Source organism: Ovis canadensis, chromosome 6 (assembly GCF_042477335.2).
Source record: "Ovis canadensis isolate MfBH-ARS-UI-01 breed Bighorn chromosome 6, ARS-UI_OviCan_v2, whole genome shotgun sequence".
Taxonomy (NCBI): Eukaryota; Metazoa; Chordata; class Mammalia; order Artiodactyla; family Bovidae; genus Ovis; species Ovis canadensis.
In genome coordinates this window covers 19442280-19568327 of record NC_091250.1, presented here as the reverse complement: position 1 = coordinate 19568327, position 126048 = coordinate 19442280, and the positions used below count along the sequence as shown (strand labels likewise).

The following is a 126048-nucleotide window of genomic DNA, read 5'->3' as shown; positions in this document are numbered from 1 at the left end:
TGGACACCTCATGAGAAGAGTTGACTCATTGGAAAAGACTTTGATGCTGGGAGGGATTGGGGGCAGGAGGAGAAGGGGACGACTGAAGATGAGATGGCTGGATGGCATCACTGAGTCAATGGATGTGAGTCTGAGTGAACTTTAGGCCTGGGCGTGCTGCGATTCATGGGGTTGCAAAGAGTCAGACAGGACTGAGGGACTGAATTGAACTGATGGATTTGGGTGACTTTGGGAAGCCTGTATATTAATGCTTATGGCTATGTTCCCGAATTGCTGGAGAATTAGTGTGGTATGTCTTTCTCTGGAACTTGTTGGCTCTTGGGTGGAGCTTGGTTTCAGTGTAGGTATGGAGGCTTTTGGATGAGCTCTTGTTGACTAATGTTCCCTGGAGTCAGGAGTTTTCTGGTGTTCTCAAGTTTTAGATTTAAGTCTCCCGCCTCTGGCTTTCAGTTTTATTCTTACAGTAGCCTCAAGACTTTTCCATCCATACAGCACAGATGATGAAACATCTATGTTAATGGTGAAAAGATTCTCCACAGTGAGGGACACCTGGAGAGGTTCACAGAGTTACATGGAGAAGAGATGATGGAGGAGAGAGATAGAAATGACCAGGTGGAGAAGAGGAGGAGTCAAAAGAGGAGAGATCAATCTAGCCAGTAATCAGTTCGCCAAGTATTCTCCACAGCCCAGAACAACCAGAGTGATTCACAGAATTACATAGAGAAGAGTAGAGGGAGAGAGAAGATTGAGGTGACCTGGGGGAGAAAAGGGAGAGTCAAAAGGGGAGAGAGCAATCAAGCCAGTATTCACACCCCTAAGCAAAAATGGGTACTGAAGGTTAGATTCTTAAAGGTACAAGATTTATAACGAATACCAAAAAGCAAAAATTAAAAATTTAGAGTAGAGGTTAGACTCTCAAAAATACAATATTAAGACTAGAAAATGAAATCAATCACAAAAATCATAAAAAATATGAAATTTGCATTAAAAATAGGATCTCTTTTTTGCAAGATAATAGGTTATGAAAATGAAAATTAAAGGACTAATAAAGAACTTAAAAAATGATAATAGTAAAAATATATCTAGGAAATTCTCTGGAGCTGTTGAGGGCAGTGTGGGGTCAGTTCAGTTTCAGATAGTTCCTTGCTCCAGCTTATACTTGTTTTGTGACTGCAGCCATGAAATTAAAAGATGCTTACTCCTTGGAAGAAAAGTTATGACCAACCTAGATAGCATATTCAAAAGCAGAGATATTACTTTGCTGACTAAGGTCCGTCTAGTCAAGGCTATGGTTTTTCCAGTGGTCATGTCTGGATGTGAGAGTTGGACTGTGAAGAAGGCTGAGCGCCGAGGAATTGATGCTTTTGAACTGTGGTGTTGGAGAAGACTCCTGAGAGTCCCTTGGACTGCAAGGAGATCCAACAAATCCATTCTGAAGGAGATCAGCCCTGGGATTTCTTTGGAAGGAATGATACTAAAGCTGAAACTCCAGTACTTTGGCCGCCTCATGTGAAGAGTTGACTCACTGGAAAAGACTCTGATGCTGGGAGGGATTGGGGGCAGGAGGAGAAGGGGATGACAGAGGATGAGATGGCTGGATGGCATCACTGACTCGATGGATGTGAGTGTTATGCCCAGAGTCCGAGTCCCCAAAACTGAGAGAATAAGACGTCCATAGCAATGCAAAAGGGTAAAGGGGTTTTGTTTCTAGCTCGAGCTAGGGCTCTTGCCAGATCAAACGCAGTGGAGTGGAGCAAGGAGCCCCCGAGCCCAGATTTACAGCAGTATTTATAGGTTTTAGAACAGAGAGTTGGCAAGGGCTGATTGGCTGCAGGAGTTTCCTAGTATTTACTAATTGGCTAATCTTTATTGGCTGCAGGGGGATGTCTTTCATGTTGATAAACTCAAACCAGGTTACGGGGAGTATGCAGATTAGACAAGTCCTGGCATCCGCGGGGATGACCTCACTGGGCAATGACTCAGCTTTTCCCGTGAGTCCTACCTTAGTCCCTGAAGCCTATCATGGCATTTGTTAGGTCCCAACATTGAGTCTGAGTGAGCTTTGGGAGTTGATGATGGACAGGGAGGCCTGGCATGCTGCGATTCATGGGGTCGCAAAGAGTCAGACACGACTGAGCGACTGAACTGAACTGATACTTTTTCTCAAGCTCTATAGGCCCTTTCCAATGCTTAGTGAATGTTAACCACAGGGTTTTAATCTGTTGCACCTGTCACTTCCAGAGCAGTTCCCTCTTTTTTGTTTATTTTGGCTTCTACTGTTCGCAAGTCTCTTCAGTGTCTAATTTCCACGCTGACACAAGGGGGCAAAGGTGGTCACTTATTTAGGCTCACTCGTTCAGTTCTGTTGTGAGGAGGGAGGAACACTGCAAACACATATCACTGGTGTGTGCAGAGAGTGCTTGCAGTGTATATGGACCACACTGCGCTGCCCCAGTTCATGGCAGCGTGTACTTTCCCCGTCTACACTGCTCAAGCTCCAGGTTGTGAAGCCTGCTCTGCAGGGGTGCTGTCCAGATCGGGCCCTGCATTTCATGCACTTCCCAGGTCTAAGCTGCTCAGCTTCAGCTTCTGAGGTACTCCACAAGGGCACAGACACAGTTGGGCCTGTGTTTTGTGCCCTACCCAGTTCGGAGCAGCTCAGGCAACCAGGTGTTTGGCAAGTGCACCTTCCCAGGTGGGCTGTGAGTCTTAATCACCACCCCATCCTGGCCACTTGGTCTCCTGGGTGCACCGTGAGAGTGCTGTCTCAGGTGCCATGTGTCTCCTCTGGGGAGCTGATCTAAGGCTGCAACCCTCCTGGCAGATGTCAACCGTCTAGGATTCCAGGAAGACATGGTTAGCAGCTGGGAGCCTGCTCACAGTTTGGTGGAGGATGCCAGTCTCTGGGGTCTAAATTGCCCCTTGCTTTCCAGCTCTGGCTGTTGCTCGCCTGCATCTATGCCCGCGGTGGGGGGATGGGCTGGTCTGCAGCCGGCTAGCGCTCCTTTGGTGTTTGTGCAATCCTTTGTTTTTGTGAGTGGACCAGTCTGCGCCTTAGGTTAGAGCTTTTTGTGGGAAAGTCCTCTCTCTCTCTCTCTCTCTTTTTTTTTCTCTCTCTGGCTATCCCACAGTTTGGGTTTCTGTCTCATGTTAGCTCCCTCAGATTGTCCTCAGGGCATTCTGGCCCGGTCCTTACCCTAAGCAATGCAGCCTGTGCCTCCCTGTCCAGCCCCCGCTCGCTGGTGGTGGATGAGAGTGTCTGGGCTACTTCTCCACTGGAAGTTGTGGTTAGGGGCATATTCTGTGGGTTTCTTTTTTTTTTTTTTTCCCCTCCCAGTTGTGTTGCCTTCTGAGATTCCAAAACTCCGCACAGGCCTGCCAGTGAGAGGGTTTCCTGCTGTTCGGAAACTTCTCCTCCGTCACGACTCCCTCCCCAGGATGGGTCTCCTTCCCTAACTCTTTTGTCTCTCTTGTCGTTTATATTTTGTCCTACCTCTTTTTGAAGAGAATGGGCTGCCTTTCTGTGTGCCTGGTGTCCTCCGCCAGAGTTCGGAAGTTGTTTTGTAGAAGTTTCTCAGCATTCACATGATCTTTTGATGAATTTGTAGGGGAGAAAGTGGTCTCCCCATCCTATTCCTCTGCCATCTTAGGACCAGCTCCCAGAATTTTGTTTTAGATGGAGTTCATTTTATCAGTTCTTTCTTTTAGCCTTTCTCCTTTTAGTGCTCTATTTATGAAATTCTGACTTTCCCTAATCTAGGTTGTAAAGATTATCTTTTATATTTTATTCTAGCATTATAGACTTAGCGTCTATATTTAAGTATATTGTGCATTATGATTTAATTTTTATGTGTGATATAAAGATCAAGGTCCTATTTTTGGTACTTGGGTATTCAGTTGGTTTGGAAGCATTTGTTTGAAAGATTGTCCTCTCCCTTTTTACAGAGCTCTTTTTGGCACAGTGTTCCAGAGTGAAACAAAAGACTTAAGCATCTGAACAGGGGTACAGATCTTTTCACTGATTTCATAGACATTTTACCCAAAGGCTAGTAAATGGAAGAATAGTTTTCTTTACCCCTCCTTAACCACGGGCTTCCCAAGTGGCTCAGTGGTAAAGAATCACTGAGCAACCAGACTTTGTGTGGCTGCCATTTCTCTCTTACTTACCAGCTCTTTCTCTTCATCATGGTGATTAATAATCAACCTTTGGGAATTGGGCTTCCCTGCTGGCCCAGATGGTAAAGAATCTACCTGCCAATACAGGAGACACAGGTTCAATCCCTGGGTCAAGAAGATTCCCCTGGAGATGGGAATGGCAACCCAGTCCAGTATTCTTGCCTAGGAAATCCCACAGACAGAGGAGTCTGGCAGGCCTCAGTCATTGGGGTCCAAAGGAGTTGATATGACTTAGCAATTAAATAACAACAGTCTTGATAATTAAACGGTCAGGAATAGTATTATTTGTTCTTCATTGACATATTCGGAGCATGTGTAACATCACATTTAGGAAAAGCCATATGGATATTGGCCAAACAGCTATAACCAAAAGTCAGTGAATATGATTTATTTCTGATAGCATAATGATAATCACTGTTTTGCTACAGGGTAACTCGGGAAAACAGGAGAACAGCGTACATAAATAACCCATGGTGAGGCCATTTTAACACAACCAAACCATCAGTTTTCCCTCTTGACTATCAATTTTCTTCTGTCATATTAACATTTCCCTCGGTATCACACACTGTTTCATCTTTTTTTTTTTTTAAACCATACTCACATTAACATACATATAAAATTAAATGTCTGTATCTTGAAAGATATCAGTGGCCTGCATTCATTGGTTCCCAAACCTGAAAGCTCTACAAGTGAAATACCTTAAGAATTTTTGAGCTTCCCTTCCTTTCTAATACCTGGCTGGAAGAAGAAGTGTTGGAGGCAGAAGAAACACTTTGGCCACGAGGTTGTGACTAATGGGCTTTGGGAAGCTCAGATAATGAAGGGGAAGCAACAGAGTATGGGGAGGGTGACCACTGGAACCATGGCATTTGGGAGCAAGAGGAAAAGACAAAAAGGAGAGGGGTTGCGTTCAAGGGAGAATTAGGTCAGGAATATAGGTGAGGAACTCTGTTGTTCTTCCTGACCCAGCTCTCTTGGGGGTCACTTTGGGGCATGATAAAATGTCATGGACTTGCAGCTGATTCTCACCAACTACACCTAAAAGCCCTTAAACATGACAAAAAGTCTTTCATCCCACTAGTGAAAATAAAAGTTTTAAAAATATAAATATCTGATATAGCTAGATTGGCCTAAATATATTATGTGCTTAGTCACTCAGTTGTGTCCAGTTCTTTGTGACCCCATGAGCTGGAGTCCACTAGGCTTCTCTGCCCATGGGATTTTCCTGGCAAGAATACTGGAGTGGCTTGCCTTTTCCTTCTCAAAATATATTATAGTCAACTTATGAATGAGGATCCCAGGAATTTTTTTCTTTTGATGAAAGAAACTAGCTACAAAACAGGGACATGTGAAAAGTTGAATAGGGTTGAGGTCAAGTCTCAGAAAGGGAAAGAGAACAGATATGGGGCGGGGCGGTACCGAGACATGAAGAACTACAATAACGCTTCAGAATTTGGGTGCTTCAGAAGGCAAAGTGCATTCCCACTGCGATCTCATTTTGTTCTGGTAGCAACTTCCTGGAGTTGGAAGAAGGAAAGGAGACTTCAAGAGGTTGAGTGGCTGGTCAGTCATTACAACCACGGTGACGGGTGAGAAGCTGAAACCCAGGCATCTGCCTCGAAACCCTTCACTGTCTTTGGCTTGACGATTATTGGACAGACTTCATTTGCAAGAGACTATCACCAACCTTCAATCATGCACTAAAAATTACATTATAGTGTTCAATTATTAAACGTAAGAAAAAAAATACAAGGGTTAAGCTATCTCATCCAGCTTAGCAATAGATGGAAAGCCACATTACACTGAATGTGCAAAAAGCAAGTCTTTAACTTTTGCTCAAAATAATTTTCAGATTCAGCTATGAATAGCATGAATTATGAAGACAGTCATAATTAATGCCCACTGCCTAAACCAGAATTCTCAGAAAGTTCAGAATTGAAGAGGGTAAGGTGTCGTTTGAGATGTTTCTTCTCTTCAGGTTGTTCACACAACTTGACTTCAATGTTGCCATCACTGAAGGCTTCTCCTTTGGTCTCCTCAACTGGGTTCTCTTTCCGGGAAAACATTGCTTTCTTCTGCATCATTGTAATTCCTGAATTTCCATGCCTTCGTGCTGGGGATAAGGTTTCTTTTACAATGCAATAACAAACTGCAGATAAAAAATTCTTTTTGAAGTTTTCATTCATAAATGCATAAACAATTGGATTACAGATGGAATTGGAGAATCCAATTATTTGCACTATAGCAAAAATCATCTTGATTGTAACATCATCATATTCCTTCTCAAAGTTGCCTGAAATAAAAAAGTAATGCTTTAGAATGGATATTTGTTTGAATGAACATAAGACAACATTTTTGTTTATCTTCCATCTTTATGAAACAGTTACACTTGTACAACTATGTAAAATTCTCTGTGAAAAATTCTCTAAGACTTTGGGGAGAGCCATCTGATGTCTGAAGGAGACCCACTTTTGTGATGTGTCCTCCTTGCTAGAGAATCTAGGCTTACCAGCCCAGCACATGTTAAAGGGCTTATTGCATTTCAACATGATTTCAAGCTCCACATAAACTGGAAGATTCAGTCACCCTTCAAATGTCCACTTGTCTTACCGAAACACGAACATCTGAGAACCATGTTAAGGTTCAGATTATCAGAGATGATATATTAAGGGTCTAGCTGAAATCCTAGGTGTTATTAAATTCATGTGGCTCAAGTGAGGGTTCCAAGTAGGGAACGCTCACAGGATGTCACACCTCTCCCAGGGTTTAAATGGCTTAGGGAGACCAGACGGCATAGCATGGGAGATGCATCTCAAACATTTTTATCTTCTATAATTACTAAAGCTTTGATAATACTCATATATAATTACCCATCACATAATGATCTGGTTATCTTGAAAACTTGAAAGAAACCTAGTAAATGTTTGAGATTTGATTACCCAAGTGAATGGCTAAACATTTCAATGATTCACTGTCCATTGTAGCAGGGAATGAACCAGAACTTCCATCAAATGAGAAGGACAGTCACTCACTGTATTCGATCATCATGTGAACAATGTGGAAAGGTGCCCAGCACACAGCAAAGAGAGACACCACTGTCACCATCATAACAACAGCTCGCTTCTTCTTCCTGGGTCCGCAAGGATACACTGTATCAGTTAACTTTCCCTTGGCAGATGCGTCAAGTCTAGACCTCTCAGTGATAATTTTCACATATAAATGAAGCTCGTGCATGCTCAGTCTCTTCAGTTGTGTCTGACTCTTTGTGACCCTAAAGACTGTAGCCCGCCAGGCTCCTCTGTCCATGGGATTCTGCAGGCAAGAATGCTAGAGTGGGTTATCATGCCCTTCTTCAGGGCATCTTCCCGACCTAGGGATCAAACCTCTCTCTCTTGTATCTCCTGCACTGCAGGTGAATTCTCTACCACTGAGCCATGAGGGAAGCCTCTAATGAAGCTCATGACAGGCTAACTGTGAACTGTTTATCATCTTTCCCCATTGTTATTACCCTCATCCCTATATTTCTCATATTACAAATATCCTTAAGATACGTGCTCGTTATGAGCCTAGCAGCATGCTACATGCTTGACACAGATTAATCTTCCTGACAAGCCATCGGACAGATGCAGGAACTGAGGCACAGAGAAGGTTAAGTAACTTGCAAAGTCAGATGGCTTTGCAGATCAGAAAGTTGAGAATTTAAACTATAAAGTTTAGTTTGGATTTAAACATAGACAGTCTAACTTCAGTGCCAACACTCTTACTCATTTTATATCGAAGAACACTTATGCCTGTGATAGAAAAATATGGGAAGTCCTCAGGACAGAATTAAAATGTAATCTTCCATTATATAATTAAGCAATACGATTAACCAGGGATTCAGTTTTCTCTATTAGTCACGTAAAGGAGATTAACGTCTGCAAAAGATCTGCACATTTTCAAATTTTAACGAGTCGCATTCATCATTATCTCAACGTGTTAGCCTTTTCTTCGGAGGAAAAGAGAGCTAAATCAGCAATAAGTCCCAAGATGCTGAACGGTCTAGCACCCTGTTCATGGAGCCGGAGTACGTCTTTATACAAATCAGACACGAGAGGTCGCTGCACACTTGAAGAAATGATAAACTTCGTCCACCGCTAGACTTTTAAGCTGGTGTCACGCAGTGTAAGTTATAAAATAAACCAAATGGCCCACAAGTACCATAGCAGTAACTGTGTTTTAAAATTTCTGTTAGTCCATATGATCAGAAAGTAAAGCCCTTAGGTAAAAATAAAATATAAAATAATAGTTAAAAATAAATACCATACTCTCATGTCCAAAGGACTTTTATACGTATCATTTCAGTCTTTTTAGCATCATTCTTTGGGTGTGTATGTGTGTGTTAGTTGCTCAATCACGTCGACTCTTCGCGACCCCATGGACTGTCGCCCGCCAGGCTCTTCTGTCCATGAGTTTCTCCAGGCAAGAATACTGGAGTGGGTTGCCATTCCCTTCCCTAGGGATCTTCCGAACCCAGGGATTGAACCCAAGTCTCTCGCATTGCAGGCAGATTCTTTACCAACTGAGCCAGCCATCAGGGAAGCCCCAAAATAAAATATAACAATTTAAAATAAATAACGTACTCTGGTTTCCAGAGTATTTTTATACATATCATCTCACATCTTTTAGCATCATTCCTTGTGTAGGAGGAAGTATGGATGGATATTTTGATGCTTTCTGGTTGGAGAAGGAAATGGCAACCCACTCCAGTACTCTTGCCTGGAAACTCTCATAGGTGGAGGAGCCTGGTGGGCTACCATCTATGGGGTCGCACAGAGTCAGACACCACTGAAGCGACTTAGCAGCAGCAGCAGCAGCAGCAGTACATATGAGGAAAGTCGGAGGCTTGGGAGTAAGGAGATTTATCCACATCAGGTGGCTGGGAAGTAGCAGAAAGAGGAGAGAGTCACAGCAATTTGTATCAACATGCAGATGAAACTATAACAATTAAAAAACTTTCAGGCAACTATCTGTAACAGTGACCTTCCCCTCTGACTTGGGAGCTGGCGATCTTGCTGTTTCTTTCTGTCATATGTAAAATCAAAAGTTCAAAGTCAGCGCATGTGCTCAACATAAATTACCAATGACACTTTGATTACATTGCCCAGGCATCTGAAATCTCTGGCTACTGTCTCTAAAACAGGTGAATGTTTTAAACAGGTGAATGTTCCATGCAACACACCTGGCTATTTTTGACATTTCTTTTCCATGAATAGTTCGAAGCACAGAGCCATCTCCAACTCTTTTCTTTATCCAAAGTTCATAGCCAATCTTACTGTACAGGATAAGCATCACCATGAGAGGCAGGAGGAAGAGGATGACAAGGATGAAGGTGGTGTAGATTTTCTGGTGCACAGGGCTGCTCCACTCTTCCAAGCAGCACACATGTTCTTTCTCATATAAGAAGTCATACTTAATCTTTAAAACAAATGTAATTCAGTTAGAAGAGCCAGAGGCAACATCAAAGCACACAAAGCAACCAAGACTATTGCTAGGCAGGCTTCTGACAATGTTTACTGTGGGTAGATATTTCAAATGAGATACAATTTTGCTTCTTCTTTTGTTGTGAAGTGTGTTTTCTCGCCTTCACTGCTTAGATTCTTGACAGTTTGATATTTTCTTTTCTATTTTAAATGGAATCGAGGTCCATAGTCTGTTCACTTAAAAAAAAAATCTTTTCCACCTTTTTACATGATAGTCAAGGAAATGACAACCCACTCCAGTGTTCTTGCCTGGAGAATCCCAGGGACGGAGGAGCCTGGTAGGCTGCTGTCTATGGGGTCACACAGAGTCGGACATGACTGACACGACTTAGCAGCAGCAGCAGCATTAAATTTTCAGTTGAGTGAAAGAAAGCACACTAGAATGACCAAAGTATGTATGAAAAAAATAGTTTATTTTAGCATGCCAGCTAGTTATGCTGCATGCGTGCTCCATCATTTAGTCCCAGCCGACTCTTTGCGACCCCCCTGGTGGACTGTAGCCCACCAGGATCCTGTGTTTATGGGATTTCTCAGGCAAGAATCTTGGAGTGGGTTGCCATTTCCTTCTCTAGGGGATCTTTCCAACCCAGGGGTCAAACCCTGTCTCTTGCATCTCCTGCACTGGCAGGCAGGTACTTTACCACTGAGCCACATGGGAAAGCAACCAGCTAGTTTGCTGTTACATGATTTTACTTCCTCAATTGTTGATGAGATCAGTTTTGACAAGGCATCAGACTTCTTCCAGTTGAATAAGTACCGACAGTCTGCATTTTGTTTCTGAACTGAAAATCTGTATTTTGCTACTGCTGTTTCAGATTGTAGTGATCGTGCTGTTCGCAAAGATTTTAGAGGGGAAACTTGTAGCTTTTAGATTTTGAGATGAATGAGAAATTAGGATTCGAACTATTGCCAGTGTACTAATATTCAGACCCAATTATAAGCCTTTGAGGTATATATTATACAGAAAGGCAATTTCTATTTATAAATACTATTTCTAAGAGACTGACTTATGAGTTCAAAAATTAATAAAAACAATTAGAATTCGTTGCTGTTGTTTAGTCGCTCAGTCACATCCAACTCTTTTGCAACCCCATGTACTATGGCCTGCCAGGCTCCTCTGTCCATGGGATTTCCCAGGCAAGAATACTGTACTGGAGTGGGTTGCCGTTTCCTTCTCCAGGGGATTTTCCTGATCCAGGGATCAAACTCGTGTCTCCTGCATTGGCAAGTGGATTGCTTACAACCAAGCCACCAGGGAAACCGTAGAAAATGCTAATATGAGAAAAACTAAACATTTAAAGTACATTCAAAAGTCATATATCTGGATAATAGGAATTAAAGTTAGAAAATTGATCAAAATTCTTATCATCTGAGTCACTCTGGAGCTTTACAGATGAGGAATACTTAAGTCTTAACACATATTTCTGCCTCCATTCCCAGAGTATTATCACCAGTCTTCAGAGTCAACTGAATGGTGGTGGGGGCAGGGTGGGGGGAGGTGGGAAGCTTTCTGGTATTGTTATCAAAAGTATGACAATTCAAGTTTTGATCTAGATATTATTTTTCAAATGCAATGAGGAATGAAAGAATTAAACAATAACTGCAAGGTCTGTACTCCCTGGGAAGAGGATATGAAGGTGAAACTTATTCTGACTCATGAAAGCATAGACCACAGTGGGGGTCACACGCTGATGCATTCTGAAGCACAAGGAGAGGCTGCCAGCCTCTGAACTCTGCACGTTCCCCTGGGGACAAGCAGAGACCTTCTGAGGGTGTGCTCAGATGGTTTCATGGGAACCAATTTCAGACCTTCTATGTCCAAACTCACAATTCTCCAAAAATCTCACTGCCTAAGAGAATGTGTGGGGTGGGGCTGAAGTGTCATGCATTCCAGTTCCTTTTTCATAATCCTCCTTCTTTCAATCTTCACAAGTCCTATCTCTCACCCAACTGCAATCTCACTATGGACCACCAAAATAAGAGGTGGTCCAAACTATGGATGTCAGTGAAGCCCCCTTGAGCAAGGCACCATAAATCCAGGACAGGGTTTTGTGCCTTTCCCTGTATTAAATGGATTTCTATTCAGGGGAAACGACATTAGAAAAAAAAAAAAAGGTGTTTTGACAGGTGATGAGATGTTGTGAATTCCCATTATCCGCATAGTAAAGGGGAGAAGTGATGATAACTTTAACTTGACCACCCTGTTGCTTCCAGCCCCTGAAAGCTGTCAGATACATCACTCCTGGGAGAGAGCACAGTAGGAGCAAAGCAAAGAGAACATCAATGCAAATGCCGACATCACTGGTGCTTCATTTCAGCTGGTGGAGCAGTTAAACCGTCTTGCATGCTTGCAGGCTTGCTAATAAATTTAGGAGTGAGAAGGTGGCCGTGGGAGAGCATATTAATACATTTACTTGACTTGAAAAATGAAATCATACTTGACAGAAAGCAAATCTGATTTGGCTGATCCATCTGACAGAGAGAACTGGTTTTGCCAATTAGATTTAATTAATCTTCTACAAATTAAGTGAGTTATATTTTAAAATATATTTAGAGCATATGATAAAATAATTTTATTTTTAAAAATGGACACATCTCCTTGTGTTCTATGAGCCAGAATTAGACTCCCTATGGGAACTGGGTTGGGTTATTTTTAAAGGTATGGGCTTCCTGCTGGAGATAAGGGCAGCCTCAGAGAAAGGAGTTGGCCATGTCCAACTGTGTGTGGAAGCTTAAAGAAGGGAGTAGCCACTGGAAGCCCCAGGGATATTATTTGTGAGGAACCCATGAAATCAAGAATCAGTCATGAGAAACAGTAATATGCAGAATAAAGGGATCAAAGCTCCTCTCCATACCCTAGGATTCTAGGTCTAAAATGGCTCAAACTGGGGAAAGGGAGACATCTCAAGTTTATTTGAAAGTATGGACTTGAAGGATTGTGGCACTGGACTGGATATTTTGATAAGGGAACTAACAATATTCAGTGACCCGTTACTGTTCTTGTGACTGAAAGTGACCAGAGGTATTTTATTCTCTGAATGACCACAAGAGTTCCAGGACCCATTCAAGGCTTCATCCATCACATTTTTAGAGGTGGTAAGAGACAGAATAAAACTGCCTTCTGTTGTTACCTGTGCAGTCAAGCTCATTTATATACAGGTTGCATCGAACATCAGAGTGAAAAGTGAAAGTGTCAGTCGCTCAGTCGTATCCGACTCTATGCGATCCCATGGACTGCAGCCTGCCAGTCTCCTCTGTTCATGGAATTCTCCAGGCAAGAATACTGGAGTGGGTAGCCATTCCCTTCTCCATGGGATCTTCCCAATACAGGGATCAAACTTGAGTCTCCTGCACTGCAGGCAGATTCTTTACCATCTGAGCCACGAGGGAAGCCCTAAGTTACTTGTTACAATGCACTCTTGCCTGAGGGCTCATTTGATATCCTTGCCAGGGGAACACTGAGTATCCAGCAGTTTCTGTTTACCTACACTAATTTAAACAGGTACAAAATATAAGTAATTTAAAAAATTATCTTAGAGGCCATGTGAGCAACCCCCCTAGTGTCTTTGAAGACCACTGTCTACACTAGCCCTCCCAGGGAGGACACATCCAACTAGGCCCCAGTAAAGAGACCAGGTCACCAAAAATGGTGCAGTGTTTTCTTCACTGTGAATCACCACTGCAGGCTGGGCCCAGCTGACAGAGGTGTGAGGGGAACAGAAAGGTTTATCTTTATTATAAAGACACACACAGACTGACACCACCTATAGAAAGTTATTAAGAATCAAGGATTTAAGATCATTCTCAGGTCACAAATTAATGGCTTATGTGTTCCAGTTCAAATATTTGTCAGTGACTAAGAGGCAGTGGAAGTGCTTATGAAGGAGAATCAACCAATAAGCAGATAAATGGTTAACATTAGAAATGCAATTCAAGACTACAATGAGTTACCATTTCACACCAGTCAGAATGGCTGCGATCCAAAAGTCTACAAGCAATAAATGCTAGAGAGGGTGTGGAGAAAAGGGAACCCTCCTACACTGTTGGTGGGAATGCAAACTAGTACAGCCACTATGGAGAACAGTGTGGAGATTCCTTAAAAAACTGCAAATAGAACTGCCTTATGACCCAGCAATCCCACTGCTGGGCATACACACCAAAGAAACCAGAATTGAAAGAGACACGTGTACCCCAATGTTCATTGCAGCACTGTTTATAATAGGCAGGACATGGAAGCAACCCAGATGTCCATCAGCAGATGAATGGATAAGAAAGCTGTGGTACATATACACAATGGAGTATTACTCAGCCATTAAAAAGAATACATTTGAATCAGTTCTAATGAGGTGGATGAAACTGGAGCCTATTATACAGAGTGAAGTAAGCCAGAAAGAAAAACACCAATACAGTATACTAAGGCATATATATGGAATTTAGAAAGATGGTAATGATAACCCTGTATGCGAGACAGCAAAAGAGACACAGATGTATAGTCTTTTGGACTCTGTGGGAGAGGGCGAGGGTGGGATGATTTGGGAGAATGGCATTGAAACATATATAATATCATATATGAAATGAATCGCCAGTCCAGGTTCGATGAATGATACTGGATGCTTGGGGCTGGTGCAGTGGGACGATCCAGAGGGATGGTACGGGGAAGGAAGAGGGAGGGGGGTTCACGATGGGGAACACGTGTATACCTGTGGCGGATTCACGCTGATGTATGGCAAAACCAATACAATATTGTAAAGTAATTAACCTCCAATTAAAATAAATAAATTTATATTTTTTATAAAAAAGAACTTAAAAAAAAAAAGAAAAATCTAGAGCGAGCATCAAGCTCTTACGATGAAACAAGGCACTGAACACCACCAGGAAAGGCATGTTTCTGCTGACAGGCAAATGTAGAAAGTGACCCTGGAACATTTTATTTTAAGCATTAAAGTCTTAACAATATAAGTTCAAGGAAGAGCTGAAAAAAGCAGAGAAAACTATCTTGAAGCAAATTATTTTATTCCACTTGAAAAACCTCCAGTGAAAAAATTGAGATCACACAAATTCACTGTAATGTGCTTGCAGGGAGGAGAATGATTGCAAGTAAGAGGGGTGGAAAAACATTTCAACAGTGTGAGTACCAATCCCAGCCCCCAGTCTACCTCAAGTCGTTGCACATGCCACATGGGCGCTCCCACGATGACGGCCACCAGCCAGACCAGCCCTGCAAAACGTTAAGATCATTAGAATGCAACTCAGCAAAGCAAAATCCACCTGTACTTAATTCTCTAACCATAAAGACTCCTTATGTTCAAGGGACAGCATAATTTTTTCCCTGGCGCAGGGCAGTGTTCTCCTCACATTTTCCACTCTACCCTCCAAATCCTCACTGGAGCATAAAGAACAGACTTTTGGACACATTGGGAGAAGGAGATGGAGGGATGATTTGCGAGAATAGCCAGTGGGAGTTTGATATATGCATGACACAGGGAACCCAACCTGGAGGGAAGGAGCGGGGCGGGAGGTAAAAGGGGGGTTCAGGAGGGAGGGGACTCGTGTATGCCTATGGCCAATCCATGCTGATGTACAGCAAAAACCATCACAATATAAATTATCCTCCAATTAAAAGTAATTAAGTAACTAATTTAAAGAATAAAAAGCTGTTGCTGGATAAAGCTCAAATTCCTTAAAAGGGTCCCGGAGGTTCTCTACAATGTTGCCTGCCTCTCTGTGTCCTGGGACATTTCTGTTCATGTTCTTCACGCCCGAGTCCTCTCGCGAGGAATTAACAGAATTGGTCTCAGCTCCCATTTCCCTTGGCAGGAACGGATTGGGCACCTACTGTTTGTATGTTTGTTGAATGGATGAATAACATAAACATGATAGAGTGAATCCTCTAGAGCTTCTTAAAGTTGAAATTATATTTATTTTAGGCATAATTATATGAGCATTATTTTCTTGTTTACAAAACAAACATGTATCACAAAAAACCAGAGTACTTCTTCCAAATTTCCCATTTTCCATGAGTTTGTTGAGGGGATTACTTCAATGATGCCTTCCTTAGCAAAGAACAAAAGAGAATCTTAACGTACCAGGGCAAGGCCAGAACCAAGAGCACTGTTTTTGAAGAAAGTTTCCCAGCTCAAACTCTGCTTGCTCTTTCTGTATTGAGTGGGAGCATTTAAAAAAAACACTGCATTGCTGTAGATCTCAAGGAACTGAGACCCACTTAAACTGTGATTGGAATTTATTATAAAGATACACACGGACTGACACCACCTATAGAAAGTTATCAAGAATCAGTGATTCCAGGTTGCCCTCAGGCTCACAAATCATTGTCTCTATTTCTGTCCCCCACTCTCTCTTCATTGCAACACACAGCCATTCTGTCTTAGTCCAATCATTATTTTATTATGTTAGCTCGTATCCAATCATTTTTCCAGTCTTTAGTAGAAATTCTGGAGGCCTTGAGCCTACCTGGCTTAGCTCATTACCAGTTCTCTTGACTCCACTGTCTATTCAGGGATAGAAGGGCAATAACTGGTATAATCTAGGCAAGTAAGCCTAGCAGGTTCTGCCGGCTGAGGAATGGGGGTGGGGGATTCATCTAGAGGGCGGACCCAGTGAGGGAGCGGACCCAGTGAGAGGACAAGGCTGGTTTCCCGAGTGACAGAGACAGAGGAAGACGTCAGTCAGCGCTGCAGGAAAGCCTCCTGGGGAGATGAATCTTCTTGATTTAAACGTTTTCTGTCTCCTATGACTTTTTTGAGTAGGAACTGACTTGGCTGCCTATTATCAACTTTGCCTACAAATGTCAAAACTCTCTTTCCTTCTCTGTCTTTTTAAAAATAACTTCCGCCCTCTATGTATTTCTTTCCTAACCCTCTTTCCACACCCACATGCTGTTTTCAGATGTTCTGATGGTGGAAACATGTCAATTATTAAAAGCCAAGAGGTCTTTGAATTCTTTTTCAGGGAGAATGTGACATAAATTTGAAAATAACTAACAATTTTTCCCTCTATGGGCTTATCTATTCAGTTCAAACTATTTCAAAGAGTTTAGTGTAGCAAAACCTTCAGGAGTTCTTTCTGTAACTCTACTATCCCATGCTGGCTAAATTCTTACAGCAGAAATAAATGTTTACTCATTCCTCTCAAGTGAGATATTAGTAAAAATTGCTGCCTTTGATTATCATATTAGTTGTTCTGAAACCTCTGGTTATTCAGCTATAGTGCATTCAAATCACTGAGAACCACACTGAAGTTTTAAATGGCTCAATTATAATTACCAAAGAAAGAAATTTTCCATTTCACTGTGCTACGCTTTAGGACATTGCTTTCAGTTTACATACATCACAGGATACACGGTGATTCAGACACGGTTACAGCAAGCTGGGGATTCAGGAGTGCCTGAAGCACAATTAGGATGTGAATGAAATCCATCTTTGTCAGGCTTCTCCAGCACTCGGGACCCAGTGTCCTCACAGGTCCTGCCGCCTTCTGCTGCTGTGTACTCCACTCTGAGACCCATCTAGGCAGCACCTGTGTTCCCTACTCTTCTAAACACACCTTCCTGGCCTCTGTCAAAAACTACCTGTTAACACATTAAAAAGATCATACACCATGACCAAGTGGGCTTTATCCCAGGGATGCAATGATTCTCCAATATCCGCAAATCAATTAATGTAATTCACCACATTAACAAATTGAAAAATAAAAAGCATATGATTATCTCAATAGATGCAGAGAAGGCGTTTGACAAAATTCAACATCCATTTATGATAAAAACTCTCCAGAAAGCAGGAATAGAAGGAACATACCTCAACATAATAAAAGCTATATATGACAAACCCACAGCAAACATTATCCTCAGTGGTGAAAAATTGAAAGCATTTCCCCTAAAGTCAGGCACAAGACAAGGGTGCCCACTTTCACTGCTACTATTCAACATAGTTCTGGAAGTTTTGGCCACAGCAATCAGAGCAGAAAAAGAAATAAAAGGAATCCAAATTGGAAAAGAAGACATAAAACTTTCACTGTTTGCAGATGACATGATCCTCTACATAGAAAACCCTAAAGACTCCACCAGAAAATTACTAGAGCTCATCAATGAATATAGTAAAGTTGCAGGATATAAAATCAACACACAGAAATCCCTTGCATTCCTATACACTAATAATGAGAAAGTAGAAAAAGAAATTAAGGAAACAATTCCATTCACCATTGCAACGAAAAGAATAAAATACTTAGGAATATATCTATCTAAAGAAACTAAAGACCTATATATAGAAAACTATAAAACACTGATGAAAGAAATCAAAGAGGACACTAATAGATGGGGAAATATACCATGTTCATGGATCGGAAGAATCAATATAGTGAAAATGAGTATACTACCCAAAGCAAATTACAAACTCAGTGCAATCCCTATCAAGCTACCAGCCATATTCTTCACAGAACTAGAACAAATAATTTCAAGATTTGTATGTAAATACAAAAAACCTCAAACTGCCAAAGCAACCTTGAGAAATAAGAATGGAACTGGAGGAATCAACTTGCCTGACTTCAGGCTCTACTACAAAGCCACAGTCATCAAAACAGTATGGTACTGGCACAAAGACAGACATATAGATCAATGGAATAAAATAGAAAGCCCAGAGATAAATCCACACACATATGGACACCTTATCTTTGACAAAGGAGGCAAGAATATACAATGGAATAAAGACAATCTCTTTAACAAGTGGTGCTGGGAAAACTGGTTAACCACTTGTAAAAGAATGAAACTAGATCACTTTCTAACACCCCACACAAAAATAAACTCAAAATGGATTAAAGATCTAAACGTAAGACCAGAAACTATAAAACTCCTAGAGGAGAACGTAGGCAAAACACTCTCCGACATAAATCACAGCAGGATCCTCTATGATCCACCTCCCAGAATACTGGAAATAAAAGCAACAATAAACAAATGGGATCTAATTAAAATTAAAAGCTTCTGCACAACAAAGGAAAATATAAGCAAGGTGAAAAGACAGCCTTCTGAATGGGAGAAAATAATAGCAAATGAAGCAACTGACAAACAACTAATCTCAAAAATATACAAGCAACTTATGCAGCTCAATTCCAGAAAAATAAACGACCCAATCAAAAAATGGGCCAAAGAACTAAATAGACATTTCTCCAGAGAAGACATACGGATGGCTAACAAACACATGAGAAGATGCTCAACATCACTTATTATTAGAGAAATGCAAATCAAGACCACAATGAGGTACCACTTCACACCAGTCAGAATGTCTGTGATCCAAAAATCTGCAAGCAATAAATGCTGGAGAGGATGTGGAGAAAAGGGAACCCTCCTACACTGTTGGTGGGAATGCAAACTAGTACAGCCACTATGGAGAACAGTGTGGAGATTCCTTAAAAAATTGCAAATAGAACTGCCTTATGACCCAGCAATCCCACTGCTGGGCATACACACCAAAGAAACCAGAATTGAAAGAGACACATGTACCCCAATGTTCATCACAGCACTGTTTATAATAGCCAGGACATGGAAACAACCTAGATGTCCATCAGCAGATGAACGGATAAGAAAGCAGTGGTACATATACACAATGGAGTATTGCTCAGCCATTAAAAAGAATTCATTTGAATCAGTTCTGATGAGATGGATGAAACTGGAGCTGATTATACAGAGTGAAGTAAGCCAGAAAGAAAAACACCAATACAGTATACTAACATATATATATGGAATTTAGAAAGATGGCAATGACGACCCTGTATGCAAGACAGCAAAAAAGACACAGATGTGTATAATGGACCTTTGGACTCAGAGGGAGAGGGAGAGGGTGGGATGATTTTGGAGAATGGCATTGAAACATGTATACTATCATGTAAGAATAGAATCGCCAGTCTATGTCTGACGCAGGATACAGCATGCTTGGGGCTGGTGCATGGGGATGACCCAGAGAGATGTTATGGGGAGGGAGGTGGGAGGGGGGTTCATGTTTGGGAACGCATGTAAGAATTAAAGATTTTAAAATTAAAAAAAAAAATAAAGTGGAAGCGAATGAGAAAAAACAAAAAACAAAAACCAAAAACTACCTGTTGAAATCTACTTGCTTCTTACCTCAGGATGACAGCTGACTAATCTAATGAATATTAATATGGAGATGACACTGACCGATTTTAGATCAGCTGTGTGCCTGTGTGCGTTAAGTCGTTTCAGTCATATCCCACTCTTTGCAACGCTATGGATGGTCGCCCACCAGGCTCCTCTGTCCATGGGATTCTCCAGGCAAGAACACTGGAGTGGGTTGATGTGCCCTCCTCCAGGGTATTTTCCTGACCCAGGGATTGAACCCGTATCTCTTATGCCTACCTGCACTAGTAGCTGGGTTCTTTACCACTGCTGCTGCTGCTGCTAAGTTGCTTCAGTTGTGTCTGACTCTGCGCGACCCCACAGATGGCAGCCCACCAGGCTCCCCCCGTCCCTGGGATTCTCCGGGCAAGAACACTGGAGTGGGTTGCCATTTCCTTCTCCAATGCATGAAAGTAAAAAATGAAAGTGAAGTCACTCATTCGTGTCCAGCTCTTAGCGACCCCATGGACTGCAGCCTACCAGGCTCCTCTGTCCATGGATTCTCCAGGCAAGAGTACTAGCACCACCTTAAAAAGTTAGGAACAGCAACTCAGGGAAATCTGAGAGGAGAGATTTTCAGTGCTGAGCTAGGCCTAAAGAAGAGAGGGGAGGGGAGCAGTAAGTTCGGAGATGACTGAAACCGTGAAATGACACCCCAATGCCTACAAGACAGACAGGAGTTTCCTCCTCTAGTTCATAAACATGGTTCACGTTACAGAAATTCTGTTTGTTCTGTAATGAAGCACAGCTTTAATGCTGCCAGGGGCATGTCCTCACCCAGCATCGTGAAAGCCCTTCGGTTGGTGTACTGCCACTTCATTTTAAAAGGATGCACCAGCCCCTGGTGTCTCTCCACAGCAATGCAGGTCATCGTGAGGATTTCTGTCACGACAGCGGTGGACTGGACAAATGGCACCATCTTGCAAATGAAGGCACCTGCAGCAAGGAACCAGGACAAGTTAAGTGGCAACAGGAATAGAAGTGTTATCTCTCTTTGTCATTATCACAGTGAATTCTTTCTGAGCCTCTGTTTAAAAGTTTTATGACTATAAATACACAGTAGATACAAAATAATTGAGAAAGTTTGTACTGGATGATATTTTCTTTCCTTAAGTGGATTTCAAGTTACTAAATGATGTGTAATTATGTATAGTGGGATGATGAAAGGACAAGTAAGTATCTGGCCATTGACAATAAGCAGAAGAAAATCAGTGTGACCCTTCTTTGAGAAAAAGCAAAGTTGGTATTAACTGGTTTCTTGGGGTCTAAACCACAAAGTGGTTCTTGATTCTTTCTTCCTTTTTGGTTTCCTGTCAAATCGTAACAAAGGGATAATTTTCACCAAAGTCTCTCTGATTTCTTCTTTTATCTTTTACTGTCCTTTGACTTCCTGTCCAAGACTTAATATGCAGATTATACCATTATGCTCTTAACTGATTTCACATTCTCTAATGCAGAGGTCTCCAAGTCTGCGAGCATACTTCATTTGATATACATAATATTTTAAATAAAAATATCTGGATGCATTGCCCGCATTTATAAATTTCTTACACTGTGTGTCCAGCCCCCTCACCACTGGTATTTGTAAGATACGGTCTGACATTTCTGCTCTTGAATCCACCCTGCTCATCAATACCAAATTAATTACTTTGAACTATCTGAAAGGCATAAGCTCAGGGAGTATAAAAAGTTGGAAGAGACTTCAGTCCACTTGCTCAAACCAGAGTTCTTCTTTTCACCTCCTCTCCCAAATGCTCTGCCTGGCTCTGCTTAGAGACCTAAGGAAGCCCTCCTTGCTGGCACATCCTCACTTCAGGTCTTCACATGTCTTTTCCTTCTGCTTGGAATGTTCTTCCCCAGGAGACTATTCCTCACACCTTTCACCGAAGTCCTTGCTCAGATGTCACCCTCTCAATGAGGCTGACCTACTTGAATAAACCTGTTGTCACTACAGCATGTCCCTTGCCACCTCCTCTCATTCTACACTTTCCCCATAACTCTTCCAATTCCAACGTGCTATGTAATTTACTGACTTGCTTTATTGTTTATTGAAAGTTTCCCCAGCCCTGTGCATGCATGCTTAGTTGCTTCAGTTCATGTCCGACTCTTTGTGACCCTATGGACCTTAACCCACCAGGCTCCTCTGTCCATGGGATTCTCCAGGCAAGAGTACTGAAGTGGGTTGCCGTGCCCTCCTCCAGGGGACCTTCCTGACCCTGTGTCTCCTCCTCCTGTGGCTCCTGCATTGGCAAGTGGGTTCTTTACTACTAGCGGCACCTGGGAGAACCTTCCCCACCTGTACTAGGATGTAAACACTCTGAGAGTAAGGGTTTTTGTCTCTTTTTGCACTGACATGTTCTAAGCACTGAGAATGGTACACAGAAGGCTCTCAACTGGCATTCACTCAGCTGAAGAGGATGAGAGACTAGCAAGCTCTTACCTTGTTAAACTGACATCATTCAACTTTGGAGAGGCTCTCGCTGGGAAAAGGATCTTTCAATAATTTCATCCACTTCTTTAATTTTTCTTTCTGAGAGTTTTAGAATTAATCTTTCCCAAAGAGCAACTCTTCATATATTTAAAAGATACTTTTATGTCATGCTTACATCTTTTCCAGTTGCCCCAGCTACTCCTCATGACATGCTCTTCAGATCTTTCAACTCCCTGGACACCTTCCATTGAACTTTCTCAGTTTGTGACTATGTGGCCCAAAAGGGAACCCGCCATGCTCAGGATGTGGTCTGGACAAGGCAGAAACTGTAGGGCTGTCCTGCTTCCCTGGGTCTGAACATCTTCTGTGCATGTAACTGAAATACACATCAGCTAGAATTTTCAAATGGTTGGTGTCTGTTGAACTTGAAGTCAATTTGAAATTAATTGGGTCCATTTAACAGAAAATTTCTGTTAACTCAAGATTTCCTTAATTTCCATCCTGTGATTTAGTTAAAAAAAAAAAAAAAGACCTAATATCGCTAGAGATACTTCCATTCTAATCCTTTTTGGAAGCTCCACATGGCAACCTAAGAGCCTGTCCCACATACTCCCAATCTCTGTTCCAGATTCTCAAATTCCAACCCTGTTCAAAGTTAAGGCCCTTCCTTTCCAGCAAGATAGTTTTGAGCTAAATGCAGTAATTTATCAATACTTTCAGTACCCATATATTTCACTACTTGAACACTGACCATATTGTGAATGAAATAGCTTACCTCAAATCCTGTTTTGGATGTGACATTTGAAAAAATGAATACATGACCAAATTATTCATCTGGGTATTTCTCCTTTTTTTTTTTTTTTGAAAATTTGATCAGAATTTCCTTGATTCTTTCAGCCAAATTGATTCTTTCAGAACAAAAGTTGGACAGACTAAAGCTAAAGAAATACCAGAAGAGACTTCCCATGAAATGGACATGGATCCATTATCAATACATTTTAGGTACAACTACCCAAACAAAAATGATTGTTGTAGTGTTATCTCATTGTAATGCTTCCATCCTAAATCTACTCAACACGTCCATCACAATGGTATGGAAAATTGGTCAGCTGATTGCCTGATACTAGGATACACTATGATCTTGATTCATCTAACCTATTAGTTCAGTTCAGTTCTGTCGCTCAGTCGGCTACTCTAAACTTCTATTTCATCCCTTTTGTAAAAAAGAATTAATAATACCTATCTGTTACAGGACCAATGTTTCTACTTCATAAAATGACATAAATATCCAATAAAAGAATAAATGGCAGCCCGATTAAAAGAATACTGGTAAATTCAGTACACATGGAACTGATAGATTCTTTGTGGCTAAATGTCCCATTAAAGAACATATACTTCAATAGTCTATTTTGCAGATAAATATATTGCAGCTTAAAGGAGTTGTGATTTGCTCATGTCCAGAGAGCTGTTTATTGACCAAATGAAGGCATGAATCCAGGTCGTCTGTCTCCAGCTCTTTCCACTATGTCACCTTCACTTATCTGAACACATCCATGTTATATGGCTGTTTTCTTGTCTACATGCTCAAAATTCATCTGTTTAATGATCCACTTGAAAATTTTGTACCAAGAGGAGTTCTGTAATCTGTCATTGTAACGGTTTATGAATCTAGACAGCATTTGCCCAACTCATTACTTCTGATATTTCTCCAATCAACTTTCTAAGAAATTACTGAGAAGTTTTTTTGATCACACCTCCAACTGTCTTCAGTGTTGTGGCATATAATTTATCTGCATGGAAGATATGAGTTGCTTTAAAAATAGGTAGATGCTTTTGAACTGTGGTGTTGGAGAAGACTCTTGAGAATCCCTTGGACTGCAAGGAGATCCAACCAGTCCATCCTAAAGGAGATCAGTCCTGGGTGTTCATTGGAAGGACTGATGCTGAGGCTGAAATTCCAATATTTTGGCCACCTCGTGTGAAGAGCTGACTCATTTGAAAAGACCCTGATGCTGGGAAAGATTGAGGACAGGAGGAGAAGGGGATGACAGAGGATGAGATGGTTGGATGGCATCACCGACTCAACGGACACACATTTGAGTGGACTCCAGGAGCTGGTGATGGACAGAGGCCTGGTGTGCTGCAGTTCATGGGGTTGCAAAGAGTTGGACACGACTGAGTGACTGAACTGAACTGTGGCTTGTGGGTCAGTTTCCAGACCAGGGATCAAAACCTGGGTCCTGACAGTGAAAGTTCTAAGTGCAAACCTCTAGACTGCCAAGAAATTCTCTATTTTTCACATTTTGATTGTTTACCATCTACCTTCACTTTCTGATAGAAGCACAATTTCCTCTGGTGCATGAACTCTCCTCTATGCAGGAAGGTTAGGGAAGAGGCCCTACTAGAGAAGACAAGGCAAACACAGGATGGAGTCTCTCAAAGAATCTATCGGCTCCAAATGTGCCAAATTTATCTCAGTTTTTTTAACTTGCTGAGAGAGTGCAGTGAAGATGAAAGGAAGATTTGAAGTGGTGGGCCCTGTGCTCACCAGATCATGAGCATGAACAGAACACTGTTTAGTTGTGGCTGCTCACCTCTGTGCACCCTTGGTCCCTGCCTGTTGCAGGTCCTTCCTACAGATTCATGATCTTGTGAGCCTCCAACATCTTTCTGGAATATCCCCTTCTCTTAAGCTACTTAGCTATCAACTGCAGACCAAGTAAACTTTTTTTGGCTACTTCTCTTTCATCACTTTTTCTCTGGAAGGTAGATTTCCTAAAATGTAGAATATTCCAGTTAGCACTCCTCCTCTGTGCATTGCTAAGGCTTATATAACAGTTCAAATCCTACTATTATAGTTTGCTTCCATTGTTGTTCTATTTCTACTACATCAAATTCTTTCCCAAGAATTTACAATAATTCTCCTTTGCCTACTAGATTAGGAACAAAAGCTTTGATTAAATATTTATTTCCTTCTTTATTTATTGCCTTTTTCCTGGTGGATCCCACCTGCAATGCTGGAGTCCTGGGTTCAGTCCCTGGGTTGAAAAGATCCCCTGGAGGAGGGCATGGCAACTCACTCCCGTGTTCTTGCCTGGAGAATCCCCATGGACAGAGGAGCCTGGTGGGCTAGAGTCCATGGGGCCGCAAAGAGCTGGACATGACTGAGTGACTAAGCACAGAAAACCTTCTTTTTACCACCTTTTTATACAACTTAATTTTCCAGAAAGTGAACTCTTTGCTCTGCATATGAATGATATCCACTCTTCTACCTACCCATACTGGTCCTCACCTCCTATCGTATGCAGTGTAGGTCTCAGTGATTCAAATTGAAACAAGATCTCATTATTTCTAAAAATGATACTTGGAAATTGAAAACAACTTGGCCAGTATTAGTGACTTTAAAAAGGATCCAAGTGGAAAGGACAGAGTGAAAAACAACCAGAGTTTTCATACTTAGAAAAGATTAAAAACATTCCTTTATTAATTCAGAAAATGGTAGAATGAGCTATGATTGCAAGAAATGATGATAACTATGATGATGTCTATGAATAATTTGTTCCAAGGTTGGTAATAAACAAAATGAATAGATATTTGCAGTTTTAAAGGAAAGATTGCTTTATAGAACCACTATTTGAAACAATAGTCTAACAAACTACAAAACAATCTGGATTTAATTTCCTGTACAAAAAAATTAAGCCATATTCAAACAATTGATGCATCCTGTCCCATTATGGCTGTTAGTTTCTAGTTTTTTTTCTACAGCGTTTCTTAAGCAGCTGCCGCTGCTGCTGCTAAGTTGCTTCAGTCGTGTCCGACTCTGTGCGACCCCAGAGACGGCAGCCCAACAGGTTCTGCTGTCCCTGGGATTCTCCAGGCAAGAGCACTGGAGTGGGTTGCCATTTCCTTCTCCAGTGCATGAAAGTGAAAAGTAAAAGTGAAGTCGCTCAGTCGTGTCTAACTCTTCGCGACCCCATGGACTGAAGCCTACCAGGCTCCTCCATCCATGGGATTTTCTAGGCAAGAGTACTGGAGTGGGTTGCCATTGCTTTCTCCTCTTAAGCAGCTAGCTGCTAATAAATTTACCAAATCCTGAATCCTAACAGCATTTCCCTCAACCACATCCAGTGGTTGGGAACAAACTAAATACAGGCAGAGTCAGAATTGCTATACAACCTGTGGCTGAGAACCACAGTGGAACAGAACTGTGGAATTCCTTGGCAGGAAGGCCCTCCCAGCAAGGATCCAGGCTGAGGGTTTCCATCAGTGTTCCATGGAGCCCTGCGCTCCTGCAGGCAGGCTCTAGGAACTGCCAAGAAAGGAGAGGAGGCTCTGAGCGCCATTCCTGCTGCAGCTGGATCAGTCCACCTGAATCCAGTTTAACTTAACATGGTTCCAGCACATAAGTCACCGGCAATTTCAAAGAAGTTATAGAACCTTAATTCTGGCAGAAAAAATACACTCACACCCAGTGGAAGGTAAAGCGATTCATTCACCATAAGTCTCCACAGCTGTGAAGGTGTAAGAGTACTTAAAAACAGGGAAAAACATTCCACCCCAAGAAAATGTTTAGAGCAATAGTCACCAACCTTTGTGGTGCCAGGCATGGTTTCATGGGGAAGATGATTTAAATGCATTACATTTACTGTGCAGTATTATTTCTATTATTATGACATCAGCTCCATCTCAGATCATCAGGCATTAGATCTCTTGAAGAATTTTCCACAGTTTGCACTGACCCTGGTGTGTTGCAGTCCAGGGGATGAAAAAGAGTTGGACATGACTGAGCGATTGAACTGAATACAGTCAAAGACATTGGCCTAATCAATAAAGCAGAAGTAAATGTTTTTCTGGAAGAAAAAAAAAAAAAAGAACTCCAAAGTGGACTGGGAGATTCTGCCAATTTAAACCATAACAGACTAAAATTTAAAACAGATATGTGGCAAATCTCTCCTAGAACTTCAGCCCTCCTGATAATTACAGTTGATGCTTGAACAACATGGGGGTTAGGATATTGACTAGGGCACAGCTGATTATCAGACAGTAACTTCACAGTCAGCCTTCCATATCCAAGGATTCAATCAACCTTGGATTGTGCAATACTGCTGTGTTTACTATTGAAATTTTTGCATATAAGTGGACCCTTGAAGTTCAAATCTGTGTTGTTCAAGGGTCAACTGTATCCCTAATTAGTGTAAGACCTTTACAAGGCAATCTAGTAATTATCCTCTGATTTACAAACTTTCCGATAATGCTGCATCTGTGCAGCAGGAAAGAGGGAGGAACTGAGCTGAGGGAAAGGGAAGCCTGGCTCCCAGCGAAGGGGAAGGCTCAGAGGAGGCAGAAGGCACCTTGATTCCTGCAGAGTAGAGGGGCAAGGAGAAAAGTCTTACAGTTCCCAGGTGCCAAGAAGAGAGAGTCTCTATTGAGAGACAGTAGGAGGAAACTGACAGCAAGGGAGATAAGCCACTTTTTTTTTTTCCCCCAGAATTCTTGTTATACTTAGGGAAGGAGACAGAAGGCCCCCAGCTGGCTCTGAGAGGAAGCATGTCCATTTGGGATGCTATAAGAACATCCCATGGATGGGATGACTTATAAAGACAGAGATTTACTTCTCACAGCTGTGGAGGTTGGAAGCCCCTGAGGTCAAAGTGAACAAGCATGGTTCAGGGAGGACCCTTCAGGGTTGCAGACCTCACACAGTGTCCTCACCGGGCAGAAAGGGCCAGAGAGCTCCATGGGATCTCTCTTACAAGAGCACAAATCCTATTCATGAGGGCTCTGCTCTTCTGACCTCTTATTTCTTCTTTCTTTTCATTAATTGAAAATGTCATGAGATAATTATAGAGTCACATGCAGTTGTAAGAAGTAAGAGAGACCCCTTGTACACTTTGCCCAGTTTTCCCCAATGGTAACATGTTGTAAAACTACACAAATATCACAACCAAGACATTGACATTAATATAATCCACTGATCTTATTCAGATTTTGTCTGTACTCATTTGTGGTCTATGGATTTTTATTAATAGGTTCATGTATCTGCCACCACGGTTAAGATACTGAATAGTTCCTCGCGTTGCCCTTTTATAATCACACCCATGTTCCTCCTGTCTCTGCCCCTCCCTGTCCCTAACCACTGGCAACTATTAGTCTGTTTTCCATTCCTAAAACTTTTCATTTCAAAAATATAAATATAGCAACATAGTAAATAACATTTTGGGATTGGGTTTTTTCTTTTAGCACAAACCCCTGAACACACATCCAAGTTGTTGCATTTATCAACAGTTGGTTCCTCTGTATGCTAATCCTCCACAGAATGTTTGTGCTACAGTTTGCTTAATTCATCCACTGAGGATCATCTGGGGTATTCCCCTTTTTGACTATTACAAAAAAGCAGTTATGAATATTCATGCAAAAGTTTTGGTATGAACAAAACTTTTCATTTTTCTGGGATAAATACCCAAGAGTTTAATTCTCTGATGGCATGGTAATTGCATATTTAATTTTGTAATAAATTGCAAAATTATTTTCCAGAATGGCTGTCATTTGACATTCCTGCTGGCAATGTACAAGTGATTCAGTTTCTCCATATCCTTGCCAACAGTCAACGTTGTTACTATTTTTTATTTTAGCCATTCTGATTTATGTGTATTGATATTATTTCAATTTTCAATTCCCTGATTTTTATAAGGCTGAACATCTTTTCATGTATTCATTTGCCATCTGTATATCCTCTCTGATGAAATTTCTCTTCATTTGTTTTGCCGATTTTCTGCTTACACTGTCTTCTCACTGCTGAATTTTGAGAATTCTTTATATATTCTAGATAAGAGTATTTTGTAAGATATACATTTTGTACATATTCTTTCTCCATCTGTAGCTTGTCCTTTCATTTTCCCACATGGACTTTAACAGAAGAAGTATTTAATTTTGATGAGGTCCAAATTATCAGTTTTTCCTTTTACGCACTGAGCTTTTGGTGTTGGGTTAAGAATCCCAAGAATTCCGTGCTCACCCGTGATCATTTTCTGTGGTTTTCCCCAAAGTTCCATAACCTTACATTTACGTTTAGGTCTACCACACATTTTGAGTAGGCTTTTGTATAAAGGGTCAGATTTAAGATGAGTAGTTTTTGTTTGTTTCGTTGGTTTATTTTTGCCTACAAATGTCAACTGCTCCAGCACTGTTTGTGAAACAGGCATTCCTTCCTCCATTGAGTCACACCTTTGTTAAAAATCAATTGAGCATATTTGTGTAGGTCTATTTCTAAGTTCTCCATCTGCTCCATTCAAGTGTGTTTACCCCTCTGCCAATACCACACTGTTTTGATTACTTTATCTACATAAAAAGTTTGACAACAGGCAGAGGAATTTCTCTCACATCATTCTTCTTTGTCAAGATTATTTTAACTCTTCTAGTCTCTGTGCCTATTATAAATTTCTGAACAAACTCATCTATGTTTTAAAAAAAAAATCCTTGCTAAGATTTTGATAGGAATTACTTTAAACCTATGATCACTTTTGGGAAAACTGACATCATTAATATGTTGAGTATTCTAAACCATTAACACAGTATGTCTCCCGTTTATTTATGCATTCTTTGATCTTCTTCACCTGCATTTTGTCATTTTCCGGTACATAGAATGGAAAACTGTGCTGTGTTTACTGTATACCTAAGTATTTCATTTTCTTGAAGTAGTTGGAAGCAGTGTGGTATTTTTCATTTCATTTCCTGCATTTTACTTATTAATATAGAAATACCATTGAGTTTTGTGTGTTGATCTTGTATACTTTGACATTGCTGAATTCCCTTAATTCTCAGAGATTTTGGTACATTCCCTGGGATTTTCTATGCCAAAAATAATCTCATCTGCAAATACAGGCAGTTTTATATTTCATTTCCAAACTTAAAAATGTCTTTCATTTCTTTTTTTTTGTTGTTTTTGCCTCCCTGCAGTGGCTTGAACTTCAAGCACTATATTACATAAGAGTGGTGAGTAAAAGTCTACAAGCAATAAATGCTGGAGAGGGTGTGGAGAAAAGGGAACCCTCTTACACTGTTGGTGGGAATGCAAACTAGTACAGCCACTATGGAGAACAGTGTGGAGATTCCTTAAAAAACTGCAAATAGAACTGCCTTATGACCCAGCAACTCCACTGCTGGGCATACACACCGAAGAAACCAGAATTGAAAGAGACATGTGTACCTCAATGTTCATCGCAGCACTGTTTATAATAGCCAGGACATGGAAACAACCTAGATGTCCATCAGCAGATGAATGGATAAGAAAGCTGTGGTACATATACACAATGGAGTATTACTCAGCCATTCAAAAGAATACATTTGAATCAGTTCTAATGAGGTGGATGAAACTGGAGCCTATTATACAGAGTGAAGTAAGCCAGAAAGAAAAACACCAATACAGTATACTAACGCATATATATGGAATTTAGAAAGATGGTAATGATAACCTTGTATGAGAAACAGAAGAGACACAGATGTATAAAACAGTCTTTTGGACTCTGTGGCAGACGGCGAGGATGGGATGATTTGGGAGAATGGCATTGAAACATGTATATTATCATATGTGAAAAGAATCGCGAGTCCAGGTTCAATGCATGAGACAGGGTGCTCAGGGCTGGTGCACTGGGATGACCCTGAGGGATGGTACAGGGAGGGAGGTGGGAAGGGGGTTCGGGATGGGGAACACATGTACACCCATGGCTGGTTCATGTCAATGTATGGCAAAAACCACTACAATACTATAAAGTAATTAGCCTCCAATTAAAATAAATAAATTAAAAAAAAAGAGTGGTGAGTATAGACATCCTTTCTCTGTTCTAAGTCTAAGAAAAAAAAACCTGTCTTTCATTATTACATGTGGTGTTAGCTGTAGGTTTTCATAGATGTTCTTTATAAAGCTGAGAGTCTTTCTGTTATTTTCTGCTGAAAACTTTTATCTAAATGTATGTTGGATTTTGTCAAATGTTTTTGGTGTGTCATTTGCTATGCTTCTACGACTTTTCTTCTTTAGTTTGTTGATATGGCGGATTGCATTGATTTTTGAATGCTGAGTCACACTTCAGACCTGGGATAAACCCCACTTGATCATGTGTATAATCTTTATTATACACTGTTGGATTCTGTCTGCTGATATACTGAGCATTTTTATGTTTAAGTTTGTGAGAGACACTGGTTTACAGTTTTCTTTTTATTGTACTGTCTTTGTCTAGTTTATTTACCAGAGGAAAAAATGCCTCAGAAAATGGTTTAGGAAATGTTCTTTCTTATTCTATTTTCAGGAAGAGTTTGTGTAAAAGTAGTAATTCTTTGTATATTTGGCAGAATTCTCCAGTGAAACCATCTGGGCCGGGAGATTTTTGGGGGGGTGGGTAAGGGCAGCTGTGTGGGTGCAAACTAACTGTGTCTCTTCCTTTTAAGAATATCTTTTTAGTCAAAGAATTATGAGCAAATGTTTCTAAATCAAAAGGGCTACAATAAAAAAGAATGGATCTCTCCCACCTTCACTCACCTGATGTCTTACTTCCAACATCTGCTTGCGCTGCACTCTTCTGTCAGGCGCCTTGACATCTCTAATCTAACTGCTTCTGGTTTTTGATTTACTGATTTTAGATGGTCTGTATTGACTTTCTTCTAGGAAAGATGGGCTTTTAGTTCACTTTAATCACCTCCTAGGTCTGCTTCTCCTTTTAGTTTTCTTATAGTTAAAACACTTTCTTCAATAATTTCTTTGAAAAGATTTTGAGAAGTGTGCTTCCTAAATTCAAGTATGTGTTTTCCCCTATCTTTGACTCATGAAGTAATATACGTAGCATGCTATTCCTTGGTTTCTCAGCTTCCAACAGTTTATCTTGCCCCTCACTTTGTAAGATGATAATACCTCACCTCCTCGCATCACCTCCTTCCTCCTTTTCTTCCTCTCTTCCTCCCTATAACTTCTATCAGCCATACCTTTACATGTACTTTATCGAGACTAATAGCTTTTCATTCTGTTTGATAGCCATGTTAAGTCTTCTGCACTTGGCCCACTTTTTAATTATGAAAGATTAAAACTATAAACAGCATTTTCATCAGTATGACTATTTAAATATTTTAAGTACAAAGCCAGTAGGTATGCTCTAAATACATTTCTCTTTCTCTGATTTTATAGTCATGATCCTTGTGAATTTACTTACTGCCCTAAAGTATGCCATAATTTAATGTGTTTTTGATCAAGGCTGTGCTCTTTTGTAGAGCATTTTCATTTATTTCATTTTTCCTAGTTTTCTTTTTTTCCCTGCATTTCTTTTTTTCTTTTTTTTCCTAGTTTGAAGAAGAAACATGCACCTTCTTCAGCACGGTACAGTAGTTTAGAGTATGAGCTCTGGAATTAGGGGCTTCTCTTGTGGCTGAGCTGGTGAAGAATCTGCCTGCAATGTGGGAGAAGAAGAAGTCAAGTCACTCAGTCGTGTTTGACTCTGGAACCCCATGGACTGTAGCCCACCAGGCTCCTCTATCCATGGAATTTTCCAGGCAAGAGTACTGGAGTGGGTTGCCATTTCCTTCTGGGTTTAATCCCTGGGTTGGGAAGATCCACTGGAGAAGAGAAAGGCTACCCCCTCCAGTATTCTGGCCTGGAGAATTTCATGGACTGTACATTCCATGGGGTTGCAAAGAGTCGGACACGACTCTCACTTTTCACTCTTTCATTTTCACTTCACCTTCTGGAATTAGACTGCCTGGCATTGAATCTTAAGTTAATCAGTAGTTAACTGTGTGTCCGTCACTTCCCTGGTGGTTCAGACAGTAAAGAATCTGCCTATAATGTGGAAGACCCAGGTTCAAGCCCTGAGTTGGGAAGATTCCCCTGGAGAAGGAAATGGCAACCCACTCCAGTATTCTTGCCTGGAGAATCCCATGGACAGAGGAGCCTGGTGGGCTATAGTCCACAGGGTCGCAAAGAGTCGGACACGACTGAGCGACTTCACTTACTTTCACTTTCACTTTCTTTCACTTTCACTTTAATTGTGTGTCCAAATCTTTGAGACTCCATGGACTGTAGCCTACCAGGCTCCTATGTTCATGGTATTCTCCAGGCAAGAATACTTTAGAGGGTTGTCATTCCCTTCTCTAGGGGATCTTTCCAACCCAGGGATCGAACCCAAGCTCCTGCATGGCAGGCAGATTCTTTACCATTTGAGCCACCAGGGAAACCCCAAAGACATGACCTTTCTTCATTGTGTCTTGGATTTTCTTATCTATAAAATGCAAATGATGAAACACTACTTGTTTCAGAGGACTCTTAGAGGATTAAGTGAAATCATATATACAGTGTGTTTAAAATAATCTCTAGCACCAGTGGAATAGCATTCATGAGTGTTAGCTACATTGATTGTTGTCATCATCATCATCATCATCATTTTTACTATTACACCTCAACTTTTCACATAGTATATTCACTACTTGGAATCAATTCTAGCATTTTTCTTTTTCTTTTTTTTTTTCTTTTTATAAAGATGTTATTGGCACACAGTTGATTTACAATGTTATGTTAGTTTCAGGTAAGATTCTCTTCCATATAGGATATTAGAGTAGTGAGTAGAATTCTCTCTGCTATATAGTAGGTCCTTATTTGTTATCTATTTTTCTAACATTTTTTCTTTTAAAACTTTCCCCTAGAACACTATTTCCAATTTTGATGACTGCAGCTCTTTATTTATTTAAGATTGTTCTACAGCCATAATTTTGAAATTCATTTAGAATGGATACCTTCTCCACTGTTCCTTTTATTTCATTGCTACTTAATTCTTGCATATCATCTTCATTTTGCATGAATTTTTTTCACATAACTTCTTCAAAATAATGAGTTTAAAGTAAGTTCTTGCTTATCAGAAAGTGGCTATAATCTGACTTAAGTTCAATATCATCTTCCTTTGGAATCTTGAAAATCTTGCTTTAGTGATCTCTAACATCCACTTTTGGTGTTAACATATTTATACCATCAGACTGGCTTTTTCTCCCTTATGAGTACCCTGGTTACTATTTGGAAGCTTTTATTGATCTCTTTGTAACTGGATTCTGAAATGTTATGGGGATATGTGTTGAAGCATGGCCCATTTATTCTTCTGCTCTTTGTGTGCTTTTTGAATTTGGAGACTTTTGACTCCATTATCTCTGTGTTTTATCTCTGTTTTGTTCATTTGGGGGGGGGCGTTGAAACTCTTATTAATCAGATTTTAGAATTCCTAGGTATATCCCCCATGTTGAATATCTTTTGTTTATACATATTTTTTACCTTATAAATTCTCTTTGTCCTTTTGGTCTGCATTATAAAAATTTTCTTGTCTTTATCTTCCAATTCTTATATATAAATTCAATAATCATATTTTCACTTTTAAGAGCTTTTCTTATTCTCAAATTGTTTCTTTTCAGAAATGCTTGTTCTTGAATTATGAAGTCAATATCTTCTTAAATCAAGACACCTCCCACTTATCATCAGTAACTCATTCATGAAAATGGTACATTCTGTGTGAAAATGTGCACTCGGAGCCTACTCCCTATTATTTAGAATTCCAAATTAAACTTCCAACAGAATTCCTTAAGTGTAACTAAAGCATGCAAAAGTGCTGAAAATATTGCTTCCAACTGCAAAAGCAATTAGAATGTTCTTATCTAATTCTTTGTGTGCATGTTGTTCTGTGTGCAGCATTTTCATGGTACATCATGAATATTTGTTTCCAACAAGTTATAGCAACCAGCACACAGAAATTAATGAATATGTGAGAAAAATTCAGGTATAATTTGCAACAAAACAGGACAATGGGATGACCTGTTACCCATGAAGAAAGGAACAGACTGGAAATTTGAAGAAAGTTGACAGGCGAGGAGGGTTGCTGTGTAATCATTGTCATTGGTTGTGGAGAATGATATTATGGGTAAGTTGGGGTGCCAAGGTGCAATTTCAAGCAAACTATAAAATTATAGAAGCTGTCAGTTTTTTTTTTTTTTAAATATCACCTCTGTGCTCAGGTGAAGACTCCTGAATGAATCTTCAAGGGGAGATAGGTGATATTTTAGGATGAAAAATTTCAGAATAAAGCTTTACTTACTCTCCTCTAGTCTTATTGCATGATGCTATAAGAAATATCTGGCAGCCAAGTTCAAAGATAATGATTATCAGTGTATTTGCAGAATCCACAAATAATTTTTAGCAAGCAGTATCTAGTGGTTTAATTGAATACCTTCTGGTTACAACTGTGATTAAATTTTTCAGACTAATATTCTGAACAACTCAGTACTTGTTAATTTCTTGTCATGCAATTAAAGAATTCAATCTCTTTTCCAGTGACCTCTTTGCAAAGTGAGTCTCCTTTTCAAAACTAATGATTGCAAAGAACGGCTCAGTCGCAAAGAATGTGTGATGTGCTTCGTTGCTAGATCATGTCTGACTCTTTGTGATCCCATGGACTAGCCTGCCAGGCTTCTCTGTCCATGGGGATTCTCTAGACAAGAATATTGGAGTGGGTTGCCATGCCCTCCTTCAGGGAATCTTCCCAACCCAGAGATTGAACCCAGTCTCCTGTACTGCAGGCAGATCCTTTACCAGCTGAGCCACCAGGGAAGCCCAAGAGTACTGAAATGGGTAGCCTATCCCTTCTCCAGGGGAACTTACCACTCCAGGAATTGAACTGGGGTCTTTTGCATTGCAGGTGGATTCTTTACCAGCTGAGCTACCTAGGAAGTCATGAGAATGTGTGAAATGGTGTGGTTTCTTTTATTAATGTGAGCAACATTCTGTACACACATCCCTTTGTGGACACTAGGCATGCTGTTCAAAATATCTGCGATTTTGATGTTCTGCTGCTGCTGCTGCTGCTGCTGCTGCTGCTGCTGCTAAGTTGCATCAGTCATGTCCAACTCTGTGCGACCCCATAGATGGCAGTCCACCAGGCTCCCCCATCCCTGGGTTTCTCCAGACAAGAACACTGGAGTGGGCTGCCATTTCCTTCTCCAATGCATGAAAGTGAAAAGTGAAAGTGAAGTCACTCAGTTGTGTCCGACTCTTAGTGATTCCATGGACTGCAGCCCACCAAGTTCCTCAGTCCATGGGATTTTCCAGGCAAGAGTACTGGAGTGGGTGCAATTGCCTTGTCTTATTCCCTTTTATTCTGCAAACTTTCTTCAACTGCCTAACAATCCTTGGTTGCCTTTACACATTTAAGAATGGAGCAACATGAAAGACTTCTGGCTTCTCTGTGTGCATGAGCTGGAGTTGTCCTCAGAAAGACTTTGATTTAGGATGAATGGGCTTCCTCTAGAGGTCACACAAATTGCAGGACTCTGAGGTTTTTCCCTGTGGAGCCAAGTTGGTACTAGTTCTGCAGTCCTGCTCAGAGTGCTTCCTTCAATTATTCTAGAAGAAGAAACTTCTGCGTGTATATTTGTGCTAGAAAAAACAAGTAGACCGAAGTAAAATTATATCTCTTCTGGTAGTTTCATTTTTATTTGCATTACTCTAATAGGTACAAATACTATTTTTAAAAAGTAACTGAATTGGCTTTTTACTTTCCATTAACGGCAATAGTCAGATTTTCAAATAATAGAATAAAATAAGCCCAGGTTAAACATCAGGGTAATAAAACAGAAAGCAGAAACAATGTGGCTTCATTACGCTAAAATGTTAAAATAACTTACTATCAAACAATGAAGGAGGGATTTTTCTTTCCTTTTTTTTTTTTTTTTTTTTTTTGTATATGAGGAAAGAAATACAGAAACCCAGGTTAGGTATTAGGGAAAAAATTCTTGAATGTAAAGGTTATCATGCAAAAAAAGTGCATTATAAAGTGTTCATCCAAGAAAAGCTTAATAAAAATATTAAACATTCATGTAATTTATGTACTCAGTTGATCACCAAACATAAAACAATGTCAAATTAATTTAACGTAACGCAAAAAACAGCTGTATGAGTAAATAATTTTTGTGTCAATATAATGTAAATTATTAAGCCATCTTTCAATGGATGATTTAAAATGAAAACTAACTGAAATCAAGCAGTAAGCAAGTGATATATACATTTAGACATACACATACACACACATACACTCAAACACTGGAGTTTCTGTTTTGCTAAAAGTATATTCAGGGGAAAACTAAAGTGTAACACACTAAAATTCTCGTTATAATTACCTCTGGATTTGAAATACATAAATTTTATTTTCTTTATATTTCTGCATGCATTGTTTGTTTGTTCTGTATGTTAATTAGGATGTTTTGGACTGCAAATAAAAGAAAATTCATCTCAACTGGCTGAAACAATAAGGGAGATGTACTACTTCACATGAAAGCAATTCCAAAGGTAGAGCAATAATGGGGCAGTAAATTCTACAGCTGAATGATCTCACCATGGACTGGCATTCTCTCCTTTGGATTACTTCATCCTCCTTAGCATGGCTCTGCTTTTGTTCTTAGCATGCTACCTTTGTGCAAATAAGATGACTACACTGTCTCCAAGCACTGCAACTCAAACAATATTCAAAAGCTAAGAGAGGAAAGGAAAATATATACTTTTCTCAAACTCTTTATGAAAGTGAGGAAAATCTTAGACTACCCCCCAGCCCCCCGTGGCCAAAATGGGTTGTATGCCCATTTTATAACTCATCATGGACAAGGAGAATGAAATTTAAAATAGTGACCTAAATTAATGAAATCCAATCCTAGAGCTGAGAAGGATCCTAAACATCCCTCTCCCATGTCCATCCAATACCTAACATACCAGGTTTCTGCTTGGAAGGAATAACAATCAATAATACCTAAATAAATAGAATTATCCTATATGCAAAGGGTGATATTATTAGTTCTCTACTGCTGGTACAACAAATTACCACAATCTTAGTGGTTTAAAAGAACACACATTTATACCTTACAGTTCTGGAAGTCAGGTGTTTAAATGGGTCTGCAGGGTTGCATTCCTTCTGAAGGCTCTAGAAAAGAATTTGTTTCCTCACCTTTTCCAGTGTCTAGAGATTGCCTACATTCCTTGACTCAAAGTTCTGCATTATTCTGGCCTGTGACACAGTTGCCCCATCTCCTCTGCTTCTGACACTCCTGACTATACATACCCTTGTGATTAAGAAAGTCCAGCCAGATAATACAGGATGATCTCCCCAGCTCTGGATCCTCAACTTGGGCACATCAGCAAAATCCCTTTTGCCAAGTAAAGTAACATAATCACAGTCTGTAAGGATTAGGACATAGACATCTTTGAAGGACCACTATTCTGTTTTATCACATAGAATTAACACGACTTAATATTGCACAGTGACTTATCATAAAAATGCCAATTATCTCCAAAATGACACATAAATTGAATACAATACCAATCAAAATTCCAGGGGAACAAACATTTTTTGCGGGGCTTCCCAGGTAGCACTAGTGGTAAAGAATCTGCCTACTAAGGCAGAAGACATAAGAGATACAGGTTTGATCTCTGGGTCAGGAAGATCCCTTGGAGGAGGGCACAGCAACCCACTCCAGTATTCTTGCCTGGAGAATCCTATGGACAGAGGAGCCTGGTGAGCTATGATCCACAGGGTCGCAAAGAGTTGGACACAACTGAAGCAACTTAGTACGCACAAACTTATTTTTAAATGCTTATGGAAAAATAAAGGTTCTTACACAGCTAAATCAGCTCTGAAAGAGAAGGTCAAAGAAATGAGGGGCTTTCCAAATACAATATTTAGATATCCTAAAAAGTCTTTTCAATAAACACTGTAGCACTGGTGTGGGCTTAGACACTAAGCAATGTTCAAAATAGAAAGAAAAGAAAATGGGAAGTGGACTTATAATTTTTCTTTTTTCCCCCAGTTTCACTGAGATAAAATTGACATATAACCTTGCATTAGTTTAAGGTGTAAAACATGACTTGAAACAAGTATATATTACAAAATGATTACCGCAATCAATACAGTTAACATCTATCACCTCACAAGGACCTGCTGTATAGCACATGGAAGTCTAGCCAATACTCTGTGATACTTTATGTGTCAACTTGAATGACCATGGGGTGCCCAGATGTCTGGTTAAACATTACTTTTGGGTGTGTCTGGGTGTGTTAAACATTACTTGAGGGTGTTTCCAGAGGTGATTATTATTTGAATTGATGAACTGAGTAAAGCAAATGGCCCTTTCCAGTGTGGTTGGGCATATCTGTCTTTTGAGGGCCTAAATAGACAAAAGGCTGGAGGAAGGATGAATTTTTTTTCTGCCTGACTGCTTGAGCTGAGAAACTGCTCTTCTGTCCTCAAGACCCCTGGTTCTCAGGCCTTCAGATTCAGACTGAAATCTGCAATGTTGCTTCTGTGGCCCTCTGGCTTTTAAACTACCAGCACCACAGGCTTTCTTGGTCTCTGACTTACAGACAACAGACTGTTGGACTTCTCAGCCTGCATAACTGTGTGTCAATTCTTCACAATAGATCATACATACACACATGTACTATTGGTTCCGTTTCCCAGCAGAACCCTGGCTAACATGCTTGTCTTTCAACTCTTTCCCTACCCTGCTCTTATTGACTTCTGCAGGTCTGCGACATCATGAAAGTCTATCTCTGCTCGCCTCTGCTCTCTCTTTTCTTTGCCCCTGTTTAATGCCTTCTGGGCTTCCTAGGTGATGCTAGTGGTAAGAACACGCCTGCCAGTGCAGGAGACACAGGTTTGATCCCTGGGTCAAGATGATCCCCTGGAGGAGGGCATGGCAACCCACTACAGTAATCTTGCCTGGTAAATTCCATGGACAGAGGAGCCTGGCAGGCTGCAGTCCATGGGGTCACAAACAGATGGACAAAACTGAGCGACTGAGCACACACAAACACACATGTACACACACACCGTATTTTTGTTTTTCTAGGAACAGCTCTGATTTTACTGCAGTAATAAAAATAGTCAGAGAGCTAGGTGGCCTGAGGCCAAAAACCATGTAAGATAGCCATTTTTCCATGCAGCCACCACTTGTATCTTTTGGCATAATCTCATCTCAATCTCATCTCATCTCTTTGCCTTTGTCACGGTCTATTCCACACTTGTTTGCTCTTTAGAAGAAAAGCTAGGACAAACCTAGACAGTGTACTAAAAAGCAGAGACATCACTTTGCCAACAAAGGTCTGTATAGTCTAAGCTCTGTTTTTTCCAGTAGTCATGTATGGATGTGAGAGTTGGACCATAAAGGAGGCTGAGCACCGAAGAATTGACACTTTTGAACTATGCTGTTGGAGGAGATTCTTGAGAGTCTTTATCTCCTTGGACCGCAAGGAGATAAAACCAGCCAATCCTAAAGGAAATCAGTCCTGAATATTCATTGGAAGAACTGATGGTGAAGCTGAAGCTCCAATATTTTGGCCACCTGATGCGAAGAACTGAGTCATTGGAAAAAGACCCTGATGCTGGGAAAGATTGAAGGCCAGAGGAGAAGGGGACAACAGAGGATGAGATGGTTGCATGGCATCAGTGACTCGATGGACATGAGTTTGAGCAAGCTCCAGGAGATGGTGAAGGACAGGGAAGCCTGGTGTGCTGCAGTCCATGGGGTTGCCAAGAGTTGGGCACGACTGAGCAACTGAACAACAATTCCACACTCACACATTCCAAGATGAATGCAAACTTCTACTTTATTAGCAACCCAAATCAATCAATTTTTAAAAATTAACTGTGTTTCATAGAAATTGCATCATCAATTCCTCCAGTTTAATACTTCAATTCTGAGAGTTGGCTGACAGAGTATTGCCACGTGTAGCGATGGAACATAACCATGACGCTGCTGAGTGCTGATGGGTTTGGTTTGCTTGTGGGAAACTGTACTTGCTCTAACTTGATCTCCTTTACAGTAGCAGTTTTGACCATGACCTACAATAGGAAATATCTTTACGTTAGTCACACAGACGTGAAATTTCTTACTACATGTGTGTATACATATATGATTATACTTATACATACACAAACAACCGAAATTTTACTATGTAAATGCTCTTTGAAATTCTCTATTCTATTTCAGCTTTTTTCAAAAATTGCTAATCCTGATGCACAAATGACTAATTAACAGGTTTCAACTTCGAGTTTGAAATTCACTGCTCCAGAAGAGATGTCACTGCTCCAGAAGAGATGTCTCTGCTTCAGAATAAAGTTCAAACTCCTTCGTATAGCACTAGAAGGCTCTTCATGATTTTCTTTTCCTCTCCAGCTTCATCTCTCACCACTTCCTCTTTGCATGCTAAACTTCAAGAATACAGACTACTCACATTTTTCAGGAAAATTGCTCTTTCCTCAAAATCTTACACAACATAAATTGTATACGGTTCACCCTTGTATTTGAGTTCAGTATAATGACTAGCATAAACTAGGGATTCAAAAAATATTAGGTGAATCAGTAAGTGAATGAATAAATGAACCAAGGAAAAATTATATAAAAATCTATTCAAATAATGTACTTTGACAATGACATTCCACAGATTTTACTCTGCAAATGCAGGTTTAGGCTACAGAAAGGCGAAAAAGCACTCAATAACCTAGAGATTTACTAAGGAAAATTATAATTGCTGGAAACTAGAGTGAACAGTTTCATAAAAGCTTATTTACTTTGAGGAAATTTTCCCCCATTTAATTTGCTTCAGGTGGATTTTGGCCATCAACAAATCAGAGAGACAAATAAAATTGACTGTGTATTAAATTCCACACAACCTTGGTATAATGATGACTTGGAAAAATGAGCTGTAATAGCATAAGTCCTGGTTACTATAGTAACTGCTTCTGTGGTATAATAGACAATCAAAGAGAAATATTTAGCCTGTCTGTTTGCTAATGAAAAATGCTTAGTGGTGGCCTATTACCATCAGGGAAAATAATCTGTCCCAAAGTAAAACGGAGGAATGGTGCATTAGAGATCAATAGTGTATTTGAAACCTATGGGTCTCAAACTTCCTTGTGAATTTGGATCTTGTCAAAATGCACATTCTGATTCATTAGGTCTGGAACAGAATCTAGACTGCATTTCTCAGAAGATTTCAGGTGATACAATGCTACAGGTCTATTGCCTAGACTCTAAATAGAAAGTTCAGTTCAGTTCAGTCACTCAGTCATGTCCTACTCTTTGTGACCCCATGGATTGCAGCACACCAGGCCTCCCTGTCCATCACCAACTCCTGGAGTTTACCCAAACTCATGTTCACTGAGTTGGTGATGCCATCCAACCATCTCATCCTCTGTCATCCCCTTCTCCTGCCCTCAATCTTTCCCAGCATCAGGGTCTTTTCAAATGAGTCAGGTCTTCACATCAGGTGGCCAAAGTATTGGAGCTTCAGCTTCACCATGAGTCCTTCCAATGAATATTCAGGACTGATTTCCTTTAGGATGGACTGGCTGGATCTCCTTGCAGTCCAAGGGACTCTCAAGAGTCCTCCAACACCACAGTTCAAAAGCATCAGTCCTTCAGCGCTCAGCTTTCCTTATGGTCCAACTCTCATATCCATATATGACCACTGGACAAAGCATAGCCTTGACTAGACGGACCTTTGTTGGCAAAGTAATGTCTCTGCTTTTTAGTATGCTGTCAAGGTTGGTCATAACTTTTCTTCCAAGGGGTAACAGTCTTAATTTCATGGCTGCAGTCAACATCTGCAGTGGTTTTGGAGCCCCCCAAAACAAAGTCTATCACTGTTTCCACTGTTTCCCCATTTATTTGCCATGAAGTGATGGGACCAGATGCCATGATCTTAGTTTTCTGAATGTTGAGCTTTAAGCCCAACAAGCAAGGAAAGCATTATTTAAGCCCAAATAACAAGAAAAGCACATAATTTTTATTTTATTATTTTTTGCAGACATCTATGTTTAATGTCTACATTTTAAAAGTGGCCAGTTTGAGAAACAAAATTACAACTACAAAAGCCTCGCATTGGCATACTGACCTGAAATACTAGCGTTTCTAATGCAACAGTTTTTGTAAGACTATGGGATCATTGTGTATGAAGCATTCATGAAAAGTACACAGTTTATTGAAGAAGTTCCCTTTTGATCCTAGGCAGCATTACTTTCCATTTCAAATATTTGTGTTACCAAGGTAACTGGGCCACAAGCAGGTCCTATGACCACTTGACCTAATGACTTGTGCTGGAGGAACTGTTTCAGCCAAAGAGCAGCCCTTCCTCCCTCCACAGAATTTCAAATTAAAAGGAACCAGTACTATTCTTCCCAGAATAAGATATCTTCCAGTTATCAATGAAGCGGCCATGTTTCATTGACATCAGAAACTTCAGTTGTTGTCAGTTCTCTACATTGCTACTACATAGAACTGAAACATCTTGAAAAGATACGTAAAAGTCACATGGAACCCAAACAGCTCACTATACTATTTTGGCTCATATTCCTCTAACTTAAATTTTTTTTTTCCTGTTAGATTTTCTTCAAGTTTTTAATGGAAGATAATCAAATCCCAGTTTCATAGAGTCAGCCTCCCATGTGTCAGTAACATCTATAAGTCGAGAGTTTTTGACAATAATAGAAAAATGCAGGTGTAGTTTTCCCCCAGTTCCTTTCCTTGATTAAAGATTTTTTGTTTTGTTTTGTTTTTACTATATACCTTTTTCCAAGGAGAGAAAAAATGGGGAACATATATAGAGATGCTTTAACTAAAGAGAAAATCTTTCTCTGGAATGTCTACTACAATAAAGACTATTTAAAGAGAAGTCTGTCAAGGATAAAAAGCAAATCCAATTTAGATAACTCACCAAGGTTTATACTTATCCCATGAAATTCCCATCATAATTATTGAAATAACTCTGCAAATCATCACAGAGAACAGTTCTTCCAAAGACTTGAGAATTTCATAGACAAATTTAAAGGAAAGAAATTAGTCAATTAACCTCTTTGAAGTCCACACAAGCCTAGTGTACTCTGCAGCCTCCAGGAATTTCCCAAGGAAGGAGCCCAAACTACATCCTGCTTCAGGTGTTAATCTTGCCACAGCACGGCACTACCCTTTCTCTCCAAGTCTGCCGAAGGAGATGCCCTGTGTGGGTCTCATGACCTTGCCCCTTCTCCCACAGCCCTTTGCTGACTGGATATTGGGCCCAATGTCAAAGCATATTGTGCTCCAAATCAAAGCTTCTCTTTGGGCTAAGACGTAGTAAATTAAATAAAGATACAGTGTCAAATGAAGACAGAAGATACACAGAAAAGACATAAGCAAGAGTGGAGACCACAGGAGTCTGAAGAAATAGAAAACCTAAAGATGAATAAATAGAATAGGATGAGTTTTCCTAGCTTTGTTCTCTCTTCAACACTTCACTCCTTAACTAAGGAAAATATTTGCTAGATATTTCCCTCTAGAGGCCATTTTATTAACCAGATTGTGTTAATAAATGGGTGGGGGGAGGGTAGATATTAGGATGGGGTACTTGCGTGAATAAGACTGAGATTTAAAGGGTAGAGAGAGGAAATGGGAGAAGGAAAGGGACAGAGGAAAAGGAAGAGGTGGAGAGAGAGAAGAAAAAAAAAGAACAGGAATAAGAGCACAGCGAAGAAAGAAGAGAAGAGAAAAGACTGGCCAGGCTGGAGAAAGGAAAGGACCTAAAGAGCAAGAATGTCCACAGTATAGGTGGAACATACTCAAGATAACTGGAATACACTCAACTGGAACGTAATCAAGGGAGCTTCTCTTGAGGAAGGATGGGGAGTGTAGCACAAAGGAGTTGAGGAGTCTAGAGGTCCAGGATTACCAAGGAGGAGGGCAAGAGTCAGGGGGAGGGTTTTGCATTAATACAACATGGCAACATTGTGTCTGAAGTACAGACGGCCTGAAAAGACACCTGAGACTTGCAGGTTGAGAAGAGGCTTGTGGGACATGACAAATTGTGACAGAAAACACCTGAGTGGAAGAGAAGAAAGGGGTTTTAAGAAATAACCTTGTGAAAAGTGAGCTAAAACCTTAAAATATTTTGAAGTATACAAGTAAAATTTTAAATTATTTTGCGTGAGTGTTGGTTACTGGACTATGTTTCTTAGAATGTGATGCGGTACCTAGCCTGGGCTACCTAGAACACTAGGATTTATTCAGGCTACCAAGAGTAAAGCAGAAGGCAGAAGATATGAGACAGTAGAAAGACTTAATAAACCAAAGATTAAACACTGTGGTAGTAAAAAGTAATCAGATTTAAACAGCAGGCCTTTCAATTGCTGAAGGGAAGCAAAGTCACATTTGCGGCTAAGCTCTGGAGATTCATGACTTCTCATGGGGTGTTCCATACAGCTGCCTCTTTGGGTCCAACTTCAGTTTCCATGAGATCTACCTGTCACCATCCTTAAATTCAACACAGAAGCCCTTTTCCTTTATTGCTGAAAAACAGCCTCACCAAAACTCCAATTAATTTGAGGTAAACTGAATCTTTGCTCATTGTGACCGAAAAACCAAAAGTCAATGCAATCTCATTCTTCTGCACATCACAAACATAAATACAACTTATTCCTTAAAAGCCTCAAACATCAGTGCAATGATAGATAAGATTATATAAATTCATTAAAAATATTTATTGATAACCTCTTACATGATATCAAGAACCTTTTATTGCTGGGCAACAAACTAAGTGCTGGATAAACAAGACAGATGAAAATTTTGACCTTATGTAACTTACATTCTAGTGAAAGCATTAGTCGCTCAGTAGTGTCTGATTCTTTGTGACCCCATGGACTGTAGCCTGCCAGGTTCCACTGTGCACAGAATTCTCTAGGAAAGAATACTGGAGTGGGTTGTCATGCCTTTCTCCAGGGGATCTTCTGGATCCAGGGATTGAATCCAGGTCTCCTGTATTGTAGGTGGATTCCTCACTGTCTGAACCACCAGGGGAGCCCATTCTAGTGAAAGACACCAAATACACACACACACACACACACACACACACACACACACACACGTATGTATGCTTGCTTGCTAAGTCGCTTCAGTCATGTCTGACTCTTGTGACCCTATGGACTGTAGCCCATACCTGGCTCCTCTGTCCATGGGATTCTTTAGGCAGAGTGGGTTTGCCATGCCCTCCTCCAGGGGATCTTCCTGATGCAGGTATCAAACCTGTGTCTCTTATGTCTCTTGCATTGGCAGCTGGGTTCTTGACCACTAGCGCCACTTGGAAGCATATATATATATATATATATATATATATATACACATCTCATACAGAAGAAGTGAAGTTGCTCAGTCATGTCCGACTCTTTGCGACCCCATGGACTGTAGCCTACAAGGCTCCTCTGTCCATGGAATTTTCCAGGCCAGAGTACTGGAGTGGGTTGCCATTTCCTTCTCCAGGAGATCTTCCTGACCCAGGGATCGAACCCGGGTCTCCCTCATTGCAGGCAGACGCTTTACCGTCTAAGCCACCAGGGCTTATATCTATATACATATATATATACTCAAATAAATTGTGTCTTCAAAGTCATAAAGTTTAGATATGTTATTTCTCCAACACTGAAAATCTAATTTGAATAATGTGCTGGCTGAATTTACCAGCTCTTTTAGCATCCTGCAGACACAGTGTGAAGATCTACATTTTAAACTTAATGATTCTATTTATAGGTAATTTGAAATTTTCAACAGGATCTACATCTTACTCAAAGTGTTATTTTATTTCATTAAGTCTCACTTACTTTGCTTAGCACTAGATCAGTGCTAATTTCTAAGCCTCCATCACTGTTCTTGCAAAGAAAGTAAAACTGTTCCCTTAAAATGAATTTACTACTATTTCTTTCTCAGAGTCCACTTAAGACAATCCCTGCTTGGATCAGTTTCATATTGATACTAACACTACAGTTTGATTCAATAAAATTCCTCTTCATAAAAAGAAGTCCTTTATTATCTGTGGATATTACAGGAAAGTTTTAAAAAGTCAAGCATGGGGTTTCATCTGTAGATTAACCTGACAATTCCTTCTGTATCTCAATTAGTATGGACTCTGTGTGTGTATTAGTAGTCCAATTATTAGTGGACTGGTGGGAAGAGCTACTGAGCGTCATTTTGCAGGAGTTTAAGCATGAGTTTTCATGAACATGAGTTTGAGCAAGCTCCAGGAGATGGTAAGGGACAGGGAAGCCTGGTATACTGCAATCCATGGGGTCGCAAAGAGTGGGACATGACTGAGCAACTGAACAACAACTTCTCATCAAGGTTTCTGAGGAAAGCTCAGTTCAGTTCAGTCACTCACTCAGTTGTGTCCGACTCTTTGCGACCCCATGAATTGCAGCACACCAGGCCTCCCTGTCTATCACCAACTCCCAGAGTTCACTCAGACTCATGTCCATCAAGTCAGTGATGCCATCCAGCCATCTCATCCTCTGTCGTCCCCTTCTCCTCCTGCCCCCAATCCCTCCCAGCATCAGAGTCTTTTCCAATGGGTCAGCTCTTCACATGAGGTGGCCAAAGTACTGGAGTTTCAGCGTTAGCATCATTCCTTCCAAAGAAATCCCAGGGCTGATCTCCTTCAGAATGGACTGGTTGGATCTCCTTGCAGTCCAAGTGACTCTCAAGTCTTCTCCAACACCGCAGTTCAAAAGCATCAACTCTTCGGCACTCAGCCTTCTTCACAGTCCAACTCTCACATCCATACATGACTACTGGAAAAATCATAGCCTTGACTAGACGGACCTTAGTTGGCAAAGTAATGTCTCTGCTTTTGAATATGCTATCTAGGTTGGTCACACTTTTCTTCCAAGGAGTAAGCGTCTTTTAATTTCATGGCTGCAGTCACCATCTGCAGTGATTTTGGAGCCCCCAAAAATAAAGTCTGACACTGCTTCCCCATCTATTTCCCATGAAGTGATGGGACCGGATGCCATGACCTTTGTTTTCTGAATGTTGAGCTTTAAGCCAACTTTTTTTCACTCTCCTCTTTCACTTTCATCAAGAGGCTTTTGAGTTCCTCTTCACTTTCTGCCATAAGGGTGGTGTCATCTGCATATCTGAAGTTATTGATATTTCTCCCTGCAATTTTGATTCCAGCTTGTGTTTCTTCCAGTCCAGCGTTTCTCATGATTTACTCTGCATATAAGTTAAATAAAAGATGATGGCAATTGTTTCATTTCAGGAAATGTGTCCTCCAGGTCCCAAAACAGTATCTGATGTCTAGGGGGTCAAACTGTGTAGGCCAATACCATAGGCAAATGTGCACAAGCAGATGATGAAGAATAACGCATTGTAGAAACTGCCTCTTCCAGTACAGCCACTATGTTAAAACCTCAACACTGAAGCAGATACCTTCAGATCCTGGAACCATCAATTCCTACCTATATGAGTTTGGGCAATTTATTTAATGTGATGATGACTAATTGTAAAAAAACAAAAATAAAAAGCTACAGATTTCTTCCATGACTCTCTGCAACTCCCTGCACCCACCCTTAGCAATGTGACTATGCCACTTTCCTCATCAAGTCGAGAGATCTCTATTTCTCCATTCTTTGAATCTAGGCGGTGCTGTGACTTGCTTTGTCATAGAAGTGACATCTGCACAACTTCCAGTCCTGGTCTCAAGGAGTCTTCAAGCTTTTGCTCTCACTCTCCTAAAACATGATGCTTCTGCACAAGGAGTTCTGAGTTATCCTACTGGATAAGGCAACTGCATGGCCAGAGATGACCTGTCTCTACTGAGGCCATCTAAACAGTGAGCCTCCATTAGGCTACTAGAGGACTGGAGTCTTATGAGTGACCCCAGGTGTGTGCTCAGTCTCTCAGTCATATCTGACACTATGACCCCATGGACTGTAGCCCACCAGGCTCCTCTGTCCATGGGATTTCCCAGGCCAGAATAATGGAGTGGGTTGCCATTTCCTACTCCAGGGGATCTTCCTCACCCAGGGATCAAACCCATCTCTTGCATTTCCTGCATTGGCAGGAGGATTATTTACCACTAGTGCTACCTGAAAAGCCCAGGTGAGACTAGCAAAAAATTGCCCAGCGAGCCAGGCTAAAAATACCAACCCACTGAATCATGAGCAAATAAACAGAGAGTTTGTTAATCCACCAGTGTGAGTAGTTATGCAGAACAGATAAATGATACATAGCACCATCTCTTTGACCCTTCATTTTCTCCCATGTAAAATGGGGACAATAATAGACTTGCACATCAAGTGAAGTGAAGTCACTCAGTCGTGTCCGACTCTTTGCGACCCCATGAACTGTAGCCTATCAGGCTCCTTCATCCATGAGATTTTCCAGGCAAGAGTGCTGGAGTGGATTGCCATTTCCTTCTCCAAGGGATCTTCCCAACCCAGGAATCGAACCCGGGTCTCCTGCATTGCAGGCAGACGCTTTACCGCTGAGCCACCAGGGAAGCCAAAGCTCTATATTAAGAGTTTGGTATTCATTTCAGTAATATTCTCTCTTCTCTACAGAGCCGATGAGATTCTAGCATCCAGAAATGCCCGTGTTAAGTTGCTTCACTCGTGTCCGACTCTGCGACCCTAGGGACTGTAGCCTGCCACGCTTCTCTGTCCATGGGATGCTCTAGGCGAGAATACTGGAGTGGGTTGCCATGCCCTCCTTCAGGGGATTTTCCCGACCCAGGGATTAAACCTGCATCTCTAATATCTCCTGCATTGGCAGGTGGGTTCTTTACCACTAGTGTTACCTGGGAAGCCCCAGAATTGCCCAGATCCCAGCAAATCTCACATGCCAGCAAGAGAGAGTAAAGGACAGCAGTCATGAAACTGATGTCAATGCTTCACCACAACCAAGACTCTGGTCATGTTCCTGTCAAGTTGAGGTGCCTGATGGGCCTTTTCATGCCATCAGCTGGGCAGCAGGGATGTTCACAAGGTACCGGCAGCACAGATTCATAATCAAGGGAGGTACAGTTGGGGTGGGATGGGGAGGGTGGCACAGAGGAGTTGAGGGATCTTAAGACTCTGCATTATAAGAGAGGGCATGATTCAGTGGGACAGCTTGGCACTGACATGGGCATGGCAACATTGGGCCTGTAGCCTGGAGTGGCCTGGAAAGAGACAGGAGCCTCTCAAGGAATTACAAAAATCTGTACCAGCCCCAACACATTTTTTACCACTTAATTCTCCTCTAGGGATATATTAAATATAATTGCTTCTGAGACAAAAGAAATCAAGCACTCTTTTATTTTCTGAATACAAATGATTAGTTTGAATTTTTATAATAGTCTGCACGTGGAAGTGAATATCTTCAAGATTTTAATAACAAAAATATCAATGGGCCAGATTATTTGTAGTTGTTTTGTATATATACATTATCATATGTATCTGAGATATTAGTAACATGGTACCTACAGTGTTTTAATTCTATCATCCTTATTGATTATAAAACCATTCCACACACAAATGCACCGAACATTTTAAAGAATGTATTGAAGACACTGGCTTATATCATTATATAAAATTCAAGTGTACGCTCTATTTTGACTTCTGTATACACCATAATGTCTGTGTGGTGTGGCGCTCAGTCACTCAGTCATGTCTGACTCTTTGCGACCCTATGGACTGTAGCCCGCCAGGTTCCTCTGTCTGTGGAATTTTCCAGGCAAGAGTACTGGAGAGGGTTGCCACTTCCTTCTCCAGGTGATCTTCCTGTCCCAGGGATTGAAACCGTGTCTCTTGCGCCTCCTGCACTGGCAGGTAGACTCCTTACCACTGTGCCACCTGGGACGCCCACACTACAGTGTGCTGTTGCTGCTGCTAAGTCGCTTCAGTCGTGTCCGACTCTTTGCGACCCCATGAATCGCAGCACGCCAGGCCTCCCTGTCCATCACCAACTCCCGGAGTTCACTCAGACTCACACCCATCGAGTCAGTGATGCCATCCAGCCATCTCATCCTCTGTCGTCCCCTTCTCCTCCTGCCCCCAATCCCTCCCAGCATCAGAGTCTTTTCCAGTGAGTGAACTCTTCACATGAGGTGGCCAAAGTATTGGAGCTTCAGCTTTAGAATCATTCCTTCCAAAGAACACCCAGGGCTGATCTCCTTCAGAATGGACTGGTTGGATCTCCTTGCAATCCAAGGGACTCTCAAGAGTGTTCTCCTACACCACAGTTCAAAAGCATCAATATTTCCGTGCTCAGAAGTTTCTTCACAGTCCAACTCTCACATCCATACATGACCACTGGAAAAACCATAGCTACTTGCAAACAAGAATCCTAATAAACCAACCACTTGTCAAAGAACATGCTGAGCTATGTTTCAGAAAAGCAAACTACAAGAAGATTCTTTTTATTTTAAATTTTTAGTTTTACTTTATTTTACTTTACAATACTGTATTGGTTTTGCCATACATTGACATGAATCCCCCACGGGTGTACATGCGTTCCCAAACATGAACCCCCCTCCCACCTCCCTCCCCATAACATCTCTCTGGGTCATCCCCGTGCACCAGCCCCAAGCATGCTGTATCCTGCATCGGACATAGACTGGCGATTCGATTCTAAGATTCTTTTTATTCTATGTGAACAATAAGGTTTTTCAAACTTTCCGATTGTTAAATCCTTTCCTTATTTTAACTGTAAAATGTTTTTGTCTTAAATAGAGATAATATTTTATACAAATCCCATTGCTGTTACTGCCAATCTAACCATCTGAGAAAATTTAGTGATTTTCTGACCCCTGGCATCTTTCCTTCTCAAAGTGTGTGCATAACTGATTCCAGGAAAGATCACCCAGAAGCCAGCCCCATGGCACAATTTTTATTTCCAAACTGCTGTTGCTGTTGGGCCTCCCTTTGATTTATTTCTTTTATACTTTAATGAGACTATTCTTCATCAATAACTTTCATCATCCCTCTGAAAAGATTTTTTAAAGGCCCATAATACTGCTAATTTTACATCAATTTCACCATATTTAAATTTCCCTTGGGACTCTGAAGTTTCTGAGCTGTTCTAGAACAAATTATTATAATAAGCACAAGTGATATTTCCTAACCACTAATCAATCAATTAAAAAAAACAATAATATAGACCTGAAGAAGTTCAATCTAATCTCTCTGTTCTGAATTGGCCCAAAGAATTAAGATCTTATCATCAAATAAAATTTTCACAACTTTTTTTAATAACCCACTTCACAATTCATCAGCTCAAAATCTCTAAAAATTCACCTAAATTTGTCATGCTGTGTTCAGTGAGGGCTCTTTCTTTTTCTCCCTTCCTCCCTCCGGTCCTCCTTTCAGTAAAACTGTTCTTTTTCATATGAAATCTTATGCAAAACCCTATCTATTAAAAAGAAAGAAGAGAGTTGTTCTGATGAAGCTTGAGAACTTTACCTCATCTGTCACAAGTCACCCACCCCCACCAGCTACTATGGCTTGGATGTGCTAGTTTAGTATTAGAGTTCTATTCTCCAGATGAGAGAAAACTTCTAACCTTTGCATAGCTTAGATCCCAACATTTTTTTTAAATCATTTTTTACTTCTTTTCAAATCCACTGGGAAAGACTCCAAATAAAGTTAAGGGCATCAGTATAGATGAAATTGGCTGTGTACAATAAAAGAACTGCCTCAGAGTTCCATGTTGGACTCAATTTTATGCAACCTGCTTCTGTATTTTCTGAGCATTCTGACTCCAACTACTATTTAAAAAAATATAATAGCTACAATATATTACACTGGTACATGTGACTGGTATCATGCTATTTAAGCACTTTACATACATTCTTTCTTTTAACCTTTATAACAGTCCAAGTGTTGGTGCATTTATCCTACATCAGTGGTTCTCAACCTTGGTTATAAATTACAATATTTTTCATCAGGAAACTTGAGAATCGGATACCCTGGGATCACACTGATACTCAGGGATCAATTAAATAAGAATCTCTAGGGGAAAAGCATCAGGCATTGTTTTCAAAACTTCCCAAGTGATTTGTGTGTTTTTCCAAGACTGAGAGCCACTGCTCTAAGAGGAATTCTGATGTTTTACGTTTTATCACCCAAGCTGGAAGTCCTCAAGTGTAGACAAGGATATACGCTTCCCTCACTGATGCAGCCATCACCTAGGATATTTTTGGAATTCCTTTTTTTAGAAGAGCTTTTACTCAATTTTCTAACAACCATTAGAAAATTCTTTTCATTGCCCTAAGCAGGATTGCAGGGAGAGCCACGGAGCTCTCTGTACACCCAGGGAGACCATCCTTGCCCCTGGCTGTGACTAGACCATCCTTGCCCCTGGCTGTGACTACAAGCACAGCAGGATTAAAGTGGGCACAGAGCCCTGCCAACAAGGGACCACTCCACCCTCTCCCCAAACACTCCCCATCTCACCTGATTAATGTTGAGAGCCATAAAGAAGCCTAGAATTAGAACTGACTTTCTACCTCCAATAAAGACCAAAGATCTTGCCTGCCTCAACTAAGGCATGGTGAAGCCAAAGAAATAGATAAAATAACCGCTTGGGCCTCAAGTTCACATGTACCTCAGTCACTGTGAAGCCCATTCTCTTTGACCATCCCTCGCTCTTGGTCCCAATCCAGGTTCATCCCAACTTGACTCAAGCCCCTGCTGCCCAACAGTTGCACTGTGCTTTCTCCACTATGCACTCTGGAACCCTGACATCAACAAAATTCTCTGCATTTTCCATCTTTTCTTTGAATGCTTCCTTCCCGTTCTCACTCTAACTGAAACCTGGCTATTCCACCAGGGCACAACTTTCTCAACACCTACTACATCCTAATAAACAGAGCAGATACCTAGGAAATGCTGAATACAAGAATGACTCATAGTACTATTAATAATAACTTAGACCCTGGGCAGAGGGACAAAGTAGGGTGAGAGAATGTCGGAGGCTGATAAGATAGTCATGTGTTAGTCCAATTCAGTTCAGTTGCTCAGTCGTGTCTGACTCTTTGCGACCCCATGAATAGCAGGCTTTCCTGTCCATCACCAACTCCCAGAGTTCACTCAAACTCACGTCCATTGAGTCGGTAATGCCATCCAGCCATCTCATCCTCTACCGTCCCCTTCTCCTCCTGCCCCTAATCCCTCCCAGCATCAGAGTCTTTTCCAATGAATCAACTCTTCACATGAGGTGGCCAAAGTACTGGAGGTTCAGCTTCAGCATCAGTCCTTCCAAAGAACACCCAGGACTGATCTCCTTTAGAATGGACTGGTTGGATCTGCTTGCAGTCCAAGGGACGCTCAAGAGTTTTGTCCAGCACCACAGTTCAAAAGCATCAATTCTTTGGTGCTCAGCTTTCTTCACAGTCCAACTCTCACATCCATACATGACCACAGGAAAAACCATAGCCTTGACTAGTCAGACCTCTGTTGGCAAAAGAATGTCTCTGCTTTTTAATATGCTATCTAGATTGGTCATAACTTTCATTCCAAGGAGTAAGCGTCTTTTAATTTCATACCTGCAATCACCATCTGTAGTGATTTGGAGCCCTAAAAAATAAAGTGTGACACTGTTTCCACTGTTTCCCCATCTATTTGCCATGAAGTGATGGGACCAGATGCCATGATCTTAGTTTTCTGAATGTTGAGCTTTAAGCCAACTTTTTCACTCTCCTCTTTCACTTTCATCAAGAGGCTTTTTAGTTCCTCTTCACTTTCTGCCATAGGGGTGGTGTCATCTGCATATCTGAAGTTATTGATATTTCTCCCAGCAATCTTGATTCCAGCTTGTGCTTCTTCCAGCCCAGCATTTCTCATAATGTACTCTGCATATAAGTTAAATAAGCAGGATGACAATATACAGCCTTGACGTCCTCCTTTTCCTATTTGGAACCAGTCTGTTGTTCCATGTCCAGTTCTAACTGTTGCTTCCTGACCTGCATATAGGTTTCTCAAGAGGTAGGTCAGATGGTCTGGTATTCCCATCTCTTTCAGAATTTTCCACAGTTTATTGTGATCTACACAGTCAAAGGCTTTGGCATAGTCAATAAAGCAGAAATAGATGACTTGACTTCCCTGGTGGCTCAGATGGTAAAGCATCTGCCTACAATGTGGGAGACCCAGGTTCAATCCCTGAGTCGTGAAGATCTCCTGGTGAAGAGAATATCAACCCACTCCAGTATTTTTGCCCCTCTCCCCAAAAAAGGGGCTCAAAGAATATTCATGTGTAACTGCCTTCAAATTGAGTGAGGAACTATGGCCTAAGATAATGATTAGATATTAATTTCAGAATCATCAGGAAAGTAAGGAAGAGTCCTGGCTGTAGCCTCAATGCAGAAATGAATGAGGAGAGGAAAAAAAAGACTGCATACTAGGCTTCAGTGGATATGTACGCAAAAAAATAAGGGTAAGTGAGAATCATTCAAAGGGAAAGCATAAAGAAAGAGACAGAGACATAAAGGCAACAAAGACAGAAGGAAAAGGGAAGTTTATGGGAAAGCTAGAGAAGAGAGCAAAGTGTCCCAGAGCATTACTCAGAAGCCCGATTTATTACACTGATTTTAGCTGGAAAAAAAGTTGAACAGGCTCAGTCAGTGAATGTGGAGGCACATGTAGATATTGTAAAGAAAGATAAAAGGAGGAGGTGGAAAGAGACAAAATGAAGAATAGTAGGCTACAGATAAGGATAGGTAAATTCCCTGGCCCCAAGAACACAGTGGGCAAGCTCACTGCTGGAGTCTGACCAAATAAATCAGAGTAGATCAGAGACAGAACTTTCAAGGCCCTACTGTTAATTGCTATGGTAATAACACAACCCCATCCTTGTATTAGTGATCAGAGAAAAGTTAGGAGCAAATGTTATTTATTATTTTGGGGGGAAGAGAATCCTCATTGCATGTGGGAAGCAGTTCTGGGGAGTAGCCTGGGAACAAGTCAATCGACAGGTCAAAGACAGTTGATATCAGGATGGTAAGACACAGGATATAAACAGGATTGTACATCAGCTTGCCACAATGCTGGGCAACACCTAGATACTGAGGATCAGTTGTATCTCATAAATAAACTAACTGTTTATGGCTACACTTTGTCTTACTGTCATGGATGTGCCATCACTGGGCAAAAGGAAACTCAATCCCTCTGCTCAGGGGTATGCCGGAAAACAAGTGTCTGGGTTTTTTTAAAGGACAAATATATAGCTAACAATTTCCATGATTCAAATACTCCTGCCATGACCAGTGTCAAGGCAACAACATCATGTCCTGCAGCAGGGAGGGGGGGTAGAGACGCACACAGTGGCTCTAAGACAGTACTCCAGAGCATCAGATGCAACCAGTCTGGACGGGGGCTGGCCCGGCTCAGCTTTCACACTCTCTCAGGAGATTCTCTGTGCAGCCAGGTCTGAGAACCATTACCTAAAGCAGTATCTCTCAAACTTTCATGTGTGTGTGAATCACTTGAGGATCTTATCAAAGCATAGGCTTTAACTCAGAAGTTGCTCCTGGTCCCTAGCAAGGGAGAGAGTAGACTAAAAGAAGAAACACAAGTCATTCCCAACCGTTCTGTTCTCAGAAATGTCTGAGAGGCTTTGTAGAGAAGTCACAAACTGGAGGCCCATGTTGTTGTTGCTCAGTACCTCGGTCATGTCCAACTTTTTGCAATCCCGTGGACTTCATCATACCAGGCTTCACTGTCCTTCACTATCATCCGGAGTTTGTTCAAACTCATGTCCATTGAGTCAATGACGCCATCCAACCATCTCATCCTCTATCACCCCCTTCTCCTCCTGCTCTCAACCTTGCCCAGCATCAGGATCTTTTCCAATGAGTCGGCTCTTCACATCAGGTGATATGTGGCCAAACCCACAGAGAGGTTTGCTTTCACCCAACTACATTTTATTTTTCAAATCTGAATTAATGCCAACAGCATAAAAATCTGTATTTCCGGATTCTCTGAAATGCCTTCCTTAAATAATATTCTTGGACTACATCACTTCCTTTCTTTTCTCCGCACTTTGAAGCCCTGTTCCTAAAATGCATTCCATCCTTCTTTTTTTTCTGGAAATAGTCTGAATTACCCTTCAAGATTTTTGCCTTGATGAAGCCTTCCTGACTTTTCCATGCTGCAGGGCTAAATAAATTCTCTCTTACCATACCTACCTTTTGTCCAGCTTAGGTTATTTCCTATTCTCTGAGGCCCATAGAGCCATATGTGGGCTTTATTTATTTTTGTATTCTCATAGCAAAATGCTTTGCCAGCAAAGGAGATCCTCAATAGCTTTATAAAGTAAAAAGCTGTGAACTGATTTCAACTGTTAGATTACTTCCCTTTAACTCTCTTTTTGTAATTCATCAGGGGAGTTTTGCCATTATTATCCTATCCTGTGAAGTACAAGTTAATCGTCCTTGTACTACTATGTCCAGTTGGCCTATAAGCTTTTTTTTTTTTTTTTAAATTTTGGTGTTGCTTATTCAATTTATAAGAACATTTATTCTATAAATCTGGTTCCAGATGAACATAGATCATTTTTAAACACTTCTTCATAGAATTAATTCCTTACATATTCATGGGATGGTAAATTTTTTCAAAGCACTTTTTATAATACACTTTACCCTCACACTAACTCTGAAATATATGTAAGCAATGTGGTATACTCTTTCAGCATTTGAAGTTAAAGTGAAATGTTCACCATGAACTAGGAAAACAGAAAGTTCAAAAAAATCTGCAATGCCCACCTAAATCCTCAGGAGGGAAGGTCCATTAGGTACTCTTCCCTAGGCATCATTCTCCAATGATAGGGGCTAAAGATTTGCCCCATTCCACTTTCAAGCTTCTAGAATCCCTAATACTTAATTGAACTGAGGTCCAGACATGTTGCATTAACCTGCATTAATGCCAAAGTAGTAATCCAAGTCTTCTGATTCCCAGTGTAAGAACCCACTTTGCTTAATTACATTCAACTTTATAAATGCTGCTATCATCATCCAGCAATACAAACATGCTTCACAAATCTGTCTTCACAAACATTTAGAAATGAAAACTCCTGCGCCTTTTTCAAAAAAAAAAAAAAAGCTATATTTATATGTGACAGTTAAAAGTTTTTCCATTAATGCTTTGGAGTTAGTTACAATGGGCAACTTTAAAATACCCAAGTATAATGATTTAAATCAGAGTGCATAAGAAAGTCAGTAATCCAGAAATCAATTTATGACACTGCGTTATGTGTCACTTTTAAGCCAATGCTGTGTACTCTAATGTTGGATGCGTTTGGAGAAATACATCATAGATGAGATGGGAAACAAAGATTTTAGTATCCTGATCCACTAACAATAAATCCAGTACAAATTAATGAAAAACAATACCAGAGACTTAAATTGAGGATCTCAAGTTGGTAATAGTAGGATGAAATAAACACCCGCCATAAGAATAAAAGGGATTAGCTCAGGAATGGGTGAGAAACAGCAGAGCTTCTCCCTGTTCTCCCTATATTTCCAACCATTTTTTAGAATTTTGATGTGGTCACAAGAGTACAGCCACCCATGAAAATACAGGTACAACTAATGCTTCCTCCTCAGGGCACTCCATAAGCATTGGTGAAAATACAACCCACTACTATTTAGGATTACAAAACACATGCTCTAGCTATGTGTCTTTGGAAAGACTGGATCATTTGAGGGGAGTTCGGTGTCTATTTTTCCCCACATACTACTCTCAACAATGGTTCCAAATGGTTCTCTTCCATTTCTGCTCTCCTAAGGAAGAGAAATTAATCTCTTCTCTTTCAGGGGGACTGTGTTTTCTGTATTCCTTCTCCAAGTATGACTCTGTCTATTTTTTTTTTTTAAGAGGACTAGATTTTTTTTTTTTCTTGCTAATGCATTAGGTTTGTTTTAAAGTTTTAAGTCCATAAATATACTGGCACTACAAATACCTGTATAGGCAAACTGGGGAGTGAGGCTGGAGATTAGAGGAATGAGATGTTGGGGCTTTTATTATTTGAAAGTATCTCACTTTTATTAAAAAAAAATAGGGAAAAGTTCTGATAATTATGGAAAGTGTGTGTTTGTTGCTCAGTCCTGTCCGACTCTTTGAGACCCCATGGCTCCTCTGTCCATGGAATTCTCCAGGCAAGAATATTGAAGTGGGTTGCCATTCCCTTCTCCAGGGGCTCGTTCTCACCCAGAGAACTATGGAAAAGGAAGCTGAAATAACTGATGTGACTTCCCACCCCACTGCCCTGAGCCTCTCCTAAGTGCTTCCTAACTTGAGTTTCTAAGCAACAGGAAGAAAAACGGTGGAACGGAAACAAAAGCAGCCAAAACTTATCTCCAAGTGAGAGAAGGTAAGAAAGTTCCGAGAAAGGGCGCTGGATTCATTTGGTAGAGGGGGGAAAAAAAGTAAGAAAGTCAAAAGCACAGAGTGTGCGTTGCGGTGGGGAATTCCCTGGAAGGCTGGGGATTAGGGGAAAAGGAAAGGGAGAGAACTCACCCCCCAGCCAGTTGTCGGAGATGTTCTGGAGCATAGTGACCGGGATGCAGAAGAAGGCGATGAGCAGGTCGCTGAGCGCCAGGGAGCAGATGAAGATGTTGGTGGCAGTGCGCATGGCCTTGCTGCGGGTCACCACGTAGACCACCAACGCGTTGCCAAAGAGTGCCAGGGCGAAGATGAGCACGCCGGTGAGCACGAAGGCCAGCTTGGCGCGCCCGGGCAGCTCTGGGGTGTAGACGAGCGGCCTCAGCCCATAGAGCGAGATGAACTGCTCCCGCGTCAGGTTGTGGTCCCGCAGCAGCCGGGAGAACTGCTCCGGAGTGATGTTGAGCGACTGCATGCTGCGTGCGCCCCTAGCGCCATCCACCTCCGGGGCACGGACTCCCGCGCAGCGGGGCGCGGGCTCCTGGAGGACCGGCCCGGCGGCCGCCTGCCGCCCCTGGAGGCCTCGGCAGCCTCTGCTCTGCGCTCCGGCGCGCGGGAGGGCTCCCGCCAGCAGCTAGAGAGGTTCGGGGGAGGGAAAACAGTGCAGGGCTTTAACTCATAATCGAGAGCCAAAGCGAGGGAGATTATCCCATTGACCAAAAATGTTCCTAGTTCAAAGTTCTGCTCTTCTCTGAGGCCAGGCGCTGTGGCCGTCCGGAATGCCGGAGCGGCAGTCCCCGCGCCTTTCACTCCCCGGCCACGCGGTAAGGACGCTGCACCGGCTCCGGAGCGGCGGAGGGCAGGGCGGGAGCTCGGCTGCGCGCCGCTTACTCCCAGCTTCAGCTCGGGGACCCCGCCTCCGCACCCTCCAGGCGGGAGTGGGAAACTCCTCCCTGCTCTCCAGTCTCTGGCACGCAGATCCTGTCTGGTGCCCCAGGTCCTGCGTCTGGGAAAAAGTGAGTACTGTGGTTTTCCACAGTCTCACGGTTTCTCCTCTTATAATAGGGCTATAGCCAGCCAAGGCAAAATGAGATTTATTTTTAATTATTCTCCTGTGTTAAAAAATAATTACAAGCTCCTAGGAAATCACACAGATAGTACAGAGAGGTCTCCTGTATCCTGCACCTGGTTTCTCCAATTGATTACATCTTGTTTAACTATCAGTTCAGTTCAGTTCAGTCGCTCAGTCGTGTCCGACTCTGCGACCCCATGAATTGCAGCAGGCCAGGCCTCCCTGTCCGTCACCAGCTCCCGGAGTTCACTCAGACTCGCGTCCATCAAGTCAGTGATGCCATCCAGCCATCTCATCCTCTGTCGTCCCCTTCTCCTCCTGCCCCCAATCCCTCCCAGCATCAAAGTCTTTTCCAATGAGTCAACTCTTCGCATGAGGTGGCCAAAGTACTGGAGTTTCAGCTTTAGCATCATTCTTTCCAAAGAAATCCCAGGGCTGATCTCCTTCAGAATGGACTGGTTGGATCTCCTTGCAGTCCAAGGGACTCTCAAGAGTCTTCTCCAACACCACAGTTCAAAAGCATCAATTCTTCGGTGCTCAGCCGTCCAACTCTCACATCCATACATGACTACTGGAAAAACCATAGCCTTGACTAGACAGACTTTAGTCTCTGCTTTTGAATATGCTATCTAGGTTGCTCATAACTTTTCTTCCTATAGGACAATACAAAACCAGGAATCTGATATGTGTGTGATATATTGTGTGTGTAGGTCTGTGCCATTTTATAGCAAGTGTAGATGCCTGTAACCACCACCAAAACCAAGATAGAAAACTGTTCTCTCACCACAAAGATTTCCATAAAGCTATCCCTTTACAGTCACACCCAGTACTCCCCCTACCTCTAACCCCTGCTGATCACTAATTATTCTCCAGCTCTGTATTTTGGCAGGTTGTATAAACAATCACACAGTATATGATCTTTTGATATCAATTTTTTTCCCCACTCAGCATAATGCTCTTAAAATTCATCCAAGTTGTTAGGTGTATTGGTAGTTGCATTTTTACTGCTGAGCATATATCACAGTTTAACCAGTCACCCATAATAAGATATTTTGGTTGTTTCCAGTTTGGGGCTATTACAAATACAGCTGCTATGAAGAGCCAGGTACAGATTTTTGTGTGTATGTGTTCATTTCTTTGAGAAATGACAAAAAGTTTGCTTGTTCATTCTGGGCTCAAATGGTAAAGAATTTGCATGCAATGCAGGAGACCCAGGTTCGATCCCTGGGTCAGGAAAATCGCCTGAAAGAGGGAATGGCAACCCACTCCAGTATTTTGGCCTGGAGAATTCCATGGACAGAGGAGCCTGGCGGGCTACAGTCCATGGGGTTGCAAAGAGTCATACACAACTGAATGACTAACACTTCTCTTCACTTTGCTTGTACAGTCTATGGTTTTTAAGAAATTAAATATTTAGGTTTTTAAGAAATTGCCAAGGAGTACATCAAGGCTGTATATTGTCACCCTGCTTATTTAACTTATATACAGAATACATCATATGAAATATCTGGCTGGACGAATCACAAGCTGGAATCAAGATTGACGGGAGAAATATCAATAACCTCAGATATGCAAATGACACCACCTGTATGGAAAAAAAATGAAGAACTAAAGAGCCTCTTGATGAAAGTGAAAAAGGAGAGTGAAAAATTTGGCTTAAAACTAAACAACATTCAGAAAACTAAGATTGTGGCATCCGGTCCCATCACTCCACGGTAAGTAGATGGGGAAACAGTGGAAACAGTGGCTGACTTTATTTTCTTGGGCTCCATTATCACTGTGAATAGTGCCTGCAGCCGTGAAATTAAGATGCTTGCTCCTTGGAAGAAAAATTATGAACAACCTAGACAGCATATTAAAAAGCAGAGACATTACCTTGCCAAAGGTCCTCTAGTAAAAGTTATGTTTTTTCCAGTAGTCATGTACAGATGTGAAAGCTGGGCAATAAAAAGGCTGAGGCCCAAGGAATTGATGCCTTCAAACTGTGGTGCTGGAGAAGACTCTTGAGACTCCCTTGGACAGCAAGGAGATCAAACCAGTCAATCCTAAAGGAAATCAGTCCTGAATACTCATTGGAAGGACTGATGCTAAAGCTGAAGCTCCAATACGTGGGCCACCTGATGCAAAGAACTGACTCATTGGAAAAAACTTTGATGCTAGGAAAGATTGAAGGCAGGAAGAGAAGGGGATGACAGAGGATAAGATGGTTGGATGGCATCACTGACTTGATGGACATGAGTTTGACCAAGCTCCTGGAGTTGGTGATGGACAGGAAAGCCTGGTGTGCTGCAAAGTCCAGGCCTTCCCATGCTGGTTGCAAAGTCGGACACAACTAAGTGACTGCGCAACAGCAAGAAATTGTCAAACTACTTTTTGGAATAGTTGTACATTTTAACTTTCCAACATCTACATATTAGAATTTCCGTTTCTCCACATCCTTGGTGTTGTCTCATTACTTTTATTTTAGCTGTTTTAATAAGTGTTCAGTGATATCTCAGTGAGTCTTAATTTGCATTCTTCTAATAGCAAATGATATTGAATATCTTCTCATGTGTTTATTTGCCATCCCAGTATCTTCTTCAGTGAAACGTTTTTTAAAATATATTTACCCATTTTCTAATTGAACTGTTTGGCCTATTTGCTGTTGAGTTTAGAAGGTACACTTTGTATAAAGTGGAAGTAAAGTGAAGTCACTCAGTTGTGTCCAACTCTTTGCAACCCCATGGACTGTAGCCCACCACGCTCCTCCATCCATGGAATTTTCTAAGCAAGAGTACTAGAGTGCTAGATGCTAATTCTTTGTCAAATAAGTGGCTTGTAATCTTTCCTTCTGTTTATACCCTGTTGTTTATCCCCTTTACAGAGTCTCTCATGGATCAAAGTTTTCATTTTTAAATTTTTTATTGGAGTACAGTTGCTTTACAATGGTCTGTTAGTTTCTGCTGTACAATGAAGTGAATTGGCTCTATGTGTACATACATACCTTCCTTCTCAAAGGTTTCAGTTTTGATCAGGTCCCATTTATCCTTTTTTAATTTTATTAGTTATACTTTTGACGTCCAGTCTGAGAACTCTTCACCAGATTCCCTGTCCCTAGGCTTTTCTCCTGTGTCCTTTTCTAAGAGTTCTGTGGTTTTACATCTGACATTTTGAGCTCTCTATTCTGTTCCACTGACTGAAGTGTCTCTTTGTCCTCTAATCCCTCACAGTTGTGAATACTGCAGCTATGTAAGTCTTGAAACCAAGTAGAGTGATTTCTGCCACTTTCTTCTTCTTTAAAAAAAGAATTTTAGACATTCTAGGGCCTGTGCCTATTTGTATAAATATTATAATATATTTGTGTGTCTCTACAAAATGTCTTCCTAGGATTTTGATAGGAATTGAGATCTCTGCTATGAATAAATCTGTGAACAGAGTAGGTCTCATTGTATATTTAGGCCTTCTTTGATTTCTTTCATCAGCATTTTGCAGTTTTCAGCATATAAGGCCTGCATAATATTTTGTTAGATTTGCACTTAAGCTATTTTTTAAGCATCTGTGCATGGTATTGTAGTTCTAATTTTCACTTCCATGTGTTCATTACTAGTACATGGAAATGCAATTATTTCATATGTTGATCTTGAAACCTATGATGCTGCTGAATTTACTTGTTAGTTTTAGGTGGTTTGTTGTTGATCTCTTGAGATTTTCTACATTGACAATCATGTCATTTGAAAAGAGAGAGTCGTACAAAGTGAAGTCAGTTAGGAAGAGAAGAAAAAATATAGTGTATTAATGCATATAGGTGGAATCTAGAAAAATGGTATTTGTGAAGTTGCTCAGTCATGTCCAACTCTTTGTAACCGCATAGGGTGTAGCCTACCAGGTTCCACCACCCATGGGATTTTCCAGGCAAGAATACTGGAGTGGGTTGCCATTTCCTTCTCCAGGAGATCTTCCCTCCCCAGGGGTTGAACCTGGGTCTCCTGCATTGTAGGATGCTTTACCATCTGAGCCACCAGGGAAGGCTTAAGAAAAATGGTATAGATGATCTATTTGCAAAGCAAAAATAGAGACACAGATGTAGAGCATTAGTCACAATAGGCAAAAAAGTGGAAACAACCCAAGTGTCTATCAATGGATAAATATATAAACAAAATATGGTATTATATGTGAGTGTATATATACACACACACACACATATATATGTGTGTGTGTATATATATATAATGGGATATTATTCAGCCTTAAAAGAGAAGGAAATCCTGACATGTGCTACAACATGAATTAACCTTGGGACATTATGCTAAGTGAAATAAACCAGTCGCAAAAAGACAAATGCTGTATGGTTCCACTTATCTGAGGTACTTAGGGTAGTCAAATTCATTGAGATAGAAAGTAGAATGGTGGCTGCCAGGTGTTAAGTGCTGGAGCAGATGGAGAGTTGTTGGGGTATATCAAGCATCTCAGTCTTGCAAACTGTAAAGAGTTCTAGAGATTGGTTGCACAATGATGTGGATATACTACACTACTAAACTGCACACTTACAAATGGTTAAGATAGTAAATTTTATGGTTTGTGTATTTAACCAGTATTTTTTTCTTTCTTTTTTTAATATAAATTTATTAGTTTTAATTGGAGGCTAATTACTTTATAACATTGTATTGGTTTTGCCATATATCAACATGAATCCACCACAGGTGTACACGTGTTCCCCATCCTGAACCCCCCTCCCAACTCCCTCCGCAAACCATCCCTCTGGGTCATCCCAGTGCACCAGCCCCAAGCATCCTCCATCATGCATCGAGTATTTTCTTAAAGGGAGCGAAAGCATTAATAATAGCATCATTTGAACTACACGTTGCATTATTTTATTTTTACAACAACTGTGTGAGGCAGGTGCTTTTATTATTCTCATTTTATAAATGAAAAAGGGAGGCATAGACAATATTATGAAACTCACTCAAGTTCACACAGCTCAAAACTGTTAGTTTCTAAAGAATTCCAGGAAGTAAGGTTCTTAAGCCCATACTGTCTTTACTATCCAGCAAAAATCTATTAAACTTACCAGGACAAAACAAAAAGAAGGAGAGGCAGGAGATATAGGCATGGAGTTGGTAATGAAGAAAGACAAGCAGGCACTTATACCAGTGAATCTAGATAAGAAGCTACAGCAACTGAGTAGAATATTTAGCTACCAGCTTCCTGAAGGGAAGGGAGTAGGGAGGAAGGACTCCCCTCTCCTTCGTGCAGAAGGGAGTCATTATTCATTACTCAAAAGAGAAAAGAAGCATACTTGTATGTCAGAAGAGACCAGGCTTTTTCTGACTCTGAACTGCAGCAGGAATTGACCATACCAGCCTTTATAGAAAAAAAGGGAAAGTACATGCTGATGTGTCTTCAGCAGTAGCGGACATTCGGCATGTCACCATTCATAGGACAAACGATGCCAGCTGAAGGCATAACTCGAGTCATAACCCCTAAAATGAGGTGTATGGAAAGTCAGAGTAATAAAATGCAGGCATGCTGCTTTCCGGCGATTTGGCTGGGTAGGAGAAAGCTTAGGAAATGTGTTACTATTCACGTCTCATAAACTACCAGCCCTGAATATCAATTGTATTTGTCAGGCTTTGGACAGGAGCTGCATATAGGAAATGGCTGTAAACTGAGATAAACGAGGTAATTTCTGCTGTTGATTGAAAAGAGACCCATGTGCTCTGGACACAGCATATTTACGAGCTAGTGGGTTTGTTAGGAAAGTTAAGGGATCAGCTGCACTGTCCTACTGTTCAAGTAGATCCCTCTGATTCTGCATGCGGTCAGCAACAGACTGTAGAGCTGGAAAGCATGTTTGTTGTTGTTTAGTCCCTAAGTCATGTTTGCGATCCCATGGACTGCAGCCCACCAGGCTTCCCTGTCCTTTACTATCTCCCGGAGTTTGCTCAGATTCATGTCCATTAACTCAGTGATGCCATCCAACCATCTCATCCTCTGTTGTCCCCTCTCCTCTTGCCTTCGATCTTTCCCAGCATCAGGATCTTTTCCAAAGAGTCAATTCTTTGCATTAAGTGGTCAAAGTATTGGAGTTTCAGCTTAAGCGTCAGTACTTCCAATAAATATTCAGGACTAACTTCCTTTAGGATTGACTGGTTTGATCTTGCTGTCCAAGGGACTCTCAAGGGTCTTCTCCAATACCACAGTTTGAAAGCATCAATTCTTTGGTGCTCAGACTTCTTTATGGTCCAACTCACACATCTGTGCATGACTACTGGGAAAAAAACCATAGCTTTGACTATATGGACCTTTGTCAGCAAAGTGATGTCTCTTCTTTTTAATACACTGTCTATGAGGAGGACTAACAACCCATGGGGCTGAAGAACTGCCACTGAGAATCTTTAGGAAAAAAAAAAAACAATAAAAATAGTGTGGACTAGATGTGGCGATTTTTAAACCATACATTTAAGGCGAGTTCCAGTAAAATTATAGAGTAATTTAATAAAAGGAAGGAGATTATCAACACAGGTTTTTTTTTTATTAAGAACAAGGTTTGTCAAAGTACTGCATTTTATTAGGTGCTACTAGACTAGCAGTTGCTAGACACAACTTTATTTTCTTATCACTGCAGATGGTGATTGCAGCCATGAAATTGAAAGACACTTGCTCCTTGGAAGAAAACTGTGACAAACGTAGAGAGCATATTAAAAAGCAGAGACATTACTTTGCCAACAAAGGTCCATACAATCAAAGCTGTGGTTTTTCGAGTGGTCATGTACGGATGTGAGAGTTGGACCGTAAAGAAAGCTGAGTGCTGAAGAATTTATGCTTTTGAACTGTGGTGCTGGAGAAGACCCTTGAGAGTCCCTTGGACTGCAAGGAGATCCAACCAGTCCATCCTAAAGGAAATCAAGACTAACTATTCATTGGAAGGGCTGATACTGAAGCTGAATCTCCAATACTTTGGTCACCAGATATGAAGAACTGACTCATTGGAAAAGAGCCTGATGCTGGGAAAGATTGAAGGCAGGGAGAGAAGGGGATGACAGAGGATGAAATGGTTGAATGGCATCACTGACTCAATGGACATGAGTTTGGGCAAGCTCTGGGAGTTGGTGATGGACAGGGAAGCCCGGCGTGTTCCGTGGGGTCGCAAAGAGTCGGACACGGTGAGTGAACGGAGACTAGCAGTAGAACACTGTGGTCAGGGGAGACCCTTCTCATCCCTCAATCCTAGCTCTGTCACTCGCTACCTGCAGAACCCAGCTGAACCTGTTAGTCTGTCTAAGCCTCAGCTTCCTTATTCATAACCGGGGGATATAATACCTACTTACTGGTTCTATTGTGAGCAATAAGCAAAATAGTTTACATAAATTGTTTAGTACAGTGCCTAACAAAAAAGTGGCTGATAAACATTAGTCATCATGATTTTCTTCTGTCAAAATAAAAAAGCAAGCATAGGTTCAAAATAATGTTATGAGTTTAAGATTTGAAACCCTCAGAAATTGTTTTCATTTTTATTAAAAATGTTCTCTTTGTCCCTATATGTAGTCACTGGAGAGTAACTTTCCCTATTTCACAGTCACCTAAGGTTCATGTTTTCAAATACAAGTGTCATTTACCGACTTGACTAATAAGAGAATACAGGCATGGGCTACACTGTTAGCTCAGATGGTAAAGAATTTGTGAGAACTACAGGAAACCCAGATTTGATCCCTGGGTCAGGAAGATCCCCTGGAGAAGGGAATGGCAATCCACTCCAGTATTTTTGCCTGGAGAATTCCATGGACAGAGGAGCCTGGCAGTCTATAGTCCGTGATGTTACAAAGAGTCGGACATGACTGAGTGACTAACACACACACATATATTGAACATAAGAATGTAGCCAAACGTTAGAAAGCTCTCAGTGTCCTTCAAGGGGACTTAGACACTTAAGTTTTAACCTCCCTAATGTTTAGCTGACTTGTCTCCAAGTTACTTTTAATGAGACTAAGGTTTTACACAACATATTGCTGAAGGAATAAGGTATGATTCAATTTAATATATGCAATAGTGTGTGGGCATAGTAAATGAGAGATGATAAAGGGTTAACAGTGATGGTATAAGCACAGATGTTATTTAGATTATTTTGATCAGAAGTATTTTCTGTTTTTTCTACAATTAGTGTATATAAAATGGGAGAAATATTTTGAATTTTATTTTATTTTATTTTTTATTTTTAGTTTTTTATTTTTTAAATTTTAAAATCTTTAATTCTTACATGCATTCCCAAACATGAACCCCCCTCCCACCTCCCTCCCCATAACATCTTTCTGGGTCATCCCCATGCACCAGCCCCAAGCATGCTGCATCCTGCGTCAGACATAGACTGGCGATTCAATTCACATGATAGTATACATGTTAGAATGTCATTCTCCCAAATCATCCCACCCTCTCCCTCTCCCTCTGTGATAAGGAATGTCAAAATCTAAAATTTTTATAACTGGATGAGAACATGCTTGGAATGTGTTTTTTCAAATTTTCTAGCCAATTTGGCTTAGTGGATATAAATCATAGCCTCCAGGCTTAGGACAAAGTTGTAAACACGTTTCAGAATATCCATTTATTTATTCATCAAACACACATTATCCCCAAGATATGCTACATGCTATGTTATATATGAGGAGTAAAATTATAAGTTAGATAGAGATTAATTCTTGGTGGCGGAGCTTCTTGCCCTTCCTGGAAAAGAACTGAAGCCTAAATTTTCCTGTCAGAAGTTCTCACGTTTGAAAGCAGATTAGAATCATCCGAGGAGCCTTTCATAGTGCCAACGCCGGGCCCCACCTGCAGAGACTGTAGTTTAATTGAAGGGACTCAGGTAACTCTAATATGCAGCCAGAGCCTGAGGAATGGGTATTGAAACTGACGACTGAGGGATATGAGGAGGGATGTGCAGAGACAGAGAGAAGGAGGAGTCTGGGTGGAGTCTGGTCAGAGATGGATGCAGATGAGGGATGCAGAGGGCATGGAAAACATGATGCCCTGTGAAGCCCCAGAAGCTACTGCACACCAGCTTACAGGTTTGCCCCAGGTACATGTGCTTTTTAAATGTTTTATGAAAAATGACCTGGCCCCTTTAAATAAAGGGAAATCTGTGCCAGCCATCTTGAGACAGGTGGGGACAACTGCTAGAAGCTGGTGACACAGTCCAGTAAAAACAAAATTCTGTGTGCACATGAGTAACTTATCATAACCCCCAGCTCCCATGGAGAGAAAGCTGCCACACTTCAGTTCAAACGGCACGTGGGGTGGGTCAGGCTAGAAAAGGCCAATAAGCGGAGACTCCACAGAACCCCAAGGGCAGAGGAGGTCACTGGGACAAGTCTCCACAGGCATTGACAGTAAAGCAGAGATCATCCAGGGAGACTGGCACATGGATTCCCAGAGGCCTGGCAGAGTCATAAGGCCACAACAGCAGACCGATCTGGCAGTGAGATCATCAGTGAGATCTGGCAGCATGTGGCCAGCCCAGTCTGGGGCTGATGTTTGGGGTTTAGACTACAGATGCCAGAGGGAAGAAAGGGAGTAAGAAAGGGAGGTTATCTCAGGTCAGGGCCAGCCTCAGAGGCTGGAGGTGGAGAAGAGAAAAGTAGAGACATAACACTGAGGGTGGACTAAAAGGCAGATGATAATCAACAGCTATATATGTGCCCACTTTAAGAGGGACTCGGCACTGTTCCAGAGGTCTGGTTCAGGGCCCCCGTCAGGCTTAGCTGGCAGCAGCTGCAGGACCTCCATGGCCTCTGTGAGCAAACCTCACGGGCCACCGTGAAGCAGAGTGACCTGAGGAGAAGGGAGCAGCCAGAGGGCCCCTTTCCTGGGGCCTGAGGCTGGAGGAGCCTCTCTCTCCTGCAGGCTGCACGGCAGAGAAAGGGAAGTGCTGCCTGGAGCCGGGGGGCCCCAGAGCTGCTTGCTTTTGTGCTGAACTTGGGTGTCAGAAACTCAGAGAGGGGGTAAACCAGGAATGTCGGGAAGGCAGTTACCAGGGGTAAGAATGCCTGCAGCACAGGAGGGGGCTCCCAGGGAGGACTTTTAAGTATTCTGGGATGATGGTACTTCAGGTAAGAACAAAAGAGGAGTGCTTGTTCACTTGTTTGGGGAGAGGAGAGTCACTTTATTTTTTTCCCTACTGCATTGCCTAGATGGGGAAACCAAGGTCTGGGAACAGTGGAGGAGGGTCTCATCTAGGCCTGGGACCCTGCTGCATGCACATTCACGTGCATTATATTTATCCCCATTTTGTAGAGGAGAAAACAGGCTCAGAGAGGTGAAGGAGGCCAGATAGCCAATGGCAGAGCTGGGATTTGACTCCAGACCTGACTTAACTGCAAGACCCATTCTTTCTTTCACTTTATAATTTATATGTTTTCAACTAAAAAGGTAAAAGGTTCAGAACTTTTTAAAGAGAATGACAGGGAAGACAATTACATGAAGATTTTCATAGGAACGTGCATTGTCAATGTTAACAAATAGTTTTAAGCTAATGTTCCTGGTACACGATATATGGCTTAATTTGCTATATAACATTCCAAAAGAGGTTTGTCTGAGTAAAACAATTAAAAATAGATCAAGCAGTTACTAATAAGAACTGGTATTTAAGAGATTTTCTTGGGCTTCCCTGGTGGCTCAGATGGTAAAGCGTCTGTCTGCAGGCAGGAGACCTGGGTTTGATCCCTGGGTCGGGAAGATCCCCTGGAGAAGGAAATGGCAACCCACTCCAGTACTCTTGCCTGAAAAATTTCATGGACAGAGGAGCCTGGTAGGCTACAGTGCACGGGGTCGCAAAGAGTCGAACATGACTGAGCAACTTCATTTTCACTTTCTTTCTCTGTTATCAATGTATTTCTTTATATAAAGAACTTAAAAGTGTGCCTCTGAGTGCATCCTGACATCACCGCTGTAACTACTGTTAAATGTTTGTTTTCAAACTCTATTTAAAAACATAAACATTTAACAGACAGAATAATGGTTATGAGCCAAACTAATGGAATAAAAATTATGACTCTGCTACTTACAATGTGAATTACTTTGGACAAGTCTTTTAATTTGTCTCTTTTTTCCATCGACTGTAACATGGAGATAATAATACCATAGGGTTGTAGTGAAGATTAGGTGTGTTTATATTCATAAAGGTTTACAAGAGTGCCCAGTACATTAGCAGGCACAATATCCCAGTGTTTGCTATTAGTATAAATCTAATTAAGTAATATAAAAATTTTAAAATTTTCCTTTATATCAGTAGTTTCCAAACTTAGCTACATGTTGGAATCTCCTGGAGCACTTGAAAATGTATGACACCTGGACCCCACCCCGTTACTAATGTAACTAATTTGAATGCCAATTGGGCTTCTGAGAGTGTGGAAGCTCCCTACATGGTTGTAATGGATAAGCAAGTATGAAAATCACTAATGTCAATAATGACTCCCTTGCTTTAATTAAGGGCTTCCCTGGTGGCTCAGAGGTTAAAGCGTCTGCCTCCAATGCGGGAGACCCGGGTTTGATCCCTGGGTCGAGAGTTTCCTTTAACTAAATAGGTCATTTTATAATAAATGAGTCTAATGGCAGCTAACCAAACTATAGATTAAAACCAACTGAAAAGAATCAGTTTTGTGACCCAATTTGGGAGGTACTTGTGTTGAGTTTAAAATGCTTGTTTCTGAATTCTAGTACTATGAGAAACACTATAAAAACTGTGAAAAACAACAAATAATTGCCAAATCGATGGAGCAAGTGATCATTTTGAGCTTTATCAAGGGAGCCGCAAGGGCAGGGGAAAGGCCTCTGTCTTCAGAATGGTGTGTGTACTCATGCAGAGATTGTGCTCAGAAGCTTTTTATCATTCCTGTGGGTTTGTTTATGATAAGAGTGACACACACTTGCTGATGTTCCCAGGATAGTCTAACCCATGTGCTACTGGTTTAAGCAGAGACTCTCCCTCAGGACAATTTCTGGGCATTTCTACAAAAATAGTAACTGATGCTACATTTTCCAGGAAATGACAGCCTACCACAGAATGGGAAATCAGTTTTTATTTTAGAGTCTGAGTAGCAAATAGTTCTTTTAGCCAAAAGGATATTAAAGTGTTTGGGCCACCTGTTAGCAAGACAGAGTCCCATGACTGCAGAGAGACCACAGCCACAACTGAAGTTGTGGGTATTCAGATTAGAGAGTCTGGGAGCTGCAAAATTCCTGAGGCTGGTAAGCAAGTCAGGGAGGCAAAATTTTGCTCAGTGTTTTGGAAGGAAGCAACATTTTTGAACAAATTGATTGCATGCTGCTTAAAGACCAAATCTGGAACAATGAACAGAGGTATAGATGTTTTCTATGATTTCTATTAGGAACTCTGAAGTGCATAGGCTGTAGAGGAAGAGTCCTTAGCTGCATTGGTCAAAGACAATGGCCACTTTTTGAGTGAGGAGACAGAAGCCATTCACAACTACCATATAACTTACTTGTATAGTCCTTGTATGCTGTGTTGTTGTTCACTAAATTGTGTCCAACTCTTTGAGACCCATAAACTGCAGCATGCCAAGCTTCCCCGTCTTTCACTATCTCCTTGAGTTTGCTCAGACTCATACCCATTGAGTCACTGAGGCCATCCAATCATCTCATCCTCTTGCATCCAATCATCTCATCAATCTTTCCCATCATCAGGGTCTTTTCCAATGAGTTGGCTCCTTGCATCAGGTGGCCCAAGTATTGCAGCTTCAGCTTTAGCATCAGTCCTTCCAATGAATACCCAGCATTGATTCCCTTTAGGGTTGACTGGTTAAATGTGTATAATTCCCATCACAGAATAAATTTATAGTCAGTCTCAGCAAGCCGATGTGAGAGGCAGCAAAGCATAGCACAGCACGACTGATTCAGAGTCGCCAGGTTTGAATCCTGGCTCTGTCAAGTACTCACTGGGAAAACTTGGGCAGTTTCTTCATCTATAAAACAGAGTCCATAAAAGTACATTCTCTCAAAAAGCTGTTATGAAGATTAAAGGAATGTATATTTGTAAACCACCTAGAAGAATGCCTTAACACTGCTATAGAAATTCACACTGCTGCAGAAATGCTTCTGAAATAAGTAAATCTTCAGCGAGCCTCAGATCAGAAATTCCCTCCTGACTTTGTGTGTAGGCATGTTCCTGGATGAGCTGTGTATCTGATAATTAAAGTCCCAAATCTGGCATTTAGAAGTGGAGGAAATAAGATGTATTTCTTAAAGAAACATGTTTTATCAAAATTATCTGTAGCTGAATGGATGATAGAGATGATTACAATTAGAATCTGTGGGTGTCCTTTGTCTATTACTTTCCTATCAGGAAATAGGATGTAAATCAACTTCGTTGGATGAGGAATAGCACATGAGATTCATCCATTAGTCCTCAAAACTCTGTCCAGTGTTTGTATTTATCTGTCTTTTTTTATGTTTATTTTTCAGCTATTTTACAGTCTGGAGAAGAGACATGAAATTGCAGAAGGCTGTGCTTCTCAGATTTTCTGGGGTTGGCAATGCTCAGGGCAGTGACAACTTTTCAATTATGGATCTTGGTGAGGGTCAGCTACCAGGAAACACAGTCCTAAGGGGCCAGTATTTCTATATCACATGGAAGCTGGAGCCTAAAATCTTAGTATATGCAGCGTGGACTCAGAGGAGCTATCATATGACATCCTGCCCCAAAGTGCTCTGGCTAACTGGTTACAAACTTTATCTCTGATGGGCCAGTGACTCTCTCACCAGGTTTACTGGCAAAATGCTGTTGGCCTCAGCCATTTTCTCCATGCTGCCATCATGGCAGGAGGTCGGCTGTCACTAGCTCCTCTGGCCTTACCTGCCCAGAGAAGTAAGAGGATGAATGCAGGACAGGACCACACATTCTGAGTGGCAGGAACACCTGACACCTTCCCACTTGGGATTTTAAGTTTTCATCTTTTTTAATGCATACAAGTGTCATAAAGGGCTTCTCTTGTAGTTAGTCAGTAAAGAATCTGCTTGCAATGCAGGAGACCTGGGTTCAATCCCTGAGTTGGGAAGATCCCCTGGGGAAGGAAATGGCTGCCCACTCCAGCATTCTTGCCTGGAGAATCCCAAGGACAGAGGAGCCTGGTTGACTACAGTACATGGGGTCGTAAGAATTGGATACGACTTAGTGCCTAAACCACCACTACCCAGGATTTCTAGGGATCTTTCCAGAAGAGCATTTGGCCTAGAGTGCTATTGCTTCAGACTGTACCTTCTTAGACTTGCAGGGTAGATGTGTGTTAAAATACTTAGAATATGAAGGTTTTATTAAAGCGGCTCAAAATTTACCTTATTTTGTTTGAAAAAAAAAAAAAAACCAGCCCAGAGTGAATTATCAACTCTGAACTGTTTTGGGTACCTTTGGGTAGCTTTCAAGGCAATGATGCCAACAAACCTACTGGGTTTATCACAAAGCGGACTGAAAATTTATGGAATCCAGCCTGTTGGAGGCTGTGCTACTTAGATTGCCTAACCTATCTCATTAAATATGATTTTCTAGACCCCAAGTTTCCCTTCTTAATCATTATCCATTGTCTGTTTTCTTGCCTGTGGTAATAATTACTGGGCTCCTATACCACTGGAAGTACAGCAGAAAGCATGCGACACATTCTTTTTTGTCTTATGCTCCTAGCCTTGTTTCTTTATCCCAAGCAAACCCTCATCATCATAAATTTACACATTCTTATTCTTCCTTAGAGAATGGTATGGATTTCTGTTGTTAAAATAATACGGTGGGAAAATAATTACACTAGGACATAATTTTTCCCATTTTTATACAATTTTTCAAGGTCACACTCCATTTACAGTTATTATAAGATATTGACTATATCCCCCATGTAGTGGTCTGCCTTCCTTCCAATAGTTTATAGCCCCACCCCCACTCCTGTTTTGCCCCTCCCCCTGTTTTCCCCACTGGTGACCGCTAATCTGCTCTCTACATCTGTGAGTCTGATTCTTTTCTGTTATACTCACTAGTTTGTTATAATTTTCAGATTCCACATGTAAGTGGTATACAGGATTTGTCTTTTTCATATTTGTATGACTTATTTCACTTAGCATAGTACTCTTCAACTCCATCCATGTTGCTGCAAATGCCAAATTTCATCCTTTTTTTATGCCTGAGTAATATATTATATATATATGTACCACATCTTTAAAAAGTCTTTTTTATTGTAGTAGAGTCTGAGTGAACTCTGGGAGTTGGTGACGGACAGGGAGGCCTGGTGTGCTGCGATTCATGGGGTCGCAAACAGTTGGACACGACTGAGCGACTGAACTGATAGTCACTTTACAATGTTGTGTTAGTTTCTGCTGTACAGCAAAGTGAATCAGCTCTCTATATCCCCTCTTTGGGGGATTTCCTTCCGATTTACTTCACCACAGAACATTGAGTAGAGTTTCCTCTACTCCACAGCATGTTCTCGTTGGTTATCTCTTTTACAATAGTAGTGTATGTATGTCAATCCCAATCTCCCAAGTCATCCCACCCTCCCTTTCCCCTTGGTATCCATCCGTAAATTTGTTCTCTATGTCTGTATCTTTATTTCTGCTTTGCAGATGAGTTTGTCTGTACCATTTTTCTAGATTCCACATATAAGTGATACTACATGATACTTGTTTTTCTCTTTTTGACTTAATTCCATATGACAGTCTCTAGGTCTATCTATGTGTCTGCAAATGACACAATTTCTTCCCTTTTATGGCTGAGTAATATTCCACTGCGGGGCTTCCCAGGTGGTCAGTGGTAAAGAACCAGCCTGTAATGCAGGAGCTGTGGTTTGATCCTTAGGTCAGGAAGATTTCCTGGAGGAGGGCATGGCAACTCAGTCCAGTATTCTTGTCTGGGAAATCCCATGGACTGAGGAGCCTAAAGGACTACAGCCCATGGGGTTGCAAAAGAGTTGGACGTGACTTAACAACCAAGCACCACCACCACCACCGGTATTCCATTGTATATATATACTACCAGATCTTCTTTATCTATTCATCTGTTGATGGACATTTAAGTAGCTTTTATATGTTGGCAATTGTAAATAATACTGCTATGAACATGGTGTGCATACAGTATAGCAAGTTTTTAATCCTGATTTTGTATTTTACTTTTACAAAGTAGCTGATATTATCAAATGTTAAGTATTTAAAAATACATTGCATAAATCCTAGAAGTTAATAACTCCATACAATTTTGCACATATGTATAGTTGAAATATACACCCATAACTTTTAATTTTGAAATGTATTTTCTCAAAGGGTATTTTGGAGCACATTGATCAAACACTACTCTCATCTTTAGAATTTATGGAAGTTTCTAGCACCTACATTATCTATCATATAGTTCTTTATATTGTTTGGATTGCTTTCGTTTAGACTGTTATTTTTGTCTTCATGTCTACCCTGTAAGGAAGCAGTCAAGAATTCTCTGCTAATGCATAGCCATTAAGGCTACAAAGTCCCATTGCCTACCTTTGAATCTCAGCTGTCATTTACTTGCTGTGAAATTTGAGCATGCTGTTTCATTTTTCTGACCCTCTCTTTCTCTCCATCACAGAATGGAAATGTAACAGTATTTACCTCATAGCCTTTTGAACTATTTAATATAAAGTCTTTGTTCAGTTCCTGACACCTGATAAACAATCAACAAATGTTAGCCATTAGTTAAAATTATGGAAAATTAGTGTCCTGGGTAGCTCAGTTGGTAAAGAATCCACATACAATGAGACCCCGGTTCAATTCCTGGGTTGAGAAGATCCCCTGGAGAAGGGAATGGTAACCCACATCAATGTTCTTGCCTGGAGAATCCCATGGACACAGGAGCCTGGAGGGCTACAGTCCACGGGGTCGCAAGAGTAGGACACGACTTGGCAACTAAACCACCACCACTGTAGTGTTTTCCACAGTGGCTGCACCAGTTTACTTTCCCACCAACAGTTCATGAGGGTTCCCTTTTCTCCACATCCTCACCAACATCTGTTATTTATGTTCTTTTTGATGATCGTTTTCTGACAGATATGAGGTGATATTTCACTGTGATTTTCATTTTCATTTCCCTGATGATTAATGGTATTGAGCATCTTTTCATATGCCAGTTGACCATCTGGATGTCCTTTTTGGAAAAATGTCTGTTCATTTCTCTGCCCATTTTTAATCAGATTGTTTATTTCTTTCACATTGATTTGTCTTATCAGTCATATGGGCCATATCATCAGCAAATATTTTCTCCATTCAGTATATTGTCTTTCATTTTACTGGTAGTTTCCTTTGCTGTGCTAACGCTTTTCATTTTAATTACTTCCCATTTATTTGCTTCTGATTTTAGAGACAGGTCCAAAAAAACATTGCTATAATTTATGACAGAGTGTACTGCCTATAATTTCCCCCTAGAAGTTATATAGCTTTATGTTTTACACTTAGGTCTTTCATCCATAATGAGATTTTTTTTTTTTGCATGATTTTAGAGGATGTTTTAATTTACTTGATTACATGTATCTGTCCAATTTTCTGAGCAATACTTATTGAAGTGACTATCTTCACTGTTTATTCTTGACTTCTTTGTCATAGGTTAATCGAGCATAAATTAATTAACCATAAGTGTGTGGGTTTATTTCTGTGCTCATATGTTCCATTGACCTGCATGTCTGTTTTTATGCCATTACCATACTGTTTTAAGGTAAGATATACCCATCTGAATGCAGAGTTCCAAAGAATAGCAAGGAGAGATAAGAAAGCCTTCCTCAGTGATCAATGCAAAGAAATAGAGGAAAACAATAGAATGGGAAAGACTAGAGATCTCTTTGGGAAAATTAGAGATACTAAAGGAACATTTCATGCAGAGATGGGCTCAATAAAGGACAGAAATGGTATGAAGCTGACAGAAGCCAAAGATATTAAGAAGAGGTGGCAAGAATACACAGAATAACTGTACAAAAAAGGTTTTCATGACACAGATAGCCATGATGGTGTGATCACTCACTTAGAGTCAGACGTGTTGAAATGTGAAGTCAAGTGGGCCTTAGGAAGCATCACTACAAACAAAGCTAGTGGAGGTGATGGAATTCCAGGTGAGCTATTTCAAACCCTGAAAGAGGATGCTGTGAAAGTGCTGCACTCAATACGCCAGCAAATTTGAACAATGCAGCAGTGGCCACAGGACTGGAAAAGGTCAGTTTTCATTCCAATCCTCAAGAAAAGACAATGCCAGAGAATGCTCAAACTACCGCACAATTGCACTCATCTCACACACTAGCAAAGTAATGCTCAAAGTACTCCAAGCCAGGCTTCAACAGAATGTGAGCTGTGAACTTCTGGATGTTCAAGCTGGATTTAGAAAAGGCAGAGGAACCAGAAATCAAATTGCCAACATCTGCTGGATCATGGAAAAAACAAGAGAGTTCCAGAAAAACATCTACTTCTGCTTTATTGACTATGCCAAAGCTTTTGACTGTGCGGATCACACAAACTGTGGAAAATTCTTCAAGAAATGGGAATACCAGACCACCTGACCTGCCTCCTGAGAAATCTATGTGCAGGTCAAGAAGTAACAGTTAGAACTAGATATGGAACAACAGACTGGTTCCAAATCAGGAAAGGAGTACATAAAGGCTGTGTATTGTCACCCTGCTTATTTAACTTACATGCAGAGTACATCATGAGAAACACTGGGCTGGATGAAGCAAAGGATGAAATCAAGATTGCTGGGGAAATATCAATAACCTCAGATATGCTGATGACACCACCCTTATGGCAAAAAGTGAAGAAGAACTAAAGAGCCTCTTGATGAAAGTGAAAGAGGAGAGTGAAAATGTTGGCTTAAAGCTTAACATTCAGAAAACTAAGATCATAGCATCCAGTCCCATCACTTCATGGGAAATAGATGGGGAAACAGTGAAAAGAGCTACAGACTATTTTCTTGGGCTGCAAAATCACTGCAGATGGTGCCTACAGCCATGAAATTAAAAGATGCTTGTTCCTTGGCAGAAAAGCTATGACCGACCTAGACAGCATATTCAAAAGCAGAGACATTACTTTGCCAACAAAGGTCTATCTAGTCAAAGATATGGTTTTTCCAGTAGTCATGTATGGATGTGAGAGTTAGCATATAAAGAAAGCTGAGTGCCAAAGAATTGATGCTTTTGAACTGTGGTGTTGGAGAAGACTCTTGAGAGTCCCTTGGACTGCAAGGAGACCCAACCAGTCCATCCTAAGGGAAATCAGTCCTGAATATTGATTGGAAGTAGTGATGCTAAAGCTGAAACTCCAATACTTTGGCCACATGATGTGAAGAACTGACTCATTGAAAGAGACCCTGATGCTGGGAAAGATTAAAAGTGGGAGAAGAAGGATGAATTGATTAGATGAGATTGCTGGATGGCATGTCCAACTCGATGGACATGAGTTTGAGCAAGCTCCGAAAGTTGGTAATGGACAGGAGGCTTGGTGTGCTGTAGTCCATGGGGTCTCAAAGAGTTGGACATGACTGAGCAACTGAACTGAATTGATGATACAGTTCAGTTCAGTTCAGTTCAGTCGCTCAGTCGTGTCTGACTCTTTGTGAACCCATGAATTGCAGCACACCAGGCCTCCCTGCCCATCACCAACTCCCGGAGTTCACAGACTTATGTCCATCGAGTCAGTGACGCCATCCAGCCATCTCATACTCTGTCGTCCCCTTCTCCTCCTGCCCCCAATCCCTCCCAGCATCAGAGTTTTTTCCAATGAGTCAACTCTTCGCATGAGGTGGCCAAAGTATTGAAGTTTCAGCTTTAGCATCATTCCTTCCAAAGAACACCCAGGGCTGATCTCCTTCAGAATGGACTGGTTGGATCTCCTTGCAGTCCAAGGGACTCTCAAGAGTCTTCTCCAACACCACAGTTCAAAAGCATCAATTCTTTGGCGCTCAGCCTTGATGAGTATGATTACTATAATAGTATATAGTACAGTCTGAAGTCATAGAACATCATCCCTCCAGCTCTGTTCTTCTTTCTCAAGATTGTTTTGTCTATTCAGAATCTTTTGTGCTTCCATACAAATTGTAAAATTATTTGTTCTAGTTCTGTGAAATATCCATTGATATGCTGATTGTTATTGCTTAGTTGCTAAGTTGTGTCCGACTCTTTTCTGCAACTGCATGGACTGCAGCCCATTAGGCTCCTTTCTCCATGGGGTTTCCCAGGCAAGAATACTGGAGTGGGTTGTTGTATCCTTCTCCAGGGGATCTTCCCAACCGAGGGATCGGCCCCACATCTGCTCCATTAGTAGGAGGATTCTTTACCATTGAGCCACCAGAGAAGCCCAGTATCTTGCTAGGGATTGCATACAGTCTTTAGATTGCCATGGGTTGTATGATCATTTTAGCAATACTGATTATTCCAACCCAAGAACATGATATATCTTTCCATCTGTTTGTATTATCTTCAGTTCATTTCATCAGTATCATAGTTTTCTGAGTACATGTCTTTTGCCTCCATAGTCAGGCTTATTTCTAGATATTTTATTTTGAATGCAATGGTGAATGGGATCATGCCCTTAATTTCTCTTCCTGGTAGTTTACTGTTAATGGTCAGAAATGCAACAGATTACTGTCTATTAATTTTGTATCCTGCAACTTAACTCACTGATGAGCTTTAATAGGTTTATTGTGGCATCTTTAGCATTTTTTATGTACAGTATCATGCCATCTGCAAATAGTAACAGTTTTACTTCTTTCCAATTTGGATTCCTTTTATTTCTTTTTGTTGTCCCAATTCTGTGTCTAGGGCTTTCAATACTGTGTTGAAGAAAAGTATCAAGAGTGGACATTCTTGCCTTGTTTGCTTGTTCTTGACTTTAGAAGAAATAATTTTACCTTTTTACCACTGAGCATGATGTTAGCTATGGATCTATCATAGATGGTCTCTATTATGTTGAGGTGGGTTCCTTCTATGCCCACATTCTGGAAAGTTTTTATTATTATAATAAGATATGAACTTTTGTGAAAAGATTTTTCTGCCTCTGTTGAGATGATCCTGTGGTTTTCATTCTTTGATTTGTTAATGTGTATCACATTGATTTGTGGGTATTGAAAGATCTTTGTTTCTCTGTTAATTCCATTTAATCATGGTGAATTATCCTTTTAATATACTGTTGTATTCAGTTTGTTAATATTTTATTGGGGATGTTCTTCAGCAATATTGGCCTGTAGTTTGCTTTTTTGGTGATATCTTTGATTTTTGTATCATATTGATGCTGGCCTCATAGAATGAGTTTGAAAGTGTTTCATCCTCTGCAGTGTTTTAGAATACTTTGAGAAAGATATCAGGGGCTTCTCTGATAGCTCAGTTGGTAAAGAATCTGCCTGCAATGCAGGAGACCCTGGTTTGATTCCTGGGTTGGGAAGATCCCCTATAGAAGGGAAAGGCTACCCACTCCAGTATTCTGGCCTGGAGAATTCCATGAACTCTATAGTCCATGGGGTCGCAAAGAATTGGGCACGACCCAGTGACTTTCATTTTCACTTGAGAAAGATAGGTGTTTGGTAGAATTCAACTGTGAAGCACCTATTCCTAGACTTTTATTTGTCGGGAGTTTTAAAATTACTGATCCATTTTTTTCAACTTTTCATTTTATACTAGAGTATAATTGATTAACAATGTGTTAGTTTCAGGTGTACAACACAGTGGTTCAGCTATAGGTATACATGTATTTATTCTTTTTCAAATTCTTTTCCCACTTAAATTGTTACAGAATAGTGAGTAGAGTTCCCTATGCTATATAACAGGTCCTTGTTGGTTATCCATTTTAAATATAGTAGTGTGTACATGCCAATTCCAGGCTCGCTAACTATCCCTCACCCCCACTAGTACCCCCAGTAACCATAAGTTCATTTTCTAATTTTGTGAGTCTATTTTGTAAGTAAGTTCTTTTGATATATATATTTTGTATGCGAGCAACATCATATGATATTTCTGTTTCTTTGTCTGACTTATTGATACTTCACTCAGTATGACAATCTCTAGCTCCATCTAGAGATGGCCCTGCGGATGTTGCTGCAGATATTATTATTTATTTCTTTTGAATGACTGAGTAAGATCATTTAGCCAGATTTATCAAGAAAAAAAGGGAGAGGGCCCAAATCAATAAAGTTAGAAATAAAAACGAAGGTACAACTGACACCACAGATACACAAATAAGAGACCACTATGAACAAATATATGCCAAAAAACAGACAAGCTAGGAAAATGGACAAGTTCTTAGCAGGGTACAATTTCCCAAGCACCATTATATTGATTCCGTTTTAGTACTGGTAGTTTGTTCATATTTTCTATTTCTTCTTGGTTCAGTCTTGCTTAGAAAACTGTACCTTTCTAAGAATTTGTCCATTTATCCTAGGCTGTCTATCTTATTGTATATAGTTGTTCACAGTAGTGTTTCTTATATATCTGTAATGTCAGTTGTAACTTCTCCTTTTTCATTGATTTGGGCCCTCTCCCTTTTTTTCTTGATGAGTTTGGCTAAAGTTTTATCAATTTTACCTTTTCAAAGACCAGTTTTTAGGTTCATTGACTTTTTTTTCTATTGTTTCTCAGGCTTCATTTCATTTATTTTTGCTCTGATCTTTATGATTTCTTTCCTTCTGCTAATTCGGATTTTATTTGTTCTTCTTTCACTAGTTCCTCTAGATGTAAAATTAGTTTATTTGAGATTTTTCTTGTTTTATAAGAAAACATTTTATTACTTAAACGTCCCTCTTGGAACTATTTTTGCTGCATCCCATAAGTTTTGGATCATCATGCTTTTATTTTCATTTTCTCTAGGTATTTCTTTTAATGTCCTCTTTTGATTTCTTCAGTGACCCATTGGTTGTTTAGTAGCATATTGTTCAACCTCCACATGTTTGTGATTTTTGCAGTATTTTTCTTGTAGTTGATTTTTAGTCTCATCATATTGTGTTCAGAAAAGATGCTTGATATGATTTCAGTCTTCTTATATTTATTGAGGCTTGTTTTGTGGCCTAGATGTGATCTATTTGGGAGAATGTTTTGTGTATACTTGAATAGAATGTACATTCTGTTGCTTTCAGATGTCAAGTTCTATACACATCCGTTAATTGGATCTGGTCTAATGTGCCATTTGAGGCCAGGGTTTCCTTGTTGATTTTCTGTCTGGATGCTACTTCCATTGATGTAAGTGGGATGTTTAAGTCCCTTAACATTTATTGTGTTACTGTCCCTTTATGTCCTTTAATGTTTGCTTTATGTATTTAGATGATACTATGTTGGGTGCATATATATTTACAATTATTACATCTTCTTAGATTTATCCCTTGATCTTTATTACATAGTGTTGTATTTCATCTGTTCTAACAGTGTTTATGTAATGGTCTATTTTGTCTTATATAAGTATTGCTACCTTGAGATTGCCATTTTCATGGAATATCTTTTTTAATCTCTTCATTTTCAGTCTGTGTGTGTCTTTAGATCCGAATGAGTTCTTGTGGGCAGCATGTGTGTGTATATATATATATATCTTATTTTGTGTCTGTTTAGCCACTTGTCTTTTTATTAGAGGATTTAGGTAATTACTGATATGTGGTTCACATTGTAGTCATGTTCATTGTCTTGCAGTTACTTTTATAGGTCTTTTTGCCCCTTTTCTTCTGTTGTGACTGTCTTTAGTGTAATGTTTGGATTCCTTTTTCTTTGTAATATGTATCTGTTATAAATTTTATATCTAATTGCTTTATGTATCACTTAATTGCTTCTGTGGGTATGAATGATTATACTTTTTTTTTTTAACTTTCCTTCTAACTTTGTGTATGGATAACTTCCCAACTTTATATTTTCCTTTACTGATAGGCTTTTTCCTTTTACAATTTTAATATTTCTAATTGTGACCTTTCTTGCTTAGAGAAGTTCCTTTAATATTTCTTGTAAAGCTAATTTGGTGGTGCTAAATTCTTTTAGCTTTTGCTTGTCTATAAAACTTTTTGATTTTTCCATCAAATCTGAATGAACGACTCACTAGATAGAGTATTAGTTGTAGGTTTTTTTCCCCTTTAAGCACTTTAAGTATATAGTGACACTCCCTTTTGGCCTGCAGGGTTTCTGCTGAAAAGTCAACTTACAGCCTTTTGGGGGTTCCCTTGTATTTTAATCATTGTTTCTTCCTTGCAGCCTTTAGTATTCTCTTTTTGTCTTTATTTATTTATTTACTTTTTGGGGTTATTTTTCTTACACTGTGTGTTTGTGTGTTCCTCTTTGAGTTTATCCTGTATGGAATCTCTTTGCACTTCCTGGACATGGAGGATTGTTTCCCTTCCCAGGTTAGGGAAAGTTTCAGCTATGATGTCTTCAAACATGTTCCTGGCCCCTTTTCCTCTCTTTTCTCCTTCTGAGACCCCTAAAATGCTAATATTAGTGTTCTTGTTTTCCCAGAGGTTTCATACACTGTCCACATTTTAAAAATTCTTTTCTCTTCTGTTTAGAATCCGTGATTTCCACTCCTCCCTCTTTCAGCTCTCTAATTCATCCCCCTGTGTCATTTAGTCTACTGCAAATTCCTTCTAGATGTGTTTTCATTTCAGTTATTATATTCATCTGTTTGGTTGTTTTTTATATTCTACAACTAACTCTTGCATTCATTATTCTCCTTAATTATTTGATCATCTTTATGATTATTACCCTAAACTCTTTCTCATGTAGATTGTCCAACTCCACTTCACTTAGTTCTTCATAATTTTATCTGTTCTTTCATTGAGAGCATTTGCTCTCCAACCTCCTCATTGCCCCTAAAAGATCTCCCTTTTAGGCAAAGGACATACCAGATATGTTAGATTAAACTAATTTACGTTCAACTGCTGTCTAAAATGTTTTCTGGTTGAAATTTATTCTAAACACATAACACATTTCTAATTTGGGAAGGTAATTTTGAATAACTTCATAAGCACAAGGAGAATAAAGACAACATAGGAACTGGAGAGTTTTCAAACATTTCCAATGTTTTCTATACTTATAAGCAGCCTCAGAAAGACTACTTCTATTGGTCTTGAAAGGTATGTGAAAGAATGAAAAAGACTTCAGAGTTTATTTGCAAATAAGCAGGGTAAAAGTTCTGAACCCAGCAAGAATTTCCACCTTAGGGTGAGAGGAAGAATTATGAGTCTTCTAGCAAAACAGAAACATCCAGTTCTACCTGTTTTCATGTCTTGGTCCTGCTCACTCCTGAACCCAGCAAGAATTTCCACCTTAGGGTAAGAGGAAGAATTATGTCTTCTAGCAAAACAGAAACATCCAATTCTACCTATTTTCATGTCTTGATCCTGCTCACTCCTTTGCAATCCCATCCACATATGTTTTCTTTTTAATTGGATTTTAAAGAACACCTGTGTTAAGTTCTTTGGAACAACATTTCCTGTTTCCATTTATGATCCATCTGGAATTTAAGTTCCTTTAGTTGAAAATTCCCATAGCCTTATTTTCAAGATAGGAAAAATGATGTGCCAGAATCAGCCAGTCTGCTTGGTAATGAATACTACTTATAAACAATGTATACAGCCATTTGCATGCTCTGCTGAATAAGACATAGCTTTCCTCTATCAGAAAAGCCAAATTGCCTTTACAATTTTTTTAAATAAATACATTTTAATTAAAAAAAGAAAAAAGAAAAAAATAATAATTTACGAAATAAAAACCTTTCTTAACTTAGGGTCCGTGAGCCAAACTGAAGAAATTCTTACAGTATTCAGAACTTAGAGGACATAAAGGCTGTATCTTTACTTTCACTACCCTTTACGAAAATGGAGCAACTTATAATAGTACCTGTGTGCTTGTCATCAACAGACATCACAGATGTTATACTAAATATAATTGTTAGATATCTCAAAAATATCACTTATGCCTATTACTTCTTCAAAATTATGGTCATCCTCAGACTCACTGCTAGATCTTATTATTTAACATGTTAATAAAGAAGCACACATATTACTACTGGAGCTCAAATTTTTCAAAATGTTAATACATGTATTTTAATATGTAAAAAATTTCTTTAATTTTTTTTTGTGGTAGTTATTTCACAATGTTGTGTTAGTTTCTGCTGTACAACAAAGAGAATCAGCTATAGGTATACATATAATCCCATCCCTCTTGGACTTCCCTCCCACCACCCTTCAGTACCATCTGTCTAGGTCATCACAGAGCACCAAGCTGAACTCCCTGCACTATACAATAGGTTCCCACTAGTTATCTGTCTTACACGTGGCAGTGCACATGTCATCCCCAACCTCCCAATTCATCCCACCCAACTCCCCCACTATCCACACATCCATTCCCTACACCTATGGCTCTACTCCTGCCCTGAAAATAGGTTCATCTGTATCATTTTCCTAGATTCCATATATACATGTATTAATATTCAGTATGTGTTTCTCTCTTTCTGACTTGCTCTGTATGACAGACTCTAGGTCTATCCAAGTCTCTGGAAATGACCCAATTTCATACCTTTATATTCTGTTGTATACTTGTACCATATCTTCTTTGTCCATTCATCAGTTTTGTAAACAAATAAACAAACAAACAACTTCAGGCTGTAAAGTTTACATCTGCCTTGACTTTCAAGCTGTAGCTAGCAAATCATGATGGTGGAATGGGAAGATCCCAGGCTTACATTCTCACATGGACATACCCAAACTACAATTACATATAGAACAACTGTCTCTGAGAACAACCTGAACCCCAGGGGAGCAGATTTTCTGAAACTAAGGATGAGTGTGTGTGGTGCAGATGCATCACATCAAAATGGGCAGGAGAGGCAGAGATGCAGTCTAGTTAGAACCCACACTCCTGGTGCAGCAATCTATAAGCAGGAGGAACATCACAAGCATGGGGGCCCCCTGAGGAATGAGGGGTCTGAGTCCCACATCAGGCTCAGATTCTTTACTGAGACTCCTGCACTGGAAAGATGAGCCCCTAATATGTCTGGCTTTGAAAACCAACAGGGCTTATATTTGGGAGAGTGGGAGGGCTGTGGGAAACCAAGACTCTATTCTTGAAGGATTCGTGCACAGTTTCACTGTCTCCAATTTCCAGTGCAGAGACAAAAGCTTTAAAAGCATCTACGTCATATAAGGAGATTCAATGACTAATTTTAGGATACAAGTGGAATGGCAAGGATTTGGTGGAAATTTCCCTAGGGATGAAAGTGTTGGTAGGTGGCAGTCTTTTTCACTCTCCTTTCACTTAGCTGACCTGGTACTGGTAGGTACTATTTCTGTCACTCACCATCAATTTAACTAACACCATTCACCCCATCCTGATGTTTTCTTGAGGACCAGCTGTGCCAGATCTATCTACTCTAGCTGTCTTCTGGGACAGCCTCACCCAGTGGCCAGACTTGGCCTGCTCTGATATCCCTTGAAAAGCATCTCCACAGCAGAGGGCCAGCCATACACACCAAAACTGCCACAGCAGTCATGGCCAGGCCTCAGATAAAACTGGACCAGGGACAAGCCCTGCCCACCAGGGTGCCTGAAGCAGTCACAACTGAGCCACACAGTCATCCATGGGCTAGTCCCATTCACCAGAATATTAGTGGTGTAGTGTTAGTCGCTCAGTCGTATCCGACTCTCTGTGACCCCATGGACTGTAAAGCCCTCTAGGCTTCTTTGTCCGTGGGATTTCCCAGGCAAGTATACTACAGTGGGTTGACATTTCATCCTCCAGGGAATTTTCCTGACCCAGGGGTTGAACCTGGCCTCTTGCATTGCAGACAGATTCTTTACTGTCTGAGCTACCAGGGAAGCCCATTCACCAGAACACCTATAGCAATTGTGGCCCAGTCTGAGTAGAAGGGTGCATACAGGTCATGCAGGGCATACCTTGGAGCACCCAGCTCTGGTGATCAGAGAGGGTTATGCCACTGGGCCCCAAAGGACACGTTCTATAATGAGGCCACTCCTTCAAGACCAGGTGTGGTGCTAATATAGCTAATAAAGAGAACAAAGCAAAATGAAGAGAATGTTTTCAAGACGAAACCTTAGAAAAGGAACTAACCAAAATGGAGATAAGCAACTTAACTAGATAAAGAGTTCAAAGTAATAGTCATAACCATGTTAACCAAACTTAGGAGAGGGATGGGTGAACTCAGTGAAAATCTCACAAACAGATACAAAATATTTTTGAAAAACCAATCAGAACTGAAGAGCATAATAACTGAAGTTAATATAATAGCACTCGAGGGAATCAACAGATCAGAGGAGGCAGAAGAGTGAATCAGAGATCTGACACATAGGGTAATAGAAATCACCCATCCAGAAAACTAAAAAGGAGAAAGTAAGCAAGAGTAGTTTAAGGCAGCCCCTAGGACAACATCAAGCATACTAATATTTGCATCATAAAAGTTCCAAAAAGAGAAGAGAGAAAAGGATGGAAAACATGTTTGAAGAAATAATGGCTACAAACGTCCTTAACTTGGTGAAGGAAACAGTCATCCAAGTCCAAGAAGCAGAGTCCCACCCCAAGGCACATTACAGTTAACTGTTAAAGACGAGAGAACATTAAGAGTAACAAGAAAATAACAACTTGTTAAATATAAGAGAACATCCATAAGATAACCAGCTGATTTTTCAGCATAAACTTTGTGCACTTTTTCCATTTTATAAAATTTTATTTAATATTGCAGTACAGTTGATTGACAATTTTGTAAGTTTCAGATGTACAACAAAGGGATTTAGTTATACATATATCTAATTCTGCAGTGTTCTTGCCCAGAGAATTCCACGGACAGAGGAGCCTGGCAGGCTGAAGTCCTGGGGTCACAAAGAGTCGGACATGACTGAGTGATTAACACTCTCTCAAACTCTACAATTCAGTAAACTTCACAATTCAGCATGTTGTGCAACCATCACCATGATTAGCTTCCAGAACATTTTTAGCCCCTCCCAAAAGAAATTGCATACTTATTTCCCTGCTCCTTTCTGCCCCTGGCAACCACTGATCAGTTTTCTGTATCTATAGAGTCTTCCTGTTCTTGAAATTTGATATGAATGGAATCATATACCATGTGACCTTTCGTGTCTGGCTTCTTTCGCTTAGCATCAGGTTTTCAGGGTCTATCCAAACTATAACAAATATTAGTATTTCACTCATTTTTATGATCAAATACTATTCCATCATAAGGATACACCACATTTTGTTTATCTGGGCATCAGTTAATGGACATTTAGGTTATTTCCATCTTTTGATTATTTGGAATAATGCTATGAACATTCCTGCACAAACTTTTGTTTGGAAACCTGTTTTCAATCCTTTTGTCTACATACCTAAGGGTAGAACAGTGGTTGCACCATTTTATAGTCCTACCAGCAATGTGTGAAGGTTTCCACTTCTTCACATGCTCCCCAACACTTGTTTACTTTCCATTAAAAAACATTATTTTTTAATGACCACCAAAGTGGGTATGAAGTGGTTTCTCGTTGTGGTTTTGATTTGCATTTCTACAATGACTAATGATGTTGAGCATCTTTTCATGTGCTTGTTGGCACTTAAATATCTTCTTTGTAGAAATGGCTATTCAAATCTTTTGCTAGTGTTTTGTTTAGCTTAAATTTGTGTGTGGTAAAATATACATAATGTAAAATTTATCATTTCAACCATTTTTGAGTGTACAGTTCAGTAGCATTAAGTACATTCACAATATTGTGCAGCTATCATCACTCTCCATCTCCAGAACTTAAAAAAAAAAAAGGCTATTAAAAAAAAAAACCATTTTAGGGGCTTCCATGTTGGCTCAGTGATAAGGAATCTGCCTGCCAATGCAGGAGTTTATTACAGAGTAATAGGCTTCCCTGTGCCATATAGTAGGTCTTGTTGATTATTTACTTTATATATAGAAGTGTGCATCTGTTAATCTCAATATCCTGATTTATCCCTCTCCCCCACCTTTCCCTTTGGTAGCTATAATTTCGTTTTCGAAGTCTATCAGTCTGTTTCTGTTTTGTAAATAAGTTCACTTGTATCATTCTTTTAGATTTCATATATAAGTAATATCTTAACATTTGTCTTTCTGCCTTACTTAGTATGATAATCTCTATGTTGATCCATGTTGCTGCAAATGACATTATTTCAATCTTTTTTATGGCTCAGTACTATTCCACTATGTATATGTACCACATATTCTTTTTTTTCTTTTAAAATATTTTTACATTTTTTTTATTTGAAGGATAATTGCTTTACAGAATTTTGTTGTTTTCTGCCAAACATCAACATGAATCAGACCTAGGTATATATATATCTATATACCTAGGTATATACATATATATGTGTGTGTGTGTATATATATCCCCTCCCTCTTTAACCTCCCTTTCATCTCCCTCCCCATCCTACCCCTCTAGATTGTTACAGAGCCCCTGTTTGAGTTCCCTGCATTATACAGCAAATTCCTACTGACTATATATTTTACTTATGGTGTTGTAAGTTTCCATGTTACTCTCTCCATACATCTCACCCTCCCCTTTCTCCCCTCCCTGCCCACAAAGTCCATACATCTGTTCTCTATGTTTGTCTCTCCATTGCTGCCCTGCAAACAAATTCATCAGTGCTTTCTTTCAAGATTCCATATATATGCATTAATATATATTTATCTTTCTCTTTCCGACTTTTCTATAAAATAGGATCTAGATTTGTCAACCTCATTAGAACTGACTAAAACGCATTCCTTTTTATGGCTAGGCTTCCCTGGTGGCTCAGAGGTTAAAGCGTCTACCTTCAATGCAGGAGACCCGGGTTCAATCCCTGGGTTGGCAAGATTCCCCTGGAGAAGGAAATGGCAACCCACTCCAGTATTCTTGCCTGGAGAATCCCATGGACTGAGGAGCCTGGTGGGCTGCAGTCCACAGGATTACAAAGAGTCGGACACGACTGAGTGTCTTTAATTACTTACTTACTTAATGTTACATTATATATATGCACCAAAATTCTTCATTCATCTGTTGATGGACATCTAGTTATTGTAAATGTTCTAGTTATTGTAAATAGTGCTGTAATGAACATTGGGGTACATGTGTCTTTTTCAGTTTTGGTTTCCTCAGGGTATATGCCTAGGAGTGGGATTGCTGAGTCATATGGTGGATTCCAGTAGTCATATATGGATGTCAGAGTTGGACTTTGAAGAAAGCTGAGCACCGAAGAATTGATGCTTTTGAACTGTGATGTTGGAGAAGATTCTTGAGAGTCCCTTGGACAGCAAGGAGATCCAACCAGTCCATTCTAAAGGAGATCAGTCCTGGGTGTTCTTTGGAAGGAATGATGCTAAAGCTGAAACTCCAGTACTTTGGCCACCTCATGCAAAGAATTGACTCATTGGAAAAGACTCTGATGCTGGGAGGGATTGGGGGCAGGAGGAGAAGGGGACGACTGAGAATGAGATGGCTGGATGGCATCACTGACTCGATGGGCGTGAGTTTGAGTGAGTTGGTGATGGACAGGGAGGCCTGGTGTGCTGCGATTCATGGGGTCACAAAGAGTCGAACACCACTGAGTGACTGAACTGAGCTGAACGGTGGATTTATTCTTAGTTTTTTAAGGAATCTCCATACCATCTTCCATAATGGCTGTATCAATTTATGTTCCCACCAGCAGTATAAGAGGGTTCCCTTTTCTCCACACCCTCTCCAGCATTTATTGTTGTAGATTTTTTGATGATGGTCATTGTGACTGGTGTGAGGTTGAATCTCCTTGTAGTTCTGATTTGTATTTCTCTAATAATGAGCGATCTTGAGCATCTTTTCATGTATTTGTTAGCCAGCTGTATGTTTTCTTTGGAGAAATGTCTGTTTACATCTTTTTACCACTTTTTGATTGGGTTGTTTCTTTTTCTGGTATTGAGTTGTATCAACTGCTTGTATATTTTGAAAATTAATTATTTGTCAGTTGGTTCCTTTGCTATTATTTCTCCCATTCGGAGTGTTGTCTTTTCACCTTGTTTTTAGCTTCCTTTGCTGTGCAAAATCTTTTAAGTTTCATTAGTTCCCACTGGTTTATTTTTGTTTTTATTTCTATTACTCTAGGACGTGGGTCATAGAGGATCTTGCTTTGATTTATGTCATCACGTGTTCTGCCTGTGTTTTCCTCTAAGAGTTTTATAGTTTCTGATATTACATGTAGGTCTTTGATCCATTTTGAGTTTTTCTTTGTGTGTGGTGTTAGGAAATGCTCTAATTTCATTCTTTTACATAGAGCTGTCCAGTTTTCCCAGGACCATTTATTGAAGAGGCTGTCTTTGCCCCATTGTATATTTTTGCCTCCTTTGTCAAAAATAAGGTACCCATAGGTGCCTGGGTTTATTTCTGGGCTTTCTATCTTGTTCCATTGGTCTTTATTTCTGGTTTTGTGCCACTACCATACTGTATTGGCGTATAAGTATTCTTATTAATGCTTTAATAATTGTGATGTATAGAATTTTAACTTCGTTTTAGAAATTTTCAATTTTGGAGTCAAAGGCAAATATATCCCAAGTAATTTCTATTTGCTTTTATTAGTAAATAATCTTATTTCATTTTGTGATCAGAAACTGTTGTTTATATCATTTCTGCTTTATGGCACTGTATTATTTTACTACTGCTGCCTTAGCAAGTTGCCATCAACTTAGCATCTTAAACCAAGACAAATTTATTTTTTCCACAGCTCTGGAGGTCAGAAGTCCAGTGGGCTTAGAAGGTTTCTTTGTTTCAGGTCTCACAAAGCAGAAATTAAGATGTCAATTAACTTGGACTTTTATCAAGGAACTTTGGAATAGAATCTGCTTCCAAGTTTATTCTAGTTGCAGGCAGAATTCAATTCAATGGTTTGTAGGACTGAGTTCCCTGTTTCCTTATTGGCTAAAAGACGAATGCCAGTCTTTGCTCTTGCCCATGTTCCTTCTCAGGCTTCACATGTGGTTCCCTCCAGTGATAGTAGGTCATCTATCTTTCATGCTCTCAGTCTGTCTGAATCCTCTTTTTACTACTTCTGACTCCAGCTGATGAAAGTTCTCTACTTTTAAGGGCTCAGGTGATTAGATTGGGCCCACCTGATAATTCAGTATAATTTTCCTCTGTTAATGTTTATAACTCTAATCACCTCTGCATAATCCCTTTGGCCATGTTATGTAACTTACTTACATATTTTAGGGAACCAGGCATGGATATCTTTTAGGGGGCCTCTCTGTATATCACTAACTTTTCAAGATTTTTCTTTGTGACCTAACACATGGCAAAATTTTAAAATGGTGCATGTGCAGTAGAGAAAACAGCTCTATTTTCTACTGTTTTTCAGATTTTTACATAAACTTATAAGACCTCTTTTATTCATGGTGTTCAGATCTCATGTATCTTTACTTATTGTCAACTTGACCTGCCTTGCCTACAAGTAGAGTTACAATCTCTAAATTTTGGGGTGTTTCTATTTCTTTATATAGTTTCAACTTTATGTAGATTACTTCTGTGTTATTTGAGCATTGATATTAATAACTTATTTTTATTATAAATGGGGAGTTTCAGCTTTATAAATGTCCTTCTTTTGTCTTTGTTAATGATTTGCCTGAATTTACCTGATTAAGAATTCAAGGTTGTAAATCCTGATTTACTTCATTTTTAAAAATCTATTTTATTGTGGTATAATTGATTTACAACTTTTGTTAATTTCTGCTATGCAGCAATGTGATTCAGTTATATATGTATATACATTCCTTTTTATATTCTTTCCCATTATGGCTTATCATAGCATATTTAATAGAGCTCTCTGTGCTATGCAGTAGTACTTTTTAAAATCCATTCTATGTGCAGTAGCTTGCATTTGCTAATCCTAAACTCCCAATCAATTCCTCCCTCAACCTCCTTCACTCTCAGGAAACACAAGTCTATGCTCTACATCTGTGACTCTGTTTCTATTTCACAGATAAGTTCATGATGTCATATTTTAGATTCCACATATAAGTATTATCATATGGTATTTGTCTTTCTCTTTCTGACTTACTTCACTTAGTATAATGATCTCTAGTTATATCCATGTTGCTTCAAATGGTGTTATTTCATTATTTTTTCTGGTTGAGTATTATTTCATCATGGTGTATACTACAACTTCTTTATCCATTCATCTGTCAATAAATATCTATGCTACTTCCTTATCTCAGCTATTGGGAATAGTGCAGTTATGAACATAAGGGTGCATGTAGAATTTAATTATTGTTCTGTCAGTATATATGCCCAGGAGTGGTGTTGTTAATCATATGGGAACATATGGTCTTCCCTGGCAGCTCAGAGAGTAAAGAATCTGCCTGCAATGTGGAAGACCTGGGTTTAATTCCTGGGTTGGGAAGACCCTTTAGAGAAGGGAATGGTAACCCACATCAGTATTCTTGCCTGGGAAAGTATGGAGAGACGAACTTGGTGGGCTACAGTCCATGGGGTTCCAAAGAGTTGGGCACGACTGAGTGACTAATGTGGGAAGATTATTTTCAGATTTTTAAAGGAATTTCCATTCTATTTTCTGTAGTGAATAAACCAATTTATATTCCCACCAACAGTTCCCTTTTTTCTATATCCTTTCAAGCATGTAATTTGCAGACATTTTAATGATGGGTATTCTGAACAGTGTGAGGTGGTACCTCACTGTAGTTTTAATTTGCATTTCTCTATTAATTAGTGATGTTGAACATCTTTTCATGGCCATGTTGGCCACCTGTATGTCTTCTTTGGAAAAATGTGTATTTACATTTTCCACCCATTTTTCGATTTTTTTTTTTCCTGTGGGTTTTTTGTTATTGTGTTGTATGAGTTCTTTCTATACTTTAACCTCTTGTCAGTTGCATCATTTCCAAATATTTTCCCTCAGTCTGTCAATTGTCTTTTTGCTTATGATTTCCCTTGTTTTGTTTATGGCTTCCTTTGCTGTCCAAGAGCTTGATGAGGTCCCATTTGTTTATTTTTGCTTTTATTTCTATTGCCTTGGGAGACTGACCTAAGAAAACATTTGGTATAATTTATGTCAGAAAATATTTTGCCTATGTTCACTTCTATGAGTTTTATGGTATCATGTCTTAGCTTTATGTCTTTAAATCATTTTGAGTTTATGTTTGTATATGGTAAAAGGGCATGTTCTAAATTCATTTTTTTACATATGACTGTCCAGCTTTCCCAACACCAGTTGCTGAACAGACTGTCTTTTTTCCATAGTACATTCTTGCCTCCTTTGTCATGGATTAATTGACCATGGGTGTGTGGGTTTATTTCTGTGCTGTCTACTCTGTTACATTGATCCACATCTCTGAATTTGTACCAATATCACGCTGTTTTGATTAATGTAGCTTTATAGTATTGTCTGGGAGGGTTATGCCTCCTGCATTGTTCTACATTCTTGGAATTGTTTTGGCAATTCTGTCTTTTATGGTGCCATATAAATTTTAGAATTATTCTAGTTCTGTGAAAAATGTCATGGATAATTTGATAAAGATCCCATTAAATCTGTAAATCACTTTGACTAGTATGGCCATTTTAAAAATATTAATTCTTTCAACTGGAGAGCATGGGTTATCTCTCCATTTCTTTGAATCATCTTCAATTTCCTTTATTAATGTTTTATAGTTCTTAGCATCTAAATCTTTTACCTCCTTGGTCAGGATTTTTACTCAATATTTTACTTTTTAAGATGCAAGTTTAAGGAGATTGTTTATTTAAATTCGCTTTCTGAGCCCAGGGGCTGCACCTAATGAGTCCAATTACTGAAACCAGTGCTGCAACTACTGAAGCCAGTGCACCCTAGAACTGGTGCTCTGCAACAAGAGAGGTCACTGCAATGAGAAACCCATGCACTTCAAGCAGGGAAAAGCCCTCACACCAATGAGGACCCAGCACAGCCAAACATTTTTTTAAAAAGTAAAATAAGTGACTTTATGCATCCTGTCACCTCCCAAATAAGCAACTATATTATATAAGCTTCTGACAGACACTTCTCATGCTTGTTTGTTTTTAAGTTGTGGAAAACACACACACACACACACACACACACACACACACACACACACATACACACACACACGGGGGCTCCCCTAGTGGCTCAGCAGTGAATAGTCTGCCTATGGAGTGGGGGACATGGGAAGGGCAGGTTTCATCCCTGTGTCAAGAGGATCCTCTAGTTGAGGGGGTGGCAACCCACTCCAGTATTCTTGCTTGGAGAATTCCATGGACAGAGGAGCCTGGCTGGGTGCAGTCCATAGGGTCACAAAGAGTTGGATGTGATTGAGCAACTGAGCACACACCAAAAAACACAGAACACAATTACCATCAAAATTATTTTTAAGTGTACAGTTTAGTAGTGTTAATTATATTCAGATTGTTAAGTTCCAGTGTTTTAAAAAATAAGATATGAATAAATATGAACATACTATCTTGTTTTACTTATTTTTTTGGCCACAGTGTGGCATGTGGGATCTTAATTCCCTGAACCTGTTCCCCCTGTATTGGAAGGTGGAGTCTCAACCACTGAACTCTGGGGAAGTCCTGATATTATCTTATTTTAAAAAATATTCTATATACATTGTTCTACACATTGATGTTTTCATTTTCCATTATGTCCATGAAAACTTCCTTATTCTTTTGTCAAGTGGCTTGGTATTCCATTGTGTGGATGTATAGTTGTTTATTTGACCAGCTCTCCTTAGAAAAATGCTTGTTTTTTCCTAGTATTTTACTGTTGTAAATTAATGCCAGGGTCGATAACTATATACATACAACGTTTTGGGTGTATGCAGATATATTGGCAGAACAAATTCCCTGAAGTGTGATTGCTGGGTGAACGGGTAAATATATTTGTAATTTTGCTTCCCACTGGCAATATATGAAAATGCCTGTTCCCTGTAGCCTCATCAACAGACTATGTTGTAAAATCTCAGATTTTTACCAAACTGATAAATGAGAAATGCAATCTCAAAAATAAATAAATTCCTTTTCTGATATTTTATTGTTAGCTTAAAGAAATGCAACTGATTTCTGTATGTTAATCTTGTATCTTGCTACCTTACTGAATTTATTTATCAGTTCTAATAGTCATCTGCATATGATGACAACTTTACCTATTCCCTTTCAATCTGTATACCCTTTGTTTCTTGATTCTATGATTTCTTTCTCTGCTTGCTGTGGCTAGGATTTCGGATGCCATATTGGATAGAAGTGGTGAGAGTGAGCATTCTTGTAGCAGGAGAGCTTTCAGGTCTTCACCTCTGAGTCTTATATTGGTTGTGGTTTGTGATAAATAGTCTTTACAATATTGAGATATGTTGTCTCTATACCCGCTTTGGTAAGAGTTTTTGTCATGAATGAATGTTGAGTTTTAGCAATTGCTTTTTCTGGCTTTTGTCTTTTATTAATGTGATGCATCACATTGATTAGTCTGTATATTTTGAAACCATAACCATTTTGAAGCTCATAACCATGGGGTGAATCCAACTTGGTCATGGTGTATAATCATTAAAAAATTAATTAATTTATTTTAATTGGAGGCTAATTACTTTACAACATTGTAGTGGCTTTCACCATACATTGACATGAATCAGCCGTGGGTGTACACGTGTATAATAATTTTTTGTGTTGTTGAATTAACTTACTCATTTGCTATTATTTTGTTGAGAATTCTTGCATTGATATTCATCAGAGATATTAGCTTGTAATTTTCTGTTTTGGTAGTGTCTTTGTCTGGTTTTGGTATCAGGTTGATGTTGGCTTCATAGAATGTCTTTGGGAGTATTCCTTTCTATTCAGTCTTTTGGAATAGTCTTGAGAAGGAATGATGTAAATTCTTCTTCATGTGGTTGGTAGAATTTACCTGTGAAGCCATTGGGTCCCTGGTTTTGTGTTTAAAGAGTATTTTAAATTGAGAGATTCTTTTAACTTCTAGTCATTGGTCTGTTCAAATTATCTATTTCTTCTTGATTCAGCTTTAGTGAAACTTGTTCATTTTTTTCTAGGTTGTCAAATTTGTTGACATATAATTGTTCATTGTACTCTTATGGTTTTTGTATTTTTGTGGTATTGGTTGCTATCTCTCTTTTTCATTTCTTATTTTGTTTATTTGGATCCTCTTTCTTTTCTTCTTGGTGAGCCTAGCCAGAAATTTGTCAATCTTGTTTATACCCTTTCAAAGAACCAGCTCTAGTTTATATTGATTTTTTACTATTTTTAAATCTTTCCCTGATGCTGGGAAAGATTGAAGGTGGGAGGAGAAGGGGAAGACAGAGGATGAGATAGTTGGATGCTATCACCGACTCAATAGACATGAGTTTGAGTAAACTTTGGGAGTTAGTGATGGACAGGGAAGCCTGACGTGCTGCGGTCCATGGGGTTGCAAAGAGTTGGACACGGCTGAGCGACTGAACTGAACTGAACTGAAATGTTTATCCATTTGTTATCTCTTCCTAGAACCAGCTTTATTCCTATTGATCTTTTCTTTTATTTCTGTAGTCTGTATTTCATTTATTCTGCTCTGATTTTATGGTTTCTTTCCTTCTACTAACTCGGGGTTTGTTCTTTCTCTGCTCGGTACAGGCATAGGGTTAGGTTGTTTACTTGAGACTTTTCTTGTGCCCTGAGGTAAGATTGCATTGCTATAAAATTCCCTCTTAGACCAGCTTTTGCCACATCCCATTTGTTTTGGCTCATCATACTTTTGTATTCATTTGTTTCTAGGTATTTTTTATTTTTATTTAATTTAATTTATTTATTTATTTTAATTTTAATTTTTACTTTATTTTACTTTGCAATACTGTATTGGTTTTGCCATACATTGACATGAATCCACCACGGGTGTACATGCGTTCCCAAACATGAACCCCCCTCCCACCTCCCTCCCTATAACATCTCTCTGGGTCATCACCGTGCACCAGCCCCAAGCATGCTGTATCCTGCGTTGGACATAGACTGGCGATTCGATTCTTACATGATAGTATATGTGTTAGAATGCCATTTTCCCAAATCATCCCACCCTCTCCCTCTCCCTCTCCCTCTGAGTCCAAAAGTCCGTTATACACATCTGTGTCTTTTTTGCTGTCTTGCATACAGGGTCGTCATTGCCATCTTTCTAAATTCCATATATATGTGTTAGTATACTGTATTGGTGTTTTTCTTTCTGGCTTACTTCACTCTGTATAATCAGCTCCAGTTTCATCCATCTCATCAGAACTGATTCAAATGTATTCTTTTTAACGGCTGAGTAATACTCCATTGTGTATATGTACCACAGCTTTCTTATCCATTCATCTGCTGATGGACATCTAGGTTGTTTCCATGTCCTGGCTATTATAAATAGTGCTGCAATGAACATTGGGGTACATGTGTCTCTTTCAATTCTGGTTTCCTCGGTGTGTATGCCCAGCAGTGGGATTGCTGGGTCATAAGGTAGTTCTATTTAATTTCCTCTATTTTTTTTTAGTGATCCACTGGTTGGTTAGTAAAATATTATTTAACCTCCAGTTTTTTTTTTTTTTTTAGTTTTTTCCCCTTGTAGTTGATTTATGATCTCATAGTACTGAGTTTGTGGGAAAATATGTTTGATTTTAATTTTCTTAAAATTTTTACTGAGGTTTACTCTTTGGTCCCGCATGTGATCAATCCTGGAGAATGTTCTATGTGCACTTGAAAAAAATGTGTATTCTGCTGCTTTTGGATGTGATACTAATAAATATCAATTAAATCTACCAGGTCTAGTGTCTCATTTAAGGCCTGTGTTTCCTTGTTGATCTCCTGTCTGGATGATCTGGATGAAAGTGGTGTTTTTCACCACTATTACTGTGTTACTGTTGATGTCTTCTCTTAAGGCTCTTAGAATTTGCCTTATATGTTGAGGTGCTCCTATGCTGGGTGCGTATATAATTAGATTTGTTATATCTTCTTGGACTGATCCCTAGATCTTTATGTAGGGAACTGTCTTTGTTTCCTGTTGTTCATCTGCTCAGTTGTGTTTGACTCTTTACAACCCTGTGGACTGTAGCACACCAGGCTTCTCTGTCTTTCACTATCTCTCTCGCTGAGTTTGCTTACACTTTTGTCCATTGAGTTGATAATCCCATCCAGCAATCTCATCCTCTGTCATCCCCTTCTCCTCCTGCCCTCAATCTTTCCCAGCATCAGGGTCTTTTCCAATGAGTTGGGTCTTCACATCAGGTGGCCAAATTATTGGAGCTTCACCTTAGGCATCAGTCCTTTCAATGAATATTCAGGGCTTATTTCCTTTAGGATTGACTGATTTGATCTCCTTGCTGTCCAAGGGCCCCTCAAGAGTCTTCTCTAGCACCACAGCTCAAAAGCATCAATTATGAGCACTCAGTCTTTATGGTCCAACTCTCACATCTGTATGTGACTACTTGGAAAACCATAGCTTTGACTATACAGATCTCTGTCAGCAAAGTGATATCTCTGATTTTTAATATGCTGCCTAGATTTGTCATAGCTTTTCTTCCAAGGAGCAAGTGTCTTTCAATTTCATGGCTGAGGTCACCATCCACAGTGATTTTGGAGCCCAAGAAAACAAAGTCTGTGACTGTTTCCGTTTTCTCATATCTATTTGCCATGAACTGATAGGACCGGATGCCATGATATTAGTTTTTTGAATGTTGAGTTTTAAGTCAACTGTTTCACTCTCCTCTTTCTGGACTGCAAGAAGATCCAACCAGTCCATTCTGAAGGAGATCAGTCCTGGGTGTTCATTGGAAGGACTGATGTTGAAGCTGAAACTCCAATAATTTGGCCACCTCATGCAAAGAGTTGACTCATTGGAAAAGACTCTAATGCTGGGAAGGATTGGGGGCAGGAGGAGAAGGGGATGACAGAGGATGAGATGGCTGGATGGCATTGCTGATTCGATGGACGTGGGTTTGGGTAGACTCCAGGAGTTGGTGATGGACAGGGAGGCCTGGCATGCTGCAATTCATGGGGTCGCAAAGAATTGGACACGAGTAAGCGACTGAACTGAACTGAACTGAACTGAACTTTCACCTTCATCAAGTGGCTCTTTAGTTCCTCTTTGCTTTCTGCCGTTAGAGTGGTGTCATCTGCATATCTGAGGTTGTTGATATTTCTCTTCTACCAATATCAGTTTGAGTTGGAATCAGTGTGATTCCAGTTTGAGTTTCATCCAACCTGTCATTTCACATGGTATGCTCTACATAGAAGTTAAATAAGCAGAGTGACAATATACAGCCTTGACATACTCCTTTCCCAGATTTAACCAGCTTATTGTTCCATGTCTGGTTCTAACTTTGCTTCTTGACCTGCATGCATGTTTCTCAGGAGGCAGGTAAACTGATCTGGTATTTCCATCTCTTTAATAATTTTCCACAGTTTGTTGTGATCCACACAGTCAAAGGCTTTAGCATAGTTGGTGAAGCAGAAATAGAAGTTGTCTCCTGTTAAAGAGTTTATTTTAAAGTCTATTTTAGTCTAACATGAATATTGTTCCTCCAGCTTTCTTGATTTCTGTTTGCATAGAATACCTTTTTCGATCCCCACGCTTTCATTCTATATCTGTCCCTAGATGTGAAGTGAGTCTCTTGTAGACAGCATTTATGTGTCTTGTTTTTGTTTCTTGGTTGGAGCATGTACATTTACGTGTAAGTTAGTTATCTGTTTTCATTTAAGTTAATTATTGATATGTATGTTCCTATTACCATTTGTTATTTTGGATTTTTTCGTAGGTCATTTTCCCCCCTTCCTCTTTCAGTCTCATCTCTTGTGACTTGACCACTAATTTTCCTTTTATGTTTGGATTCATTTTTGTTTTTTTGTCTATTTGTTGTAGATTTTCAGTTTGCTGTTACCATGAAGATTTGATACAATGGCCTACGTATAAACAACATTGTCTTAAGTTGCTGCTCTTTTAATTTCAAGTGCACTTCCAATATTCTACATTTGTATCCTTCCCTTCTCAACATTGCTTGTTTTAATATCATATTTGTCTGCAGCTGATTTCCTGCCTTTAATGTATGCTTGCCTTTTCTGGTGAGCTTCTGCATTGGTAATTTTCTTGCTTCTAGTTGTGTGTTTTTCAGCCTAGTGCTGTTGTTTTAGCATTTGTTGTAAAGCTGGTTTGGTCTTGTTGAATTCTTTTAGCTTTTGCCTGTTTGTAAAGCTTTTTGTTTCTCTGTCAAATCTGAATGAGGGCCTGCTGAGTAGACTATTCTAGGTTGTAGGTCCTTCTTTATATCACTGTGATCACATCATGCTACTCCCTTCTGGCCTGCAGAGTTTCTGCTGAGAGTTCAGCTGATAACCTCACGGGAATTTCCTTGGATGTTATTTGTTGCTTTTCACGTGTTATTTTTAATATTTTTTATTTGTCTTAAACTTTTTGTCAGTTTGGTTTCTATGCATCTCAGCATGTTCTTCCTTGAGTTTATGCTGCCTGGAGCTCTCTATGCTTTCTGGACTTGGGTGATTTTTTTTTTTTTCCATGTTAGGGAAATTTTCACCACTATCTCTTCACATATTTTCTCAAGTCCTTTCTCTCTTATTTTCATGGAGGCCTATAAGTGAATGCTGATGCATTTAAAATTATTATTCAACATTAGCCCACAGGCATCTCAGATTATCTTCACTTCTTTTCATTCCTTTTTCTTTGTTCTTTTCCACAGCAGTGATTTCCACCATTCTGTCTTCCAACTCACTCATCCATTCATCTATCTCAGTTATTCTGCTTTATATTCCTTTTAGTGATTTTTTTTTTCATTTCAGTTATTGCATTGCTCATTTCCATTTATTTATTCTTTAGTTCTTCTAGGTCTTTGTTACTCATTTCTTGTCTCTTCTTGATCTGTGCCACCATTCTTTTTCTGAGATCTTGGCTCATCTTTACTATCATTACTCTGAAATTTTTGTGGGTATATTGTCTATCTTCACTTCGATTAGTTGCTCTGTGATTTTGTCTTGTTCTTTCATCTGGAACATATTTCTTTGCCATCTAATTTTTGTAACATTCTATGATTATATTTCCCATTCTGTAGGCTGAAGGGTTGCAGTTTTCTAGCCCATGCTGTCTGAACCCTGGAGTGTGAGTTTAAGAGCCTTGTGCAGGCTTCCTGGAGGGAGGGACTGGTTCCTGCTCACAGGTGGGTGGAGTTCAATCTTGTCTGTCTGGGCAGGGCCATGTCAGGCTGTGTGTTTATCAGGCAACTGTGAGCTCAGGAATACTTTAAGTATCCTTTCTGCTGGTGTACAGCAGAGTTCCTGTTCTGATGACTTTTTGGCCTGAGGTGTCCCAGCACTAGAGCCTGCAGGCTGTGGATAAGACTAGATGAGAAAGCGGTGGCCTCCAAGAGGGCTCACCCTTATCAATATTCTCCAGAACTATCACTGCCAGTGCCAGCTCCTTGTCCCAACAGTGAGCTATAGCCACCCCCAGCCTCTGCAGGAAACCCTTTGATACTAGGAGATAAGTCTGGCTCAGGTTCTTATGAGGCCACTGCTTTTTTCCCTGGGTTCAGTGTGCAGGAGATCTTGTGTACACATCTTAAGAATGGAGTTCCTATTTTTCCCAGTTCTGTGGAACCCCTAAACCATACTGGTTTTTAGAGATAGTGGGAGTTCCTCCTGTTGCCAGACTCCCAGGCTGGGGAGCCTGACATGGGGCTCAAAACTTTATCTCCTGTGGAAGAACTTTCGTGATATAATTATTTTTCGAGTATGTGGATTGCTCACTGGGCATGTGTAGAATTTGATTTTCTTGTGATTGCACCCCTCCTGCTGTCTCATTGTGGTTGCTTCTTTTGCTTTGGGTATAGGGTATTGCCGGGAGCCAGCATGGGGAATCCCGCGCATGGCAAAGGTCATGAGGAAGAAGCCTGACAGGCAAAGGGGAGATCAGGCCTCGAGAGAATCCCTCTGGACCTTCTCGAGCATCCACCCCCAAAATAGAGTCTGTCCACCTTATTGCATTATGCTTTCACCAACTCTTCTGACATTAACAGGGGGCTATCCCCCACCACCTTTCTCTGAAAAGAGTTAACTTATAGCTCCAGTTAATAAGTTTTCTGGGTGTAACAAGAGTGTTTCAGTCCAAAAACTCCTCTGATGGCTCTCTAGCCTGCCTGACAAGTTCATCCAGCCTCTTACAACCACACATGTGATTGTTCACAGCCTTCCAACTGTGAGAGGCATGAGACGCTCTAAACTTTCTAAATACAGAGTCTTTTGAGAAGTTAGAAATGATTAGTGTAGTATTAGTGGATTGTTAGAAATATACCGGTGGAGAGTTTCATTGTTGAGCCAATATTTGCTGTTAAGTCTCCATATCCCTTGTCCCTTATATACATTAATTGATATAACTGGCATATAGGAAAAATGAGTAATAGCCTTTGATATTAATCATGTTAGACCTTAGGCTAGTAAATTCTTTTTTTGATTATAGCCCACTGCACTTTTGCCCTGTAGGAAAGCAACGGTGCAAGTCCCTTGTCTTGGGGCTTTATTGTCTTCCTGTGTAAACCAAGGAGTTTCAGCCTCTTTTTCTCTTCTATTTTCTCCACTACACTATTCTTTCCTAATCTCTCTTTATATCTCTAAATAAATAAATCTCTCCTCACCGACACCTTCCCCACTTTGGATACCCTGGATCCGCCGGGGCTGGACCCTGGCAAGTGGCTCCCAGAACAGACAATTCAAAGGTAGGTCTCCCTCAATGCTCAGTTTTTGGGATGGATAGGACCCCACTCAGGGTGCCTAGGACCCCCCTGCATAAGATAAGTGGGGTAAGTAGGAGTGGGAAGTGTTCTAAGGGTTGAAAGAAACCTGCTTTCTAAGGGTTGAAAAGAAACCCCCTCTTTGCAAAGGTTGAAATGAAACCTTCTTTACAAAACTTAATTTTCTGACATGGGTAACAGTGAGTCAACAGAAAGATAGCTTTTTATAGGAGTAACCTTGCAATTGTTAAGTAAAAGAGGAATTAAAGTTAAGAAAACCAATATTCATTCCTTTTTTTCATTTGTACAAGAACAATGCCCTTTGTTTCCAGAAGAGGGCACTGTTAACTTAGATACTTGGGAAAGAGTAGGAGAAGGCAGTGGCACCCCACTCCAGCACTCTTGCCTGGAAAATCCCATGGATGGAGGAGCCTGGTAGGCTGCAGTCCATGGGGTCACTAAGAGTCGGGCACGACTGAGTGACTTCACTTTCGCTTTTCACTTTCATGCATTGAAGAAGGAAGTGGCAACCCACTCCAGTATTCTTGCCTGGAGAATCCCAGAGACAGAGGAGCCTAGTGGGCTGCCATCTATGGGGTCGCATAGAGTCGGACACCACTGAAGCGACTTAGCAGCAGCAACAGCAGGAAAACAGCTAAAAACTTACTATGCTGAACATGGTCTGGAAAAGGTGCCTGCTGATGCCTTTTCCTTATGGAATATGATTAGAGATGATTTAGACCCTGCTTCTGAATCTGAAAAGGTACATGTTAAAGAGGAAAGTGAAGAAAAAAAGGTACCTGTAAAAGAGGAAAGAGAAGAAAAAGAGGCTATACCTACTTATCGGCAGTTCAATAAAACGCTAGCTGCTATGACTGCCAATGAGTGTGTAAAAGACAGAGATGAAAAGAAAGATCAGCTTTCCCATGAGGACGAGGAAGATTTAGAAGAAATAGCAGTTTGATATCACTCTGACGAAGACTGGCCTCTCTTAGATAAAGATGCTCACAGGAGTTTAAGAGAAACCTCTCCAATCAGGCCATCCGCTCCCAGGAGCTTAAGGGAAACATCCCCAATTAGACCATTCATAAGATTTAAACATCAAACAGTTGGATCTCCGGAGTAAAAAAAGAAAGACATGGGAAACTCCAGCCCTCCCCTGCACCCCCCCTCCTTATAGGGGTGAGGGGCCTCCACTAGAAACTCCCTGGAGAAGGGTTCTTTCTAGCTCCAAAGATGAATTTGATCCCCACCTTGAGGCTTGTTTTCCTGTAATATTTGACGAAAGCGGTGAGGGAAGGGCTTCCCACTGGGAACCCATTTCAATGAAAATGGTTGAAGAACTCAAACAGACTCGTGCATCATATGGGCCTAAAGCCCCGTACACTATGCAATTGGTAGAGGCCTTAGCGGTCAGATGGATGCCACCCTATGACAGTCGCTAAGGCTTGTCTATCTGGAGGACAATATGTACTTTGGAGAGCTGAATATGATGATCTTGCCCCAAAACAAGCCGATAACAACCAAAAATATGGTCCAAAATATATTGTAAAAAGTATGTTGACAGGGACTAATGAATTTGGAGCACTTAAAGATCAGATGGGATTAGACAAAATTACTCTAAACCAAGTAACCTCCTGCGCCCTTGCAGCTTGGCGATTGTTACCTGAAGGGAGAGACTCAACTTTTTCCTTTTCAAACATCAAAAAACAAAAAAACAAAAACAAAAAAACCCAGAAGAGCCATATGAGGACTTTATTTCACGACTTACAGAGGCAGTTCATAGAGTAATTTCTAATTTTAAGACAACTGGAGTTTGAGAATGCTAACTCTACCTGCCAAGCCATTTTACGTCCTATAAAAAAATCTGGGCAAATAGTAGTTTATATCAGGCAATGTACAGATGTAGGAGGAGCAATGCTGCAGGGTGTTGCCATAGCCGCAGCAATAACAGGGAACTCTTATCAACAGACAGTTCAATCCTTTTTTTTACAAATAAGAACAACCCATCACAGAGTTACCCCAGTAACCAAGGCCGAAATACTAGCTTGTCTAAAACTTGTTTTTCCTGTGGCCAAAAGGGAGACATTACCCGCACCTGCCCTCAAAAAACAGTCGGTTCTTATCCGCCAAATTCTGCCTCCCTGGCTGTGTCTGCTCCGCAAAATTCTCCCTCCCTGCCCTTACCTGCTAATCTCCCTAGATCTCTTTGCCCTTGTTGTCAAAAAGGATATCATTGGGCAAAAGAATGCAGGTCGAGATTCCATAGAAACGGAACCTTTTTGGGCCCTGACCAGCAGTCAGGAAACGGATTGAGGGGCCAGTCCCAGGCCCCGACAATGATTGGGGCAACGACATTGAACCCATTCATGCCCTTCGTCCCATCACAGAACTCATCAGAGCAATCCCAGGCAGCGCAGGACAGGACCTCAGTTCCACCACCTCAACAATATTAACACTGGATAGTCCCACTATAAAAATCCCTACAAGGGTTAAAGGTCCATTACCGACAGGTTTGGTGGGAATTATATTAGGCAGAAGTTCCTTAGCTATGCAAGGTCTCACAATTATCCCGGGAGTAATTGATTCAGACTATACAGGAGAAATTCAGGTAACGATTTCACCCCCAACTAAAACTATACAAATTCATCAGGGACAAAGAATAACTCAACTTTTACTTTTGCCTTACCACACTGCAATTGGGCACACAGCTACTCAGAATGAAAGGCAGGATAAAGGATTTGGGTCTAGTGATATGGTTTTTTGTATAACAGAAATTACTCAGAAATGCCCTATGAAAACTATTCTGGTCAGTGGCAAGTCTATTGTGGGGTTATTAGACACAGGAGCAGATGTTTCTTGCATTTCAGGAAAAGACTGGCCCAGCTCCTGGCCCACACATACTACTGAAAATGAGTTTGTGGGATTAGGAAGAGCCCCCACAGTAGCTAAGAGTGCAAAAATATTAGATTGACAGTTTGAGGATACCTGTGGAAGTTTCCAACCTTACGTAGTTCCTTTGCTCCCCTTTACCTTGTGGGGGAGGGATGTGCTGTCTTAAATGGGAGTGCTACTTTTTAGCCCTGATGATAAAGTGACCTCTCAAATGCTGCAAATGGGCTATGATCCATCAAAAGGATTAGATAAACAACAAAGAGGAATAATTGAGCTAATCTGCCCAACTCCTCGACAGCTACTACTGGATTGGGGTATCCAAATTTATAATGGAGGCCATTGTTTCTGCTGCTGACCCCATTACCTGGAAATCTCAAGACCCAGTGTGGGTGGAACAATGGCCTCTGGCTAAAGAAAAATTACTGGCAGCTAAAACGTCAATTTTTGAACCACTAGAATTGGGACATATTGAGCCCTCCAATAACCCCTAGAACACTCCTATTTTTGTTATTAAGAAAAAATCTGGTAAATGGCGACTTTTACAGGATTTGAGAGCAATTAATGCCACCATGGAGGATATGGGGGCCTTACAGCCTTCCCAGTAGCCATTCCAGAGGGATAGAATATAATTGTAATTGATTTACAAGATTGTTTTTTCACCATTCCCTTAAATGATGAGGATAAAAAGCGATTTGCTTTTAGTCTGCCATCAGAAAATCTTAAACAGCCTTATTTGAGGTTTCAATGGAAAGTACTACCTCAGGGAATGAAAAATAGCCCTACCTTATGTCAGAAATTTGTCAATGCTGCTTTAGAAAATATTAGAGCTAAATATGAACAAGTATATATGATTCACTCTATGGATGATATTTTAGTAGCTCATTCAGACAGAGCTCATTTGCACACTGTCTTCCAAAATTTAGCCCAGGCATTGTCAGCTAGAGGCCTAAAAACTGCCCCAGAGAAAATTCAAATCAATCCTCCCATAACCTACTTAGGAAGGGTTATAAATTCATAAACAGTGACTCATGCCCCGCTACAATTAAGAAAGGACAATCTTGTCGCTTTGAATGATTATCGAAAAATTTTAGGTGATATTAATTGGATAAGGCCCTATTTAAAATTAACCACTGCCGAATTAAAGCCTTTTTTAAACATTTTATGCAGGGATCCTGATCCAACATCAAAAAGACAATTGACTGCTGAGGCTCGGGAGGCCCTAGGCAAAGTAGAAAAGGCTTTATCTGATAGCTAGGTAAAAAGAATTGATTTAGCAGTGAACTGGCAGTTCCTTTGCTAGCTACCCCAACTGCACCTACGGGAGTTTTATGGCAAAGCGGCCCCCTAAAGGGGGTCCATCTTCCCGCCCAAGCTAAAAAAGTAGTGGCTTCTTATCCAGGCTTGATAGCTACATTGGTATTAAAAGGAAGAAAGCGGAGCATTGAATTGTTTGGCAAAGAGCCATCAAAAATTGTAATTCCATATAACAAGGAACAGCTTGATGCTCTTTTAATGTTTGATGAAAATTGGCAGATTGCTATAGAAAACTATTTTGGTCAAATTCTGCATCATTTACCTTCACATGTTTTGTTAAATTTTATATCTAGACACCCAGTTATCTTCCCTGTTAGGTGCAAACAATTCCCCATTCCAGATGCTCAGATAGCTTTTACTGATGAGTCAGCTAATGGCAATGATGACCCTGTATGCGAGACAGCAAAAGAGACACAGATGTGTAGAGTAGACTTTTGGACTCTGAGGGAGAGGGAGAGGGTGGGATCATTTGGGAGAATGGCATTGAAACATGTATACTATCATGTAAGGAAAAAAAATAGAAACAAAGACACAAGTAACTTGCAGTATCATTTAGTGGAATAATATTCTGAGATACTAAAATAAAATAAAATTAGATTTGCTAAAAAAAAAAGCTTATTATAAGGATATAATACAACATCTCTTTACTTGTGTTTCATATTTGGGTCTGCCAAAAGCTTTAAAAACTGATAATGCTCTTGCTTACACTTCTAAGTCTTTTCAAGAATTTTGTACAATGTTTCAAATAAAACATAATACAGGCATACCTTATAATCCACAAGGGCAAGCCATCGTGGAAAGAGCACATCAAACATTAAAAATACAGATTCAAAAATTACAGGAAGGGGAATTTAAGTATAGTTCCCCCCATCAGATTTTACAACATGCACCCTTTGTAATAAATAACTTAAATGCTGATTTGTCCGGAACCACTGTAATGCTTCGTCATTGGTGTCTGGAACAACAAAATACAAAGCCGTTAATAAAATGGAAGGACCTCCTCTCTGGACAACGGAGGGGTCCTGACCCATTGTTAACTAGTGATCGAGGATGAGCTTATATTTTTCCACAGAACGCAGATTCACTAATTTGGATCCCAGACAGACTGATTCGCCATGTCGCAGTCCCCCAGACATCCGGTTCCCCCATTGCTTCAATCACAAAAGAGGAAGGGCATTCCTCTGCCCCTGCTGCCACCGCTGCCACTGCACAGAACAGCCACGCACCAGGAGCAGTGGGCGGGGCAGCCTGGCTGCTGGGGCCCAGTGTGCCACGCTCGCAGCCGGTGGCCCCGCCAGCGTCCGTCTGCACTCACTTGGCCACCGCTGGGCCCGAGGCTGGTTTAGCAAGGGGGCAAGGGCAGCACCCGGGCACCCGCCGGCAGGAGAGGCAAGATAAACATCGAGATTCCGGCAGGACTGACAGAGCTGCTGCAGCGCAAACTCCAGCAAGTCTGTGGGCTGGTGCCTCAGGATCTCCTCGGTTGCTCCCTCAGATGTCATATGAAACACTATAGATGATCACTCAGGGTATCCGATGTGGAATTTTTGTACTTATAATTTGAGAATTGATTACAGAATACCAGGAGGAGGAAAAAATAATTCTATTTACTCTATTTTAGCTTGTCTACCCTCTCCTTATGCTTTTCTTTTCACTAATGACTCAGGAAGACTCAATACACAAATGAATTATTCAGGTGGACCTAATGTAGTGTCTTGTGAACAATGTATACTTTCATCTTGTTTAACTCCTCAATATAATGTTTGGTCTTTTGTGGTGCTAAAAAGTCCACCCTATATTATGGTGCCTGTAACTGTAACCACTCATTGGTATGATAATTATGGTCTTGCTGTGTTACAACAACTACAAGATTTAATACAAACATGACGGTTTGTAGGCTTACTTATTTTGGGAATATCAGCTTTCTGAGCTGCAATTACCTCTGTTACTGTGGAAGCAATATCATTGACTCAACAAGTACATACTGCTCAATATGTTGATACTATGACCAAAAATGTTTCTTTAGCACTGGCAACACAGGAAGCTATAGATAGGAAGATAGAGATGAGGGTAGACACCTTAGAAGAAGCAATAATGCATACTGGGACTGAATTACAGGCCTTAAAAGTAAAGATGGCTTTGTCCTGTCACACCGACTACTGGTGAAAGTGAACGAGACAGATTGTGAATGGGAGAATATTAAAAATCATATTTCAGGTGTTTGGAACAGCTCTGACATTGGTCTGGATTTAGGGAAACTTCATAATCAAATAACAACCATGGAACACTCCCGATTTGATTTAATTGCTGCAGGAGCAGCCAATGACTTTTTTCACACCTTCTCTACCTTCATTTCTGGAAAGAACATTCTGTCTACTATCTTTAGCTATGCTGCTGTGGGTGCTCTAATTTTGCTTCTTATAATCATTCTTCCTTGTATTGTCAGGATCCTTCGGCAGAGCATTCAGAAGCTTGCGACTGAATTACATCTGGCTGTTTTAAGAAATAAAAAAGGGGGAGATGCTGGGAGCCAGCATGGGGAATCCCGCCCGTGGCAAAGGTCATGAGGATGAAGCCTGACAGGCAAAGGCGAGATCAGGCCTCGAGGGAACACCCCTGGACCTTCTCGAGCATCCACCTCAAAAATAGAGTCTGTCTGCCTTATTGCATTATGCTTTCACCAACTCTTCTGACATTAACAGGGGGCTATCCCCCACCACCTTTCTCTGAAAAGAGTTAACGTAGAGCTCCAGTTAATAAGTCTCCTGGGTATAACAAGTGTTTCAGTCCAAAAACTCCTCTGATGGCTCTCTAGCCTGCCTGACAAGTTTATCCAGCCTCTTACAACCACACATGTGATTGTTCACAGCCTTCCAACTGTGAGAGGCAAGAGATGCTCTAAACTTTCTAAATACAGAGTCTTTTGAGAAGTTAGAAATGATTAGTGTAGTATTAGTGGATTGTTAGAAATATACCGGTGGAGAGTTTCATTGTTGAGCCAATATTTGCTGTTAAGTCTCCATATCCCTTGTCCCTTATATACATTAATTGATATAACTGGCATATAGGAAAAATGAGTAATAGCCTTTGATATTAATCACGTTAGACCTTAGGCTAGTAAATTATTTTCTTGATTATAGCCCACTGCACTTTTGCCCTGTAGGAAAGCAACTTTATCTGGTGCCTTCGGCGGGTGGTGCCTGACTTAAGAAAAATCACCTTTGGAAAAAATAAGTTTTCTGGTTGACTGACCATTATCAGAAAGAAAGGGTCATAAAATGTTAGCAGGCCCCCTGGCCAGAAGATGGTGTAAAACCACCTAAGACCTTTCTTTGTATGCATGCATAAAGAGTGCCTGGTCTCGATAAGGGTCAGGTCTGCTGACCTTGCATGACTTTGTATTTTCCATTTATCCCTATGTACAACTTAAAGTATAAAAGCTTTCCTGAAAAATAAAGAGATGGACCAGTTCCTGGAAAGACTGGTTTCCCCCGTGTCTTCTTTTCTTTCTCTCCTTTTCAGACTAATTCCCATCTGGAGCACAGAGGCTCGCCATGTCTACTTATTTGCCTGGGCTTCTAAGACCTGAACGGGAAGGAGCTCTGTGTCTTCACTCCCTCGGGAGACTGGGAGGGCACCTGCGGCCTACGTAGGCGGTGCAAGTCCCTTGTCTTAGGGCTTTACTGTCTTCCTGTGTAAACCAAGGAATATCAGCCTCTTTTTCTTCTCTATTTTCTCCACTACACTATTCTTTCCTAATCTCTCTTTATATCTCTAAATAAATAAATCTCTCCTCGCCAACCCCGTCCCTGCTTCAGATATCCTGGATCCACTGGGGCTGGACCCCAGCAGGGTATCTTTTATAGTAGGTTTCAGCAGTTTTTTGTCTATGGTTATTCAGCCATTAGCTGTAATTTTGGTGTTTCCTTAAAAAGAGCTAAGCTCATGTGCTACTCTCAAGATAGTTCACATTCTTTCTTGTCTTGACCCTCCAGTATCTTCATTTCTATTGATAATCTTTCTTAATTCCTTCAGTATTTTCATTTATTCCTTTTTTTTTTAACTCAGTGTATATTAGACTAAAGAAGTCTGTTTCACTGTTTCCTCTTTCAGGAGAATTCTCTTGATATTTTAATTAGGAGTAATTCTTCTGCTTCTTCATTTTACTTATATTTCTTTGACTCTATGAGTTTAAGAGAAACAATTATCTTCTGTGATCTTGGATGAATATTTTTTATGTGGGAGCACTTCAATGTAGCCTGCATGGGTTTAATATTTTTGTTGCCAGGGCTGTTTTTAGTATGGATGCCTGCTGCCTCTTTCCTCACTGTGTGCTGGACATTATCCACTTGATAGGAGTTGTGGACCGGTGTTGTGGTGACAAGAGTCTGCTCTGGAGTCTGCAGGGCCTCCTCTTTGCTTTGTGGCTCTTATGGCCCTTTCATAGGCAGGATATGTTTCCTATTTGTTGGATTATAAGTTCTCTGATCCATTTCGGAGCTGTGGTATGAGGAATTGGAACTCTCCTACTGGGAGAGGAGCCAATGAGTATTCCTTCCCTGGAGCTGTTCACTGTGGACTGTATTCTGTGATGTGACTTTCCATCTGTAGTGTGGACTCATAACTTACACTGTTGTTGGCACTGCCCTCAGCCCTGCCTCAACCATGGCAAAGCCAGCAATTGGCCCTGGTGTCAATCAGATGTTATCTCTACAAAGATCTTCACAAAGATCCACTGAAGTCAGGTACCAGGATTGCAGTACTCGGACCCACTATGGAAGCTATGGAAGCAGCCTAGATCCCAGTCCTGCCTTTGCATGCCCTCTAAGCCCACAGATGCTATGGCCAGAGCCATTCCAGCTATAGGAGCATCCATTGTCCACTTGGACATCCCATGGATGCTGAGTTTAGAAAGCCAGTGGAAGCAGCATAAATCCATGGATCACTAAGATGCTGGGACAGGGCTCAGATTTCAGCCCTACTTCCTAAGTCACACGGCTCTTGGGGAGGAGCTCTGATTTCAGCCCCGCCTCCCATGTGGAAAATCCACTGGTAGTTGTGCATGACAGAACTTGGAGATGGCTCTCAGTGAGCTGAGAACATTCTTAGAAAGGTTCCTATGGCCCTCCATTCATGCACCACCTAACAGTGTTGCTTTGCTTCTTTGGTGGGCCTAAGCTTCTCCCATGTAAACCCCTCATTGTGGCCATACAACTCTGCAGCCCCTTCAGGCTGTCTACATGCGGCCAACCCCAGTCCTCTCCCTAGGTATGTCCTCTAAAGGCCAAGTTTTAGTCCCCAGGCCATGCCTGTACCAGAACACGTGTGTCTCAGGCTGGGGGTTGCATAGACCATCTGTGCAGATCTCTTTCTGTTCTACTTCTCAAACCAGTGGTTGCACTCTTCTTTGACACTCCCCACTGATGAGTGCCTCTCAGGATGAAGGAACATTTCCTCTTCACAACTTCCTCCTAGTGGTACAGGTCCCATCCTGCTTCTTTTTTCCCCATTTTGTCCTTCCTAGTTACATGGAGATCTTTCTTGCACTTTTAGCTGAGATCTGCTAACATTCAGCAGGTAGTTTTTGAGAACTGTTCCACATGTAGATGTATTTTTGATTCATTTGGGGGAGGAGTTGAGCTCCATGTCCTTCTATTTTGTCATATTGATTGGAGCTCCTCCACCACTTTACTTTTATTTGCATTTGTCTGAGTTACTTTCCATTGTTTTTTTTTATTTTTACTTTTAGCCTTTTTCACTTTAGTTTTTCTTAATTGCTCTCTTTTAAGTATCTGTCCTTTATATGATACAGAGTTGAATTCTACTTTTAAGCCAATCTTATTTTTTATTTTAATAGTAAATTGAGTCCACTTGCATTTATTAATATGACCAACATATTTTTATCTCTATCTTTTAAATATTTCAAGTTATATTTACTATGTGTCTTTCATTAAATGTTCTCTTTTATTTTGAATTTTCTCAGGTTTTGGAAGGTGTGTATTTTTGTTCTAATAGTGTAGTAGTGATCTTTGTCCTAATACTTTTATATAATTCCCTTTCCCTTTTTTCTTTTCTTGAACATTCACTCTTAAGTTCATCATCTTTAAAAGATTATCTGTATCTGTCACATGCTCAGTTCAGTTCAGTCACTCAGTCATGTCTGACTCTTTGCAAACACATGAATTGCAGCACGCCAGGCCTCCCTGTCCATCACCATCTCTCAGAGTTCACTCAGACTCACGTCCATTGAGTCGGTGATGCCATCCAGCCATCTCATCCTCGCTCGTCCCATTCTCCTCCTGCCCCCAATCCCTCCCAGCATCAAAGTCTTTTCCAATGAGTCAACTCTTCTCATGAGGTGTCCAAAGTACTGAAGCTTCAGCTTTAGCATCATTCCTTCCAAAGAAATCCCAGGGCTGATCTCCTTCAGAATGGACTGGTTGGATTTCCTTGCAGTCCAAGGGACTCTCAAGAGTCTTCTCCAATACCACAGTTCAAAAGCATCAGTTCTTTGGTGCTCAGCCTTCTTCACAGTCCAACTCTCACATCCATACATGACCACAGGAGAAACCATAGCCTTAACCAGATGGACCTTAGTCGGCAAAGTAATGTCTCTGCTTTTGAATATGCTATCTAGGTTGGTCATAACTTTTCTTCCAAGGAGTGAGCGTCTTTTAATTTCATGGCTGCAGTCACCATCTGCAGTGATTTTGGAGCCCCCAAAAATAAAGTCTGACACTGTTTCCACTGTTTCCCCACCTATTTCCCATGAAGTGATGGGACCGGATGCCATGATCTTCGTTTTCTGAATGTTGAGCTTTAAGCCAACTTTTTTGCTCTCCTCTTTCACTTCCATCAAGAGGCTTTTTAGCTCCCCTTCACTTTCTGCCATAAGGGTGGTGTCATCTGCATATCTGAGGTTATTGATATTTCTCCTGGCAATCTTGATTCCAGCTTGTGTTTCTTCCAGTCCAGCGTTTCTCATGATGTACTCTACATAGAAGTTAAAAAAGCAAGGTGACAATATACAGCCTTGACGTACTCCTTTTCCTATTTGGAACCAGGCTGTTGTTCCATGTCCAGTTCTAACTGTTGCTTCCTGACCTGCATACATATTTCTCAAGAGGCAGGTCAGGTGGTCTGGTATTCCCATCTCTTTCAGAATTTTCCACAGTTTCTTGTGATCCTTACAGTCAAAGGCTTTGGCATAATCAATAAAGCAGAAAGAGATGTTTTTCTGGAACTCTCTTGCTTTTTCCATGATCTAGCCGATGTTGGCAATTTGATCTCTGGTTCCTCTGCCTTTTCTAAAACCAGCTTGAACATCAGGGAGTTCACGTTTCATGTATTGCTGAAGCCTGGCTTGGAGAATTTTGAGCATTACTTTACTAGCATGTGAGATGAGTGCAATTGTGCGGTAGTTTGAGCATTCTTTGGCATTTCCTTTCTTTGGGGTTGGAATGAAAACTGACCTTTTCCAGTCCTATGGCCACTGCTGAGTTTTCTAAATTTGCTGGCATATTGAGTGCAGCACTTTCACAGCCTCATCTGTCACATGTTATTTATGGGTAAATTCATCTTCTCTTTTTCTTTACTTTTTCCCGGTTTCTGGTTGTCAAAGCATATATGTTTTTCTTCTGCCTTTATTTTAGTCTTAAATGCCCGCTTTTTTTTTTTTTTTTTTTACAGAAGTCTCCCTATTCATGTCTGAAATTCATCTTCTCATTGATTCCTGAAAAAGGACATGTAGATAAAATAAATCTGAGTTATTGCATGTTTAAAACTATTAATATCTTTTTCAACTACCAAGATGTAGACTTTATAATTTTTTTAGTATGTTTCTGTTGAACAACAGACTTACACCAACCTGATTTCTTTCCTGAGTGACCTGGTATATTTACCTAGAGACACAGTGTATTCTTTCTTATTATTATTCCTTTTCTTTAAAGTTCAATAGTTTTACTAGAATGTGAGTTAGAATTGAACTTTTGGAATCAATAGTTCTAGGTACTTGGTGGAAACAGGGCCCTTTCAACATGTAGATTTAAGGATATGTGTGCTTTAGAAAAATTTACCTATATAAAAAGCAGAGACATTGCTCTGCTGACAAATGTCCAACTGGTCAAAGCTGAGTGCTGAAGAATTGATGCTTTTGAACTGTGGAATTGGAGAAGACTCTTGAGAGTCCTTTGGACTGCAAGGAGATTCAACCAGTCCATCCCTAAGGAAATCAGTCCTGAGTTTTCATTGGAAGGACTGATGCTGAAGCTGAGTCTCCGATATTTTGGCCACCTGATGCAAATAACTGACTCATTTGAAAAAACCCTGTTGCTGGGAAAGATTGAAGGCAGGAGGAGAAGGGGATGACAGGGGATGAGATGGTTGGATGGCATCACTGACTCAATGGACATGAGTTTGAGTAAACACAGGGAGTTGGTGTTGGACAGGGAGACCTGGCCTGATGCAGTCCATGAAGTCACAAAGAGTCAGACACAACTGGGTGACTGAACTGAACTGAGCTGAAAATTTTCTTTTCAACTGCATTTTTCCCTACATAAGGAGTTAAATTATATATTGTACATAAAATAGATCTTCTTTCCCTGTCTTTCATTTCTATTGCTTACTTTCTTCTACCTTTTTCACAGTTCCTCACTTCTGTACATTAATTTTTAATTCCAGTTTTATTGAGATATAATGACATACAGTACTGTATAAGTTGAAGATGTACAGTATAATGATTTGACTTATATATGTTGCAAAAAGATTGCCATAATATACTTATTTAATATCTACCATCTAATATAGATATAAACAAGAAAACTTTTCCTTGTGATGAAAATTTTTAGGATATTGTCTTAGCAACTTTCATATATATCATACAGCAGTATTAACTATAGCCACCATGTTTTATTGATATATTACATCTCTGCTGCTGCTGCTGCTGCTGCTGCTGCTGCTGCTGCTGCTGCTGCTAAGTCGCTTCAGTCATATCCTACTCTGTGCGACTCCATATATGGCAGCCCACCAGGCTCTGCCGTCCCTGGGATTCTCCAGGCAAGAACACTGGAGTGGTTTGCCATTTCCTTCTCCAATGCATGAAAGTGAAAAGTGAAAGTGAAGTCACTCAGTCGTGTCCGATGCTTAGCGACTCCATGGACTGCAGCCCACCAGGCTCCTCTGTCCATGGGATTTTTCAGGCAAGAGTACTGGAGTGAGGTGCCATTGTCTTCTCCAATATTACATCTCTAGTACTTGTTTTTTAACTGAAAGTTTGCAACTTTTGATTACCTTAATCAAATTCCATCACCCCCTTCCTCCATATTTGGTACCCCAAAATCTGTACTTCTTTATTAGTTTTATTGTTTTTCTTTTAAATTTCACATAAAAATGAAGTTGTTTAGTATTTGTGTCTATCTGACTTATTTAACTTAGAATAATACCCTCACAGTCTACTCATGTTGTCCCAAACAGGATTTCCTCCTTTTTTAAGAGTTGAATGCTATTCAACTGCATTGGTAAACACAAACCACATTTTTATCCTTCACCTGTGCATTGACAGTTTAGATTGCTTTCGTATCTTGGCTATCATATGTAGTGCTGCAGTAAGCATGGGGGTATGTATATTTCATCAATAGTGATTTTGTTTTCTTTAGATTATATAGCCTGAGGTGAAATTGCTGTGTCATATGATAGTTCTATTAATATTTTCAGAGACTTCCATATTGCTTTCCATAGTGGTTTCATCAGTTTACATTCCCCCAACAGTGCATAACAGTTAACCTTTTCTCTATATCCTCGTCGCATTAGTTCTCTCTTGTCTTTTCAGTTCAGCTCGGTTCAGTCGCTCAGTCAAGTCTAACTCTTTGCGACCCCATGAATCCCAGTACGCCAGGCCTCCCTGTCCATCACCAACTTCTGGAGTCTTTTCAGTGATGGCCATTCTAACAAGTATGAGATTATATCTAATGTGGTTTTAATTTGTATTCCCCTGACAATTAGTAATGTTGAACATTTTTTCATGTAACTGTTGATCTAAAAATCTTTGGAAAATCAGGTCCTATGCCTATTTTTAAATTGGATTACTTGTTTTTCTGCTATTGAATTATATTAGTTCTTTATATATTTTGGATATTAACCCCTTATCATGTATATGATTTGCCAGTATTTTCTCCAGTTTTGTAGATTGCCTTTTCAATTTCTAGATTGTTTCTTCTGCTGTGTAGAAGGTTTTATTAGTTCAGTACAGTTCTGTTTGTTTTGTTGCTTATGCTTTAGGTGTCATTTCAAAAAAAATTATCAATATTCATGTCAAGGGGCTTTTCTTTGTTTTCTTCTAGGAGTTTTATGATTTACAATCTAACATTTAAGTACTTATTATGAGCATCTTTTTTGTTGTTGTTGTTAGTGGTATGAAATTTTTTGTTAGTGGTCTAATTTCATTCTTTTACGTGAGAATATTTCACTTCCCCTGAACCATTTATTGCAAAGATTGTCTTTCTCCACTGAATATCCATGGCTTCCTTGTGAAATATTAGTTGACTGTATTTGCCTGGGTTTATTTATCAGCTTTTGATTATGTTCTGTTACTTTATATGTCCATTCTTACACCAACACAGCTTTGGTTAGCTTTGCTATGTAATTTGAATTCAGGAAATTCATACCTCCAGCATTATTCTTGTTTCTCAGATGTTTTGGCTACTCAGAATCTTTTGTGTTTGCACACAAACTTTAGAGTTGTTTTATCTACTTCTATTAAAAAAATGTTGGAATCTTAATAGGGATTGCATTAAGTCTGTAGATGGCATTGAGTAGTATGGAAATGTCAAGAAAATGAATTTTTTTGATTCATTAACATGTGATATCTTTCCATTTATTTGAGTCTTAAATTACTTTCATCAATTTCACATGGTTTTCAGTGGACAGATCTTTCATATCTTGGGTGAAATTTATTTCTAACTATTTTTATTGTTATTGATTATATCATAAATGGGATAATTTATTTCTTTTTCAGATAATCTCTCATTAGTATATCGAAACAACACTGATGTTTATGATGTTAATTTTGTATCCTGGAGTTATGTTGAATTTGTTCATTAGATCTAATAGGATTTTTTGGTGGAGTCATTAGCATTTTCTATATATTAAATCATATTATCCACAAATAGAAACAATTTTACTTCTCCTTTCCAATTTGGCTACCTTTTCTTTCCTGTTTTTTCCTTTTTTGTCTGATTGTCCTGGCCAAAAGTTTCAATGTTATGTTGACTAAAAAGTGGTAAGAGTGGGTATCCTTGTCTTGTTTCTGATTGTAAATGAAAAGCTTTTGGCTTTTTACTATTAAGTATGGGCTTCCCAGGTGGCTCAGTGGGTAAAGAACCTGCCCACAAGAGACACAGGCTTGATCCTTGGGTCAGGAAGATCCCCTGGAGGAGGGCATGGCAACATACCCCAGTATTTTTGCCTGGAGAATCCCATGGACAGAGGAGCCTGGTGGGTTACAGTCCATGGGGTTGCGGAGAGTTGGACATGACTGAGCAACTGAGCACACAGAGCACATGATCACTGTGGGCTTGTCATATACAGCCTTTATTATATGGAGGCTTGTTCCCTTTATATTCCCTTTGTTGTACTATTTTATCATAAATGGGTATTGAATTTTGTCAGATGCTCATTTCTATATCTACTGAGATGAACCTATGGTTTTAATCCTTGATTTTGTTAATGTAGTATATCATATTGACTTGTAGATGTTGAACTAAACTTAAATACTTGTAATAAAGTCCACTTTATCATAGTGTATGACCCATTTAATGTGCTACTAAATTCAGTTTGCTGATACTTTGTTGAGGATTTTCACATCCACATTTAGGATGGAGACCCATCTGTAATTTTCTTTTCTTGTAGATTCTTTTTCTGGTGTTGGTATCAGGATAATTAGAAAGTCATAATATGAATTTGAAAGTGTTCCCTTCCTTCTATTTTGTGGAAGAATTTTAAAACAATTGGCATTAAGTTCCTTTAATATATGGTAGAATTCACCAGTGAGGCTGTTTGGTCCTAAACTTTAGTTTCTTGGGAGATTTTTGTCCCTTGATTAAATATACTTACTTGAAATTAGCCTGTTCAAATTTTTTTTTACTTCTTCATGACTCAATCTTGGTAGGCTGTATGTTTCTAAGAATTTATTCATTTTTATTAGGTTAGCCAGTGTGTTCACATATAATTTTTCACAGTAGCCTCTTATGCTTCTTTGTATTTCTATAGTATCACCTGTAATATTTCCTTTTTGACTGATAATTGTTTTTCCATATAAATTTTAAGATTTTTTTGCTTTCAGTTCAGTTCAGTTTAGTCGCTCAGTCACGTCCGACTCTTTGCAACCCCATGAATTGCAGCACGCCAGGCCTCCCTGTCCATCACCAACTCCCTGAGTTCACTCAAACTCACGTCCGTCAAGTCAGTGATGCCATCCAGCCATCTCATCCTCTGTCGTCCCCTTCTCCTCCTGCCCCAATCCCTCCCAGCATCAGAGTCATTTCCATTTTAGCTCTAGTTCTGTGAAAAAAATGCCCTGGTAATTTGATAAAGATTGGTTTGAGTCTGTAGTTTTTCTTAGGTAGTATAGTCACTTTGGACAATATTGATTCTTCCAATCCAAAAACATGGTATATCTTTTTTTTTTTTAAATGGGTACATCTTATTTTGAATGAAGCACCAATTTTGAGATTATTATTAAAATTATTTTAAAAAGATAAAATAACATTACCTGTCAATATTTGCTATTATTTTGGTAAAAGAAAAATATATGGTTTGGAAGATAAATGGGAGAGAAAAATCAGAACTACTTTGCAAAAGATACCATGGGTGTGTGTGTGTGTGTGTGTGTGTGTGTATGTAAATTGACACAATCTAAAAATGATGTAAATTAAAGATACTTACTTGTAATAGGAACAGATGTATGGATATAATTAGCCTAACATGAATATAATTTCCAGATCAGCTATAATGACGATTGTGGCTTAAATGCAAATCATGATTTAAAAAACAAAATTAAAAATGATTTTTATATCAGAAGATAAGTGCCCTTTTCATGAAATGTTGCATACAGGCTTGTAAATGGATCATTTAGCTTTTGGGAGAGTTCAGATGATGTATCTTAATGAAATCAGCTCATAGTGTATTTCAACTGGGCTGCTGGAAAACTTTGTTTAACTAACTCAGTTCAGTTCAATTCAGTCACTCAGTCATGTCCAACTCTTTGTGACCCCATGAACCGCAGCACGCAAGGCCTTCCTGGCCAACACCAACTTCCAGAGCCTAACCAAACTCATGTCCATTGAGTCGGTGATGTCATCCAACCATCTCATCCTCTGTCGTCCCCTTCTCCTGCCCTCAATCTTTCCCAGCATCAGGGTCTTTTCAAATGAGTCAGCTTTTCACATCAGGTGGGCAAGGTATTGGAGTTTCAGCTTCAAAATCAGTCCTTCCAATGAATACCCAGGACTGATCTCCTTTAGGATGGACTAGTTGGATCTCCCTGAAGTCCAAGGGACTCTCAAGAGTCTTCTCCAACACCACAGTTCAAAAGCATCAATTCTTCAGTGCTCAGCTTTCTTTATAGTCCAACTCTCACATCCATACATGACTACTGGAAAAACCATAGCCTTGACTAGGTGGACCTTTGTTGGCAAAGTAATGTCTCTGATTTTTAATATGCTGTCTAGGTTGGTCATAACTTTCCTTCCGAGGAGTAAGTGTCTTAATTTCATGGCTGCAATCATCATCTGCAGTGATTTTGGAGCCCCCCAAAAATAAAGTCTGTCACTGTTTCCACTGTTCCCCCATCTATTTGCCATGAAGTGATTATTAATCACTAATTATTAGTTTTTGATTAGAGGGTAATTGCTATATAATATTGTGTTAGTTTCTGCCACACAACATGAATCAGCCATAACTATATATATATATATATATATATATATATACATATTTACATATGTATATGTAAATATCTTCTCCCTCTTGAGGTTACCTCCCACCCCCACCCCATCCCAACCCTCTAGGTCATCACAGAGTGCCAGGCTGGGCTCCCCGTGTTATATAGCAATTTCCTAACTAGCTGTTTCACACATGGTAGTGTATATATGTCAATGCTACTTTCTCAATTCATCCCACCTTTTAATTCCCCCAATGTGTCCAAAAGTCTGTTCTCTTTGTCTGCATCTCTATTCTTGCCCTGCACATAGGTTCATGGGTACCATTTTTCTAGATATCATATATATATATATATATATATATATATATATATATATATATATATATTAATAGAAAATATTTTTTTCTCTCTTTCTGACTTACTTCACTCTATAACAGGCTCTAATTTCATCCACCTCACTAGAAATGATTCAAATCCATTCTTTTTCATGGTTGAGTAATATTCCATTATATATATATAACACAATTTCTTTATCATTTCATCTGTTGATGGACGTATAGGTTGTTGCCACTATTGTAAATGGTGCTACAAGGAACAAAGGGATACCTGTGTCTTTTTGAATTATGGTTTCCTCAGGGTATATGCCTATACCTCAGGGTATATCCAGTTTGCTGGATCATATGGTAGTTTTATTCATAGCTTTTAAGGAATCTCCATACTGTTCTCCAGTATGTGGTGCAGAACTGTGGTGTTCGAGAGGACTCTTGAGAGTTCCTTGGACAGCAAGGAGACCAAACCAGTCAATCCTACAGGAAGCCCATCCTAATGGAAGTCAGCCCTAATTATTCATTAGAAGTACTGAAGCTGAAGCTGAAGTTGTGAATCTTTGGCCAGCTATTGTGAAGAACCAACTCACTGGAAAAGACCCTGAGGCTGAGAAAGATTGAGGGCAGGAAGAGAAAGGTGTGACACAGGAAGAGATGGTTAGATGACATAATCGACTCAATGGACGTGAGTTTATGCAGACTCTGGGGGATAGTGAAGGACAGGGAAGCCTGGTGTACTATAGACCATGGCATTGCAAAGTGTCGGACACAAAACAACAACGTACTGTTCTCTATAATGTCTATATCAATATACATTCTTGCCAACAGTACAGGAGAGTTCTCTTCATGTCCTCAACATTGTTTTGTAGGGTTTTTTGATGATGACCATTCTTACGAGTGTGAGGTGATACCTCATTATAGTTTAATTTGCATTTCTCTAATAGTGAGTGATGCTAAACATCTTTTCATATGCTCAACTGTATGTCTTCTTTGGCAATGAAAACGTATGTGTTTAGGTCTTGTGTCCATTTTAAGTTTTTTTTATGATATGGAGCTGCATTTGAGCTGCTTGTATATTTTGCAGATTAATCCATTATTGGTTGATTCATTTGCAATTATTTTATCCCATTATTAGGGTTGTCTTTTCAACTTGTTTATAGTTTACTTTGCTAAACAGCTTTTAAGTGTGACTAGGTCCCCTTTGCTTATTTTTGTTTTTATTTCCATTAATTTAGGAGGTGAGTCAAGGAGGCTGTTGCTGTGATTTATGTCAAAGCGTGCAGTACCTATGTTTTCCTCTAAGAGTTTATGGTTTCTGGCCTTATATTTAGATATTTAATCCATTTTAAGTTTACTTTTGTGTATGGTGTTAAAAAGTTTTCTAATTTCTTTATTTTATCTGTAGCTGTTCAGTTTTTCAAGGACTACTTGTTGAAGAGGCTGTCTTTTCTCCATTGTCTATTTTTTGCCCCTCTCATTAATGATAAGGTGCCTGTAGGTGCATGGGCTTATCTATGGGCTTTCTATCTTGTTCTATTGGTCTATGTTTCTGTTTTTGTGCCAGTACCATACTGTTCTTTTTTTTTTTTAATTTTTATTTTTACTTTATTTTACTTTACAATCATACTGTTCTGATTACTGTAGCTTTGTAGTATAGCCTGAAGTCAGGAAGGTTTATTTCCTTCAGCTCCATTTGTCTTTCTCAAGATTACTTTGGCTATTCAGGGTCTTTTGTGTTTCCATACAAGTTGTAAAATGTTTTGTTCTAGTTTTGTGAAAATGCCAATTGGTAATTTGATAGGGATTGCATTGAATCTGTAGATTACTTTGGATAGTGTAGTCATTTTTACGACATTGATTGTTTCAATCTGAGGACATAGTGTATCTCTCCATCTGTTTGTGTCATCTTTGCTTTCTTTCACAAACATCTTATAGTTTTCTGCATACACGTTTCTTGTCTCTTTATGTAGGTTTATCATTGTTGTTGTTGCTTAGTCACTAAGTTGTGTTCAACTCTTTTATGACCCCATGGACTGAAAAGCCACCATGCTCCGCTCCCCATGGGATTTTCCAGGCAAGAATACTGGAGTGGTTTGCCATTTCCTTCTCCAGGGATCTTCGTGACCCAAGGATCAAAACTGAGTCTCCTGCATGCCAGGGGCCAGCGTGAGGAATTCCGCCCATGGCAAAGGTCATGAGGAAGGAGGCTTGGCATACGCAAAGGCGTGATCAAGCCTCAGGAAACCCCTGTTCCCGAGCATCTAACCCCAAAACCAGAGTCTGTTTTATGCTCTCACCTACACCTCTGACTTTACGGGGGACTCTCCCCCATA

At 40.1% G+C, this 126048-nt stretch overlaps 1 protein-coding gene, 1 long non-coding RNA gene and 1 other non-coding gene across 4 annotated transcripts; all 3 read right to left on the bottom strand.

Moving 5' to 3' along the window:
- Positions 1 to 4430: 4430 nt before the first annotated feature.
- QRFPR (pyroglutamylated RFamide peptide receptor) lies at positions 4431 to 60387 on the bottom strand. Its single transcript, XM_069592943.1, has 6 exons — positions 59617 to 60387; positions 20617 to 20775; positions 14855 to 14916; positions 9398 to 9633; positions 7209 to 7306; positions 4431 to 6469 (listed from the first exon to the last, which is right to left on the bottom strand). The coding sequence occupies exons 1-6, from the start codon at positions 59954 to 59956 to the stop codon at positions 6069 to 6071; spliced, it is 1296 nt and encodes a 431-aa protein (XP_069449044.1). The 5' UTR covers positions 59957 to 60387; the 3' UTR covers positions 4431 to 6068.
- LOC138442084 (uncharacterized) lies at positions 40914 to 46371 on the bottom strand. 2 transcript variants are annotated; one of them, XR_011257536.1, is made up of 2 exons: positions 46293 to 46371; positions 40914 to 41166 (listed from the first exon to the last, which is right to left on the bottom strand). It is a non-coding gene; the product is annotated as an uncharacterized lncRNA (long non-coding RNA). The 2 variants fall into 2 exon arrangements; XR_011257537.1 differs by lacking the exon at positions 46293 to 46371 and adding an exon at positions 45942 to 46033.
- Positions 49555 to 49625, bottom strand: TRNAC-GCA (transfer RNA cysteine (anticodon GCA)). Its single transcript has one exon. It is a non-coding gene; the product is annotated as a tRNA-Cys (tRNA).
- Positions 60388 to 126048: the final 65661 nt, after the last annotated feature.

What these genes read in the sequence shown, in the direction of transcription:
- QRFPR (XM_069592943.1), bottom strand. Translation starts at nt 59,956, where the DNA reads ATGCAGTCGCTCAACATCACTCCGGAGCAGTTCTCCCGGCTGCTGCGG. An exon ending in GGCATGTGCAACGACTTGAG is followed by an intron (nt 9,634 to 14,854) that starts GTAGACTGGGGG and finishes TTTGTTTTAAAG; the next exon opens with ATTAAGTATGACTTCTTATA. An exon ending in GAAATGTCAAAAATAGCCAG is followed by an intron (nt 7,307 to 9,397) that starts GTGTGTTGCATG and finishes TTGCGGACCCAG; the next exon opens with GAAGAAGAAGCGAGCTGTTG.